Raw genomic sequence first — 121896 nt, forward strand, 5'->3', positions numbered from 1 at the left:
AGAAGTGCTGATGTCCTAATAGTGTATGGACGTCAGGAATGAGTTTTCTCTCTCTCGGGGCTAGATTGGTTACCTCAGAGTGGGTCGTTATCAAGCAGGCCTGCCCACTCACCCTTCCACTCCTGCCAGGATTTAAAGTGGCATGCGGCTCTCACCACGTTCTTGGACTTCCCAACCTCCAGAAACATGAGCTAGTAGATTTCTTTCCTACGTTAATTACACAGCCTCAGGTGTTTCGTTGTGGCCTCAGAAAATTGACTAAGACACTCGCCTGTGAGAGACTTCCTATCTCTCCTTGACCTGGATTCCACCAGGGAGAAAACCTGAGGTGACCGTCAAGGACAGGGTGGTAGGTAGAGAACAGGGCCCACAAATGTGTGAGTTCTGGTGCGAATAGATAGCTAAGCCTACATAATCACCCCACTACTACAGGGGGCTACCTTGACACCTAACCTCCTACGCAGTGAAATAGTAGCCTCGTCTGGAGGTCAGTCTAGGATGTGGATCGTGCTGTGCTTTGAATCTCCGCAGCAGAGGCTGCTGGACAGTGTAGACTGCTCTTTTGACCCTAGCAGCCATAATGAGATTCACTGTGTGCAGAGAATGCCAAAGGAGGGTCTGGCGAAGACAAGGAAGCTGTAATTAAAAGCACAGCCACTGGCTGCTGCCAAGGCCAATGCCTTGGAAAGTGTCTTCAATGAAAGGCTGGCAGGAGACCAGAGCCTGATTCTGAGATGTTACTGCTAAGACCTTGGGTCTTGGAGGATAGACGGTTCCTGCTGCAGTGACCGGGGAAACCTAACATGAGCACCCACACATTTGAATAGATCCCACAGCTATGTAGAGTGGAAAGCAAATTATAGAATTCACAGCTTCTTCCAGCTAAGTCTGACATACACATCCTTCCTTCCCTTCTTCCAAAGGACTCTGATTTTGCCTAGGTTTTAAATCCAGAGAGGGAGAGAAATTTCTGCTATACTTCACAAACCCCCACCTGACTTCCCATTGCTGTAGAATGAACAAACATTTTTATTTTGAGCCCAGGTTAGCCTCAAACTTGACACACTGTAAAGGGTGTCCTTGAATTTCTAATCCTCCTGCCTCTACCTTCCAAGGGCAGGGAATAGAGGCACGTACCACCACGTCTATTTTACTCAGAGCCAGGATTGGACCAAGGGCTTTGTGTGTGCTAAGCAAGCACTCTACCAACTGAACTACACCCCTAACCCAGGGCTCTCCATTTCTAGGCTCTTCTGTGAGCCATCATACAAGGGAAAAGGGTCCAAATGCCTTGGGAAGAAGGAGGAGGAGCATGGGAAATGCTCTTTCATGTTTCCTGTGAAGAGCTTGTAAAAGTGCTGGTCCCCTTAGGAAAGAACGAAGGCTTTGTAAGTTTGTAAGTTTGCAAGCCTGTGGCACTTCCGTGGTTTATTCTGCAACTATTAAGCGCCTATTGACTCCTTGATCCTAAGAAAATGAGGGCAGATGGGATCTCAGTCCCCAACTCAAGATGCTCCCAGCCTTGTGGGATTTGCAGACCAGGGGTGAAAACTGTGGTGGTTTGAATGAAAACGGCCCCCATAGACTCACAGGGAGTAGCATTATTGGAGGTGTGGCCTTTGGAGTAGGTGTGGCCTTGTTGAAGGAAGTTTGTCACTGGGGGTGGGCTTTGAGGTCTCTGATGCTCGTGCCAGGTCCAGGGTCTCCCTCTCGTCTTGCTGCCTATGGATCTGGATGCAAAACTCTTAATTACTTCTTCAGCACCATGGCTACCTGTGTGCCACCACGTCCTGCCACAATGACAATGGTCTAAACCTCTGATCTGTAAGCCAGCCCCAATTAAATTTTTTTTTCTTTATAAGAGTTGTCATGGTCACGGTGTCTCTTCATAGTCAAAGAAACCATAACTAAGAAAAAATATGGGATGCTGTGATGAATGCATCCAGAGGATGCATGCAGGACAGGGTGAACACACACAGGAAGCCCTGGTCAAGGAGGGGAGGATACTAGATGGCTTCCCAAGGAATCATCACACAGGCTAAGGCCTGAGGGAAGAGCGAGGAAGGGGTGTGTCTCCTCTTGCTTGACTCTACAGTAGCCAAGTGGTCCAGGCTGGGTAAGAAACCCTGGCAGTTCAAGGCCCAGCTTCCTTTGCCGTCTTCCAGGGTATCTTTTAGCTCACCAACATCACCTGCACTCCCCAGGAGAAAAGATGATGTGCAGGACCAACCATGTCTTCTTTAGAAGTCTGACCAGTCACCTTTGCTTACGTCCTACCGGCTGGAATCTTGTCATAGGCATCTCCCAGCCACAAGTGAGGAGGAGAAAGAGTGTGTATAACCAAGGAGAAAGAATGTTTATAACTGAGCAACCAAGAGTCAAGGTACTTACCACAGTACTTAGTACCTGGTGCATCTTTCCCCAAGTCTATCGTTCAGTCCTGCCTCTTGCCATTTCACAGACATTTTCTCCCTCCTGTGCCCTTGGCTTCTAATTGTCTACTAGCAACCATCTCCTCTTCAGGGAGATGGCTCTGGTTCCCTGTAGCTCTTCTGAATGGTTCAGCCTTGGGAGTACAAGTCCCCATGGGTATCGTGGTTTGATGAGGCCCAGCTGTCTTCCCATGTGTTAAAACTGTTAAAACTGCTAATCCACAGACTTGGGAGTTCAGGGCGGCCAAAAGTTCCACCCACTCAAGGCCAAGCAGTGTGAATCAGCCTGACTTTTTTTTTTTTTTCAATGCTGCCCTTGTCTCAAAGCTGCAGGGCAACTGGGCCCCTGGCCTGTGACATCAGACAGCGTCACTTACCTCTGTGGGTGTCAGGTACAGTCATTATTCCTTTGCCCATACCCTCCCGGCTACAACCTTGAAGAAAAATCATTCTGAAATTTGCAGTAAGTTGGGCCTATGAATAATTCAGCAGAGCTCCTGACGGGGAGGAAAGATTCGGTTTCTGCTCCCTCTGAACCAACGGAAGCAGTAGACAGCAGCACACTGCAGAGCAGTGTCTGCTCTGATTGGAGGTGGCGGGTGGAGGAAGGGAGGAGGAAGAGAAGATGGAGATGGATGTGTAAAGAAAAGATGTGGAACGAAACACCTTCCGTGGGTCTTAGGCGTTCCCAAGTTCTTTATCTGAGTGACTTGAGACCCGGAGGGCCGATCTGTGGTCCGGCTGAGGGAGTGACAGGCTTGAGTGACAGGCCACTTTTCCTACCACCCAGGCAGCCACAGCTGGGTAAGAACTAAGTGCAAAGCCTGTCCAGCAAGGAAGCCTTGATCTGAATGAAGGAGGAACCCAGAGCCTGCGTGCAGAGCCTGCCTAGACAGCTCAGGCCACAGGGCATCCTCCCGATTCTGCTCAGCAGGGTTTCAAGACTCCAAGGGGTTAAAGGGAAGATACAAAGACTTGGGTGGGAAGTTCAAGCCCCAGTTCTGCCTTTGGTGGGAGTAGGATCATGGGGATGTCACCCTCCTGTGGGATGCATGGGATAAGGATGGGATTCCAGGGTCCGACCAGAAACTGCATTGTCCCATCCTGCCCCATCCCAAGGCAGGCAAAGCAGCCCTTACTACGGAAGATTTTTCTGTCCTCGTGGACCAGGCTGCCCATTGTAGGGGCACCTTGATTTAGGTGGGGACTAACCGGGCAGCTTAGGTTTCTTTCTGATGAATCCTAAACCTATGTAAATTTCCCACTGTAAGGAAAAGTGATTCGAAGGAAAATATCAAACTCCATTGAAGGGCAGAAGGTCCGAGGAACTCACCTGCTCCCTTGGAGGGATGGCCCAGGACTTACAGGAAGAGCAGGATGCACAGTGACTCCTCGCGCAGGCCTAGGGCATGTCTCCTTCTCCAGTCTCACGGTTAGCTCATCGTGACATCGACATCGTTCTGCTCCTTGGGGTGGGAGATAACGGTGGGCAGGGCTCAGACTGAGTGGTGCTTTGAGGCTCCCTTGTTATGCTGACCTCTGTTTCCTTCCCTGTCAAGTAAGTATTACAAAAACAATAGTCCTGTTCCCTCAGGGGTGGTGAGGAAGCAGGACTTTATGGGTTGAAAAGGTGTTGCCAACAGCAAAGAGCCCCACCGCAGTGGCTCAATGCCCCCATTCCCCCGGACATGCTGTATAGGACAGGGTCCATGACTGTGGGTAACTAAAATGTTATTGAGAATAAAACACTCGTGCAACAGCTGAGGGAGCAATACAGACCTGTGGAGACAGGTCCTGGCTCACTGTAGATAGTGTGTGCAAGTTCATTTGAACACCTGACGGTCAGGTGCTGGTTGGTTTCCGTACTTTGGGTTGCAATAACTTCCAGTCTGGTCCTTCACTTTGTGGTCCCTGAACCCCGAGAGGCACTGATATATCCTGAGAAAGAGAGCCATGCTGGTCAGCCCCTAGTCTAGAAATAGCAGAGCAGTGTTTATCCTGGAAGCCCTTCTTCCCCCCCTCCCCCCGCCACATGCGCAGAGCACACATCTCTCTCTGATGAAATTAAATCCATCCCAGAGTGTTTTAAGGAGACTAGCAGGTTCCCTTACCAAACGAATGACATCACAGAGTGCTACACTAGAATGGCTGACTGCCTCTAACTGGTCTCATCTGGTCTCTTCCTTCTGGTGACCTCGGGGTCACTGGATCCTCTTGTGAACCAGCCAAGTCATTTTCTAATCAGTCCCTTGCCTTTCGTTTTTCTGTCCTTTGTAAGCCATCTGCCACAAGAACACTCAGCAAGTTAGTATACCTGGGACACCGACTTCCTTAGAAAGACTTGGAGAGAGCAAGCCCACAACCCACAGCTGCCTCACCCACTTCCAGTCCCTGGAGCCGAGTTCTTTCCATGGGTGGACCACCTGTGATCACTGCCCACAGGACCAACTCTGAACTTCAGGGAGCACCATCCTCCCCAACTGTGGAAACTACTAGCAAATAGTCTTTAACATGCTCTCAACCTTTGTGTTGGGAGTGGGGCGGTTACTAGAACTCAGACCCAGGTAAAGCACCAAGCAAGCCCCTTCCATGGAACTACATCCTAGGACTTAATTATTTTTTAGCTCAATTCCTGCCCTATCGGGCTTTACTACCTGCAGTTTGAGTGACAAAAAAGTTAAATACTATAGATAACTATTATAATTGTAATATTTATTATTTTAAATTGTATCAAAATATTGGAGGTAGTTTCAAATTCTGTAGTGTGGGTCCCCTCCCAGGAGAATGTTCCCTCCTCCCTGCTTCTCATGAATCAGTGTATTGGCGACCACTCTAGATGGACCTTTGTTGTGCGCTACAGTGAATCAATCCCTTGGTCATCATCAAGGGTGGGCGGCTCTAAATGTTCCCGTCACGCGGCCTGTTTGTGTGTGACATAATTATTATACAGCTCGTAACTAAAGTGTAAATTTTAAAGTGTAATCCCAACTGTGCTTTGGGATTCTGAGGGTGGTCTGGAGCAAGACGAGGCACCCCACCCGAACTGAAATTTTATCGATAACCTGGGGACACAGCTGGGAACCTGTGCTGGGAACCCAGAGAATGCTGGGGAAAGCACACCTGGTGCCCCCTGGAGGTTACAGACGGTAGGACACATGTCCCCATGAGGGCTCAAGCAAGCCTTTTCCCATTCATTGCTAGTTCCTTCCTAAGTTCCAGTGATCCACCTCAGTCACCAGGCTAAGAAACCTAGAATGTCGTAATTGACCATGTCCCTTTCCAGAGTGTCCCTGGAGCATGCCCGTGATTCATTTTCCTGAAACACCGCCCCCCCCCACCCCCCGGGCCTTGTCTGCCTGGGATTGAGAAGCAAGTGGTGAGCATCTCTTCCGGGGGTGGGAAAGAGGCAAGGCCCGTTTTCTGTTCCCTCGAATTATGTTAAGCCCTAACTCCCAGCATGATGGTGCTTGGGCATGGATCTACAAGGAAGTAACTAAGATGAAGTAAGTCGTGGCCATCAGGGCTTACATCCTTAGGAGAGGGAACCAGATGTCCTCTCTCACGTGTGCAAGCACAAAAAAGGTCATGGGGGCGCTCAGTGAATTGACAGCCACATGGATGGTGAGGCAGAGATCCACATAAAACCTGCCTTCCTGGCACGGCACCCTGGGCTCCAGGCGCCAGCCCCGTGGCCATCAGTTTCTGCTGTTCACACTGCCAACTGACAGGAAGTGGCCCTGCTAGCCTACATCCTGTTTCCGCTGCTCACCCTCCCCTCCCAGGGCTCCCAGACTTCCTTTATCTACTTTTTCTATTTGTCATAGCTCTCTGTGTCTTTTAACATATTACATAATTACTTTTTACTTTACATATATTGCTTATTTACCCCCACACACACACACATTAGAACAAGCTCGATGAAGTTCAAAGAGTTTGGGAGGTGTGCATATGTGTGTGCGTGTGTGTGTGTGTGTGTGTGTGTGTGTGTGTTAACAAAGTCTAACTATGTAGCCAGGCTAGCATTGAACTTGAAAGCCTCCTGACTCAGCCTTTACAGGGCTGACACAGCACTCCTATTTGTGTGTGTGTGTGTGTGTGTGTATGTGTATGTGTGTGTGTGTGTGTGTGTTAACAAAGTCTAACTATATAGCCAGGCTAGCGTTGAACTTGAAAGCCTCCTGACTCAGCCTTTACAGGGCTGACACAGCACTCCCATTTTGTGTGTGTGTGTGTGTGTGTGTGTGTGTGTGTGTGTGTGTGTATTTTGAATGAGAATGGCCAGCCTTGGTTGACACATTTGAATACTTGGCCCCCTGCTGGTGGAACCTAAGGAAGGATTAGGAGGTGAGTCCTTGTTGGAGGAGGTGTGTCCCTGGAGGAAGGTCTTAAGATTTCGAAAAACCATCTCACCACTTGGCCTCCCTCTTTCTGCCTCCAACTTGTGCAGTAAGAGGTGAGCTCTCAGGGACCCGTTTGCCATGTCTTTGCTTTGATATCATGGACTCTGACCTTCTGAAACCATAAGCTCCCAAAGTAAATGTCTTCTTTTATAAACGGCCTGGATCATACTGGTTCATCATCACAACAAAATAGTAACTAAGACATCTCCCTAAGGACAGAAGTTTTAACTGGCTCACTGTATGTCTGAATATTTGGTGCATCATGGGCTTTTGTGAGATGAAAGAGATAAATCACCATCCTGACAGAAGCGAGGGACCATGGAGAGCTGCTGATCTCTAAATGGGAAGCTGGCTAGCCTGGAAGGGGTGGGCAGAGAGCTGAGTGTACTTAGGTCTACCTGTAGGCAATCAGATGGGAAATGTGACTCAGGAGGCTCAGGACCAAGTCCTGCGATTGGTGTCCTCCCCATATGAGCATCACCCCTACTGGAGGGGTCACACATTGTGCCTGAAGAAGACGGTGCACTGCTCCAAGGGAAGCGGGGAGCAATCACCAACACATAGAGCTTCTAAGGACCCGGAGGGGGAGCTACCCTGCAACACAGGCTCTCAAGGAATATGATGCGGGAGACTGGCAGACACAGAGAAGATGAGATCGTGAGACCAAAATGGTTGCACTCAGCGTTTGCCTAAGCTTTATTCTGCTGGGAATCTGGAGTCCTGAGGGATTGAAGCAGGAAAGGAAGGTGGTGAGGTTCACTCCTGAGAAAGAGAGCTTGGGCAGCTGCTGGCGGAGGAGCCAGGAGGGGCAGGAAAACCTCGTAGGGAAGGCTGTTCCACCAGCCTGGCACACCCATACGCTCTGTGGCAGCATGCTCTTCATCTCGGCGCCCTGTGAGACCAGTTAGGCATGGGAACACATCTCTGTTAACCCGTGAGAGTCCTGCACTGGCAGAGTGAGTTGGGGTGACCTGCAGCCTTGGGGAAGGAAAGCCAAATGCCTCACCGTGGATCACTGCCAACTCCTCTACCCAGGCTGAGGTGACCCAAGCAACCCTGTCATCCTTTGTCCCCCAGAGAGAGAAGGACTCATCTGTAGTCAAACACCCTTCAAAACCCTCTCACCCCAGTCTTTTTCTTGAAACAGTCCTCCTTCAGGCTGTTGCCATGACAACCATGGCTGACCCAACCTTCAGGAAGCAGCAGCTGCAGTTCAGAAAAGCTGTGGTCCTGCTGCTGCTCCAAATTACTCAGCTTGTGATGCAGCTATGGCAGCTTGCAGTTCTCACCACACACACACACACACACACACACACACACACACCGTCTGTGTCTGTCCTTTGCACATATTTCCCTTGCAACACCCCACCCCCGGCAGTATTGGCGGATTGCCTGAGTAATTATAGGAGCTCATTCTCTCCGCCCACTACAGTGATTTAGCCAAGTGGTAAGGACAAGACCTGAGAACTGGGACCGTTCACTCCCTAGGACGGACACTAGAGATCTCAAAAAGAAGCTTCCTTCCTCCCTGCGGGTGTTGCCGGGGCTTCTTCTGCCTGTGCCTCCATCCCCAGATGTTTGCAGTGGTAGAGGATGAGGTCATCACAGAAAGACACAGAGACCAACAGACCTGTCCTGTGGCAGCCAGACCCTGGGTCTGAACCCCGAGCCCTGGCTCCTGTGGCTAACACTCAGGTTCTGCTCTTCCACAGCTTTGGGGGTCACTGTGCTCTGTCATCAAGGCCCAAGTAGAATCAGTTGGCTCCCACATGCTCAGCCCCCTCTGAAGAAATTGCATTCCTTCTGGGTGTGTTGCCTTCCAATGATGGGGAAAATGCATCTTGGTCCCAGCTCTCCCTACTTTAGATGGGAAGGAAGCAGCAGCCGCTGGTGGAAGGATTCGCGTCAGGACCAGGTCAGGGGATTCTGGAACGATGCTCCTCTTAAGGAGCAGTAGAGGCAGAGGAGCCTCTCCATAGAGCTGGACTGAGGCTGGGAAGCCAAACCTGTGTTTGCTTCTACTGGAAAAGGGCACCTCCTGGCATTGACAGGCTGCTGCCAATCAAAAATACACACATCTGGCACACCAGAGAGGACATTCCCAACCAGCCTTGCTCATTCCCAGAGAAGCCTATGCTTGCTAACTGTGCTTCTGTGACTGGCCCTTGTTACTCATCTCTGACTCACATTTTACCCCAAATGCTGAAAGGGTGGAGCCTCACCATGTATGTGTGTGTATATACACACACACATACATGTGTACAGACATCCAAAGGGGCATAAGGAGGGAAAGGGGGTTTTAAACAAGTAACTGATAGGCCAGGTAAGCCTTTGGTTCTGGCACTTTGGAAACTGAGGCAAGTGGAACTCTGTGTTCAAGGCCAGCCTGGTCTATGTAGCAAGTTCCAGGCCAGCCAAGGCTATATGGTGAGACCCTGTCTAAAACCAAACAAAAATAGATGAAACGTTCCAGATGTGATGAGCCTGGAAAAGGCCACCATCCCTCATTCTAGGAGTTTTCACTGACTAGTGTGGTGTCTGTACTTGTAATCTCAACATGGGAGGCGAAGACAAGGAGTAGAAGCCCAAAGTTATGCTGGTTATGTAGCAAGTTTGAGGCTAGTCTGGGTTATATGAGACTGTCTCAAAAAACAACCAAAGGACTGGGAGGCAGCTCAGTGGGTAAAGTGCTTGCTGCACAAGCATGAAGACCTGAGTCTGGGTCCTCAGCAAAACATAAAACTGGGCACAGTTACAATCCCAGCACTGGGGAGGGGTGCACAGTTACAATCCAAGCACTGGGGAGGGGTGCACAGTTACAATCCCAGCACTGGGGAGGGGTGCACAGCTGCAATCCCGGCACTGGGGAGGGGAGGTACACTGTAGGCAGAATTTTCCTGTGTCGGCAGCCTCTCTGGAATAAACACTCAAAGTCAATATTAATTACAAATGCTTGGTCAATAGCTCAGGTTTGTTACTAGCTAACCCTTACATTTAAATTAACCCATATTTCTTTTTTATGTTTTGCCACATGGCTTGGTAACTTTTCTCAGTATGGCATGCCCATCTTGCTTCTCTCTGTTTGCTTGCGACTCCTGACTCTGCCCTTCTTTCTCCCAGCATTCTCAGTTTGGCTCTTCCTCCTAACCCTATTCTGTTCAACTATTGGCCATTCAGCTTGTTTTTCTATTAAACCAATCATAGTGACATATATTCACACAGTATAAAGGAATATTCCACAGAACACAGCTGCAATCCCAGCCCTGGGGAAGTGGAGACAGGAGGATCCCTGGAGTTTGCCATCCATCTAGTTATGCTGAATCATCGAGCTCCAGGTGCAGCGAAAGACCAGTCTCCAAAAATAAAATGGAAGTGACAGAGGAAGATGCTAAACATTGACCTCTGACCTCCACACATACTTGTACAATCACAAGACATCAAACAAGAGTGTTCTTGTGATTTTTCCCTCCATACTCGTTCTCAATACAGTATGGTGTTTGTATAAAGTTTCATGATTCAGTAAAGTGTCTCTTACTTCTGGATCCTCACAGCGACCTGAGAGGTAGGTAATAAGAGCAAGGGTTACAGACACCTTTATAGTTGTGAATGTATGTTTATAAAGGAAGCTTGGAGCTGAAGAGAGGATCAGCAGTTCAGAGTTCATGATGCTCTTGCAGAGGACCTGAGTTTGATTCCCATCGCCCACATTTAGTAGCTCATAATCAACTGTAACTTCAGCTTCAGGGGATTCAACATCCTCTGGCCTCTGAACACACACACACACACACACACACAGACACACACATACACACACAGAGAGAGAGAGAGAGAGAGAGAGAGAGAGAGAGAGAGAGAGAGAGAGAGAGAGAGTTTTAAGTAATGAAATACTCCAAATGCATTTGTAAGCCCCCTCAACCCTAAGACATTTTTCTAAAACCTTACACTCACTCTCTCTTGGAAATGGGACAGTCGCCCACACACACACACACACACATGCTGAACTGCTCATCCTCCTGTGTCCTTGTGAATAATCTTCAAACATAACTCCATTCTGGGAATTGAGGCAAAGACAACCAACAGATGTTGATTCAGCTCCTGATGTTTGATTTAGTCACCTGAACAAGGTCAGGAAGGCCACAGATGCTCTCCCTTTATCTCACCTGACCACGCAGCTATTCTCCTGCCCTGGAAGAGACCAATCACTGCTAGTGACCTTTTAAATAAGCCAATCCAATAAGTTAGAAAACAACCTATAGGTTTTCCCTCTTGTGTCTGTGGCTTTTTGCTTTAAAAGATGGACTGTAACAGCTATCGGATGTCCTTCATATCCCGAACCTGAAGGGCCCTGTCATGACAGAATAAAAATCCTCTTGCTTTTGCATCAATTGTGGTTATGAGAGTGGTGTCTGGAACAACTCCTTCCTGATGTTTGGACCTCTAGTCCAACAGTAAATAAAGGAATTTGGGCTGATGGTACACACCTGTAAATCTCAGCACTTGGGAGTCAGAGGCAGGATGATTACAAGGTCAAGGTCATCCCCAGCTACTGTAAGTTCAAGGCCAGCCAGGGTCACAGGAGATGTTATCTCAAAAACAATAGGGGTTTGGGAGGTGATTCATTCAGTGAGATGTCTGCCTTGCAAGCATGATGACCTGAATTCGGATCTCCAGAGCTAAATTCAAAGTCAGGTGAGGTGGTGCACATTTGTAATCCTGGTAATGTGGAAATGAGAGGCACAGAGGGGCAGAACCAGCCATCCCAGCATGTTCAGGAGAGTTCTAGGCCAGTGAGAGGCCCCAACTGAAATGGAAGGTGGGAAGCACCTGAGGAACATTACCCCAGGTTGCCCTCTGCTCTTCACCTGCAAACACACACATGCACACACATACACCCGCACAAACATACACCCATACACATACACCCGTATGCAAGCACACAACAAACAAAGGATTCTGCTGCTCAGAAATGATGAAGAATTTGCTCGAATCGCACAGTTCCTAATTTTGAGACCAAAATGAAGGCGCAACCACTGTGTTCTCCGTACTGGGAAGAACTGTGCTGGCTGACTAGAACACTGTGCTGAACAAGCGACAGTCTCCTGAAGTCTCTGTGAGCCACCAGAGTGGGCGGAGTTAGCTGGCACTTCTGAAAACCCTCTTCCAACTAAAGATATCCCCAGTAGAGATTCCTGGTTTAAGATAATCATCACAGATTCCGTTGACCACATAGGGCTAGTTTTGTAAGCCACAAGTATCTTCTCATCTGGGACAACAACCCCAACGAGACCAGCAAGAAACACAGGTTGAAGTTTTGTTTCCTCTTCTCTGCAAAGTTCTCGGCTACTGGGATTCTTCTCTATTCCATAGCGTTGCTTACTGTGTGCACCACGGCTGTCACTTTTGTTCATCAGCATCCTTCAGCCAGACTACATTTCCCAGACTCCCCTGCAAAAAGATATGGCCAAACTTCAGCCAATTAAATGAGAACAGAAGTGCACTTCCAGGCTCAAAGAACAGAGGAAATCCTTATGAGCAACTGGAGACACCAATCCCAGGATAACCTTGGAAACCTAAAACTGATGATCAAAAAGTGACTGTCATATAAGTCTCTGGTTGCCATGTAAAGGACTCTACAATTATCTCGAGTGGACAGCTAAGGTGGTGCCTCATTGTTCATTGCCAACCCCTGCACTGTAACAGAGTTCAGTCCATAGAACTTATCATTCAGCCCAAGATGCCATGGAGGACATGACACTCGGTGTTTATAATCCCATAAGAAACAAAGATGCTGGCAATCAAACTATGACACTTAGAACTTCCAACTCCAAGTCACTAAAAAGAGATATGGTATTTCTTATTACAGGTATGATGAGCCAGCAATTGCAAAACCCGAAGAGGAAATGAAATACAAGGAAACACGGGAAAAATCAAGGGACCAGGGACTAGAAAGGCAATCCTCTCCCCCAGAGTATGGTTGAAGTCTGTTGCCAGCTGATAGTTGAGAATTTAAGCACAATTAATAAATTATTCTGAGGACGGCCTACATAAAGACAGTAGCTCCTTTATAGAGTATTCCAAAGAAAAATGTTAGAACAGGGACTGAAGAGCTGGCTCTGTGGTTGAGAGCACTGGCTGCTCTTTCAGGGAACCGGGGTTGGATTCCCAGCACCTGCATGGCAGCTAGCAACTGTGTGTAACTCCAGTTCCAGGGGATCCAGCACTCTCTGGCCCGGAACTGGTCCCAAGCACACAATCCACATACATTCACTCAGGCAAACAGACATATAAATAAAAATAAATAGATCTGTCTTTTAAAAGAAGAATATTAAAGTAGCAATAAATCATGCTGAAGGCCTAAGCACACATGACCTTACTTATGGCTTTGCTCTCCTCTCAGATGTAAACCTGTGATTTCTCAGAATTTCACAAATAAGACTATAAGCTTTGCTTCCAGGAAAAGCGTATCTCCCCACAGACGCTTGTGACTTAGGGTTTCATGGGTAACTACGGGGACATGAGAAGGGAGAACAACCTGAATCCTGGAGTCTGGTTGCTTAGCTGAGAAGCAAGAATTCAAGCATAGCCAACACTTGAAACCTACTATATTAATTAATGTTAATTAATATTCCTTTCATACATAGATACTGCATGTTAAAATAGCAGAGACCCTCAGTTTAGGGCCTGAATGTATATGACCTCAGGTAGGGTCTCAACCTTTTCCTACACATGGCCCAAGAATTTCAAAGTTACTGTAGAGACTCTACCGTCCTGTGGGTCCTGTCTATTCTAAGTGTCCCAGGTGCCCCCCAGGAATCACTAGAAATAAGAGAGTGACTTCCTACTCCACCGAAACCCCATCAAACTCCACCTAAATCCTATATATGACTAATATAAAATCAATAAGCAGTGTCTCCCCAGAGGAGCCCCCTTCTGTAGGTCTTACACTCTTTCTCTACTCCTCAGGGTTACACTTGTATTAAAATATTTGAATAAAATCTCAAACTCTGTTTAATACATTGGCTAGTTCTGAAATTTTTTTTTAGCTTTGAAGCCATGAATCCTGATTTGACCTGAGCCAAGGTCCCTGGAATATTCTAGAACCCCTTGGGTTGCAGAGGGTGACGGTGGGGAATTCTAACTTGTACCCCACATGGCGGTTTTCTTGATCCATCGGTAGTCCTACCCAAGGCACCCAGGAACTACCCTATGATCTCGTTTTACTGACAGAAAGAGAGAAAAAATTCCTCAGAAAGCCTTTGAGCAGTGTGACTTCAGAAGTTACCAAAACCCAGCAAGTGCTGACATGACCAACAAGCTGGGACCCACATGGTAGAAGGAAAGATTCAACTCTTGCAAGCTGCCCTCTGACGTCTACTTGTCAGTTCCCTCTCCACACATACTTACACACATAATTAATATAAAAAATAAAGAAGTCACCCAAATCATATATACAACTATTGTTAAGACGGCCACCACTCTGAGAAATCTACACTTGGGTGTCGCTGTCCTTTTCCTAAGCATCTATTTCTATTAATGCCCACGGTTAAATGCTTAAATATCTTCTCAATGCCCTCCAAGGGCCTGGGGAGACAGTTCAGCGATTAAGAGCACTTGCTGCTCCAGAGGGCCCAAGATCAGTTCCGTGTTGAGCATCACAAAGGAGGTCCCCATTTCAGAGGCTGAATTGCAAGGGAAACAGGCCAGAACTTTTTAAAAGTATGCTCTTGATCCTCAAAGAATAGTCATTGAAAGAATGAGTAGATGCCTCTAGTTTCTAATCTGGGATTTAAAAATGCTTTTTGACTCTTTTAGGGTCAAAACCCCTAGGGATGGGAACCCCATCAATGACAACGCTAAGCTGATTGCTTACTAGGTCGCTCCTGATAGATGACAGAAAGTCCAAAGGGGCTAAGCAACAAGCGAATGAGCTCATATGGTAAGAAGTCCTGAAATCGGATGGATCCAGGGCAATTAACTCCAGTTTCTCAGCAATTCTGGAGGGAGCCAAGCTCCGCCTCTGCTTGGATGCTGCTATCCTGCACATGCCGGTGTGGTCCCCAGGTCAGTTTTCCTCATGGTCCCAAGTGTCATGGTCAGACATGGCCAGGTCAGTGGAGAGAAGAGACTGTAACTTTGCCGTGAGTCTCCTCAAGGAGCAAACCTGTCCCAGGAGCTCTCTGGCAGACTTGGGTCTTCCACATCCTCTTGGCCATGTGCCTTCTCCTGAAGCAATCTCCAGCAGAGAAGGATAATTGCCATGGTTACATTGGGCTGATTAGGATGCATCCTTGAGCTGGAATTCAGCTCACCTTCCTCTAGGGTGAGTGCCTGGAAACCAACCAAGACGCTGTCCTGTGGAAGAAGTGACTGGTGGCGAGAGGTACTTATCAGTGGGCACCAAACATTTGGCTATAAAGGTGCTTAGGGCCCCTCCCATCGCAAACATGCATTGTCAGAGACAATATCTCCTACAGGGCATCAATATTCATTCTTATGCCAAGTTATGGTCACTGCAGACAGTACTAAAGGACACTACATCATGTAGAAATTGGTAAGCAAACACAATACAGCAAGCAAATGCCCTATCCAAAATGAAGGAGGAAAAGAATCTTCTGCACAGATACACACACACATACATAAACACACACACACATATACACACACCACACACACCACACACACACACACACACACACACACACACACAAATAAACAAAAAGCCGGGCATTTCAGTACATATTTGGAAAGCCGCAATGCACAAATCCATAAGAACAATGGCCACCTTTCCCTGAGTTTCTTTTACAGCCGTGCTTATTCATATTGCTTGATTTTTGAGACAGGCTCTCAAACCTGCTAGGCAGCCGAGGATGGCCTTGAGTTTCTGGCCTTCCTGCTTCTTCTACCTCTGTGTGAGGATAACAGCCACACACCCTCTTCTGGTTTATACAGTACTGGGAATTGAACCCAGGACTTTGGGCATGCTAGGCAAGCTCTCTACCCGCTGAACCACGTCCTCAATTCCCGCAGCCACCCTCTAAGATAACTATTTCACACAAGGTCTCTTTGATATTGAAACTGAATGTCTCATTTTTGCAGAGATACCATAACCACTCATCAGAAGCAAGCTCTAGAAGAAATCAGAGGCCACAATAGGATCCGCAGGCGAGAAATGTGGTAATCGTTTCTGCTGTGTTACAGGAAGCGGAAAGAGTGGGTTTCATTGTCCCAACTTCCACCCACATATTCATTATCAAATGCTTAGTAGAAGGAAGCATCCTGGGTCTTCATCCTGGATGACAGGCCCAGGAGCAAAACCATCGGCCACTTTGTTGAAAGGCGTATTGCTGTTCAAAGTTATTTTCAGATGCGTTGATAAAAACAAACAAACAAACAAAAGAGAAGCACTGATAATTTCACTTTAATTTTATCATATGCCTGAGAAAACTTAAAATAGCAATATTTAACATTTTATCAGTCTGTGCCCATAACAAATAGGAAGTAGACTTCTGCGCCATGCCCTTTTGCCTGTATCATGCACTCTCTACACACTTAGGACAAATGCCCCAGGGATGAATGGAATCGCTTCAGCCAGAGCCTGGGTGGCCGTGCTACCCCCCCAAAATGGATCATGAGTGGTACTGCTATTTGTTTCCTGAGAAGGTGACATTTTTCCCAGAAAGCGTTTCCAGAGGTGGGAAGCTGCCATCTACACAGGAACTGAAGGAGGGCTGTAAGGGCATCCAGTCACACGTGTGGTAATGATGTTCCAGTAAGCGTTACATTCCCCAGCGTGTGCTACAAAGACCGCTGCCCTGAGCTCCAAATCCTTAGCGCCCCTATTTCCTAGTCATGTGACCTTGGGCAAGTCCCTTAACCATGAAGACTTTTTTTTTCTCTTATAAACCAAGGAAGGGGTGTTACAAGAACACAAAAGAGAAATCAGTGTGAAAGTGTCTGGTATATAATGCACTCAATATATAAGGAATCAAACAGAACCTTTGTTTTCTATCCTAAAGGGAAGAACGACCTACAGATTCAAGCCAATCACACAACACTGCGTAGTCACAAAGCCCTCCTCGGGTTGCGGAAGCCGCAGCTCACGTTCCCACCTGGGTCTGCAGGCCTGATCAGAGCGTGCTGCCATCTGCTGGGAAGAAGGAGGAAGTGAACAGCCAAGCAGCCCTTAACTGCAGGAGGTCAGAGTGGAGGAAAACCTGAAGGAAAGAAGGGTAGGAACCTGAGAGTTGTGTCCTTAGAGACAGGCAGAAGTCCCCCCCACACACACACACATTGGCTTTGTCAGAGGAACTGTATTTCAATTAGTTCATATTATTTATTTATTTATCTATTTATTTTATTTATTAAAAATTTCCGCCTTCTCCCATCCCCTTATTTACCTCTCCTTCCCCCTCCCCCTCCCTCTCCAGTCCTAAGAGAAGTCAGGGTGCCCTGCCCGGTAGGAAGTCCAAGGCCCTCCCCCCTCCATCCAGGTCTAGGAAGGTGTGCATCCAAACAGACTAGGCTCCCAAAAAGCCAGTACATACAGTAGAATCAAAACCCGGGGTTATTATCATTGGCTTCTCAGTCCGCCTTCATTGTCAGCCACATTCAGAGAGTCCGGTTTGATCACATGCTTGTTCAGTCCCAATCCAGCTGGCCTTGGTGAGCTCCCATTAGATCAATCACACTGTCTCCGTGGTAGACGCACCCCTTGCGGTCCTGACTTCCTTGCTCATGTTTTCCCTCCTTCTGCTCTTCATCTGGGCCTTGGGAGCTCAGTCCAGTGCTCCAATGTGGTTAGTTCTTATTTTTTAAGTGGTAAGATATTATTGAAGGAAAGAACTGTACACATTGCCATGCTGTCCAGCATGAATGAACCTCGAGGATATCATGTGCATGAAGTATGCTAGTAAAAATAAAATCTGGTCAAGAACATCACGTGCTATGGCAGAGGACCCTGGTTTGGTTCCCAGTGCCTGCATGGTGGCTCACAACCGTCTGTAACTCTAGTTCCAAGAGATCCAGTTCCTCTCCTGGCTCCTTTCGGGCGCCAGGCATGAATGCACTGTACACACACACACACACACACACACACACACACACGCGCGCGCGCGCGCGCGCGCGCGTAGGTAAAACAGTCGTAAACACAAGATTAAATAAATCTTTAACAAAACAAAAACAAACAAACAAACAAACAAAAATGGCCCCGCAAGCTGTCTCAGTGGGATCAACCACGAAGACCAATGATTTCTGTTTGATTCCAGAAACCCACGTGGTGGGAGGAGAACTGGTTCCAGCAAGTTCTTCCCTGACCTCCACGTGTGTGCTGCACAGCGCACGTGTAAAGAGAAAGACGAAGACTGTGTTGTTCACTCTATTGTCGTGGCCCAGGAGGAAGAATGGTGGTTGCCAGCCCAAGGAGTGGAGTGAGGAAATTATTTCCTCCAAGGTTCAGAGTTTGAGTTTTTGCCAAATGAGAGCATCCAGGAAACTGATTGCACAACCACATGAATATACTTAACTTCACTAAGCCACCCATGCGGTTTACCCCTTCAAGGGGTAAATTTTGTCTGCACATTTAAAAAAAATTGTTTATTTATATTTTATATATGAGTGCTTTGCATGTATTCTTGAATGCCAGAAGAGGACACCAGGTTCTATTACAGATGGTTGTGAGTCACCATGCGGGTGCTGGGAATTGAACTCAGGACCTCTGGAAGAGCAGCCAGTGTTCTTAACCTCTGAGCCATCTCTCCAGCTCTTGTTTGCAAATTTTACCACAATGAAAAAAAAAACAGTAAAGGCTAGGACCAAGCCCATGGATGGTGCACGACTCCACACAACAGGACCACAATAAAACTGACATTGCAAAGATAGGGGAAATGACCTCAGACACGGGCAAAGGTAACAGTGGGCATATTCTATTTGCTAGAAAAGCTTCCCACATGGCATTATTCTTTTCCTTGGGATTATAAATTGGTTCTGTTCTTATCTCAAGGTCAAAATTAATTCATTGATATTTGAGACAAGGTGTATTCCTGGTCATCATGGGACTCACTCTGTAGACCAGGCTGGCCTCAAACTCACAGAGATCTGCCTGCCTCTGCCTGCCCAGTGCTGAGATTAAAGGTGTGTGCCACCACAACAGGCTCAAACGTTTGTATCTCAGATTAACTTTGAGGACAGTGTGGCACTGAGCTCAACCGACCAGAGAGTTTTCCCTGAAGCCTATTTTCTGTGACCTCTAGTGGCAGTCACAGCCAGATTTCTATAGGCTACAGAGCAGTTAAGTCCTGGGTTATGGAAATCCATAGCCTCCAGGGCTCCAGGCATCTTCATGTGATTGAAGGGGCCGCTCTCCTGACGAATAAAACTATATAGATACAGAAATCATTATAAATAGTGGATCTCCAATACCACATGGCCAGCAAGTGGCCAGTAGAGGCTTGACCTTCTCCATCAGGACCTCCCACCACCTCTCCACAGCAGCAGTGAGAGGGGCAAGGTCCTCCCTAGGGTCTTGTCACCTAAGGCACTGCAGCAAGGGACAGTCTCTTTGCACTCTAAGCCCACCAGCCATGGCTGGGACAGGTAACAGCAGAACTCACAAACTGAAAGCAGGTATCAGGTCCCTTAGGACCATGAATCCCAAAATGTAGTCACCTGGATGACTCCTGGAGCCCCTGGATGTACAGCATCTGTCTCTGAGCAGCCCTGAGTCACTTTGGCCTCCCCACCTGATCACCAGGTTACCCCCAAGGCAAAGTCACCAAGACACAGGACAGACTGTATTTCCAGCTATGGGGCTCTGGGGGAGATAGATTCGTCACCAAGGAGTTTGATTTACTAGATCTCCATCCCAGGATTCCTGGACTTGGCCTCTTCGCTAAACTTTCGAAGGACCAGCGTTCAGTCCCACTGGGTGGAGTGGTTTCCACTTTCTACCAGGCTAAACCAACTTTATCCTCTCTCAAAGTGTTACCTCTCGGCCCCTCCACAAGAAGTGGGGTTAAGGAAGTAAGTAGCTCTTCCCTGAGTCAAAGCTGCGGGGTTCTGACTTTGGGGAGACTCTGCAGAGGGCTGGAGAGTTCCACGCTGGCAGGGTCACGTGGCTCCGTGGACACTGTTGGAGGTTCCCGCAACTGCTTTGTCCTGTAGTTTAACAACTGCTGCCCGGTTAGATCACATCTGACACCCTAAGTTGCTCCGGAGACTGGAGCATGTACTGTCCTCCAAACAGGCTGCCCAGGTCAGACTGAGCTGTGGGCAAGCAATAGTTTGTGTATTACCTCCTTCCAGAGATGGAGACGAACCTTGGAGGCAGCTCAAAACACCCCAAGATCAAGTTCTCAGCACAAAGGAGATTTATTTGCCCCAGAGGGACAAAGGGCAGGGAATAAGAGACAAAGACAAGAGACAAAGAGGAGGAAGAAGGGGGAAAGAACAATAGGAGTAGGGTGGGGCTATTTGTCCCAGAGTGGAGGGCAAAGGACTGTCTCTGGATAGAGAGGAGACAGACACGGCTCGTAAGAAAATGGCAGTTTATAAAGGGAGATGGGAAACCTCATGTTGGGATGAGGTGTTTGATTTTAATTGGGCATGTTAATTAGGTGAGCCAAAGGGAGCTTTGATTGCTGAACTTCAATACTTTGATAACTGGAACTTAGCAGTCAGACTCAGGAGGAGGAAGCAGCCAAATAACGGACTAGACCTTGGTGGCTAGCTTTAGGAATGTAATCTACTGGTTTTTAGCAAGACAGAGGGAATTGGGGAGAAAGGCAAGGCCTGCCAGAGCCGTGTTTGCCATGCTCGGGCTGGCTAGAGTTCCCTCAACAGGTCCTTCCCTGGGCAGGATCGTGGCATCTTCCCACGTCTCTTGTTTTCTCCTTTAACGTGTCTTTGAAGGGTAAGAGGGTTAATATTGTCAACTTGCCGGGACTGAGGATCACCATGGAAACAACCCTCTGTGACTGTAAGAGATTATCTAGTTTAAGTTCATGGATGTTGACAGAGTCCCCTGAAATGTGGGCGGGGCCATTCTATGAGCTGGAGTCTGTGCCCACCCGCAGCTAACCCATAGCTTCCTCCTCCCTCCCGCTCTCAGCTTCCTCCCTCCAAAGGCAGTGTGACCGCTGTGGGAAAACCTTTCTGGAAACACTCTCGGCTTCTGAGGCTGAACTTTTGCCGGCCTTGCAACCGAGTTAATAATATACCTGGAGACCACTTAAAGCTATGTACTTAACCTGTTTCCCTCTGTGTATTCAGCCTGTTTATCTAGGTTTAAGAAAACAGTGTAGCCAAGCTTACTGGGACTTGGACTTGCCCTGCAACCCACTTTTACAAGTTAAACTGAGTGCACGGTTTTACTCTCAGACCGTATTCCCTCTTTCTCTTTTGTGACTCTTCTATGACCCTAAACTCTGTGTGTGTGTGTGTGTGTGTGTGTGTGAGAGAGAGAGAGAGAGAGAGAGAGAGAGATTAGTTAAATCATCAGATGAAAGTGGAGCACTGAAAACAATGATTTAGTTGTCCATATAAATGATGGAAACAGCACATAGATGTAGGTTGACAGCCTCTGTCTGCAGTTTGGCGTGCTATTCTGGGTCGCTAGGGTTCAATAAAGTCAATTCTTCCCTTGTAAACTCTGGTTTAAAGGAATTAACTCAGGCGATTCCTCAAACCTTTCCAATACCATGTTTTCTATGTTGTCCAATAAATACAGAGCCAAGCCCTTGGGGACAGACAATGGACGCAGGAGAAGTCAAGAACTCCCATTTGGGATCACTCTTGGTATAGATCGTCCCAAGAGGAAGACTCTCTCATCTGAGGTGGCACTGTCTCAACCAGCTGCCCCAAGCTTCTGTTGCCATGACTTCCCCATTATAAGAGACTGCGCCCTCAAGCTACAAGCCAGAATAAACCCTTGTTTTTATATTGGGTATTTGGTCACAAAAACGAGAAAAGTCACTAAAACTGTGGCAAAGCATTAGAAGCAAGTGACCACTCCATGACTATGTAACCTCCTGGGAACATTCATGATGGGACAAGGGGAGCCCCTGGGTATGCTGGGAAGCGGTACTCACCAGGGTACACAGCAGGGTGATGGCTTAACACTCATCACTCAGCCTCAGCTAGGAAACCAGTAGAATAGCAGATTTCGGCATTTAATCTAGCAACTCATTTCTAGCTCTCCTGTTATGAAACAAAGCATAAACCTCACTGGAGCATTTGACTGTCCATTTCTGGTATGGATATTGAAGCTAATGACAGTTGGTTTCTTTCAGGCTGCCCCTTTAGTCCATAGTCAGATCAGGGGGAAATCCTGATGATTGTCCTATGACATGGGGACATCCAGGACCTCGGGTGGAAACACATATCTTCCAGCTAGTTATTAAGAGGTCAGTCACAGGAGATAAGCAGTGGGGAGTTCTTTTGCGGGACTATGCAAAAAGTGATGCCTCAAGTCCACGGGTGGCCTGCAGGGGGCAGCATCTCTCTAGAAATGACTCCACTGCCTACTTCAGAAACACGGCGGGAAGTAACACATTTAATTAATTGGCCAATGAATAAGAGTTACTTTTGGAAATTGCTACATAATATTAATACTATCTATCATGTCAATATGTTTCCAGTGAGTAATTCCAGCTCTCCAGATTTTTATATACAGATGCTGTGTTTGGTATGGTTGGTGATAACCCGAACTTGCCTGAGGATGGGCAGTAATGAACTAGGGAATTGGTTGGTGCTTGTGTCCAGACCCCCATGCTGCGGATTTGAGGCTGTCTCCTCCCAGACTCGCAAACCTAATCGCCATTATCACAGTGTTAAGAGTGGGGACCTCGGAGGTTTGGGGGCCTCTGCAGGAGTGAGGCAGCATGGTAGCGGGTTTTGGCGGCTTTATCTTGAGACAGGGTCTCAGTGTGTACCCCATAAAGTCAAGATCATCTTGACTTTGATCTCAAACTGGAGGTGGGCCCCCTGCCTCAGCCTCTTGAATGCTGAGATTACAGCCAGCAGCTTCCATGCTTCATAATAAAGTAGTTAGTCTGGCTGGGTGCCTAGCTCAGGGTAGAGCCCTCAGGAGGTGGAAGCAGGTTACCCTCAGTAACCCTGAGTTCAAGGCCAGCCTGGGCAGCAGAAGACCCTGAATAAATAAGCAAAACAGGATACAATACACACTTGCAGCTACTCAGTTATAGCAGAACTTTTTTTTTTTTTTTTGGTTAATAGCTTGCCCAGGAAAATCAAAAGCATTTGAAATTTTCCCCAAGAGCAAACCGTTATTAATTCTTTAAAAATAAACAAAACCAGTAATCTTGGTTTTATAAATCTTCATTTCAAAATCCATTCCATATACATATATTATCTAGACAAGCGCCAGGTCTATACGTGTTTATATACATTTAAAGCTTGTATTTACATACAAATGCACTGACTCCGAAGCACCCTACCTGAGACCACCCACCCCTACCAAAAAGGACACTGAGGACAGGGTAGCCTGGGCCTTGGCAAGGGCTCCTCTCAGGGCCTGTTTCTCCTGTCCCTCCTTCACACTTCAGTCTTTCAAAGAACAAAATATGGGCGCCTTTGTTCCACCAGTGTCTGAGCACCCAACCCCTTTTAACCACTTTTTTTTAATTAAATATTTTCATGGTTTATTTTAACTTTATTTTATGTGCATTGGTGTGAAGGTGTCAGATCCCCTGCTACTGGATCTTCAGACAGTTGTGAACTGCCATGTGGGTGCTGGGAATTGAACCCGGGTCCTCTGTAAGAGCAATCAGTGCTCTTAACCACTGAGCCATCTCTCCAGCCCTTAACCACTTTTTTAAAAGACTTATTTATCCCATGTGTATGAAGGTTTTGTCTGTCTGTATGTATGTACATGCACCGTGTGAGTGTCCGGTGCCTGTGGAGGTCAGAAGAGAGCGTTGGATCTCCTGGTAGTGGAGTTGCAGATGGTTGTGAGACACCATGTGGGTGCTAGGAAGCAAATCTGGGTCCTCTGTAAGAGAACCAAGTGTTCTTAACCACGGAGCCATAGCTCTCCCCCACCCCCATCTTGTTTGGAAAGAATGATAGACTCAGGCAACTTGTGAGGGATGGGCCCAGTAGACAGCCACAGATGAGGAACACGTTCCACAGTCCTTGGCCTCCTGAAAGGTAGTGGTCTTCCACAAAATCTACAGGCTGGTAGTAGTGCCACTATGGCAATGGTGAACCAACCCATGGCTACTGGCTCACTGCAGACCCAAGTTCCCCTGTGGTGGGTTCATGGCTGTGTTAATTCACTAAGTGAAGCCGCTGCAGGGAGTGGGGGCAGCAAGGTGAGCCAGCTGGGAGGGAGACACAGCTCTGTGATCTCTGGGCAACAGGGTCACAACAGCCTGAGACAGCTATAGCTCTGCCTGACTGTGGATAATACAGGAGCCTCGGCTGCCTCGGCTGCCTCGCTCCTGATCCAGCTGTGCGGACTTCAGGGGAAAAGCCCCCCAGAGTCGAGGGCTCCCAATCAAGGCTGGGAAAGAACCGAGTGGGATCACACGCTTCTCCCGCTCCCTCTAACAGGTTGTTGAGACTGTGTATGGAGAAGATCGCCTGCAAATAGGAGGAGGGCAGCCCCCAGGAAACAGATACCGCAGAGAGGGTATGGGTGCTGTGAACCTGGGATTGTGTCTTAGGGCCTACTCTTCCCTCTCCAAGGACAGGGAATAAGTGAGGGGCCCTGGACAAAAGTTGTATAGAGGAACAGGGATAAAGAGAGTTTGGGGGTGTCCTGTGACCAGGGGGCAGAGCAGCAGAGTCACAGATGGGTATGGTGGGTACCAGGGAAGCTTTTCAGTCCTCAGCCAGTGGGCAGGCCCTGCCTGTCCTTGTGGAATAAACATTTTCTTTTCCTGACCAACGGACACTACACACGGTCAGGCCTCATCATGATAGCCAGGTAGCACCCAGTGTGGACCCACCTACCCAGTGTGGACCCATCTATCCAGTGTGGACCCACCTATCCAGTGTGGACCCACCAACCCAGTGTGGACCCACCTACCCAGTGTGGACCAACCTACTCAGTGTGAACCCACCTATCCAGTGTGGACCAACCTACTCAGTGTGAACCCACCTATCCAGTGTGGACCCACCTACCCAGTGGAGACCCAAGGTTAGGACTTCCACCTGGAGAGATGGCTCAGTTGTTAAGAGCACACTTGTGACTCTTCCAGAGGACCCAGATTCAATTCCCAGCACCCAAATAGTGGTTCAAGACCATCCATAACTTCAGTTCCAGGACTCCAACACTTCCTTCTGATCTCCAAGGTCGGGACTCGAGGTGAAGCAGAGGGATGTATCACCTCCTTTGAGAATGCGTGTACCCCTTCCCGGTGGTGCTCTGGCAGAGAGCAGTCAAGAGGAGTCAGTCTTCCCTCCTCCCCTACCAAGGAAAGATGGGAGGTGGGAGAGGATTCCCATCACTTCCCACCCCGAGGGAGCGCAGAGGCCCCAGGCTGGGTGGCCATGATGTGGTAGATGGATTCCCGGAAGCGCTGGTCTCGACTTAGCCGCTTGGCCACCTCCTTTAGTTCTTCTATGTTGTTGGCTTCTAGCTGGGAGGCCATGAAGGACTGAGATGGCTTCACTGGGGAGACAAAGACCCATTGCCCTGTGAATGGCACTCCCCCATGCTGAGCCCACCCTTCCTCCCTCGTCCCAGCCCTACATGCTATTGAGCATCTCTTGGTGCCTCCTGACAAAGGCTGGTAGAGCCAGGTTTGAGAACATATTATCCAGCCTGTCTACTTGTTCTCAAACCTGCCCTCTTCCTGCCTTGCCGCCAACAGCCTGCGCTACCTGACCCCACGCAGGCGTATGAGTGCTCACTGTCATTCCAGGAAGTACTGGACCGGCGACGGTGGAAACGGCAGCTTTTGATGCGGCGAGTGGCTGCCTTATGGATGTACACGGAGTTCTTCATGATGACTGGCATCTTGGCCTCCAGCTCTGCGTTCCGGATGCATTCCTCGAAGAACCCTGTGTTGACGGGAAGGAGCCATTGAGTGCATCATTTTTCTGGGCCTGTCCTCCCGCACCTAAGTACTCATTTGGTCAGGTGGGAGATACGTTGATCTGTCCTCTACAGAACACAGTTCCTCCACAAACCACAGTCTGTAGCTAGCACAGAGAAGATCTGCTGGGAACAGAGCTTTTGAAAAGAGGACAAAACTCCAGGCTTTCCTCCCATACCCTCACCCCAGGCCCAACTGCCACAAAGAGGCAGTGCCAAAGGGACTCCCTACAGGACGGTGCCTGGAAAAGGAACCCCAGGAAGGATCACTTCACACGAGCAGGGCCTGTTCCAGGTTCTAATGGGCTTGGGCTTAAGGGGCTGAGCTCCGGGACTGGGGCTGGGCCCTGGAGTGAGGCCTTACTTTTCAGGTGGCTCACGTCAGCCCGCATCCTCTCTTCCTTCTCCTTGTTCCGAACCTTGGAATTAAGTCCTTGTTCCAGGCTTCTCAAGGCTGCCTCTGCCTCTCGAAGTCGTCTCTCCAGGTCCATGCGCACCTTCACTTCAGCCTGGATGGCGGGACAAGGGAGAGGGAAGCTGAGTCCAGGAAGCAGTCGCCCCCTCCCCGAAAGCCTTCCTTCTGTGATGGCTTATTTTCTTTGCTAATTCGACTGGATTTAGGGTCACCTATGAGACCCACTGTGTGAGGGCATCTCCAGAAAGGTTTAACTGAGGATGCACCCCGAGTGTGGGTGGCACTGTCCCATGGGTTGGGGTGCCAGACTGAATAAAAAGGAAAGGGGAGAAGGTGTAGATTCATCTCTCTGCTTCCTGCCTGCAGAGACAATGTCACCAGCTGCCTCGCTCCCACCAGCATGCCTTCCCTATCATGACAGACTGCATCCCCTCAAACCACGAACCATCCTTCCGTTATCTGCTTTTGATAGAAGTATCATCACAGCGATGAGAAAAAATGACTAGTATCCTTTTCCCTATCGTCCTGGGCTCAACGGTCTTGGGTGGGCGTTTCCATATCTCAGTTCCACACCTTACCCATGGCCCAGATGGCTGGGCGTGGCCCCGTTCCTAACACTTGCCTATCAGTGACAGAGAGACTGCTGCCTCCTGCGATAAACCCGCCCCTGAATCTGGCCTGCCGGACATTCTGGGAGAGGAGTTTAGGGTAGCTGTGAAGAACAGGGATGGGCAGGAGTCCACAGCCGTGTGGAAGGGCCCAGAGCACAAGGCTCATGCGGGCTGCACACCTTGAGCTCCCGCTCAGCCTGCTGCTTCTCTGCGGTCAGCTCCTGAAGTGAGTTCTGCAGGGCTTGAGACTGGCTGGAGTAGAACTCTCGCTCCTCCTCCAGGGCCCTTGAGCGCTCCTCATTCTCCTTCATCCTGTGGGCAGGAAGGGAGCTTACCCAGTGTTCGCTTACAAAGGGGCTTGCCCCTGCCAGAGGCTTTCTGGGTCCAGTCAGATAGGGGATGACAAGGCTGACGTGGAGAGACGGGAGCCCTAGTCTTAGAGGTGCAGGGATTGCTACTTCCCTGACCTCAGGAAATCCTCCAACCCCAGCGAGACTCAGTTTCTTCGTGGGTTGGGTGGACAGAAGCTAAGGGAACTTGTTGGCTGGCCACGGACACTTCTCTGAGGACTTGATGATGCTCTAAATGATTTGTCAAGTCAACTTTGGGAAAGCCAGGTCGTGGGCAAAAAGAAGTGACCTGTCTTGTCAATGACAGCTGGAATACAAATCCAGTTGTATAACTTGTGGGAAGTCACAGCTCCCAAGCTGCTGGAGGACCCAGTGGTCTTGGGTGCCTCACCGCTTCTCTGCTAGAAGCTTCTCTGCCAAAAGCTCCTGCATCCGCTCTTCGATCTGCCTGAGGTTGCTATGGAGACCATCGCTGGCAAGTGGCTGCTCGTTCTGATTGGCCGATGGCTGTGGCTGGTTCTTATCTTCCTCCAGCATCTCCAGGGTTTTCTTCTTCTCTAGGGAGAGTTCCTGGTACAAAGGCAGGGAAGGGTGAGAAGGAGCATGGGTTAGCTCTACAGCATGACTGCCCTGGTCTCCTCGCAATTCCGGGGAGTGATCGACTCCTCCCTCAGTCCTCCATGCTGGGTACCTTACATGTCTCATTCCAAGATCTCCTTTCTTACAACATGACCAGGATACTCCTCCATCAAGACAGACAGACAAGGAGGAACCCAATGTGACTTCCAATAGAGAGGGTACCCATCAGCGCCAGGTCCCAAGGCCTCAGGGCAACATGACCCTCTGAGGTCCGTGTTCCTCGAGGAGAAGGGAGATGTACTGGGCTCATGTGAAGATGCCCGAAAGGACCAGCGCAAGAGTGCATCTGGACATTCTCTGCACTATCAGCCAGGATCGTGACCACTACAACAAACCTCTGGGGTTGGAAATACCCACAGTAATCACTCCCCATGCCAGGGAAAGCTAAACAAACCAAGGCTTTGGTCACTCCAGAGAGACTAAACTCTCACAGCCTTCACGACACTTCATGGATTCAACTAAGATGTATGGTCCCAAGCTCACTTCAGGTGCTGGACTTTGGGAAATGGCTAAGACACGGCCAAGTGAAGTCCACAGTTTTGAAAATACAGCGTGTCAATCCTATAATGAATGTGCAAATGCACGGGAACACAGAGCAAATACCTGCCCGGAGGAATCAAGGAAGCTTGATTACAGAGATGTTTTAGCTGAGTCTGAAGACAAACAGTTCTCCAAAGAAGAGATGAAAAGATATACGTTGTGTAGAGGCAATGGTAGGGTGGAGGTGTGGGGGGGTCAAAAACCTTGTTTTCCTTAGAGACATGATCTCAGTAGTTGGAGCAGGGGCAAGGGGTGAAGGGGTAGCAGGGGAGGACAGGCTGGGGGTTTCTACTTGCATGCTATGCTAAAGAGCTAGGCCTCTGTCCTTGACACGGGGTGCTTACCCCTGCCCCTCCCGGTCTCTTGTATCAGAAGAAGGTGACCTGGGAGTCGATTTCCCTAAATGCTCAGTTTAACCCAGGAGCGGCTAAGTGAAGGAACCACAGAAGGATGTGGTGAGTGAGGCGATAGCCCACTCTTATCGATCCGGGTCTGATATAACCCCAGCGCTAAGAGAGTAGGTTTCCCGAGGCCATGGTCATCACAAGGGCAAGCTGGAATGCTTGTTCTGGGTCTGGGAGGAACCAGTCCGTGCTTTGGGTTTCCTGTGCCAGACAGAGTTCCCAACCATCCACAGACGGGGTCCTTTAGATAGACTCCTCTTCACGCTCATTCTCCTGTGGGTACCTTCCCTGGGAGATATATGAGAAATCCAGTATGATATAGCCCCACCCACCAGCTCGCCTCCTGGGCAGGCAGCCCCCTCACCTCCAGCGTGTGCTGTAAGGACTCCGTGAGGTGCCTCAGCTCCTTCTTCTCCTGTTCTACACCCTTGAGGCATCGTGCAGTGAGTTCTAGCTCCCTGTGGGGATGGAGAGCTGAAATGGCAGCGAGCACCCTTCCCAACCTCTGCACTCACACACGCTTCTGTCGTACCTGATGCGGCTCAGCAGGGCCCTTGGACAGCCAGCACTCTGCAATACTGGGCACTGAAAACTGCTGCAGAGTCAGGGCTGCAAGGGCGGCTCAGTCAAATGAGGTGGATTCGCTAACCAGATACGGTAAGGTCCTGCAGCCAGGGACTTAGCTCCCAGTTCAGTGTCTGACAAGTACTTAGGGAGATTCTCTTATTTGAATGCTAACTTTAAAAATTAGGAAAGAAGAGTCTCTATTCCCCACCACACACAATATATATATGACTCCCTTTAATAAGGTGTTTCTGGGCTGTCACTGATAATCCGTGGTGGTGGTGGAGATGGTGGTGAAGATGGTGGTGATGATGGTGATGATGGTGATGGTGATGGTGATGCTATGACACCGAGCACCACCCATCACAGAAGTAGATTCCAAATTCTGGATAGACTACATCTGAATCGCCTGGGCTGGGGATATATACATGTCCTACATTCACGAGATTATAATGCAATTAATGCTTCCAATGGGCAACTAGCTCGGTAAATAATACATCAGACTCAAGATCCCAATGTGTTATTAACTAAAGTGCGAAAGGACTGCAGGAGAGATGGAGAATGTTGGGGGCAATTTTTTGGGGGGGGGCAGCACTTCTAGGCCAGGCCAGTTTGCTGCCAATAACTTGGGTAAGTGGCTCTCGCAAAGGTAGGAGGGACTTGGTCCTTGGAGGAGGCTGGCCTGCACTCACCCACGTCTCACACTCTTGTTCATACCATTGCAAGAGTGAACGGAAATGACCTACTAGGGATGGAGAGATGGCTCAGCTGTTAAAGGCCAGGCTCCTAACCAAAAATATAAGAAATGACCTACTGAGGCGCGTATTTTCTGGGCATACTCAAGATCTGGAGCATTGGCAAGACCAGGTCATAAGTGGTCTCCTGGCAAAGCCCTCTCCAAGTCTGGCTGCAGAAGGTTGCCAGGGCTAGAAAATCCCCCCTGCTGTTTCTCACAGGGCCAGGGCATCTCCCTGTTGTCCCCTCTCCCAGGGCACCCCCCCACACACACGTTGCCCATCCCAGGGCCAGGGCCAGGGCATCCCCCGTTGCCCCACCCCCGGGCATGCCCCTCCCCCACTGCCCGCCCCCTGGCCCGCAATCACCTCTTGATCTGCTCTTGCTCCACTCGCAGCTCTTGCACCACCTCCTCGAACTGCTGCTTCTCAGCCTCCAGCACCTGGTTCAGGCGCTCCAGCTCCTGAAGAGAAAAGTCCGAGAGGGCACAGGGCTCCTAGGCTCAGGACGATGCCTCCTTTCGCTAACCCAGGGGACACCCCAGGATTTGGATCAGTCTGGGACATAAGGACAAGCTTCTAAGTTCCGAGGAGCCCAGGCTCCATTCAGCGGCACGCGGTCTCACCTAACCCAAAAATGTGATGAAGCTGGCCCGTGAAAACGGTTAGTAAGAGGAAGGACAGGTTTAGAAATGATCCCAACAAGGGTCTTCCGGCAGATGTGACTAATTCTGGATGTTGTTCCACTGGGCAACTCCAGGGGTTAGCATCCCAAAGGGAAACTGTTTTCTCACTTTCCGGTTCCAAATTACTCTCTGGTCACCTGGGGGCTTTGTTCTCAAGCAGAATGGCATCCTTGCTAGGGAGGGGCACTACCTATGGGGGGCGATGTTGCCATTGGCTTTGAAGAGATTCAGATAGGGAAGAAAATATATACAGGAGAGTATCTGATTTTAACCCCCACACCTAAGTTTCTTACCCACGTAAGTTACTTCTTTCTCATCTAATCTTTCCTGGCACCTGGTTACAAACTGCCTCAGTTTGCTAAATGTGGTCGCCATCTGGGCTGCTCCCTGGCGTTCTGGTGCTCCGCGGCTATAGCACACTGGGTATAGGTAGCTGGGCTCATGGGAGTAGCTGAGGACGGTGAAATGTGAGCAGGAGGGCAAATATCTTTTGAAAAGATGATGCATGGTAGGCTATGGTTCCTTTCCCCTGGCATAGGTAGGGGTCCCCTTAGCCTGGATCCCCAGGGAGGAAGACAGGTGAAACAGAGCTCCGGCCAGTCCAAGTAGCTGTGTGAGAAAACACAGTTTGTGCTGTTCAAAGTCATGGACACATGGGGTCTTTTGGTGACTGCAGAAGCCATGACCTAGCCTATATTTGACATATCTTATCTAGATAAGATACAAATTAAATTTGTATTCTTGCACATATACCCCTCCCACAACTGAAGTAAACCTCAGACCTTAAAAAAAGAGATACATATGAAGCCAGGCGGTGGTGGTGCACAGCTTTAATTCCAGCGCTTGGGAAGCAGAGGCAGGTGGATCTCTGTGAGTTCGAGGCCAGCCTGGTCTACAGAGTGAATTCCAGGACAGCCAAGACTGAAACACAGAGAAACCCTGTAGCAAATAAATACTAATAATAATAATAATAATAATAACAATGTTTAAAAGAACTATGAAACTCTGCTTTAATACACAAGGTGCTGCTGGTGCTGAGAGCCTCTCTGGCCACAGAGACCACAGACGTGACCATTTCTCCTCAGCTGGAGTTTGTCAGCTGAGTATGAGCTGCCCAAGGCCCATAGAACTCTCCAGCCAGAAGCATGTGTGCTCCATAATGGCTCTCACAGGTCCCAAGGCTCCAGCTGTTTCAGAAAGGACCACCCAGGACTCAGCAGGGACGCCATCCTCCAGCCTCACTTGGGTTCTGGAAAGCTCCCTAGCCCCGCAGCTCACAGCCACCTCCCTTTACTTGCTGTCACACTGGAATAACCACACCAGAATAGCTTCTGCCGAACTGTCGATCAGTGTCTGAAACTCAGACTTTCCCTCCCTCGCGCTCAAGCTCCTCGGGACGCTGGCAGACGCCAGGCAGTGCCTCCAAGAACCCCAAAGGGAACGTAACCTTGAACATAACAGGGCAACCAAACCAACCCAGCCATTTGCCTTTCTTCTCCACTCCGAGGTCCCAAGCATATGTGAAAAGATGTTTCTACGTGTGTCAGTGACCAGGGAAGCATTTGCTGCCGCCTCAAGGGGCTAGCAGAATGGGTGTCATGACCCAGAGTCACCCAGCACCACAGCACCTCTAAAGGAAGTTCAGTCTTCACGGGATACTTGAATCCCCTGGTGGCTTTCTGCTAACAGGTGGTCAAGGTGTCAAGACCGATCTGAGTGACTCTCACAGTAGAAAATCAGGAAATCAACTGGGTGGTGATGGCATACACCTTTAATCCCAGCACTCGAGAGGCAGAGGCAGGTGGATCTCTGTGAGTTTGAGGCCAGCCTGGTCTACAAGAGCTAGCTCCAGGACCGGCTCCAAAGCTACAGAGAAACCCTGTCTCGAAAAACCAAAAAAAAACCAAGAAAACAAAACAAAACAAAACAAAAAGCAGAAACTCTGTGTCGGTTTTAAACATCCTACAAAAGCCCCCACCCTCTGTCACCTCTGCCCCTCCCCTCAAAGCCACAAATACAAAAACATTGGCAAATAATGGAAGGTTTTGTGGAAATCTTCACAGGGAACCAATAGCATGACTCACCTCATTCAGGCAACAAAACTCTACTCCTCTCCCTGCCTCTCGAGTCTCCTCTGCACTTGCTCAAACTTTCCCTCCCTTCAACAGCTGCCTGACTCCTGACCTTTACCACACTTTCTTCCAGGGTCTCTCTAAGTCTCGGAGACCTGTGGAACCCAGCCCACAAGATAAGAACTAGCACACGGTCCTGAACCAAACAGAAGACCGGTGAGGCCAAGGGCAGCAGCCGGCATCTGGTCACTCCAGGTTGCTATAGCGCACTTGGAGAAGCAGGCAACCCATGTTGCCCACCAGGTTCATTTCAGCCCAAATCTGCCTCCCTCCCAGCTTCCCTCACTGAATCCAGCTTCTCCTTGGACCATCAAATAAGACTAATTTATTTTCCCTTCAGGTATTTAGAAAGAAACAGTGTGTTCTCAAGTCTCCTGTCCTCCAAGCTAAACACATCTTGTTTGCCATGCTTCGCAGACCATGATTTCTCGTCCTCAATAAAACTAATTATATCCGTGAAAAGAATGCAGCTTCAGGGGCCCCTGCTCAGGAAGCCTTGGTACAGGGAGGATTCTTCGCAAGGAATTTACAGGCCCAGCGCAATTCCAGGAAATAGCCCGGTGAGAGTCTTTTCTATTCATCCTTGTTCCATCTATTTACCAAGCACATACTATGTTCCAAGCACCTGCTGGGCTCTGCATGGAGGAGCTGAAGATGTTCTTGTGGAGCCTGTGGTCGAGCGTAGCTACAGAGAAACCCAGACCAGGATTTAATACTGGATGTAGGAATCCAGTATTACTGAAATAATCAGATAGCTCAAAGAGTACTACAAAACAAGACACATGTCCTGCAGAACAGGGACACAGTTCCAGGTCAAGCTCTCCGGGGTGGAAGTAGAACAGAAAACTCCACGGAGGTGAGAAGAGGGGCAATCAGTTGATTCTTGAGCTGAGAGACAAAAATGGGCAGATAAATGGGTTGGAGATTTAGCTCAGTGGCTTGCCTAGTAAATTCTGGAGGAAAGAACATTCCAGATGGAAGGAATACATATAAAGTACATACAAAGCCCCCGTGGAAACATGTTGCCTGGAAGAACTAAGCCAGGCCCAGACGGGACAAGAGGGCAAATACAATGGACGAGAGGCTGGGGTCAGAGAAGTAGTGACAAAGGAGACACTGGAGGCCATCCAGAACCTCTCTGACTTGGGTGAGGGTCTCACTCATTTTTTTTTTTTCCTGAACAAGAAGCAAAGAACATTTTGTTGTTTGGTCATTTATTTGTTTGGATATAGTGAGACAGACTATCCCAGACTGGCCTTGAATATGCTCCCCAGTCCAGTCCAGCCTTAAATTCACAATCCTCTAGCCTCTGCCTACTGAGTGCTGGGATTGCAGCTGTGCAGCGTTGCAGCAGCAGCTGTGCACCATTGCAGCAGCAGCTGTGCACCGTTGCAGCAGCAGCTGTGCACCGTTGCTGCAGCAGCTGTGCACCGTTGCAGCAGCAGCTGTGCACCGTTGCAGCAGCAGCTGTGCACCGTTGCAGCAGCTGCAGTGAACGTTCTGAGAGCAGAAGGATGGTGGCAGGTGATGCATTTTCCCCCCCTTTAAACACTGAATTGGCTGCACTGTAGAGGAAGAGACAAAGAGGTAGAAACAGTTTAAGGGCACCAGGCAGGAGGTGGCGGCACCAGTGACTGCTAGCAGCTGCTCTTAGAAGTAGGGTGGGAAAGAGAGGAAGGAGGGAGGACAGGGTGAATGAAGCATGATCCCCAAGTTCCTGGCTTGCATAAACCGTGGGTGGTCCATACCCTGAGATGGGTATGTGAGAGGAAACCCAGTAAAGGTAAGACATTTTGATCTCAGACAAGGTGTGCTCTCTGCATCTTTGGACATCTGGCTGGGATGTGAAGTCAGATGTTGGGAAGCAGAGGATGGACAGCAACAGAAGGAAGGGACTAGGGATATCATCCTGGGAGTCATTTTCACACAAATAGCAAAATGTAGTGAGGGATTGTAGTATAGAGCGCCTTAAGATCTAGAGCAGAGAGAGGAGGGGAAGTTCAAGTACTACCCAAGGCAGCACGATTTGCAGAGTTACTGGGATGGTCGCACAAGTTCATTCACACAAACTGGTTGCAATTTAGAAAGTGCTTATCATGGGTCCCCCAGGCCAGGCCTTTAATCTTAGCACTCAGAAGACAGAGGCACATGGATCCCTGTGAGTTAGAGGCCATTCTGGTCTGCATAGTAAGTTTCAGGCCAGTCAAGACAACACAGAGAGACCCTGTCTCAAAATGAGGTATAACACACAGTTTGAAGAGATTATCAGAACCAGAGACAGATGGCAAGACTGTTAAAATTATCAGAGCAGGAATTAAAAGCAAAAAACAAACCCTATATATAACCTATAAGTAGGTTATATACTAAAGACCTTAATAGAAAAAAATAGATATGTAAAAATAGGTGACTAATACATGTAGGGAGATGGATTTTTACACACATACATGCACACACACAGAAACGTGCATGCGCACACACACACCAAATTCAAGATTCAAAACACAAGACAATTGGACAATCACCAAGCATGATGCTGTGTGCTCTTGTAATCCCAGAACTCAGGAGGAGGATGCAGGAAACAAAGGTGATCAGGAGTTCAAGGCTGGCATAAACTACATCTCACTCTGCCTCACAAAGCAAGCAAGAAAAGAAAACCCAAAGCAAAATAACAAAGCCACATCGGGAAACAATAAAGAATGCCTTTGCTGAGAGAAACTTCTAACTACACCAGAGAGCTTGCTTTTCATGCCTCCCCCCGTGTGTATAAGGCAGAACACAGAGTACACCGTCAACTGGCAGCTGCCTATTGAAGAGGTCTCAGAATAAAACACCCCTTTTGACAACTTGATCTTTCATTTTCTAGTCTCCAGAACTCTGTGGAATATATTGTTCTTGTTGAAGCCACTTGGCCTGATTTTTTCATGGTAAATCAAAGTGAATAAGATCAATAAACCACAGTATTCAACGACGGCAATATTCCACCAGGATCAATGAACCGCACCATTCAACGATGGAGATATTCCACATTATTCCCAAGTTCGCAGAGAATATTCACCAATAGAATCTGGACTCTGCAGGAGGAGACACACCTTAACAAATTTAAAAGATTGGAAACCATATAATGTTTGCTCTTAAGCACTAATGAGATTATACCAGAAATGAAGAACAAAACAATAGCAAGAAAATCCACAAAGTGATTGGCAATTAAACAATATATTCCTGAGTAACATGAGCTGAAGAACTGATTTCAAGGGAACTCCCCCAAATTAAATATTGAGAACTAAGTCTTAAAAAAAGTAACATTCCTTGTCACTTATTCAAGTGAACTGACAGTGTCTGCCCACACAAAACAACTATCTCTGAGCATCCACAGCAGCTTCACTCATAATTGCGGAACCTGGAACAACCCAGAGGTCTGTCAGTGGGAAAAGAGGTAAACCGAGGTATACACCCAGGTAACAAATGTATTCAGCTCCGAGAAGAAACCAGTGTTCAAGCCATGCAAAGGCATGGTGGCCGTTTAAATGTACCTCACTGAGTGAAAGATGGTGAACTGAGAAGTCACGTGTGGCATGTGACTCCAACTCCAAGTGCTCTAGAAAGAGCGAAACTTGGAGACAGTAAGAAGATCAGTTGTTTCTGGGTTAGAAGTGGGAGAGATGAACACATGGAACACAGGATTCTTAAGGCAGTGAAACTATTATTGTGATATCCCAATGGGGAATTAGTGGTGTTTTACAACTGTCAACAACTACAGAATGTGCTATACTGAGAGTAAAGCCTGCTTGGTGGTCGTGGTGGAGCACGCCTTTAATCCCATCGCGCGGGAGGCAGAGGCGGGCGGTTCTCTGTGAGTCTGAGGCCAGCCTGGTCTACAAGGGCTAGTTCTGGGACAGCCAGGGCTATACAGAGAAACCCTGTCTTGAAAGAACCAGAGAGAGAGAGAGAGAGAGAGAAAGAGAGAGAGAGAGAGAGAGAGAGAGAGAGAGACCTGATGGCCCTAGCAGATATGCCCAGGCAGCTCCCCATGAATTCTTGGCTAAAAACACTTAGGTTAAGAGCCCAAGAATCTCTCTGACACATGGAAAATGCCATGGCTACAGGTACATGGCCATGGCCACACCATCACAAGGAATATTTGCCTGAATTCTAGTCTGTTTAGCTTCTCGGTAACCCAGAAGAACACAAAGAAGCAATTACTTTTATTAAGCATTGGAGATGAAGAACACAATGTCCAGAGGAGTCAGACAACAATCATACCATAAGGGTTGAAGCTGAGACTCTATCAGGTCTCCTGGCTGTAGATTCTGGGGTTCCCTATGATTCAGACTATCTCCCAGAAACCTCATATTTATCAGAAGAACCATCTTGCCTCTGGGATACAGAATTCTTGCTACGTAGCCCCAAACCCCTTTGCCAATTTTGGATCTAGGAGGGGGAGGTATTGGGGACAAGTATACCTACCCAATGGGTGAGCTAACTAAGGAAGAAAACCATTTAGGCACAGGGACTCAGTGTGACCAGACCAGGAGCAGAATCTGGGCTCTGTTTCTGGTCTAGAGCACATCACAGGCAGGGAGCTTGAACCTCGTGTGGCTCTCTTCCTGCTGCCTGCTCCAAGCATCCCCCACGTACCAACATCTGGGCTTGCACCTTACTCGTATTCTGTAGCTGCCAGCGTCCCACTTCAGTGCTGTGGCATTAAGGGAGGCCTGTGTGCCCTGGGTCTCCGCTGCCCTAATTTCCAAGCTAAGACCTAGATAGTGTGTCTAAATTTTCCTCGGGCCAATTTCTGCCCCAGATTCAACCTCTGTTGGCTAAGTCTCCTCTCCCCATCGGGGGCTGGGTCTCCCACTCCATCCCTTGCTGGGTCTCCCAAGTCACCTGTCCTTAAAGTTTCTGACAGTATACCAAAGTCTCACTTTAAATGCACAGGATGCTATGGAGAAAAAGCCCAAACTAATGGAATCCAGATGAAAGTATGCAAACCTTAGCGTTCAAACTCACTATGGTGAGACTAACTCAGGGCCCTACTCCCTCGTTTGCTCTTCCTGCACACCAGGCACACATGTGGTGTACTGACATGCAAGCAGGCAAAACACCCACACACATAAAATCCTTTTTGCGGGGGTTGAAACAAGGTTTCTCGTGAAACAGTCCTGGCTGTCCTGGAATTTGTTTTGTAGACCAGGCTGACCTAGAACTCACAGAGATCCCCCTGTCTCTGCCTCCCAAGTGCTGGGATTAAAGGCGTGCACCACCATTGCCCAGCCATAAAATACTTTTTAAAGACACTTAATCCCATTTTCTTCTCCAAATTAAAACTTTAAACCTTGTTTTTTTTCTTTTATTTGTAATCAACGAAAAGACTCTAAAGTCTATTTGGAAGGCTAAATGGGCACAGGATGTAAAATCTGGGGAGAAAAAATGCAAGTGGAGTCCTAGTGGCTTGAAGTTAAGCCGTAATGTAAAGCTGCCAGAGTCAAGTTGGCTTAGTCTTGTTCTTTCCATGGTTGCCGTGCTCTCCTCTCAAACCGGGTGCCGTGACAGGACCTGAGGGTTTGGGGTCTAAAGGAGACTTGTGCTTCTGATGTCAGGGTGTGTTTGAGAGTCCCTTGGGGGGGGGGGAAGGAGCTGAACTCCTGAGCTGAGTCAGTCAGGCACTGAGCTACAGCTGATGGCCTTAGTCCTGTGGCTGACCTGAAAGAGGACAGTGGAAAGGGACAAGGCTGAGGCAGGGGATTGGGTCAGTCTCTGCCGTGAAGGCTCCTGTGAGCACTACTCTGCCAGGCCAGGCTTCACCCATGCAGGAGTGGCCCGTAATTGATAATAACATGAGCATCACATGAGCTGAGAGAAACAGCTACTCACTGAGCATGTACCACGCACACAGTGTGCCAAATGCTTTCAATGTAACATCTTGCTTCATCTTTATGACATCCCTAAAAGGATGGTTTTCATTATTTTTCTCAGGTTTTTGGATGAGAATATTGACATTCAGAGAGGTTAAGTAACTTATCAGGGACCATCAAGTTAGAAGGACTAAGGGTACATACAACCCCAGGAGGCTGACTCCAGGTTTCTCTCAGCTTACTTACCACATGCCCTGCCCTTCAGGTGTGGGAACAGAACAAATGGATCAAATGAGACAAGAGTCCGCTTGGCCTTCAGGCTGCTTTAAATCTGTGTGAGCCTCCACAGGGCTTGTACTGCTGATGCCAACAGGATGAAGGGATCTCTGATGTTCTCAGACCCATCACTCTTATGTACCAGAAGCCCCCATCCCAAAACTGAGGCCATCACAACCTCCTATGGATACCGGTAAAGCCGCTTATGAAGTATTTAGACAGCTTTGTCGCTCACTCATTCTTTTCACGGGAGAAATGTTGCTTCCCACCAAGATGCTGGAGCAAGATGAAGAGACTGTCCTCTGGTGGCCTCACTGCTTCATCCAATCTGAGGTCTCTCAGACAAGTCTCTGGATGCCTCCTAGTACCCCACGACCACTACCACCACCAGTACCATCCCCTAGTGCAGTGGTTCTCAACCTTCCTAATGCCGAGACCCTTAATTACTGTTCCCCACATGGGGACCCCCAACCATATTATTTTCATTGCTATTTCATAACTGTAGTTTTGTTAATGTTATGAACCACACTGTAAATATCCGTGGTTTTTGGATGATCTTCGGTGACCCCTGTGAAAGAGTTATTTGACACCCCTGCCCAAGGGGTTGTGACCCACTGGATTAGAAATACTGCCCTAATAGCAGCCATGAGGGGGAGCTGAGTCTTCCTGCGCAGTCATGCTATGTGCTTACCTCCCTCTGCTCCCTCTGAAGGCACAGTTCTTCTGTCTCCTCCATCAGCTTGTCTGTCAAAGCAAGCACACACTCACTGAAAACAGCCCAGGGGTCCTGTATTACAGGTGCTTTAGGGGGCCTCTGTCACCTATGCCATCTCTCCGGGAAGAGGTCTGCACTCCTAGCCAGAGGTGGGGTCCTGCTCTGCTGAGCGGAAGCTGTCCCACTGGCCCGAGCTGCCTTTCAGGTCATCTTCCCTGTTCTGTGCACCCATAGATCCACAGAAGACTTGACCATGGAGGCTCAGGTGGGTTTTCAAAGCCTGTGGTCTCTGCGGTCTCCTCCTGCTGGCACTAATGCCTAGTTAGCAGAGAGGGCACATTCCAGGGAAGAGAGGGGTACTTAAGCAGGCAGTGAGAAGCCGGGCCCTGGATGTCTCAGCCGGCTCCCAGGAAGAGGCTCAACCCATGCGCATCATCTCGCCCAACCTGGGGGGCGGGGTCATTGAGCAGGCAGAGCATGGGGGCTGGATCCCTGCAGTTAGGTTTAAAGTAACTTTGGAGAGAGGATAGGCACAGGACTTGGGGCTCAGGCAGGATAATGTTTTTTTCACTTTTAGGTCCTTCAACCGAAGGCCTGACACGTTCACCCATCCAAGGATTTTCCCTTTAAATTGCTCTGTACCCCATGTCTGATACGAGGCACCATTTTGATCTCTTCTTTAAGGAGGAGGAAATTGAGGTTTATAGAGACTGAGTGACCTACAGATCCACACAACAGAAAGGTAAGTGACAGGGCTGGGTCTAAAGCCGAGTTCTTGGTTACGAGTCTCTCCTGCCTCTAGCTTCCTGGTCAAAAATGTGCTCTAGGTGCCAAGCTCCCTCCCAAGCCCCAGAGAGATCTCCTGTACCACTCCACCAAGTCCCTCTCTGTCTGTCACCCAGGTTCCCAATTCCAGTTCACCCCGGTAACCAACCTAAATATTCCTGCTTCTCCTTAGCCAGCTGTAGCCCCTGTGCCTCCAGGCTTTTGATCATAGCTTCTCCTAACTGGGCATTTTTCCAGGTCCTGATGGGAGAGAGGACAGAAGAGGAGAAATACAAACAGTTAAACCAGAAGGAAGGCCCAGGGAGAAGGCCTCTCTTCTGCCCTGCAGAATCCCGGCTCAGTCTGGCACCTAGAGCTCTGGGCACGCCACCAACATTGATCAGTTACAGTAACTGGAGGCTGAGGTTGCAAAATGGGCCACAAGGACAGAGCCAAGAGCGCTCACAGAGGAGGGAAGGGATTGTTTCTCTGGCAGCCTTCTACGCCACTGCATGTCCACCGCCTGATTCAAAGCTGGGTACTCGGTGTTATTGTTTGGGTTAGAAGATGAACTGGCTTGAACGGGCATGGGCTGTGTTGGTCACGTGGGTCCTGTGATTTGTAAACACCATCTCTGGTCCTTGCTAGCGTTAAGGTGGGCAGGCAAGGTGGACCTACTGAGGTGCTGAGTATGAGGAGCAACGATTGATTAACGCCTGAGAATTGGAGACTAATGGTTGTCCACATCTGCCACCTGTCAGTGCAGATGCCTACCCGACCTCACCACTTAGGGCACCCTCAGAGACAATCTACAGTTCTTCCCATACACCTTAGCCAGCTCCCACAGCCCTGTCTCAGGACCCAACAAAGAGGCGGTTGGGTAGGGCCAGCCTCGCCGGCCCTGTTGGCTCTCATCCTGCCCCTCAGAGACCCTGCTAGCAGACACTCAGACACTTACACCTTCCCAGACTCCTGCAGCATCTCCAGCCATTGTGTCTGCTCAAACTCAGACTCAGCAGCCAACAAGACATTCCCCTGCCAGGAAGAGGAGCCAGAGTGAGAGGTAGCCACTCCCAAGGATAGAGATCTCTTCTCTTTCCTTGACCCCCAACAGGCCTGGGCCCTGACAGCCCTCTCAAGGCTGTTTCCAGGGGATCAAGACAAAGCTGCTTTGTCCTATGGACCCTGGGCTAGGGGAAGGTCCCTACTCACATGGAAGTCCTGATGTGAGATCTTCATGGCATAGGGCATGCTGGGCTCTTCTCTGGCCTCCACTAGGCAGCCTCCCAGTGGGATGACACCCTGAGGAAGAATCAGAACAGGCAGCTCCCACCCCACCCAGCTCACATCACTTAAGAGTCCCAGGAGCTACTGGAGAAAGCCAAAAGCTTTGCTAAGGACCACATCCCAGGGTTATGATACCAAGGCTAGAACTGACTCCCAGAAGGAAGGGAGCTAGGGCTGTCTCTGTGATTCAGGAAGTGTGTATACATGTGTGTGTTGGGGGAGGGGACCCAGCGCAGAAGCTAGAAGGCGTGTCTTAAGTCCTGAGAGGATTTGTCCTCCACATTCTACCCAATCACACAAGAGATAATTCCCTATCATCCCCAAATGTCCCCAGTGGGCCCTCGCTCGCTGTGGCCCTGGAAAGGAGCCTCCTTACCTTAGGATGTATATTGAAGTATTTATTGGTTTCAAAGCTCTTTCTTTCACTCTCAGAGTAGTAAAGCAGAAAGCTTTCTTTGATGATAAAAAACCTAGGGGAGAGGAATGAGAAAATGGTGAGATCTTGTGGGTCAAGAACACCCTTGGGGGTCCTAGACTCACAAGGGAGCCCATGGGGACCCTAGTTCACACTGCACATGACTCAGAGGAGCCTCGGATGACCTTCTGTATAGGCAGTGAAGGAGGGAGGTTCATGGCTGGCTTCCTTCAGCTCAGGAGGAACCTGTTGTCTTTCTCCTCGGGTCTCTTTACCCTCTGGACTACCCAGTACTCCAGTCACGTGGGAGCGCCTGTCTAGGTGTGGATGGAGGATGAGACACATGGTTCTAGATGGGTGTTTTGGTGGTAATCAAATGGAATCGGGTATCAACTGCTGAGGTCTGCAGCCCTGATACCCCAAGGTCATCCCTGCATTCTCTTTTGTCCCCGATTGCTCACACCCTCTTTCTGGGACTCAAGTTTAACTTGGAATCAAAGTGGCCATGGTACTTTCTGGGTACCAGGAAAGCAAATCCTCCGTGCCAACAGGAAGATTCTTTGACCTGCCTTGGGGACCCTTACAGAACTATCAGTGGAAGCTTTAGGAAACCAAGTGTGCTCCAAGGGGGAGCCCCAATTAGGTTACAAAGCTCCCAAGGTTTAAAGACGCCAGAGTTCTCCTTCCTCCAGGGTCACTGCTCCGATGTGACCTGAAATGGATCTGGAGGGATCCTGAGTTGTGAGATATGCACCTGTGTGTGTGTGTGTGTGTGTGTGTGTGTGTGTGTGTGTGCACTGTGCACTCCTGGATGCATACACAGGGGAAAGTTCAGAGCAGCGACACATTGGAACCTGCTAGGATAGACCCACAGTGGTCAACAGTGTGACTCTCTTAGCTGCTTAGCATTCAGCGACATGACACTGGCGACAATATAGGCCACAGCAGGAGTATTTGTACTATGAACATCAAAGACTGCAGAACCACCCCAAGAGCTTGTTATTAAACCATCCACTTCTGGTGAGGAGCTTGAGAAGATGCTGGTGGCATCAAGAAGTCAGAGGACCCCTTCAGGCTCCACCCTCCCCATGATCTTTTCTGTGACCACAGCGCTTTGGGGCAGAGTGGAGGGGCAACCTGAATGGCTGCAGCAACCCCTTTCCCGAGGGAACTTAAGCTCAACTTTGTACTTCCTTATGAGTTCACAATTTTGTTCTCCCGCCCCCTTTTGAGATGGAGGTCTCGCCGTGTTGCTCAGGCTGGTCTTGAAATCATAAACTTGAGCAATCCCCCCATCTGCTGAGACTGCAGAGCAGTGTGACTTCATCCCATTTTCTGTGTTGTGCCAACCCAAACATCCAGTAGCCACAGAACAAACGCGGCCCTGGCAGACACCGTGTTTGGGTTCCTGCACTTGGCACCGAGTACTCACTGGCACATCTGAGTGCTTCTTTATCCAGAGGGGGCCACTGGGTTCCTGGAGGGTAGGACCATGGCATATAAGTCCCATGAGAAAGACAGATATCCTCCAATGGTTCCAAAAGAAAGTTACAGCGTATGTAAGAGCTTAGACCTCCCATTTTCCAGCTTGGGGATGGGGAGTTTGGATAAAGGCACTCAGCTCCCTGACCCTCCGTCTCTACAGAAGAGAAGTGAGGACACCTACATTCTGGGATGGAAGTAGGGACTGAATGAGACTGGAGTCATGACCTAGCCCATGTGTGAAGGACCCAAGGTGGGATGGAATGATGCATGGCCTGGTGAGGTCCCTCTGTAGGAAATGCAGGCAAGCAGAATAGAATTGCCTCCCCACTCCCACAATAGTGCAACATGAACCCCTGTATATGTTGACTCCTTATCTGCAGGATTCTATATCTGCACACAGGATTTTTAGGCGGTAACTATGGTTCAGCGAACTAATAATTAGGCAGGACCATGATCTAATGGAACTGCGGCTTTATAAAAGAGGAACCTGGGCTGGAGGTATAATGGTTGTTTGCCTAGCATTCACAAAGCAATCTCCAGTACCACGTACACTAGCATTGTAGTACACACCACTAACCTCAAACGGAAGGAGAAACAAGAGAATAAGGAGCTCGAAGTCAGCCTCCGCTACGTAGTGAGTTCAAAGCCAGCCTCGGCCACATGAGGCTCACTAGTGTTACATGACCCTAATCCCAGCGTGTGAGACGCTGAGATCCAAGGACTACAAGTCTGAGATCAGCCTGAGCTGCACAGAGAGCCCCTATGTCAAGAAGAATCAAAGAAGGTAATCTCCAAAGAGAAGCAGACACCTCAGACACAGGGTCCATAGGTATCAAGGTCCCGAGCTGAGCTGTACTTGGTTATAAAAGGAATCAGAAGGCTGGAGCAGAGGAAGCAAGACTACAATCCCTATATCTAGACTACCCAACTCCATTAGGTTTCTTCTGTTAGTACATATAACGCCCACAGTTACCCTCCCAGGCAGGTGCCCTGTGCTTCCTAGTGCAGACACGGAGCGGAGAGGTGGCACAAGGACCTGAAACTCCCTGGTAGAGATTGGCTTTCTCTCAGAGTAAAATGACCACGGGGGGAGGGGGTTCCAGCAGGAGTGACACGGCCTGACTTACATTGTAAAAGGCTAGCCCTGGCTACTGCATGGGAAACAGACTGTCCTGGCACAAACAGGGGATCTGCTAAGAAGCTATCGCCACACATCACTGGAGGCGAGAGGTATGTAGAGTGGATCGAGGCATGTAGAGTTCCCAGGATCTTCCTGATACACAGGCTGTCCCCAGAGGTTACTCCCTTCCTAATGCTAGCACAGAAAGGCAGCCTTTGCTCCACGGCAGCCACACTTCAGCAGGCTGAGAGTCAACATGGACTGCCACATGACCCACACCTGGCACAGACCTAGAGGCCGAGGGCAAGCTCCTACCCACCATGGCTCATCTGACAAGACCCATAAGATCTTTGTTTATCAAATTGCCGTGGTGGTGGCCACTCTGGTTGATGTCCTTTGGCTTCTTCTCAGCAGTTGAGACCCTTGTAAGTCTAGAGAGGCGTTCCTCTTCTCGTACCTTCCTTCAAAGTCACCCTGTTCTCGACACCCTCGTTCAGGATGCGAGGCTGGGGCAGCCCCTTTGGGGCCCAGCAGAGCTGGACAGCCAGTGTAAGGGCTGGTCACAGCGAATACGTAATTTCTACGTATGAGCTTCTGTGAGGCTGAGAGCCTGCCTCTCGGAACAATGCTGGAGGTGAGGGCTTTCACTCCCCGTTCACAGGTGAGGAAAGAAGGGTTTAGATGTGAAGTAACACACAAAGCCCTATGACTGCAGAAGAAGGATTGAAACCCAGGACCATCGCGCCTTCCTCCCACCCCCTAAATGGCTCGTGGAGCTGCTGTCCTGGCTCAGGACACACACCTAGGAGAGAGACATAGGAAACCAAATTGCAGTAGGCAAGGCGGGAAACCCATCAGTTACCAGCAGTGGTGGGGCAAGGATCTAGTCTTCTAGGCCTCAGGTCCCGTGTGGAGCTTGAGAATGATGATTAAAGCCTCCCTGCCTGGGAGGGAGGGAAATGAGCCTCATCACAGAGAGGCTTAGCTCATAGCAGACACACAAGCAAAGTTCATTAGTACTCTGATTACTGCTATTCCTTAGGTTCAGCGTCTGCACAGCCACGCTGCCTCTCTTCCCATTCGGGCTCACACAGCAGCTACCGAAGAGAACATGGCTGCAGTCCAACTGGCTGGCTTCTTGCTTTCCAAACACATGTCAGAGCCATGTCCCCCTCTTGTCTGAAGCTTCCCCACCTCCAGGGCCAACATCTGTCCTTGGAGAAGCTTTACCGTCAGCTTTTGCTTTTAGCTCTTCTGGGTTACGGGAAGACTGGAGCCTGTGCGCGGTAAAGGTTTCATGTCAGTCCTGGCTGCCTCCTCTCTCTAGAGGCTTTATGAACGCTACTATCATTATTATTTTATTATTGTGTCTCAGATGGTCAGGCTGGTCTCAGAATCACCGTATAGCTGATGCTGACCTTGAACCTCTGATCTTTCTGCCTCCACCTCCTGAGCGCTGTGCCTGGTTTATGGAGAGCTGAGAAAGGAGCCCAGGGCTTCATGCATGCTACACAAGCAATCTACCAAACGAGCCAAACCCTCAGCCCCTACCCTGCTATTTCCACCTCCAGATGGAAGAATTTAGAAGTCAGCAAGGTACGCCCTTCGCTGCACAAACTGTATTGACATTATCTTATTTAAATGTCTCTAGTGATGGGTGGGATTTTTGTTTCCTAGTACACTGGTAAGGAAACTGAAGGAAACTGAAGGAAACTGAACCGCAGTGAGACCGAGCCGCTGGTAGGTGGTAAACTCAGAGCTCTGTTGACAAAGCTCAAGTTCTCGGCTGCCTGTGCCCTGTGCTGCCAGTACTCCCCACCACCACTACTTGCTGTTGGCTCCCTTGAGTCGATCACTGCAGAACGGCTGCAGTGCCCACTTGGCTCAGGTCAGAGACCTGTTATGGTGCCAGTTGCCTCGCCTAAGCAGGTACTGTGCTGGACCCTGACAACCCGATGAATCCCTGCCCCCAAGGAGCTCAAGAGTTGAATGCAGGAGAGAGCATGTGTAAAGAAAGAATTTTAAAACGGTTCATGTTTATCAAGCTCCTTCTTGGCACCAGGCCCTGTTTGAGCAACCACAGGTTGTATAGTAATTCATTTACTACTTATTCAAGGTCGGTGATGAAACTGGAATGCAGAGAAATTGAGGAATATGCCCCAGATCATGGTGTGGGAGAATTGTCTGTATTCTGTCAATCATGTATTTTAATAAAACACTGATTGGTCAGGCAGGAAGTATAGGCAGGTCAACCAGACAGGAAGTAGAGGTGGGGCAATGAGAATAGGAGAAGGCTAGAGAGGAGGAAGCTCCCTCCGCCATTCCTGTGCAGACCACCGAAGAGACAGCATGTAACCTGCCCAGCTGAAAAAGGTACTGAGCCGTGTGGCTAACATAGATAAGGATAATGGGGTAATATATGTTATAAGAGCTAATAAGTAGCCAGAGCTAAGGGCCAATCAGTTTATAATCTTATGGAGTCTTGTGAGTGATTTTCTTTGGGGTATGCTGGTTGTGGGGTACCGGGTGGGACAGAAACCCCGACAAGCCAACCCTCATGTTACAAGATCACACAGTGGGCAAACGGGGAAGCTAACAGAATTAAGTGCTAGACTACAGGGTGACACTGTCAGGCCATGGGAATGCACAGCAATGCAGAAAGTGCCAGGAGAATGCCAGATGCCGTGACCCTGCGGAGCACCAGGGTGCATTAGCGTGACGTTGTAACATAGCAGGGTGCGTGGCAAAGTTACACCGCACCTGGAGAATACACAGAGATTACAAAGGACCAGGACATGGAGCAACAAGGGAGGTTTGTGTGAAAAGCAGAAGTATGACCTCCCAGGGCATGAATGGCTTAGGGTTTGACCGAGGTCTGAGAGGTCACAACGGGTGAGGGTTTTGAAAAATGTCTTAAGAAGTTGGAGGAGGTAGGAGAGGAAGTGATGTTCTCTAGACATAGAAGGGTCTCTGTGGAGAACAGTGTGCTCAAGGTTACCAAAATATGTCTGGTGCTATACGCAGATAAGTGCCAAAGGGGTGGCCAGGGTACAGGGGGAGGGGAAAGAGAGAGGATGGGTCTGTAAACAGGGGCTGAGAGCGGGCAGCCCCCACACCCTGCACAGATAGCAAACATGTCTTGGGACGTCAATTTGTGGTTTTAGGATGAAGAGAGGTGGCCCTGAGGAGGTCACATCTGGGCAAAGGGGTGAACCAGTTATTAAAAGATAAAAATTGGCAGAGCACACTGAATAGTCAGACAGGAGCAGGATGACCTAAGTCCCATGACACCACGGCCAGGATGTTAGTCTGAGTGACAGGATGACACACAGGTGTCATCTAACATGATGGATTTTCAGAGCGTGGCTTCCCTTCCCTCTACCCTGTGCTCTGAGTCTAAGGGCCCAGCCAGAGCTCAGTGGTTAACACTGGTCTCCTGAGAGAGCCAGTGGAGGCAGAGAAAAATGTTCAGAGCACACATGCCATGTATATCAGACAGGCCTTGTTAAAGAAGGACCAACCCGGAGCTGGAGAGATGACTCAGTGGTTAGGGGTACTGTCTACTTTCCCAGAGGACCTGGGTTCGATTCCCAGCACCTACATGTCAGCTCACAACCATCTGTAACTCCAGTTCCAGAAGATCCAATTCCCTCTGTGGCACAGTATACACAAGATATACAGATAGACACGCAGGCAGAACATACACACACACACATGATACAAGTAAGTGAAATCTCAAGAAGAAGAGGAGGAAGAAATAGAAGCAGCAGCAACAGTCAGTCTGGTGTTCTTAGTTCCCTGAGCTTTGTTTTGGGGATGTAGACCACGTGAGAGAAATTTGAAGTTGGGGACATTATGTAGGGCAGAAAGGAGGTGTGATGGTGAGCGCAGAGGAGGGAGGGGCTCAGTAGCATGCATGAGTCAGGTCAAGAAAGTGGCATTACCTATACACTGTATACATACATACAAGCAGGCATGCACAAACAGATGTAAATTTTAAAAAATAAATAAAATCTAAAGTCAACACACAAAACTGGAAAATAAAGTGTCAAATAAAATAGGCTTCAGAAAACAGAGCAAAGAACCCATCTGAAGGCCCTTGCCCTTCCGTGATGTCCCTCAGCTTCCATGTCTCCAAACTTTCCTTTAAGTGTAGTTTGCTCTGCTCACAAGACCATGTGATTAGAGGTAGGCGACAGTGGAGATGGCTGGGCTGCAGATGGGGAGGCTGAGGAACCAGCCAAGTTCCACCTAGAGTATCCAACACCTGACAGCAGGACATTTGAGTTCAACACCTCCTGGGGATTAGTGGTGACAAGATACAGGACTTAGACTTCTGTAGGAGTTTTCGTCTTGGAGCCAAAGTTCTCTCGCTCCCAAGAGGGCAGCAGGAACCTACTACCCAAGGTCTGGTTTCCCAGCAAGGAGAGGGCGAGCCAAGTACAGGAGGCACCATGGTGGTCTGTGGAGGCCGAAAACTGCAGGCCCATTTCCACCTTGTCTGTCGGTCAGAGTTCAGAGATTTGACAAGCAGAGTTGTGTCCTAATGCAGGAGGTGACTGATTCTTTTGAAATTAAGATAGCTCAATACCATCCTGACAGGTGGTCAGGATATGTATGAAAATGTATTTCTGGTCCTTCTATTGTAACTATGAGATCACCTAGGGAAAGGTGGTCTTCAGTGACTTAGAGACCTTAGCTACCTAGTCTACAGAATGCTAATGATTTGATGTCTCAGCGTGATAAGGCCATTGAGTGTGTGAGTCGACCTTTTGTATCATGTTAATAGTCTTTTGTTGCCTTCTCCCCCAGCTTATGTTGGGTATGGTATAAATCTGTGGAAAAATAAACACAGGTGAATTTCAGGATTTCGGTCACTGGAATGCCCTCCTGATACTTTCTGTGTTTTCTGTCTTATTGTTTTTATGTGTCTTCATATTCCTTATTTTATATTTCTTCAATTCTCACACCCCTACCCTGGTAAGAAGTATTTTTTGTCGAGGCTGATCCTCGACAGTGGTCTCAGAAGGGTGTCCCATGAACCCCTTGCTGACCCTGACTGAAGTCAAGACGGTTCCCTCCTCCTGTTCAGAGCACCTAGGTCTCAGCATCTGCATTTCTGCTCCCCCAGAGAATGGAGGGGACTGTGGTCATTTGTTCTCTAGACCCCTCTTGAACCCCTCCTTTCTCTGCTAATGAACTCTTCCATTCCCTTCCTCTCTCTGTCCAGAGGAAAGTAAACTAACGAGGAAGGCATCTTCCCATTGCAGTGTGGGCAAGGTGGGGGTAGAGGTGGGGGGATACGGACGCTTCCCCCTAAGCCTGAGGAGGAGAGGTTTTATAGAACGCAGCCAGCCACAGCCAGTTCCATCCTGCCTAATGGTTGGTTATTTACGCAGCCCCGAGCCTTTCCAGGCTCTTCCCCTCGGCTGCCCACTCGGGCATCGATCTCCCTAATGGCAAGGCTCTGCAGCGGTGGGTGTTGGCTGCCCTGTCCCAAGCCTTCCTGGGGCCACTAATTAGCTGCGGTCCAGAGACTGCACTTCACAGATGGGAAACTGGAGCCCGGAGGCCCTACTAGGAAGCAAGAGAAGGCGGCTGGGCTGGGCACAGGGCCTGATTCTAGACTCTGACTTTCCACGGCTGTTGCTGCCTCAAGGGGAAATCATGTGTGTTGGGGTGGAGGATGGGGAGGTATTCTCCCAGAGAGGGGAACACGAACTGAGGTCTAGAGCTGGCAGGTAAGATGCTAACTGTTTTCTGAGCGGCAGAGCAGGGAGAGTCTTTGCATGGTGACAGCTCCGGAGCAAGGAAGGTGAGAGGTTAGCAGTGTCTTTCAAAGGGTACAGAGCTTGACTTGGCACTGGGACTTATTGTTTTGACTTAGACTGGTTTGTTTTGGGTGACTGTGGGGACAGCAGATGGAGTTTATCAGGGCCCCAACCCCAAGTGCCCCAGCCTCTACAACCATGATTTTAGCTAAGAGGTTTTCTGACACTTATCAGCCCCAAATCAACTGTGTATGCAGTAGCCAGGTCCCCCATACTTACAGGGGAAAAGAGAACCAGGAGACCCAGCCAAGGGATCCCAGGCACCTACCACACAATGGAAGCCACCAGGTGAAAATGCCTGGCGGGAAAAATCTTAAACAAGGACAAAAAGTCAGGCCCAGTGGAGAGAGAAGACTGCCCGAGGTAGCTGCCCGAGGTAGCTCAGGACATTCTGCACAATAGCTCCCCCACCCCAAGTGTTCAAGCTCACAGACCTCACACAAGTGGTGAGGCAGAGACTGGATGCTCCTGGCCCTCAGTGGCTGCAGTTCCAACGGTGCAGCCCTGGGAACCTCTCATATAACCTTCACCCTGCTCCAAGCCTTCACTTAAAGTATCAGAGAGAAACTCAACTTGGGAGGGACTGGGGGTGGGGGTGGGGCTGAATCTCATTAAATCCCCAAGAGAAATCAGCCAGAAGTAATAAAAGGGTATGAAACCCTCTCCGCAAAAACGTGAAAGCCCATCCACACCTCCATTTGTTCTGAGGTCTTACAGGAATAGTAAATTATTCATCAAAAATCGAACATCAGCACTAACCACCGCCACAAGCACATGACCTGCGGTCCTGAAAACATCCCAGGCACTCAGACTCGTGGTGTGGGATGGAGAAGGGGCTGTGGTCCCAGAAACGGTCATGCCCTTGTCTTGAGTTTTTTAGACACCAGCAATAAATCTCAGGTAGCTTGAGAATGAGAGCAATGCAGACAACGGTTCTTTGCCCTTGCAGCCAGGATTGGGAGGTTCCTGCAAGTCCAGGTCTGGTTCTCCTTCTCCCAATACCTGTCAGGGCTGTTTGTACGTAGAAAGTCGTGTTTATCTGGGACCTTCATTTGGAGTCGTTGCTGAGAATGGGGCCAAGGTTGCTCTGTCTCTCCACAAATACCACTCCGAACATCAGTTCAATCTACCTTCTCTCCCACTCCCAACTTCAGGTGTGTGTGTGTGTGTGTGTGTGTGTGTGTGTGTACACGCGCGCGCATCAAAGCACAGTTGGAGGGGTTGTGGTTACAGGTTTGTGGGTCACTCTGCTGAGATCGGCGAGTGGTCTGCTGAACAGAGAGTGGCACCCATCTCCCAGCCCACTTTAAGCCTCAACAAAGGGATGGAATTGGCTGTGGAGGTTTCTGCAGGAAGTCTCCTTCTGCCGATCTCGCCCAACTTAACCTCAGTCTCTAGTCCACATGCAGCCTCGCCACTTGGGACCCGGGACTCAATTCATTCCTCAGGGAATTCCTGGCCACTATAGGCCCGTGATTCCATTCTAACTTCGGCGGCCAATTAAAGTCGCATCTTGGGGGACAGCACAGGGAGAAACTAGCTGGGCGGGCCAAGGTCACAAAGGAAGGCTGAGGCAGGGCGGTGACTAGAGGAGTGGGAGGGGTCCTGAGGCCCCCGGACTCCCTCCCAAGTCGGGGAGGAGAGGTCTCCCGGGACCGGGGCACTCACTCACCGCCGGGACCACTTGGCCGACGATCTCCCGAACGGCCGCTTCCACAGAACCCCGTAGAGCTGCACTTTGGTGCTGATGTCCAGCGCGTCCGCGTCGGCCTGCTCCAGGGACGGCGATGGCGACACAGAGTTCGACTTGGACGTGAACATCCTGTCTCGGAGGCGCTGCCCCGGCCGTGCCCACCCCTTTCGTGGGACTGGAAGGGACAGGGAGGACGGCGGGAAGCAGTGGGCGCGACCAGCAAAGGTAGCTCGGGAAGCCGTCGGGGCTAGTTCCAGCGAGCGGAGTCGGACGCCGAGGGGCGCGGGAACCGCAGCCAGAGCCTGGGACGACGCTCGGGAGCGCCGCCGGCTGGGAGGGAACTCCGCGGGGAGGGCAGCTCCGCCGCAGGCTCGCAGCATCCACTCTCCCCCACCCCCTCCCGCGCAGGCAGCCTCAATTCTGGTGGCCTGGATTGGCTGGGAGTGGCAGGTGAGCCGGCCGCAGGCCAGCGGCGAGCGCCAATGAGGGCAGACGCCGGCTGCAGAGCCCAGCTCAGGGAGTTGGCAGGGTCCTAGCCTGTCGCTCAGCCGGGGATTTGGCACTTGCACCTCCCCACCCCCACCCAGACGCCCAGCCCTCTCCCAGTTCTTTATAATCTGTGGCCCCTACGTCAAAACGCTGACTGGCTAGGTGTGCTTGGTGAAGATTAGGGTCATTCCGCAGGCACCTGCTAGCCTCTGGGCGTGGGCGTGGTGTTAGGGAACCGGACTCGTGATTCCCAATCAGGCTTTCAATGACTCTGCAAACCTCTGGACCGTGTTTTTCACACCTTTAAAGCAGAGACGCTTGCTTGGGGCAAGTCAGTGTCCAGCTAAGACTTCGGTAAGTGCCAAAGGACCCGCCTCGTAGAATAGGTTCCAGCAAGGTTCAGGACCCTTCCCTGTCCCCACAGGTGGGTTTCACTTTGCACCGCCGCATTTGCCTGGACCAGATCGAATTTCTTTTCCTGGCACTTGGCAGCCTGTGCTGGCATTTGACACTCAGTGTCAATCTCAAACTGTCAACGCAGCTTGTGTTCGTGATTTATCTGTGCATCTCCGGTGCTCCCCAGGGCTAGGTGCTCTGTCCACTTCCGCTCTCAGTGTGGGCATTTGTTGACCGCGTCACTCCGGCCAAGCCTTTGGCCTCCTCTGCCGTTGGAAAGGTACTCCAAAGTGAAGAAAAGGGTTTGTTTGCATACTGGAGCCGCACCCCTCCCTCTCCTCCTTTTCCAGGTTAAGAACCCACCAACCCTCAGAGGCAGACATAATTTACCGACGTCCTTAGTGAAATAAAGAAGTGAAACTGCATCAGAGTTTACAAATAAATGAGTAATCTGAGAGCCAAATCAGTTTGCTCAGACTTGATGAATTTGCCCAGGGCAAGCAACACTGAGGTAGTTAGTATCTCAGTTACCATATCTCCAGGGCTCATTTGGATTGAGAACACCGTGTAGCCACCACCCAAAGTAAGAGACAGACCTTTCCAGCCCTACCAGTCAACCCACAATCTTGCCTCACTTTTCACTATTTGCTTAATTGCCTTAAAATATTTGACCTGAATGCCCTAAAAAAAGGCAACCTTCAAAGACCTCACTGTCACCTTCTCTTGTTGTCTTATCTGCACAGCTTTTCTTCTCTACAGTCCATAAAACTGTTTTTATCTTCCAGAGAATCAAGCCTGGGGCCTTGTGAATGCTCCACACCTACCCTACCATTGAATTATGTGGTCCTTTGCAGGTGTTCAGTCCCTTGCAGGTGTTCGGTCCCTTGCAGGTGCTTGTTTATAATCCTGATCCTAGACACTTTCCGTACTTTAGGAGGCCTGCTCTTCTTAAATACAAACAAACCAAAAAAAAAAAAAAAACTTGCACCAAAAGCCTTTGGCATTGTGTTCCCTGGAGCACAACAGGACCTTGAGTTGCAGGTGGTAAACACAGGAAGCAGCTCGCACTGGCACGTGCTTTTCCAGAGAAGCAGGTGGCGAAGGCACCTGACTTGCTTCCAAAGGTTTCTATGGTTTCTGGGCTGCCTTCCTGAGGCAGCAGTAGCAAGGGTGCCCACTGCAGTGGGAGTTGCTTAGAGTCAGAATCCTGGCAGTGACCGACAGTAGCAGCTAATGTTCTATGTCATGAAAAGGGTTTGAAGGATTGTTCTAGAAACTTCCCCTCAAACCTGGCTCTCTGGCCCCCCTGATACTCTTTTAGCAAACTCATTCTCTCTCCTGAATCGAGTCAGTGGCAGCTCTGGCCTTGTGGTAAAGGCCAGTGATGAGCTTGTAGAGCCACTCATGAGAAATTTTTCAAGGGGGAAGGGCTGAAAAAGCCCAGGGGCTCCTGGAAAATATTCTGTGATGTAAGAAATGGAGTCTAGGTTTTTTTTAATGGTCGAGGGAAGCCAGTCTTGCTCATTTCATTTGCATGCAGAATATCTGGACAGCCTTCAACTAACAGCTAAGGTTGGGCAGAAAAATTGTAAGAGGCAAGCAGTGAGATGCTTCAGTGGTTCGCTTCCCTTGTCAGACAGCCCAGATGCCGCCAGCTCAGGCATGGGCAAAGCTTTTCTGTTTCCACTGTGTTCTCTGCCCAGGTGCCGGGAGTCTCAGTGCACACTGAGTCCTGGGGAAGACAAACAAGCCAGGGCAGAAGACGAGTAGGTGAGGGATGCCTAAGCATTCTTTTCCTTTCTTCTTTTCTTTATTCCTTCCTTCCTTCCTTCCTTCCTTCCTTTCTTTCCTTGAGATAGGATCTTGATATGTAGCCCAGTGTAGTAGACTATTCATTTCCTGACAGCTCAGACCCGAAAAACCATACAGAAACCATATTAATTACAACACTGTTTGACTGATGTCTCAGGCGTATTTCTAGCTAGCTCTTACATCTTAAATTAACCCATTTCTATTATTTTATATTTACCACGAGCCTTGTGGTTTATTACTTCTTGCTTCTTGGGCAGTTACATGGCATCTGCCTCCTTTGGCAGCTACACGGAGTCTCTCTGACTCCGCCTACTCTCTCTATACATCTCTGCTTGGATTTCCCACCTGGCTTTACACTGCTAAGCCATTGGCCAAAACAGCTTTATTCATCAAACAATAAAGCAACACATATACAGAAGAATATCCCATATCGGCCCAGCTGGCCTCAAATTTGTTATCCTCCTGCCTCCACTTCTGGAGTGCTGGAATTATAGGCATGTACAACATACTTGACCAGCATGACCCAGTCTTAGCATTCAAATGAGATTAGGGTGGGAACTCAGGCTAAAGGTTGCCCCCAACCTCCTGGTTAGGTGTGGCGCTGCTGTCCTTAGTGTACCATTTCCAGTTCACCTAATTTAGCTAATTGTGGCAAGAGGCTAAGGGCAACACTTTAATCTTCATTGCCTCATGAGAAAAATTAAGATGAAAAAGGTTTATCTAACTTTTAATTCAAGTCTGGTGAATCCTCTGTCCCCAGGAATTTATGCACTTCTTCTAGATTTTCCATCTTTTTGGAACACAGATTTTCAAAAATATTCCCTAATAAGCCTGGATGGCATTTGTATCTGTTGGAACGGCACTACGCCCCCACCCCCACGCCTTTCATCTCTCTTTTCTGAGACAATGTCTCACGGTGCAACCCTGACTGGCCTGGAAGTCACTGTGAAGACCAGAATGACCTTGAATTTACAGATGTCCTCCTGCCTCTGTCTTTAGAGTACAGGGGTTAAAGGTATATACCACCATTCCTTGCTCTAATCTTCCTAATATTGGTCTTCTTTTTTTTTCTTATGACTAGTTTTGCTAGGCTTCCTCAGCCTTATTCCCCAGGGAAAGATGAGTGTGTTATCTGCCTGTTCCACAGCCCTGTGACACAGGACAGTCAGACGCGATGGGAGTCAAGTCAAAGCAGAACTTAGTTTATTACTGTGAGTGTCAGCTTATATAGGTTAAGTGACATCGCGTGATGTGGGGGTACCTCCAGTCAATGAGAGACAGCCAAGCCCTCCCTCTGGCTGGAGGGGCATCTACCTAGATTTTGCTGTCTCATCCTCGGTAGCTTTGAGACTCCCTCAAACTCAAGCCAGGCTTTTCTCTATCCTACAGGCCTCGAGGTACAGGCCCTGAGATAATTTTAGCTCAATAGAGTTTGGCTAAAAGCTGTCAATCCTGTTTGTCTTTCCAAAGAACTAACTCTAGGTGTGGGGAGATGGGCCAGTGGTTAAGGGCATTTGTGGCTCTCTTGTAGAGGACAAGGGTTCAATCCCCAGCACCACATGGTGACTCACAACCACAGGTAACTCCAGTTCCGGGGATCCAGTGCCCTCTTGTGACCTTTGTGGGCACCAGGAACACATGTGGTACATATACACACATGCAGATAAAACACTCATACATATAAATAATCTTAAAATTATTTCAAAAGAACGGTTTCACTTTTTGTATCTTCTCAGTCTGTTTCATTACTACCTTCTGGTTTGGCATTTAACTTGTTCTTGTTTGCTAAGACCCCGAGGTGCATTGTTTAGTTTTTTTTATTATTATTATTTTATTTATTATGTATACAATATTCTGTCTGTGTGTATGCCTGCACGCCAGAAGAGGGCATCAGACCCCATTACAGGTGATTGTGAGCCATCATGTGGTTGCTGGGAATTGAACTTGGGACCTTTGGAAGAGCAGGCAATGCTCTTAACCTCTGAGCCATCTCTCCAGTCCTGTTTAGTTGTTTTTGTGTTTTAAGTTATCTACCACTCAGGAGAAACACTTCTGTAATCCTAGTATTCAGGAAGCTGAGGAAGGATGATCACAACTTGGAGATTGGACTGGGCTACTTAATGAGACACTGTCTCAAAAAAAAAAAAAATAGCTGGGCTGGAGAGATGGTTCTGAGGTTAAGAGCACTGGCTGCTTTTCCAGAGGTCTTGAGTTCAATTCCCAGCAACCACGTGGTGGTTCACAACCATGTATAATGAGATCTGGTGCCCTCTTCTGGTGTGTAGGCAAACATGCAGCAAAACACTGTATAAGCAAATCTTTGAAATAATAATAATAAATAAGTTGTGTACTCAAGGTTACATAGCTAGGCTTTCCCTGAAACATGCTGGGCCTGTGCATGCATGTGGAGTGGGGGAAGCTGTCGATCAGACATCTTGATTTGTTCAGAATCTAGACCTTCCCACTGCAGCTCACGGCTTGTGAACTGAAGTGGGAGCCCGGGAAATGCTGAGCCACTTTGAGTGTTCTCCATGTTAGTTATTTCTCAATTGACAAATGACCTAAGGGTTCTTTAAGGGACCATTCTGTGTTCATATGTTTAGTTGGGTGAGTTTTGTGAGCACCGTGTGCAGGCAGGAGCCCTGAGGAGGCCGGAAGAGGGTGTCAGACCCTCTGGAACAGGAGCGTTAATACTCCACTCTGCGTAAACAGCAGCCTCCAGGAAAGAGTTGTGTGAAGGAAACCTGATGGGGTTGCAGCTCTCAGCTCTTAGACACAAGGCCAACTTACATACTCAGGAAAAGACAATAAAACATTCCCTGAAGGGAAATGGAGACAAGGGCTTCCCTAGCATCAGACCCTGACTGGGCTGCGAAAGCTTCCAGAAACATGTTTGAAAGTTGCCCTTCCTACAGTGTCGTCTCCTCAGCTCCCTACCCACTCTATCCCGGAGCCCCACGCTCGGGTGCACAGACCATACCATTTCCACTGTTTCCAGGCATGCTCCAAGTGAAGGACCCAGGAATGATACAACCTGGTTTCTCTGAGCTACCACAGCACCCAGGTACCCCTGTAGGAGCAAGAAGTAGAAGTGGCTAGCTCTGGGCTTCAGGTGAAGCCTGGAGCAGCACCATGTCTCCTTCCGCTAGCACTAATTGCCGGACTCAGGCTACCACCCTGGGTCCCACATAAAGGCTGTGGCCAGTTTCAGATAACCTTGGTACAGTGGATCTTTGCCTGTTACTGTAGTCCACTGCTTGGTTTAGAGTTTCTCTCCGGTGACTGCTGCTCTTCCTGACATGAACTACTTCAGGACAGGGACGGGGTATGTAGTAGGCACAGGACAGGGACGGGGTATGTAGTAGGCACAGGACAGGGACGGGGTATGTAGTAGGCACAGGACAGGGATGGGGTATGTAGTAGGCATTCAGCAAACTGCATTGACGCATCTTTGCCCAGTGGTTTACTGCTTTGTTGGCCAGCCAAATGAAGACCGGTGTCTCAGGCTCATAGCTTCCTCACCTCTAAAATGGAATCTGTGGCGTGTCTGAGAATGATGTGGAAGTCGCCTTTCCACAACAGACTTTGAGATATTAGCTGTGAGAGTCAAGGGTAATCACTGTGCTTCTGAGGGCCTTGTGGTCTCAGCCTTTGCTACTCTCCGCTCCCAGCTTGGACTCTCCCCCACATAGCAGGATCCTCCAGAGCCCAGACTTACCGGTTGGCCCCCATCTGATCTCAAAGTCCAGAGCTGACCACGTGAGTTGGCAATACCCTCTGCTGGTTACCACTGCTTTGACTTTAGCCCCCAACTCCTGACCTTCAGCTGTAATACCTGACACACACACATGCACATGCACGCACATGTACACACACACACACGCATGTACGCACACACATGCACACACACACGCACATGTGTTCCGATGTTCTGTCATCACTCCTGCATCTTTTCTCTGCTCGCCCTTCCTTTGGTCTAGAATGTTGTTCTTCCTTCTTAGTCCTGTTCATACTCGGGTCAAATGACTCCCCTGTAATGCTTTCCCCCATGTCACGCCCTGATAAACTCCTTTTTTGTTGTGCTCCGTTTCTTCTGTGATTGGATTTTCTAATGTCAGGCGGGGTTGCTGTGCAAGGCTTGGCTGCCTCCAGAGTAACCTTGGAGAGATGTGTCCTTGTCTCGTTTTGGTTTCTGTGAAAAAATACTTCGACAAAAAGTAACATAGGAAACTGTTTACATGGCTTATAATTAACTCCAAATTACAATCTATTTTTTGTAAGTCAAGGCAGGAAAGCAAACAGCCAATCACATCACATCCGTGACCAAGAGCAGAGCGTAAAATCGCTAGCTTGCTTAGTGTTCAGCTAGCTTTCTCTACTCACACAGGCCAGAGCCCAGCCCATGGAATGGTACCATCCACCATCATTTAACAGGACAGTCTTCCACAGGCATGCCTACAGTAGGTCAGCCTGCTTTGGGTAATTCCTCCTCAAGACTTCCTCCCAGGCGATCCTAGGTTGTATCAAGTTGACAGTTAAAATTAACCATTGCAGGAGGTAATGTGGGGTACATGCACCAGGGGTCAGGACAAAGCCAGGAAAAGTTGAAAGTAGGGGAGGCAAATTGGAGTATTATACGGGCATGGAAGACTGGCCCCGACTGGGTGATCAGCGTCCCCACCAGCCCTGCAGGAAGGCTTGCCTGCCCAGGGCATCCACCTGAGGCCACTCTGAGGCCCCCATTAGAGATTTCCCTGGCAGGCTCCCTTGCACTAGTCTAGAAGATTAGATTATTCTCATCATCAGCCGGCCTGTTGCTCTAACTGCCCACAAGTGCTCACACCCAGTGACGCCAGGGTAGATGTTTCTGGGGGTAGCTGGAACACCTTGCTGTCCTGCCACTTCCCAGCATGAATATGAGCTTTGGGGGCCCATATTCAGGGCAGCACTCGGGCAGCAGACTTCTCAGAAATGTTTATGCTGCTGCCCCTTAAGGGTGCTAAGAGGATGGAAATACATATATTAATTTAGCTTCTATCCAGGCAGTGGTGGTGCACACCTCCCAGCACTCGGGAGGCAGAGGCAGGTGGATCTCTGTGAGTTCGAGGCCAGGCTGGTCTATAAGAGCTAGTTCCAGGACAGGCTCCAAAGCTACATAAAGAGAAACCCTGTCTTGAAAACACACACACACACACACACACACACACACACACACACACACACACACAAAATTTAGCTTCTAAGAAGATGGGTATTTTATTTGTGTCTTGGTAGATGTGTTGAGTTTGGCTAGTAAAGCTGTAAGCCATTTATTGTTATAATCACATGTTCCTAAAACATCCCTGAGGGAGATCCAGGGAGTTGGTCCCTCATGTAGAACTGAATACAAAATTCAGCAGGCTAGATAGCAATGATTAGATACCAGTGTTAGTTCCAGCTTCACTCAAGCTAAAGGCAAGTTACTTTGAAACCCTCTAGAATTCACATATCAAAAGGGGGCACTATTGCGTGGTTTGGTGGTGCATATTTGCAATCCCAGCAATTTGGGAGGCTAAAGCAGGTGAATCATGAATTCAGGGCCAGCCTGGGCTACACAGTGAGAGGTGTGGGAGAGGGCTTTCCAATACTCAGTACCAAATTAGCTTGGGATGTTGGTGCAAGTCCCAGAAGGTTGATTTCTGATTCTCAAAGTATTGAGTAAATCTGTCTATGGCCAACATTCAGAATAATCCCCTAAACACACCCAATCTTGTAAGACAAAGGCTGCAACAGAAAAGAATTAAAGAAGTCATGCTTCTGCCCCTCCCTTTTATCCTGAGTCCGGAAGACCCAGCTAAACCACAGGCTGGAGAGATGGCTCAGTGGTCAAGAACACTTGCTGCTCTTTCAGAGGACCTGGGTTTGATTCCCAGCACTGACATGACTTACAAACATCCCTAACTTTGGCTTTAGTGGATCCCAAACCCTCTTTGGTCCTCTGAGGGTATCAGATAAGCACACTGTGCACATATAAGCATGCAGACAAAATACTCACACACATAAAATAAAATAAAATAAAATAAAATAAAATAGTGTATACACACGCACACACACACACACGTTTTGATGAGAATGGTAGCAGTCTATGCACAGAGGAGGGCGGTGGGCAGGGTCACTCTTAGGACATGCCTTTTTTTAAAGCCTAGGAGCAAAGAGAACAGGAACATTGGGGAAAGGCCAGAGGCAGGGTTGAGTCTGCCAGGGTGAAGCAGGACTCTGCTCGGAGTGTGGAACAAGGGGGACTTTAGTCCCTGGACAGTAATTCAGGGAGATAGGAATGCAGGCACGGGAAGGGGAACAGTCTCCCAATCACTAGAATGAAGAGACCCAGAACTCCCCAGCTACTCCATCCATGTATCACCCATACGGCGACCAGGCAGGGCCGCACCTGGCAAGGGATACTGATATGACCCACTTATCTCTAAAATTTTTTATTCCTCTGAACCCTCTCTCCCCTTGGCAGGGTCTCAAGTAGTCAAGGCTGACCTTAAACTCCAGATCTTCCTAAGAAATAACACAAAGGAAGGACTGCTAGCTACTTGGCTAGCGTCCTTCACTCCCCCAAAAGTGAGGCAGGGTACAATGCTAACTCCCAATCTTCAGAGTCCACTTCTCTAAGAGGTGCCAGGGACCACAAGGAGTGTGTCTTCTTTGCTGGTTTTCTCTCTTTTTAAATTTTTATTATTTATTTAATTTTTTAAAGCTGGCTTTCTTAATAAAGAGATGCTTTCTAGAGTCTGGAGCACTTGGGATTCACACAGGACTCTGCAGGGCACAGCAGCACTACCTTCAAGACTATGCTGCCATATGAAGCAATCTGCATTACAGTTAAAGAAATTATCTGAGCCGGGTGCACACCTTTAATCCTAGCACTTGGGAGGCAGAAGCAGGCAGATCTCTGGGTTTGAAGCTAGCCTGGTCTATAAAGCGAGTTCCAGGACATGTAGTGCTACATAGAGAAACCCTGTCATGGGCATGGGGAGATCTGAACTCCGAGATCTAAGCACAGGCAACAGCTTTTGGAACAGGCCTCCAATACCTCATGAAATAATAGTAGGAACCGTTAAACAGGATTGCGCCAAATAAAAAAAAAAGTTTCTGAAAGCAAAAGAAACAATTATCAGAATAAAGAGACAGCCTACAGATGGAAGAAAATCTCATCGGCTATTCAGCTGCTGGAGGATACTATGTCTATTATATATAAAAAGCTAAAAAAGGTATCCAAAGATCAAACAATGTAACCAATGAATGAGCAAATGAACGGAACATCTTAAAAGACTCAAAAATTGACAACAAATGCATGAAAAAATATTTGACATGAAAAACTGATTTTGTCTAAACACCAAGATTTCACCTGAGCCAGAGATGTCTATCATCCGGAAAAACAGCAAATTCTAACAAGGATGGGCCAAAGGGAAGCCTTAAATCCTCTCAGTGGGAATACAAATTAGCTAGGCCACCGTATCAGTCAGTATGGGGGATATAGTGTGATTGTGTCACTCCTGGGCATGCACCAAAGGAATTAAACTCAGCAATACTGAATGCACATCTACGCTTACTGAGGTGATCGTAGCACGAACTCTAATTGGTCTTAATAATAAAAACCCAGAGTCAGATATAAAGGTTAATGCTGAAGATCAGAGAAGCTGAGCACCAGCCTCTACAGAGTTCTTTTATCTCTACCAATGCTCAGACCGAAGGGCTGGTCCTGTCCTCAGACTGCATCTCCAGACTCCATTTGTCTCCACCAAACCTCAGACTGCACTGAGTTCCTCTCTCCACCCAGCCATATCACTCCTGTCTCCAGCTTCCTACTGTTGGGATTAAAGGCATGGGATCCCAAGTGCTGGGATCACGTTTGTGTGAGCTGTTTTTCTTTCAGACAGATTCAATCTTATATAGACTATGGTAGCCTTGAACTAACAGAGATCACTTTGCCTCTGTCTTCTGAGTCCTGAGATTAAAGGTTTGTGCTACCATTCCATGGCCTCTAGTGACTTAGCTCCGCACTCTGATCTTCAGGCAAGCTTTATTTGTTAAAACATAAACAAAATATCACTATAGGCAATCGTTAGAAGAACCAAGTTATGGAATTAGCTTAGCTACTCATCAACAGATAAATGGTTAAAGAAAACGTGCATGCATATTAACAGGAGGAGAGGGCTGTGTGTTGTCCTGGCCACCTGGCTATCTTACACCCGAAATAATCACACAGAAACCGCATTCATTTAAACACTGCCTGGTCCATTAGCTCTAGCTTCTTATTGGCTAATTCTTACATCTTAATTTAATCCATTTCTATTAATCTGTGTATCGCCACATGACTGTGGCTTACCAGCAAGATTCTAACCAGCGTCCATCTCAGGCAGGAGAACCATGACATCTGCCACTCTGCCCTTCTTCCCAGCATTCAGTTCTGTCTGCTCCGCCTACCTAAGTTCTGTCCTATCAACTAGGCCAAGGCAGTTGTTTTATTCATTACCCAATGAAAGCAACACACAAACAGAAGGAACTCCTATACCATGCATACACAGTGGAATATTATTTGGTCCTAAGGAACAAAATTACGACCTTTGCAGGAAACAGGTGGAACTGGAGATCACTGTGCTATGTGCAATAAGCCACACAACAAATACTACATCTCTCAGCTCTTATCTCAATTTTAAAAAGATCACCCACCTCACTCCCAGACCCCGCCTTTATTCCCCAAAGGAGGCAGACCTCTGAATTCAAGGCTGACCTGGTCTACACAGTGAGTTTCAGATGAATTCTGACTACATAGTGAGACCCTATCAAAAGAATAAAAATAACAACAAAGAAACCATGAAAGTAGAAAGCAGATGGTTTGGGAAGGAGCCAGCAGAAAAGGGAGAGGAGGGAAAACACAAGGCAATAAGGGCATTAATATGATTAAAGTGCACCACATATCTGTAGGCAAATGTCATAATGAAATCCACATTTTGTACAATTATATGCATGATATATATTATAAATGATATATATATATATATATATATATATTAAATATATGATTTATTGAGCTGGGGGGTCTCATGCAAACCAGGCTATCCTTGAACTATGCAGTGAAGAATGACCCAGAACTTCTGACCCTCCTGCCTCTACCTTCTGAGTGCTAGGATCATAGGCACCAGTCACCATCCCTGCTGCATGCAGTATTGGAAACTGAACATGCAGGGTCTCTTGCATACTAGACAAGCATTCTACCAACTGAGCTACATCCTTGGAGCCTGTCGTTTTTGTTGCTTGATTGGTTTTGTTGAGACAGGGTCTCACGTAGTAGTAGGAGAGGGAGCGGGCTGCATTAACTTGCTAGCTTAACCCCCGAAATAACCACATGAAAATTGTATTAATTAAACACTGCCTGGCCCATTAGTTCTAGCCTCTCTAACTCTCACATCTTGATTTAACTCATTTTTAATAATCTGTATTGCCACTTGACTGTGGCTTACCAGGATGAGTCTAATCAGTGTCCATCTCAGGCAAGAGAAGCATGGCGTCTGCCACATTGCCTTCTTCCCAGCATTCTGTTCCATCTACTCCGCCCACCTAAGGGCTCCCCTATCAAAAGGCCAAGGCAGTTTTCTTTATTCAACCAATGAAAGCATTCCTGGCAGCCTAACTGCTTCTGCCTCTACAGTGCTAAGCCAACAGGCATGAGCATGTCATTAATAAATACAATAAATAAACATGTTATTAATAAGTACAATTTAAAAAAAGAACTCCATGTGCCAGTGAGATGGATCAGTGGGTAAAGGTGCTTGTCAAGCAAGCCTGGCAGCCCAAGACCGAACCAACCCAGAAGAAGAAACTCATGAAAGTTGTTCTCTGTCCTCCACACTGAGGCATGTCTGCGCCTGACCTCCCCCTACCCCATGCCTAATTCAAATGTCAGCACTTCCATTTAAGTATCTCTCTCCAGACACAACTGATCATAGCATTTATATGCTCACACAACACCCTTAACCTTTGGAAGGGGCAGATAATGATCTACTTGCCTGTTTCTCTTTTGGAAAAGCTACTTTTATAAATTAATATCTGCTAATGAGCAGCAAGGGAGGAGATGGTTACCACTGGATTTCTTTTGGAGCAGTGGCATTCTGGGTTCCTCATTTCCTCTTTCTTCCTCTGTCTAAACCGTACCTTTCTTCTGTCCTTTACAACCTACCATTACCTCAAAATATTTATTTTATTATTTATTTATTTATTTATTTTTGGTTTTTCGAGACAGGGTTCCTCAGTGGCTTTGGAGCCTGTCCTGGAACTAGCTCTTGTAGACCAGGCTGGCCTCGAACTCACAGAGATCCGCCTGCCTCTGCCTCCTGAGTGCTGGGATTAAAGGCGTGCACCGCCACCGCCGGGCTGTATTTACATTTTTATTTTGTTTTTATGGGAGTGGGGCACACATACCACAGTACACATGTGAAGATCATAGGTCACTCCTAGGAGTTGGCTCTCTCCTTCCACCATGTGGGTCTCAGGGATTGAACTTAGGGCATTGGGCTTGGCAGTAGGTGTCTTTACCAGCTGAGGCATCCTGACTACCCACCTGTTTGATTGTTCAAATCTGCATTAGGCCTGGTTGTCAAACACAAATATTGCCAATGTATAAATAAAGAACCATTCACATAAGATGTGCACTAATAAAAATTTAATATCATAAAACAAATCAAAAACAGCAATTTTTAAACCATTCACAATTAAAGTGGAAAGAGACAAAATTATAAGGCAGCCATCCATGGAATGAGTTTATGTGTACAAAGGATCCAGAAAAGGGAACATTTGAAATCACTGTTCAGGCCACCAAACTAGGAGAACCGTGATGTTACCACACCATCAGACTCCCAGCTTACAGGAAGACATCACCAGACAAAGAGCAGACGAAGCCAGTCTGTGTTCAGCAGCTGTGTTGGACTGAGCATATCTAAAGCAGTACTACGTGGTCGTCCAGTCCTTTCCCTCCAGCCACACACCTGCAGGGCTCCCGAGCTGAACTGCAATTTCTCGAGTACGAAAAGGTTGTTGTACCTCCACCAGTGCTCTTCAGGGGCAAGGCCCATGTGTACTGGGCAGAAACCTGCTGCTGCAAGCCTCTCTTGTAGAACGGCTGCCAAGACTGCGGCCCTGGGATGCAACAGTCTGGGGCTCTGGCCCAAAGGCAGGAGCAACTTAGAGGTTTGTGCTGTTGGCATACAGTTCCCATGATCATAACTTCACTACCATGAGTTTCAGGGCTTAACACACTCTGTCACTGGTATGTCCCTCCTAGTTCTAACCCTTGAAAAAGAGAACCAGTCTGGGACAGACTGTTTTGTGTGTGTTTTTTTAAAAATATCTTTTTCCCCTTTCTACAAGAAATGGCACCTTTTCTTTTCTCTAATAATCCAAAAACCCCAGAGCAGGCCAACCTGGCTGTCTTTAATTGAGAAATTTGGAGACTAGTGTGGAATGGGGAGACACACTGCCTCAGTACTGTTCCAACTGCTGGTATTCCAGGCCAGAATGTCTGCCTGTAAGACACACGCTGGCAACAGTGCAGACAGAAAAGCAGAATCAAACAGGAACACCGCTGCTCTGCTGACACCGAGACTGACAACACCGGGGACCCAGTGAGGGGAGTGGATCAATGTTTTCAACTTAGAGTTGCCTTTTAGGAGCATGCTTGGGATCTGAAGTACATCCATGTCTCCCAGAGAAAGGGGCTCCAATTGTAATTAAGACTGCTTTGGTTATGAGGAAGGATGGCCCGTGTTTTTTATGTAGTACTTCTTTGGTAGCCCATAACTCCACGGGTTAATCATGGCAGCAGTCGAAGCATCACCAATGTGTTCAAATGTGTTATCACATTAAGGCATCCACACCTCCGGAGGGAGTTTTGAGGAGGAGGAAAATGACAGAAACACGTTGGAAAGTGAACATCACGGTGGCCTCTCCGAGGGCACTGCCTGCCCATGAGCAACCTCTCCCTCCTTAGGCAGAGGCTTTTGCCCTGCGGCATGGTTCCTGCTGCCTAACATGCATTTTAGCCCTATTAAGAATCTATGGCTATTTCAGCCTGCTGACCAGGGAAGGGATGAGCAGTTCCCAGGCCGCAGCTCAGGGCCTGCACAGGGCCCCAGCTTTGGAAGGCTCATTACCACTGAGGCCTGGGGTGGGGGTGGGGGGCAAATTTAGCAATTTGATGGTTCAGTCCTTGCCAGAGTCCAAGGCCCAACCCAGCAAAATGTTCTAGCCAAGCTTAGAAGCAAGATGGCAAGGCACTGCTGAGTGAAAAGGCTCTGGCCAGCAACAATCCCCGACTACTGCATGTAGTAAGATGATGACAGAGGTGACTTCGACTCAAACCAAACCAGACACAGAAATTGACTATTTACTTGACACAGTAAAGTTTCTAGAAAGAATCACAACAACTGTACTTTGGAAGGACTCAACGAGCCCAGATCTTTCCCGAGTCAGCTGTTTGTGCCTCATCAGGAGTCACCAACTCCCACACTGCATGTCTTCTCTTCACCTCACATGGGCTGCAATGGCTACCAGCCTCCAAACAAAACCGTACTTCTGCTAACTTTCTTCACTGTGGCCAGCAGAGGGCTTGCGAGTTTAATTCCACAGCTGATGACCAAGTGACAGTTTAGGAGAGAAAAGGGAAACCACAGGCATGCTTGCAGTGTCATAAAAATACAAAAGACTGGAGCCACTGCGCTGAAGAAACTAGTCTTGGCTCTCTCTTTATGTAAAGTGTTTTCACATGATACAGAAAATATAAATTAATACAGTATTATACACTTATCTGACAAAACAGGGTTTAGGCAGATTTTGGCAAACATGGAAAAATCACCTTGGTTTGTTGAATACTTTCTCTGTCTCAACTGCTTAAATTATCAAAGTATTAGTGATATGTCAACTCACACTCGAGGAGGTGACATTTTTAAGGGCTTGATAAAGTGGTATTTGCCACCAAGGTAACTCATTTGAAGGAAATGAAGAATAGGGACAGTGCTGGCTGTCTTCATCATCATGGTTCAGAAGTGGCTGTCCTGACATCAGCAGGAGCGGTGAGCAGCACACAGGTGGGGGCAGGAAAGAGCACAGCACGGGGAGAGCGGACACTGACATGATTGCAAGGAGCTCGAGGCCAGCAGCGGACACTCCCTTCTGACGCTCCTGCTGCTCCTGCACAGGAGCTGAGCAGAGGACAAGGCCTCGGCCAGAGGGACTGCCAGCTGCTGAAAGAAATAACAGCAGTTCTCAGCCTGTGGGTTGTGACCCCCACAGGGGTTGCATATCAGATATCTACATTACAATTCACAGCAGTAGCAAAATTATGGTTATGAAGTAGCAATGAAAATAATTTTATGGTTGGGGGTCACCTCAACATGGGGAACTGTATAAAGGGTCATAGTGTTAGGAAGGTTGAGAAGCACTGACTTAGCAAAAAAGGACAACATACTTTGTAATAGTGTTACTTTATAAAAGGCTACTACAAAGATGTCAGTTACTAGTCAAATTCCTGGAAAATTTAACATCCCTTAATTTCACTGTGATCACGCTGTTGTTGAAGGAAAGCTGTGCCTGAACAGATGCTGGCTCCTCGGGAAGAATGTGCTGCAGACAGGCAACTTGCAAAGGGTACTTCAGGAAAATGCTGTAAGATATCAGACCCTCTTCAAAAGCCAGCCCCACCTTCATTGCTCTGCTGGCAGGGCAGGCTCTGTTTAAGGAGGCACGTGCAAAGGAGATGCTCAAGACTCTAGACATCTCCTGTCGTTGAACATCTCTCTCAGGTACAAGTCAGCTTGTGTCTCCTGCCCTTATTTTCCTTACTCTAACCTCAAATTAATTGCCATCACCTTTAGCATCTAAGAGGGTGAGTGTTGCCACCTTCTCTCAAGGCGTGTGGCACAGATGCTAAAGCACCAGTCAGAGACGGTGAGAACCATGTTAAAAACCAATGGAGAAAGTGGTAGAGCCTCTAAACTAAGGGAAAAAACTTTAGCTTAATTACAGAACACTGTATTTTCATAATTACTATTTCATTGTATGAAGTTCTCCACTTTTCTTTAAAACTAAATTCCATCTTCCCTGAGAATAGGGTTAAGAGAAACATCAAAACTCAATATGTCAAAGTCCCTTTAAAAGACAACACAAAGTCTCTGTCTGATTACAATGTTCCTGCAGCACGCTGTCCCACTTCTCCATGATTGACTCTCATCTCCCTCGGACTCTAGGAATACGGGTGGAGATGGGCAAGGTGAGACGAGACACTGAGGAAGTGAGGAGCGTCCCACGCTTGCTCTTCTTCCTGGATGGCAATGGCCGTGGACTGAGGCTGGACCTGAACGTTAATGCTGGTGTCCTATTGATAGGATGAGTGGAATGAGGCACCCCAGAACCAGGGCGGCCACCTCGAGGCGGCTGAGGCCTCTCCCTCCAGTGGAGTCAGCTTTGTGGCTGTGCCCCATTCCACCCACTTCAGGGAGGACGTGAACGGTGGCAACATAAAGAAATGTCCCGGCAGAGAACAGCATGGCCACTCCAGTGGCATTGACCTCTGAAAGGGCTTCTTTGCTGCTCTGTGAATTAGAAGAGAGAACGAGGAAAAAAGTCACATCAAAGTTGGACAGGAAGATGCCCCAACTAAATCTGAGTATTTACTTATTCCTGGTGCTGCTCGGTACATGAAGGCATCTTGAGATAGGAAATTCAAGGGGAGGTCTCAAATAAAAGACTGAGAACACCAGTGACAATATGCAATCACAGTTTTAAAATTTATTTGAAATTCATAATTTTCATTATACAGATACTGTGACTTGAGAAAATAATGAAATAAAAAAATCAAACTAATTAATATCTTGCTTGTGTTTTTGCAGGAAGAACATTTAAAATTTACTCTTACCATTGTGAAATGAAAACTACATCAATAACAGCTGCTTTTCAAAACCACTTTCAAGTGCTGGTTAGGAGGTTTCACTTATGTCTGAGATGAATCTCAGAATTTTAGGCATAATTCATTAGTTCTAACATTTAATAAGTATCCTCTGTGTACCAGGTCAGGTGCTTTGGACACAGACTAATCAAGATGCAACAGAGGCAGGTGGATCTCTGGGTTTGAGGCAAACCTTGTCTACATTAAGAATTCTAGGACAGTTAGGGCTACACAGAGAGACACTGTCTCAAAAACAAAAACAAAACACAACAGAAGTACGCAGTAGCTGCCGTCACATTTAAAATGTATCTTATTCATTTGTAGCAGGCTTTCTAGAACCAGCAGTCCCCAAATCATGACATGGAGACTTATTATTAATTATGAATGCTCAGCTTTATCTTATGCTTGTACCACTAGCTCCTACAACTTAAATTTAACCTGTTTCTCGTCATCTACATTTTGCTTTGGGGCTTTTTACTTTTCCTTTAATCTGTATGTCCTGTTCCTGCTGCTTCTGTGGCTGGCTGGCTGCTACCTGGCTGGCCTGGGGCATTTCCCTCTTTTCTCCCTTGTTCTCTCTTCTCTCCTAAACTAGATTCCTCCTCCTACTTAATCTCTCTGCCTACCAGTCCTGTCTATCCCTCTGCTGCCTAGCTATTGGCCATTCAGTTTTTTATTAGATAAATCAGGTTCCTTAGGTAGGCAAGCTAAAACAAAAGAAACACATCTTTACATAGTTAAACAAATGCAGAATAAATAAATGCAACATCTTTGCCTAGTTAAAGTACTACTCCACAACATTCACTAATCTGGGTTTTGTTGTTTTTGATTATTTAAGACAAGGTCTCATAATATAACCTGGGCTAGGCTTGAACTCTGAACTCTCCCGCCTCAGTCTCCCAAGTGCTGGGATTACAGAAATGTGCCACCATACCTGTCATCGTTTGCTAATCTTTATACAGCTAGTCAGTCTTTTCTATTAAAAAGAGTAGATCTGTGAGCCCAGGCCATTGGTTAAAACTTCACACCTTGTCCCAGACACAGCATGTACCGACTGCCATGCTTCCTGTGGAAGGTTCTGAAGCACAGCAGTCAGTGAAAAGATACCTCGTATTTGAGAAGAAACTATCAGGGCTGCAGAGGTGGCTCAGTGGCAGAGTGTTTGCCTAGCATGCGAAAAGGCCCTGGGCTTAATCCTCAGTATCAAGAGAAGTGTGTGTGTGTGTGTGTGTGTGTGTGTGTGTGTGTGTGTGTGTTATAACCTACAAAGAACTATCTATTGCTTTTAAGTCTCTCTGGGTGAATGGGACGGCCCTGTGTAAGAACTCATTTGTTAGACTCAAGATCAACGACCAACACACCCTGGTTAACAGAATCTAACCACTCATTAACCATTCATTTTCCATACATACTTCTCAAATCTTTTCCTTTTCTTCCCTTTTAATTTTTTTTTAAATGAGAAAAGAACAGAAAAAGAGGGAGAAAGAGAAAGATGTATGGGGTTATAGATTAGTGGGAGAGTGCTTGCTCAGCACACGTGAGGCCCTGGGCTTACTACCACCAACCAGTCAACCAACAGAAAACCCGAAGAGTCAACATGCCTTTTAACACATTTATTGTTTTATATAATGATGACTCAAAGACCTTCTGGGGAGGAATGAAGAAAAGCAGTTCCTTCCAACCAGTTCTCGTTAATTTGGTTCCAAGGTTTTCCTCCTAGATTCCTCCTAGATTTACTGACGTTTAAGTAAAATAGGAAGAGTTGTGGCTATGGACAAAATTATAAGGCTTGGAGATGGAGTATGTGGAGTCTAAGCTAAAAATTGAAGTTATATTCAGGGATAAAGAACCAAAAGAATTGGTTCCAGCTGCCTACAGCCATATTAGTTCCAGCTCTACTCTACTGTAGGCCACTGAATGGCTTGTCTTGCATGCTTCCTGTGCCTGCCTGTTGGATGGTTCTGACTTAGTATTTATCTGCCAAATAAAATAAGCATGGCCAGTTAATTGATACTGTTTTAAATACTGAAATTCTACTATATATTTATGCAAAAGTTCTTAGAACAGATAAAATTTTCAATTTATATGAATAAAATATTAAATTCATAAAAAGGACTAATTCGGAATTAAGACATTTATCTTATATAGAGCTTTACTCTCAACTTTTATCTTAGTTTGAGAAAATACTATACATGAAAAATTCAACCTGTAATACCCTACCTGGTTTGCTGAACCTTTTGATACTGTCTGTGACATAATGCTGTCATCTACAACATTTATACAACTGAGATACCAATAAACAAAATTAGATAAAATAAAAACAAAAATTACAAAATTACATCATGTTTCAGTAAGTTATGGTTTTGTGATGGGTCACAGTCGTAGCTCTCAGTCCCATTAGCTCATGGGCTGCAGGCTTAACATCTATCTATGTGGGGAACTAGGTACATGACCGTATAGTAAGGGACGCTCACACTTACCTTACTTAATCCTAAGTATGTCAGCATGGACATGGCTGGTGCTGCCAATGCAAATACCAGCAAGTGCTTTCTAATTCGATTCCGCTCCAGGCCAGCATGGATCAGGAAGGAAACCAGCCCAAATGCTGCAGGAGCCTGGAAATGACAAAGTAGCCCTTATTATCACTTGACAAATAGGGCTTGCTTCCATCTCAAGAAACGCATGTGGTGTTATTTGAATATGAACTCTCATAACAGAAACCTTGGTATCCCAACAAGAGCAAGCTTGCCTTTTAGGAATCAATGTTCCCGCAAAGATAAGCCTGTGTGTGTCCATATATATGTATCTTGTAGAATTTTTACATTCTTATTTATTATTATTATTATGTGTGTGAATGTAGCCACCTGTGCACACAGTGTATATGTGACCAGAGGACAACATTTGGGAACTGGGGTTGTCAGACCTGCTCAGCAAGCACTTTTACCCACTGAGCCATCTCTTCAGCTATGTGAAAAAAATTCTATGAAAAACAGAAATTGAGAGCCGGGTGGTGGTGGCACACGCCTTTAACCCCAGCACTCGGAGACAGAGACAGGCAGATCTTTGTGAGTTCAAGGCCAGCCTGGTCTACAAGAGCTAGTCAGGGCTGTTACACAGAGAAACCAGAGAAATCCTGCCTCGAAAAACAAAAATAAATAAATAGAAAGAAAGAAAGGAAGGAAAGAAGGAAGAAAGAAAGAAAAAAAGAAACAGGGCTCAAGAAATGGCTTGGTGGTTAAGAACACTGGTTGCCCTTCCAAAGGTCCTGAGTCCCAGAAACCACATGGTGGCTCACAATCAGTGATAATGGAATCCTGTTCCCTCTTCTAGCATGCAGGGGTATATGCAGACAGAGCACCCATAAACATAAAATACATAATAAAATAAATATTTAAAAAAATGAAAATCAGTAAGAATTTATCCATTTGTGCATATGATAATATAAAAAATAAAGCCCTTCAAATAAGATTTTAAGAAAATAATAGTAAAAAAAATTAGCTATGAGCAGACATATTTCTGTTAAATGGAGAGCAATTAAGAAACTTAAAAAAAAAAAGCTATCAAGATGCCTCAATGGGTCAAAGTGCTTGCTGTGAAGGCCTTGAGACCTGAGTTCAAACCCCAGGACCCGGTCAAAGGTAAAAAGAGAAAACCAACTTCACAAGGTTGTCCTCTGACCTTCTCATGCTAACGGTCATACATGCGTGTCCATGTACACACACATAAAAATAAATACATTTGGGGGCTGGAGAGATGGCTCAGAGGTTAAGAGTACTGACTGCTCTTTCAGAGGACCCGGGTTCAATTCCCAGCACCCACATGGCAGTTCACAACTGTCTGAAGATCCAGTTGCAGGAGATCTGACACCTTCACACCAATGAACATAAAATAAAGTTAAATAAACCATAAAAATATTTAAAAATACATTTTTAAAAGTTAAAAAAAGCCAAAAAAACCCCACGTATCAGAAATGCTTCAAAGACCAAGACAAATTTTAATTACAAATATGTTCAATACCCAATCTTGGCTTACCTTGTGTAGCATTATCGCCACAAACACAATTAACTGAACGCTTGTCTGTGAAGTAGAAGCTGCTGCGCCCAGAGCTACACCATCCGCTAAATTTGGAGACAAGGAAACAAAAGATGCTATGAAGGACAGAAGTGCAGGGCTGGGTGCATGGGTTTCAAGGTCAGGCAGACCTGTACTTGGTTCTAGGGAAGTTACTCAACCTCTCAGAACTTCATCTTTAAGATGGGGCAAAACATGCATTTTTAGGGCTTCGTGAGGGTGAAAAATGAAAGAACATACGCAAAGAGCTTAGCATCTGGCCCTGAGTAGTCATACGTTAGCTGTTCTTATTGTTAAAAAAAGTATGACACACAGGCATTGATGAGTCAAACTGTAATGATAGTAATGCTAAAGAATCTCAAAGAAAGCATCTCTCTGTCTTCAAGGCTTGAGCCTCAACAAAGATGATTCATGTGGGATGGGACTGTCTTAGTTTAGGTTGCTATCTCCGTGATGAAACACCATAACCAAAGCAACTTGCAGAGGAAAGGATTTATTCAGCTTACACTTCCACATCACTGTTCATCAGTTAGTACTAGAACTCCAGTAGGGCTGGAACCTGGAGGCAGGAGCTGATTCAGAGGTCATGGAGGGGTGCTGCTTACTGGCTTGCTTCCCAAGGCTTTCTTAGCCTGCTTTCCAGGACCAACTGCCAAAGGATGGCACCACTACAATGGGCTGGCCCTTTCTCATCAATCACTAATTAAGAAAATGCCCTACAGCTTGATCTTACGAAGGTGTTTTCTCAATAAAGGTTTCTTCCTTTCAGATGACTCCAGTTGTGGCTGAATGGGTGTGTGGGAACACAGTTTAGGAATGGAGTTGTGTGAGGAGAATTCTGAGTGCTTTGATAATACTGCCAAGAAAACAGGACAAAAGTCTTGTGACCTCAGTTGGTTCAAAACACAAAATTGTCTTGGAATGTAAAGTTTTTGTGCTCTTCCCAAGTGTGGTGGATAGGAGTGAGTTTACTTCAGATTGCTCGCTGTTGCTTGCTATTGCTTCTCAAATATTTATCCTTTATATGTCTCCAAAGACATGTTTTTGTCATGTGTGGCTTATCCTTACGATTGTATACAGCTTGAACGCATGAGAACTTTATTCATGTGACATTTCCTTTTTATAAAAGATATATTTTTATTATTTTTAGATTATGTGTATGTGTGTAAGTGTGTCCAGGTGCTCGTGTGGACCAACAGTATCAGATCCTCTTGGAGCTGGAGTTGGAGGTAGCTGCAATGCCTGTTGTGGGTGCTGGGAACTGAACTCAGCTCCTCTGCAAGAGCAGCAGTACATGCTCTAAACAACCAAGTCACCTTGGCAGTCCCATGCGACCTTTCTGACCCTCAGAGTAAAATGCCTGGGGCTCTGAAGAAAGTTGGCTATTGCATAAGACTTTAGTCTATTGCATTTATTGGCTCCATTCTCCCAGGTCCCACTGCCTCTGGATCGGTGACATCAGTGAATTTTGTTAGAAAGCAGAAAACAGCAGGCTAGGAGTGAGCTACTTTTCACATGCCTTTATTTGGCTCTAACAGAATGCTACCATCAGGTCTAGGTTTGGGTTGTGGTGTTAAAGCAAGTCCCATCAGCAATGCTGAGTCTTTTGATTAGACCTCAGCCTACATGGGGCAGCAGGGCTGTTTGGTGCTAAAATGCCCAAGCTCTTCTCCAGAAAGATCTTAGGGCAGAGGTCAGCAAACTTCAAGCCCAGGCAGGAAATATTTGAGCTTTGCAGGTTACCTGGTCTTTTGTAACTACTAAACTCTGTTACTACTGTACAAATCAAGTCACAGGAGGCATTAAACATGAGAACAGCTGTCTTCCAAAACAGTAGTATTATAACTTTAAATAGCATAGTTTCCCAGTGACGTGAAATATCCTTTCTGTTAGGTGCTGAGGCTTGAACACAGGCCATTCACACACTAGACAGACATTTTTCCACTGAGCTACAGTCCAAACTCTTTTGGACAGGGTCCGGATATATAGCTCTGGCTAACCCTGAACTTACTAAGTAGCTCAAACTGATCTTGAATTTGTGATCCTATTGCCTCCACTTTCTCAGTGCTTGGATTACAGATGTGTGCCCCATGTCCACCTTATACCTTGTGCTTAGGTATCAAAAACACAGAAATCACATTAAAGGAGGCCACTAAAATTTGAAAAAAAAATATGTATATATTAATATGCGTGTGTAAAAAATTACAGAAATCGTTCTTAGCTTATAAACACAGGTAACAGGGCTGTGCTCGAGCTAGAGGGCTTTGTTCAGCACCCTCCCCCAAGAGCATTCACTGCAACTCTGACTTACCTGCAGCGTGGACAACCAGCCCCAGCGTGGTGGTAATTTTGGAACTGCTAGGCCTTGCTGTTTCTGGATCTACATGAGAGTGAGAAAGGATCACAAAGTGGATGACATAAAGCAATAGTGACATCTGTCTGGAGATGGTCTGTTCGTCATTATTGTCGTTGTTACTTGAGAGTCTCACTGTGCAGCCCTTGTAGGCTTTGAACTCAAAATCCCCCTGCCTCAGCTTCCTGAGTGCTGGCATCCAGCTGGGTGAGTATTTTGAAAGCTCGGATTTCAAACTTTGATGTAGATTTTTTTCCTCACTGCTTTTTTTTCTACTTCAAATACTTAGATGTTCTCCTTGCACTAAAGAGGTGGGTGTGTGGGAACTCCTGACTTAGGCCTCCCTTGATAAATTCCTGAAATGTATAACCCCCAACTGCCTGAACTTCCTCAGTCTGCAGAAAGTGCTCTCTGGCCTCTGTTTATCTCTTTGCAGGCTCATCTAACCTACCTGCAACTCTGCTCTCATCCCCTCTCCATTTTGCAGCGACCGCCCTACCATGTGCTTTCCCCAATTTGAACCCAAGTTACTGCTTTTCTTACTTTCCCCAAACTCGGCTTAGCCAGTCACATCAGAGGCACCTGTAGCACTACCCTTCCGCTATACCGTTAACTAGCTCAGGTAAGCTGCAACCATGCTGTTAGGTAGGCTGTTCCTTCAGGACTGAGGACTGAACTCAGGGCCTTGTCCATGCATTTGAGCACTTTTCCACTGAGTTATAATCCCCAGTCTCCTTTTTTTTTTTTTTTTAAATTTGAGATAAAGTTTCACTAAGTGCCAGACTGGCCCTGAATTCACTCTGAAGATCATGCCTTGGATTTGTGACTTCCCTGGCTTAGATCAGAACCACCACACTTGGTATGAGGAATATTCACCTAGGTCCACAGTGGCAGAAGTTCTGTATCCCCACCTCAGAGAGAGAAAACCATGTCCCTGCTTCCATCCCAGGCCAGCTGTAACTAGTGCACTCTGTCCTTCTATTTCTTCCTATTTAACATATCTCACATACTGTATGCAGCACTGGCACCCAATACTGCTTTATAACTCCTTTTTTGGGGGAAGGTACTGCTTTCATGGGAAGCATAGAGGTGGGAGTGGGGGCAGGGCATGAAATTCCAGCCCTAGCTAAGGAGCTCTTGGCATTTAGTAGCTGCTGGGAGAGAAAGAGACTGTTCTCCTTAAGAGTGTGATCTCTAGTAGGTTAACTACTTTCCAGAGCAGCCTCCACATCCCACAACCAAGAGTATTTGTGAAACACAAATTTAGACTTCATGGAGGAGAGGGAGAGGAAGGTGTAAAGTTCTACTCTCAGCACTCACATCTGATGGCTCATAACCACCTGTGACCAGCTCCAGGGAATCTAACTCCTCTGGCCTATGTGAGGACCCTCATGTGTACAGACACACATGGAAAATCATGTAATTTTTTTTAATCAAGCAAGAAGACACAATGGTTGTTATAAACCTACAGGAAGAGACTGCAGTTCAGCATAATGTTGACAAGTGAATTAACTTTTACTGACATTTAGTAATACACAAAACCAGAGTTATGTATGTGGTATACTCCTGTAATCCCAGCACTTAGAAGACAAAGGCAGAAGGCTGTGTGTTTGAGGCCAGCCTGGGTTACATAAACAGAGAGGCCTATATAATTTAAAATTCTTTTATTGGGGCAGGGGGTTAATAGAGAGATGGCTCAGCAGTTAAGAGCACTGGCTGCTCTTCCAGAGGGCCTGGGTTCGATTCTGAGCATCAACATAGTTAGCTGTAGGAGGCTAATCTGATGGCTCCCTGAGCTACACCAAAGCAGACTGCTGGCTACACAGATCTTGATCATCTGGTCAAAGCACTGTCGAACTTCTTTGTTTACTTCTTTCCTCCCTGTATCTAATAAGTAGATCATAACTTACTCACTATCAAGTTTTTTGCTTGTTTGGTTGGTTGGTTTGGGGTTTTTGTTTGTTGGTTGGCTAGCTTTTAGACAGTGTCTCACTGTGTATCCCCTGGCTGGTCTGGAACTCAATATGTAGACAAGGATAGCCTCGAATTCTCTGTAGGCTACGTACTAAGTTTATAAAGATCAACATTCCAGTAAGTGGCCTACAGGCTTTAGCCTGCCTAAGGGTTTCACAGTACAGAACAGATAAAGGACTTTTACCCTGGACTATCACCCAAATGCCACTGCTTTAAGACCAACAGGGTCAATAGATCAATAAACAGTTGTGCCATGCCACAACTTACTAGCTCCACCACCCGAATAAAATACCCCACAACACCTGAGGAAAACAAGCTTGCAATTAAGGCTATTGGTGTAGACTGACAAGTGCCCACCAGCCCCAAAAGCCTGAGAGCAACTCACCTTCAGTGGAATGCACATGCGAGCTGCCAATCTGGTCCACTAACAACATAAACACGAAGCCCAGCACAAGGGATACGCCTATGTAGGCATGCAGCTGCGTGTGGTCGTGGCTGTGCTCATGTTCATGGACAACTGATATTTCTGCTGCTTTGTCTGACGCAATCACATTCTGCTTTGTTTCACTGGCTTGGTGGTGTTTTCCTGGAGCAAACAAACCACAAAATGTAATAGCTTCCATTTGTGTTTTAAGTGCTACTTAATTTACTGCAAAGACACCTCAATTCCTATACTGAAACTGAGGCAACCATAAACTCCTTAAGTTAAAAGGCTATAATGAAAACATTCCCAAACGCCTTTTGTTTTTTGGTATGCACACCTTCTGACTGCCTATCAATTCAAAATCCTGGACACGGAAGTAAATCACCATACAAGAATGTAGTCACATTTCAAAGGGCCCCAAACCTAAAACTTCCCCTTTCATCTGAGAAGTTCATGCCAGTCTCCTCAAAAAGCACACAGGGTTTCACTCTGATGAAACCAGATGAAGGCAGGACAGAGGCAATGAAAGCAACCATAGTCAAATTCACATTTTCATACCTAGGTTGATATGACATTTACAAATAAAAAGCAACAGAATAGAAAACATTTAGCTTTCATAAAATATTAGTGAGTAATCATACACACATAGGAGTCATATCCTTCCATTTAAATTTAGATCATCAACGTGATTGGGATCAACCAAAGGCTATTCCAATTTATAATCATGTGTTTGACACTTCAAATATAAATGCTTAAAGACCAACTTTTTTTAAACATTTTTATATAATACATTTTGATTACATTCTTTCCCCTCCTGCAACTCCTCCCAGGTCCTCCCCTCTTCCCTACTCACCCAACTTTATATTCTCTCTCTGTAAACAAAACAAAGACACAAAACAAAAAACCCAACTATCAAAACAGACTAAAAGAAAAGAAAAAACAAAACTAAAAAATACCTAAACAAAAACAAAAGAAAACAAAAAAAAAAGCACACACAAAAAAACACAGGATCTATTTTATCTCAGTAAACTACTCCTGGGGATGTGGCCTGCCTTGGAGTGTGGTTAATATACTCGGTTTCCATTGGAGAAAATTAATTGTCCCTATCCTAGCAGGTTACAATTGCAAATAGCTTCTTGGTTATGGGTAGAGGTGAGATTTTGTGTCCACTCTCCCTTCTCAGTGCTGGGACTTGTCTGGTTTGGACCTGTGCAGCTTGTTTAAGCCTCTGTGGGTTCATATGTAAGTTCATACGGGCATCAGTCCTATTGTGTCTGAAAGATGGTGTTTCCTTAGAGCCATCTATTGTCTCTTCTGCATAGATCCCTGAGTCCTGAGGGAAGAACTTTGAAGACATCCCATTTAGGACTGAGTGCTTCAAAGTCTCCCACTCTCCGCACATTGTCCAGCTGTGGGTCTTGTTAATTTCTATTTACTGCAAGAAGCTTTTCTAATGAGGGTTCAGCCATGCTCTCCACTATGGGTATAGCAATATGTTACTACAAGTGATTTTATTGCCATGATCCTTTAGCAGAATAGCAGCAGGTTTTCCCCTAGGCCCATGACCTATCTGGTCTCAGGTTCTTAGGCACTCTAGGAGTATCAGGTATAGGTTCCATCTCCTGCAGAAGGTCTTATATCCAATAAAAATGACTGATTACTCCCATAACAAAAGCCAAACATCTCTGTATGTGTGTGCATGTGTTACACATGCATGTGCTCAACTGTGTGTATGCATGTGGAGGCCAGAGGACAGCTTGAAGGAGTCAGTTCTCTCCTTCCACCATGTGAGTTCTAGTGATCAAACTCCCGAGACTCTCTAGCTAGTACCCTCATTTGCTGAGCCACCTTGATTGGCACACCATCTTATTTTTGGATTCAGGGTCTCTCACTGAGTTTGGAGTTTGCCATTTTGACTACAATGACTGGCTAGCATGCTCCCGGGATAGGTTTACCTATGTTCTACCCTCCAACACCCAGCACCAAGATTACAGATACATACAACCATGGTTGGCTCTAGGGGTTTTTTTTTAGGGGGGGGGGAATTAATGTTTATTTTATTTGATCAAGGTTTGCAACAAAGTTCCAGAAATCATCTAAGGCCAGGCAATGTGAGACAAGACCCAATTCCCTGAGTAGGCTGTGCATGAAGCTGTAAGGATAAAGGCTAAGTTGTGACAGGTGTCACAGGAATGGAAAACACAAGTCATCTTCTTCCGAAAGCAGCAGGACCAAGGGGAACTAGCACAAGAGAGGCCACAAATGCTACAGGGGACAGAGCTATGGGCCAGGGTTACGTAAGTCCATCAGAGCACATGAAATGCCACCATGAATCGCAGTCACCAGAAACTGAATGGCTGTGTTTGGTGTTTGGGTTTCCAGTTGACTTTGATCTCATCTTTCCATAGTATGGAAAGTGGTTTTCAACCTTCTGTGGTAGTTTGAATGTAACTGGCCCCCATAATCTTATAGAGAGTGGTACTATTGGGAGATGTGGCCTTATTGGAGGAAGTGTCTCACTGTGGGATAGTCTTTGAGATCTCCTATGCTCAAGATAACACCCAGTGTTTCAGTCTACTTCCTATTACCTGCATATCAGCATGCAGCACCATGTCTCCAGCACCATGTCTGCCTGCATATCTCCATGTCCCACCATGATGATAATGAACTGAACCTCTGGACTGTAAGTGAGCTGCTACAATGAAATGTTTTCCTTTGTAAGGGTTGGAAGGGCAGGGTGTCTGTTCACAGCAATTGAACACCTTCCTAATGCTGTGACCCTTTAATACAGTTAGTTCATCATGTTGTAGTGACCCCCAACTAAAAAATTATTTTTGTTGCTACTTCATAACTGTAATTTTGCTACTTCTATGAATCATAATATAAATATCTAATACACAGGATATCTGATACGCAACCTCAGCAAAAGGGTCATTCAACCCCCAGGTTGAGAACTGCTGTTCCATACTATCTTCCAAACGTTTACTCTGTGCCACTGCATACTAGGAGAGACCTAACATGTTTCTTATTTTGCAGGGCTCACAGTTAAGAGATGCCTTGAGTCCCAGAGGAAACTTTGGTCTTTTTAACAGTTTCTGAACCGCAAGAGTATGGGGACTTTCAAAGTCATATTGAATATATTTTATATTATGAGATGACCATGAACCTATGAGGGCCAGGGTCAAGATGTGATGGTTGGAAGTTAACAGTTTCTTTCCTAAAGACTTGTATGTTTGAAGACTTAGTTCTTAGCCCTGGTGCTATTTTAGGAGGGTGTGAGACTTTTAAGAGGTGGATCCTTACTGGAAGAAATGACTTGCTGGTACAAGCCTTATGGGTTATATATACACACCTCTCCCTGAATCAGTCAGTCAGTCAATCAGTCAATCTGTTTGTCTCTCAACTTCCTAACAGCCAATGCAATGTACCAGCCACTCTACATTCCTGCCACTGTAGCTTTGAGTCACTCTTGCAGCCAGATTTTTCTTGCCATGAAAGACACAATCCCTTTAAACCATGAGCCAAAATATCTCTCTTCCTTCAAGCTGCTTCTTCTCAGGAATTTGGTCACAGCAATGAGAAAGTTATTAATATAAACACCTTCCAACATAAAGACACCAGGCCCAGATGCTAAACCCATCAATAACTCTACCAAACACTTAAAAGAAAATTAGCAGTTCAGTAACTTCTTCCAGAATATGGGCAATAAGAGAATATGTTTCAACACTCTAGCACCTATGTAAAAAGCCAGGCATGGTGGTGTGTGCATGTTTTCCTAGCACTGATGAAGCAGAGGCAGAAGGATCTGTGCAACCCTTTGGTCACACAGTCTAGCCAAATTGATGAGCTCCAGGTTTAGTCAGAGACCTCGTCTCAAAAAGCAAGGTTGAGAGTATGACAAGACAGCTGAGTGGGTAAAGACAATTGTAAGCAAGCCTGACTCAATCCCAAGGACCCACATGGCAGAAGGAGAGAAATAATTCCTACAAACTGCCCTTTGACCTCCACACATGCACCATAGTACGTGTGTACCCACCCTATAAAAATAATAAATAAACATAACAACAATAAGGTACAGAGGGAGAGAGGACGAGACCTGACATCAACCTCTGGCTTCCATACTCATGTGTACACTATTTTTTTTTTAATATTTATTTATTTATTATGTATACAATATTCTGTCTCTGTGTATGCCTGCAGGCCAGAAGAGGGCACCAGACCTCATTACAGATGGTTGTGAGCCACCGTGTGGTTGCTGGGAATTGAACTCAGGATCTTTGGAAGAGCAGGCAATGCTCTTAACCACTGAGCCATCTCTCCAGCCCTCATGTGTACATACACTATTAACATGTACCTCAAGGACACAAACACGTACATGTACATGCATCACACACACACACACAAAGAACTGTTAGACTTAAAAAGACTGAAATCACTCGTTATTGCAAACGAATATTAAATAGTCTTCATGAATTATGGCATTCAGAAAACTGCTAAGGATGTGTTCAATATCTAAGGTGTCTAATGTTATCTCTTAAATACTCTTTTTAAGACAAACATGAACTGTATCCAGAAGAAATTTCACTCACTCCTCTACCAACACTTCTCATGTAAGGCTTTCTCTCTTACCCTCCAGAACCTCCTCATAAAGTGCGTGCACTCCTTCAGGCACGATGACTGCCAGTGCAGTTCCACAGAGGAGACCAGCACCCAACACAGTCACCAGCTTCAGTCGCTCCTAGAAAAACAACAGAAGACAGTATCAGAACACAGTGCTTCTCAACCTTCCTAACACGCGACACTTTAATACAGTTCCTCATGTTGTGGTGACCCCCAACCATGAAATTATTTTCGTTGCTATTTTGTAACTATAAATTATGCTACTGTTAGGAATCGTAATGGAAATATCTGTATTTTCCAAAGGTCTTAGGCAACCTCTGTGAAAGGTCATTCAACCCATTCCCAAGGGGTCACAACCCACAGGTTGAGAACTGCTATGTTAGAAAGACTGATTGATGAATGGGAATGGCCAGTAAGCATGAAGAATGGTTGGCTTCATAAATAATACCAGTTAAAGATGAGAAGCTGGGCACACTGGCTTCTGAGGAGGGTGATGGAGGAAGACTTCTTGGGCCCAGAAATTTGAGACAACCTGGGTAACACAACAAGATTATGACTTCTTTGTTTCTAGAGAGGCAGAGTTTTATGTAGCCCAGGCCAGCCTCAAACTTGATAATGTAGTTAAGGATGGTCTTATTGTAGGATATCTGATCATACTGTAAACCCCAAGATTGTGTCATTTACTAGAAAAAAAAACCCATTTCTCATTGTGGTGTGACTCGGCCCTAGTACACACCTTTAATCTCAGAGCTTTCTGCCAGAATATTGTAAATAGGATTAAATAAAGTCAAGCATAGGTTAGGAGGCAGAGCACACAACCAATTGACAGGAAAAAAACCATAGAGTATGAGGGAGTCAGGAGGACGGATAGAGAGATGCACAGGAAGAAGGAGAGGACATTCAGTTTGAGGAGTTTTGTTTGAGCCAGCATAGGAGACACAGGAGAAAGCTCTTTCTGGGATGTCAGCAGAGGAGGAAAGTCAGCAGCATGCTTTCTCTGCCTCTCTGAGCTATCAGGTTTTCACCCCAGCATCTGGCTCCCAAGACTTTATTGGTAAAATTGAATGACTGAGATTTAGATAAAAACAATATGACGTTGAAATTATGCTCCTCCTGCCTCTATTTTCTACGTGCTGAGATTATGGGTGTGAGATTCACACAATGCATCTGGTTTTATGCAGTGTTGGGGACCAAGTTGAGGGCTTCATGCATTCTAGGTGGGCACTCTATCGGCTGAACCACATCCCCAGTCCATTTGTTTGTTTTTATACACAGTTAATTTTTATTAGTTGAAAACATGCATACAAAGTAATAGGTCTCATTATGGCACTGAACCACTGAGTGGCTGCTCCAGTCCATGGCAGTTAATGTATTCTGAGCACATGTCCTTTCCTATTTCATTTCCACTAGTCCCTTTCCTCTTCCCCCACTAGCCGCCCTGACACTTTTGAGTCTTTTTTCTTTAATGATCATGAGTTTCATTAGGGTATCACACAGGAGATGGGTGAGGGTTTGTTTACAGAAGCACGAGCACCTCACAAAGGCTACACCACTGAAGAAAATGTCTCAGGCTGGAGAGATGGCTCAGCAGTTAAGAGCACTGACTGCTCTTCCAGAGGACCCGGGGTTCAATTCCCAATACCCACATGGCAACTCAAAACTGTCTATAACTTCAGTTCCATGGGATGACTCCCTCTTTTGGCTTCTGTGGGTACTGCACACATGTGGTACAGACATACATGCAAGCAAAACACACAAAAAATACAAAATAAAATAATAACAATAATAATAATAAAGAGAATCCTTCTTCCTCCCCCATCAACCACTTTCTCAGGAAATAGTAAGGTCTCACACTGTCCTGGCCAGGGACTACCCGTCTGAGCAGGCTTTGAACCTATGGCAACCCTACCTCAGTCTCCCAACTGCTGGGATTGCAAGTATCCCAGTGAGACTACAACCCTTGAAGCAAAAAGAGAAAGCTGGCAATGATGTAGGGAAACATTTACTATTCATGAACAGGAGCAATGAGTATATTTCCTTAAACCTGACAGGAATATGAACTGCTACAGCTTATTTGGGCCACAATATGATGTTTTAGGTTTAAAGTCTCAACAATGTGAATTCTCGAGCTAGAGAGAGATGACTTAGTGGGTAAGAGAACTTGCCATACAAGTATTCGGATCCCAGCAACTATGTAAAAACTTGGGCATGGCTATGTGCCTGCCTGTATGTAACCCCAGTGCTGTGGGGAGGCAGAGAAGGACCACTGGGTTTGCTGATAGCCAGCCTAACTCCAGGTTCAGTAAGGAATAAGGCAGAGTAATAGAGCAAGGTACCTGGTGTCTTCCTTCACAGCCACCTTCACACACGTACATATACCACACACACACACAACATTCTTTCATACACACATACACACACACTCAGAATAAAATTTAAAAGTGACTTTTGCTCAGGCTCTCCCCACTCCCTGTTCCCCCTCATACCTACCTTCCTACCCAAAGCTGATTCACAAACTTCACTTCTAGAAATTCACCCAAAGAGTCAAGCAAAAATGAACACACACTTATGAAGGGTCCTAACTTAATTTAAACTAAGTGTCCAAGAAAGAAAAGAACACAGCACCTAAGTCACAAAAGCTCTGGGAGATCAGTGTGTAGTCATGGGTTCGGGAAGTCATGATGTACTGGCAGGAGAAAAGGATGATAATATATACTGATAAGCTCATATCTGTGAGAAAAGTACTTACAGATGTATTTATTAAAAAGTATTTATAGTTACTTCTCCAATTGCTGCAATGAAATACTGAACAAAAGCAACCTAAGCAAGGGGAAGTTTGTCTTGGTCCCCAGGTGAAGGCACAGTCTGATGTGACAGGGCAGTTAAGACAACAGGAACTTGAAGCAGCCACTCACATCACACCCACACCAGGAGGGAGAGACCGCCTCACTTTCTCTTTTTATACCATGTAGAATGGTGCCCCTACAATAGGCAGGTCTCCCCAGTTCAATTAACCTAACTATGACAACCTCCCAGAGGCCCATCTCCCAGGAGATTCTCAATCTCATCAGTTGAAAACTGAGATTAACCATCATAATATACAAAAAAGCATATGTTAAATATAACAACTTTTGTTTCATAAGGTATAAACAATATACAGTATATAATTACATATAATTAATAAAACACATGAAAAAGTAAACTTAGGTATCAATACTAACATGGTTCTGTGGGTTTTGTTCCATTTTCTTTGTGTTTGTGTGTACATGTGTATGTGTGGATGTACATGCATAGCAGAGACCAGCATCAAGTATCTTCTCCTCCACCTTATTTTTTGAGACAAAGCCATGCTTGCAGAGGACCCAATCTATGATTACAGCACCCACATTAGGCAGCTCATAATCACCTAGAACTGAAGGCTCCAGGTGACCCCAACATCCTTTTCTGGCCTCCTCAGATGCACATCCACGTGCATGCGCGCGCATGCACGCGCACGCGCACACACACACACACACACACACACACACACACACACACACACAAAGAGAGAGACAGAGACAGAGACAGAGAGAACAGATAAGTCACACAGTGCAAGAATGCATGGAATGCTGGGAAAACACTACTCATTTAGTCTGTTTCAGGCCAGGCATCTGTCCCTGTTCCTACAGCTACCAAGTGACACTTCACCTTCTCCATCTGGTTTATCCTGCTGTTCTCTCACAGATGTTATCACAGGGCACTCACCAATAAAGTTCTGCACACAAATCTCCAAGTGGATTTTCCAGGGAACCCACCTAAGTCACTGAGAGGAGACTTGCATTTGAAAGACAATGAACCTCACAACAATACCCAGAGACAAACACCCTGGTAAAAAGCTTCACAGAGGATATGAACAACCAGTAAGCCCATAAACTACTCAACGTTTAATTACCAGGAAGATGCAACTAAAACTCATGTGAGACTTTTCATACCTATTTTAAAATATCAAAAATTAGAAAACAAATAAAAACAGAGTCACAGCACTAAAAATGATAAGGATATAAACTGAAACCTTCGTCTACTGCTGGGAGCATGGAACGAAGGCAGTCTCTAACAGGCATGGTCAGCATTCCCTTTTTGAGGAGTTACCAAAGAGAAATGAAAAAACTTGTACAAGAATGACCATGGACTGGAGAGATGGTTCACTGGTTAAGAGCACTGGCAGCTCTTCTGGAGGATCCAGGTTTGATTCCCAGCACCTATATGGTAAGTCAACAATGATCTGTAACTCCAAGAGGATTTGATGTCCTCTTCCAGCCTCTGTACATAGCAAGCACACATGTGGTCACAGATATACATATATACAGGCAAAACACCTATACATATAGAATAAAATAATTTTTAAAATATTTACTGCGGGAGAATTGTCTGTATTCTGTCAATCATGTTTTAAATAAACGCTGATTGGCCAGGCAGGAGGTGTAGGTGGGAAAACCAGACAGGAAGTGGAAATGACGTAAGGAGAGCAGGCGAATTCTGGGAAGGAGGAAGTTGATTCCTCCCACTCCTGCCCTGATCACCAAAGCAGCAGGATGTGAGCTGCCCCACTGAAAAAGGTACTGAGCCACATGGCTAACATAGATCAGAAAAATGGGTTAATCAAGATGTAAGCATTAGCTAATAAGAGGCTAGACCTAATGGGCCAATCAGCTTTATAACTTACTGAGTCCTCTATGGTTGATTTTCTCTGGGACTAAACAGCTGGCTGGGTGGGGGGGGGCGGACAGGACAGAAAACCCAACAAGCAGGCCCCTCCTGTTACAATTTACAAAAGAATGTTCACATGGGACATAGGAGTTTGAGGGAGGAGGCAGCATATAACACATATATGAAATTCTCACCCCCCCAAAATAAAAAGCCAGGAGATGGCAGGGCATGCCTTTAATCCCAGCACTCAGGAGGCAGAGGCAGGCGGATCTCTGTGAGTTCAAGGCCAGCCTGGTCTACAAGAGCTAGTTCCAGGATAGGGACCAAAGCTACACGGAGAAACTTTGCCTTGAAAAAAGCAAAAAAAAAAAAAAAAAGGAGGAAGAGGAGAGGAGGTTCACAGAAGCCAGACGTGGTGGTGTACACTTGTAATCCATACTGCACACTGTGGGGGCTGGGCAGGAGGCTTTTGATTTAGAAGGCAGATATCAATTATCAAAAAAAGTCTGAGTATAAGACTGGACAAAAATGTAAGAAAGCATCCTCCCTTGGTATACAGATTGAAAATCAAAGAACAAGGATGAGAAGTGATTTATCTGAGACCATGCTGTATGGCTGGTTATGGCAGAGGGGTGGGAGAGCCACACTGTCCAAACATTCCATGATAATATACAGTCAGCACAATGCTAAGGTCCATCCTGTGCAACTCATCTCAGAAGGACAGTAGTCACACAGCCTATTCAACCAGGAACACCCTGCGCCATGAGGAAAACAAGAATTATGCCTCATCTGTGAAGGATCAGAACAAAATAAAGAGAACAGGAAACAGCCAGTGCTTCACAAACTTCAGTGTCGTCCCTATGTCACCCCCGACAAGACGGGGCCTCATTATGTAGCTCTGGCTATCCCAAAACTCACTATGTAGACCAGGTTAGTTGGAAACTCACAGCCTCTGCCTCCTGGGTGCTGGGATTAAAGGTGTGCACCACTATGCCTGGCTGCTTTGGTTTTTCACTATAAAGGATTATTTATTCTGACAGGAAACGTCAGCTACTTTTTTGTAGAGAAATTCTGGAGAATTGGGCACTGCCACTTCACTGGCTTTACCTCAGGAATGCAATGGAGATCTTTAGATAGCTGTACTGGAAACAGTCCTAACATATTCCTTACCCATGAAGCCATGTTAAGAATTCTTAGAGCTGGGCTTGGTTGTGCACATCTTTAATCCCAGCACTCAGGAAGCAGAGGCAGGCAGATGTCTGAGTCTGAGGTCAGCCTGGGCTATGCAGAGAAACCCTGTCTCAAAAATCAAAATAAGACTTAAATGTTTTAATACTTTGTCCCCAGTTAGTGCACTATTTGGACAGATTCAGGAGATGTGTTCTTGCTGGGGGAAGTATGTAACTGGGGGTAGGCTTTGAGGTTTCAAAAGTCATGTGTTGTTTCAAGTTTGCTCTTTCAGCTTGCTATTCCCCCTGCCATGGTGATGGACTCAGCCTCTGGAACTGTAAACCCAAATAAACCCTTCCTTCTACAAGCTGTCTTCGTCAAAGGTTATACCAATACTTAAAAGACCATAGCAGGATCCTGTCTCAGTAAACATGAAGCGACACACCATTTGTCTCATTAATGCAAGTATCTTTGATCATAACTGGACTTCTCCCCAAGGAGCAGAAAACCTTGTTCATTTATTGTTTCAATCTTCAGTATGAGAAAGAAAAGATTATCCTACAGTAACTTTACAGCTTGGTAATCTCTATGAGCCTTTGATGGTGACCAACACTCTGGTGAAAAGGACTAGTTAAATGATATAAGCGCCACTGCTGTGAGCTGCAGGGTCAGTTTTTATTAGAAAACAATTCTTAACTACCAGTCTTAGTTTGGGTTACTATTACTGTGAAGAAAACACCATGACTAAAGTAACCTAGGGAGGAAACGATCTATTTGGCTAACACTTCTACAGCACTGTTTATCTCAAAGGAAGTCAGGACAGAGGAACTCAAAACAAGGCAGGAACCTAGAAGCAGGAGCTGATGCAGAGGCTGTGAAGGAGTGCTTCTTATTGCCTTCTCAGCCTGCTTTCTTATAGAACCCAGGGCCACCTGTCCAGAAATGGCACAGCCCACAAAGGGCTGGGTCTTCCCAATTAAGAATATGCCCTAAAGGCTTGCCTACAGCCCAATCTTTCCAAGATTTTCTCAATTGAGGCTTGCTTGGCTCTGAAGACTCTAGCTTGTGGTGTCAAACTAACATAAAACTAGTCAGTATACTACCACAATCATTTTAGACTCAGTTTGATTTATTTCGACCTTGGAAATAATGGCTCTATGGTGTCTGTATGGCTGTATTCTCTCATATACTTTACAACCAGGGATTTAATCTCAAATTAAGTGTTTATCAAAGTTAACAAAGTGCTGGTAACTCCTCTTCCCTGCCCGTGGCAAATCACTAAGAGTATATTTAAATGAAGAACTACAAATTCCATACATCTTCAAGATGGGAGGAGAGTTCCCCGAGCAATAGTTTCTGTCAGAGTAATGAACTGTTTTCTCGAGAGAGGCCCAAACTATGCAGTGAGGTTTTGTTACCTCATTCCAGAACTTCACAGTTGTAGCTGATTGGGCTGAAGAATCAGCCAGCTGTATTAATTAAAACAACAGCTTGCATCAATGCCATTAACTATCAGTGCAAAGCTTTGAAGTCTGTTTAATTTCCTTGGCAGACAGCAAGAAAATTAAATAGTTTTTCTTTTCCAGCTCATAAAACAGTCAACAAATTATTCTGTTCAACCAAATACAAACCAACACTTTTAGAAGCTTTTGATAACTGAAAATTCCTGTTTCTATCCTTGTGTTCCAGCCCACTTTAGTACTCAAAGCATCAACAGATCCAAAGACAGAGGTCAGTCTGTTAGAGCAAGACAGACTCCGAGCACTGAAGAGATAAGAGGATATGGAATAATTCTTGTTCAAAACAACAAAGCTTTTCTCCACACTCTTGCAAACAAGGCCGCTTCAAGGAGCTATTGCTTAGGATTAATTTAGCCACTCCATGACTTGTCATTAAGTATTAGTAACTCAAATCTGAATTTTGTTCAAGTTCTGTCTGATACAAGGCACCCCAAAACTCCTGGGCTCTAAGAGGCAGCTGCGTGAATCTTCCCCTGTAAGAGGCTGCTGCTGTCACTGCAGAGCAGCAGGAAGTCAGCACCCTGCACAGTCACCGTTACTGCTTATCTTCCACATCCTGTGCTGCACAGACAAAGCTTCTCACTGCGGACATGTCTGGAGCAGCTTAAATGAACAGTGGCCAGGGGCATCTAGCCTTCCCTTTTCTAATTCATTTAACATAAGGATTAAGGAAGTCTTCCAGGAAGCAATAATAGGCATGTACTTTATTAACACCACTTCCTCCAATCTTGGAAGATAAGACTAATCTGTTTTTCTTCCTAAACTTAAAAGAACTAAATATGCCAGTTGGTAGTGATATGTGCTCGGAAGTCTGGCCTTCAGGACATCCAGGGCTACACAGAAAAACCCTGTCTTGAAATACAAAACAAAAAAAGAGAACTTAACATAAATACAAATCCTATGTAGATTCTTTCAGTTGACCATAAAAACAAAAGCAGAAACCCACTAGCAAAGAAGTTGGGGAAATACTGGCAATAAACGTATCAGTAATATATAAAGAGCCCAATGACCAGACTAAAAATAACATTTTTTCTCCATTAAAGTTTTTTTAAAAATGATAATGTGAAAAAAAATGTCATTTGTGTTTGTTGGCAAGCATATTCTTAAAAGATTGGGAACCTTCTTAGGGACATTTATTCCCTTTTACCCATTCATTCTACTCTCCTCTCTTCCCCTCCCCTCCTCTCCCCTCCTCTTCTCTTCCCCTCCCCCCCCCTCTCTCTCTCTCTCTCTATCTATCTATCTATCTATCTCGGCAGGGTCTCTCCATTATGTAGCCCTTCTATCTTGGAACTCACTGTGTAGACCAAGCTGGTCTTCAACTCACAGAGACTCACCTTCATCTGCCTCCAAGGGGTGTGTGAAGCCACTAAAGCTGGCTCCATTACTCCATTCCTTAAATCTGAAATATGTCCAGAGCTTTAAAAAATTAACTGAATCTAATCATGTCAAAAACAAATGAATATACGAGAATTTCACTATATAAAATGATTGAATGTAGTAAAGACATTTGAAAACACCTGCATTAAATTTGAATAAAGGAAAAGAAGAAAATACTTAAATATTTACCAAATAAAAAGGAAAATGTAAAATTATGCATACCTCACCTATGCAACCATGTTAAAAATGCATACAGAAGAAACTGGATATAAAGTTATTAGTGATCCTACTAGGCTGTGGGAAAACATTATTTTCTTTTCCTTCTACACATCTTATTACATTTCCTACAAACTATTTGTAATTGACTATAAACAGGCTTTTCAAAAAAAAAAAAACCGTGTTGAAAGCAGAAGAGATGGCTGAGCAGTTAAGAGAACTGCCTCTTAATTCAAAGGACCTGGGTTCAATTCCCAGAACTCATACGGCAGCTCACAACTGTCTGTAACTTCACTTCCAGAGTATAGATACTCTCTTAGACATTCATGCAGACAAAACACCCATACACATAAAAATAAGTAATTTTTAAATGCTAACTATGGGCTGAGAATGTAACTCAGTGCTTGCCTAGTATCCATGAAGCACTGGGTTTAATTTCCAGCACCAAATAAAACTAAGCATGGTGACACACACCTGCAATCCCACCATTAAAGTGGGGGCAGGGGATTTGAGTTTCAAGGTCATCCTTGGCTACTTCGCAAGTTCTAGAGCACCCTGGGCTAACATCAGATCCTGTCTCAAATGAAGAAAGAAGCACATCTTTAGTCCCAGGAGGCAGAGGAAAGTGGATCTCTGTGAGTTCTAGGCCAGCCAGGGTAACATAGCGAAATCTTGTCTCAACAACAAAAACTGCTGGGACCTGGAGAGATAGCTCAGCAGTGCTTACTACTCTGACTAGGAAGGTTTGGACCTCAGCACCTACATCAGAGGTTAAGGAATTCTTGTAACTCCAGCTTCAGGGAATCCAACAACCTCATTCTTGTCTCTGTGGGCTACACACACATGCAGACCGCAGACATACATAGAAATAATTTTCTTTATTGCTTAAAATTGCTAAGTTAACTAGAGATTATATAAATAGGCGTTTAAATTATTATACAATGAAGCTCTGTTTCCTATCTACTTAACAGGGTTTAGACTTCTTCCTCATCAGGGTTACCACTAAAATCAACACGGAACTTACATGTAAATTTAATGTAAGCCACTACCAATTACTGTGCTCTGATTGGATCAGAGAGTGCAATGCCCTGAGTGTGATCATTAAGATGATCTCCTGGAGGAGGTAGATCTTGGAGGAGGGAGGGGTAAATGTGATCAAAATACATTGAATGAAATTCTTAAAAGAATTAATAAAAAATATTTTAAAGATTTATGCATAAGAATGCTTTCTCTGCATGCATGTATGTGCACCAGGTACATGTCTGGTGCCTGTGGAGGCCAGGTGATGGTATAATCCCCCAGAACTGGAGTTAGGGATGGTTGTGAATCACCATGTGGGTGCTGGGAACCAAACATCTGCAAGAACACATGCTCTTAACTACTGTGCTGTCCCACTAGCCCCTAAATATATTCTTTAAAAAGGTTTTCTCCTTTACTGAGTGGTTTTAAACACTGTATTTTGAGGTTTTGTAATTAACTAGAATGCTTTTCAGTCTCTTGCTCTCTCTGTCAAGTTTATCTACTAATCACTGTCCTCTGCCGACAACTGGAAAAAACAGCTGACCCCTCCATGGGCTCCCACAACTCAAAAGTGGGTTGATAATGTATAAATTTTAAATCTAAAGAGACATTTACATTTGAAGGATTTCATACAAAAATCCAGACTTCCAGTTTTGGAGGAACAGAGAGCTTTGGCAGTATTGGGCACCTGTATCAATGGCAGGGGCTTTCTGTTCACCATGATTCTCGCTCACTACTCCCTGGCGACTCTGGGGCAGATGCTAAAGGTCAGCTGCCACACATGCATTATGATAATGGACTTTCTCATCTACTTCTTTTGTTCTTTAAGACATGGGAGCCTGCTATGTTGTTTCATCTGCCCCTCAACTTCTAGGCTCAAGTGATTCTCTTGTTTCAGCCTCCAGTTTTGCCCCAGTTACTGTTGGATCTCATGCCAGATTGGAGTGACTGCTCAGCCTTGGTGTTGCTTGATTTTCTGAACAATTGTCCAGCTGAATCAGTCAGAGTCCAACCAGGAAAGAGAAACCATAAAACCATTTGAACATAAAGAGTAACTTTAACAGGGGACTTAAGCAATGGGAAACTGGCTAGTTAGAAAGACCACTAAAGAACATACAAGTAGCAAATATAAGGAGTGGCTGCAACCTAAGGACAAAGATAAGAAAGCCTCAAAAATAAATAAAATACAAAGACTGAAGTCCAAGCAATGTAGAAGAGGACATGGCGGTGGTCCAATGAACAGCAGAGGTTTCTGAGTTACTATGCTGGTAAAACTTCCTGGAGACAAGCACTCCAAGGTGTTGGGAAAAGCTGTTCGTGGGTTTCTCACTAGAGACTATCCTATAAAACCACCCAGGAGGAGTGCCAGTGGAAACTGCTGAGTGCCCCAAGAGCCTAGGCTGAACAGCCAGCTGCAGTATAAGAGCTGGGCACAGAGAAACCTAACCTGGCTTGCTAAGACTCCAGGTATGCTGCAGGCCCTGCCAGAGCTGGACACTGTATGTAAAGGCTGGCCTGCTACAGAAATCAGTGCCAGAGAAACTACAGAATCAAAGGGTAATACCTCCCTCTTATAATTTCTCTCCAGTAACCTCTACTGACAAGGAGTTAAAATCCTGCCAACTGGCAAAAGAAATAGAGGGCACACATTTTTGCAGAGGATGATGAAAACGGAACTTGGAACAAAAGACACCCAACTGATAACTGGCACACTAGTTTACTAGAAAAAGCAGGAGCACGTGAGGACCAAATGCAATAGAGAGCAAACAAAGTGCTTACTTACTCTCAGGATGTCTGACTAAGGACAGACTTGCTGCTTCTTTGGATTAACTAGGTTTCGGGATGACCAAATTCTAGACTGGAAAGGTATCGCCAATGTTCTTCATCACTGTAACTAGCAGCTGTCAAGTACTCGGTAAGCCACACACCTTCTACTCTAATCGCTTTACATGTGTCAGCCCAGGTAATCCTGCCAACAATTCTATGAGGTAGGTGCTTCTATTGTCCCCACTGTACAGCTGGGGAAACAGAGGCATAGAAGGTAATGTGCCTAGCCTTACATAATCAGCAAGTAGCAGAGCAATGACTTACACCTATAAAGTCTAGCCCCAGGGTTTATAGTCATAATCAGTATGCTAAACTGCCTGCTGGCAAAACTTGTTTTGTTATTTAACGGTTTCTTTGCTTTTAGCTAGTTTTCTTCCATTTGCCTGTAATAAGAAATAGGCTGAGTGTACAGCTAGATGGAGAGCCCAAGATTAGCTAGATTAAAATACCTAGGGTCAGGGCAGCAGGGAGAACCCTCCATGATTGATATCGTCATCTAGACCTTGTCACTCCAAAGCCCATATAATTGAGACAAAAGAATTTCTAACCATATAAATAAGCCAACTATTTCTGGCTTAGGAAGTTAGAAATCAAACACTAGTATTCAAGCATAATTGAGGAGCTTTCGTTTTCTTTTCTCTTTCTTCTTTTTCCTTGTTTTCTTAAAGTCAGGGTCCTACTATGTAGCCCTGACTGGCCTGTAACTCCCTGTGTGGACCAGACTAAGCTGGAACTCACAAACTCCACCTGCCTTTGCCTATGTGTGAGACTAAAGGCTTCAACTACCACACCTGGTCTTTTCCTTCCTTCCTTCCTTCCTTCCTTCTTCCTTCCTTCCATCCTTTCTTTTCTTAGAGAGTGTTCCCACTATGTAGATCTGAATGGCTTTGAACTCAAATCTGCTTTGACAACCCATCCCACCTGGGATGACAGATATGTATCCCATACCTTGCTGAGGGTTCTGAAATTCCACCACAGAGTCTAAGTACCACACTCAGTACTATTCTTTGTTACCTAGAATTTCAAACCAAACCTTAGTGGATGTTAAATCTAATTATTCAAAAAGGCCTCATCTCTAAATTCTTCAATTATGGGGTTGGGGATATGGCTCAGAGTTTGGTAGATGAAAACCTGAGTTCAGCTCCTTGGCACCCATGTAAGAATCCTGGTTTGATGATGCATGTCTGTAACACCAGCACTTGGGAGCAGGGACAGGTGGATGAGGTGGGGGAGAGCCTCGATGGCCAGTTAGTCCAGTTGAAAAGGGCAAGCTCTGTGTTCTGTGAGAGACGCTATCCAAAAAATAAGGTGCAGAAGCACTAAGACAGACAGACAGAAAGACAGACAGACACACACACACACACACTTTTCAGTTAAAGGCTAGGTTAAGCCTGTCACCTACAGGAACATTCCGATAAAGTTTTTTTCTTCTTCCCTGTAAGAGGATATCACTTTTTGCACCACAATACTGAAGACTGATTAAATAGTGAAGATGTCAAGTTGGAAATCTTAGATCAAAATGGCAACTACTTCAGACTCCAACTGGGCAGGTGTTACAAGCTTCTGGGTCTTGCACATACACAACTGTTTACTGTGGAGTTTGAAGTCTTTCTACCCCAACTAAGACCACAGCAGGAGAGAAACTGGGAAGACAAGACATTAGTGGTGTTAAGATGCTCCTGGGTTGGTAAGTGGAAAGAACCCATTTAAACAGATCCTGTTCTCATGCCGGCTTTACAGTGCTCATAAGGGCAGTATCATCTAGTGGACAAACACTCTGACACGGGGAATCAAAATCTCTGCCCACCTAAGTGTGTGGCTTCTCCTGCCCAAGTTTACTTATTTGTAAAGCCTACATGAACAACATCTCTGGATCTTTATCCCAGGGATTAAATAAGACAGTGCATCCCAGTGCCTGGTACACAGGAAGAGTTCAAAAAGTGAACACTGGGGTAGAGGTGTATGCCCTTGTTCCCAGCATTCAGGAGGCAGATGTAGGTGGGTCTCTGTGAGTTCCAGCAGGTCAGCCATATATAATAAGAACCCTTTTTAAGAAAGAAAGAAAGAGAGAAAGAAAGAAAAAGGCTATTTCTACTATGCCAGCACATTTTAATTATGCATATCCACATAGCATCTTAGAGGAAATAAAATTTCCATAAAAATATTGAATCTGATTATATCCTAATTTTGTCTCATTCAAACTTAGTTTATGAGCCATAGAACATTACTACAAAACAATCTGCGGTTCAGATCTGAGGAAAGACATTTTACTGGCTGCTTTCCACATCAGGATAAATTTACTGAGGCAAAATTTAAAGTCTTAGAACTCAGAAATGAAATTCAAAAGAGGCTCAAAAGACTACATTCTCATAAGGAAATAAGAGAGTAAGACACCAAACAATGCAAAAAGTCCTAGAAATGCCACCTGGTCAAACCTACCTCCAAAGGACAAACTGACAGAGAAAATGCAAACTGAACAAACTCGTTCTTCAAACACATAGCCTTTCATTTGGTGATAAGTCAAAATACCCAGAGAATTACGAATTAATCACTTACTATAATCAGACACAAAGAAAACTTCAAAATGTGAAAGGGCAAAACAAAGCTTAAAACTAACATTTAAGCAAAGAAAGAGAAAGAAAGCTAAATGCCAAGAAGTCTCCCACAACACAGGGAGGCTGTAGGACAAAGTCTGGCCTCTCTGAGGGAAACACTACCCGTGGACACTAAGGCCAACCACAAGACTTCTGCAGCACAGACAACGCTGAACTGTTCCTGTGATTTGGAAGGAGGTGAATGGGGAACGGCTAATAAAAACTCAGAGACAGATCGTGGGGTTCAACCTGAAGAGGAGAAAAGCAAAGCAGCCAGTCACTAGAGAGTTCTTACAGCTAAGAAATCCCCAAACTGAAAAGTTGAAAAGCCCCCTCATTATTAGATGTTTCTCAGCTGGACAGTGGTGGTGCATGCCTTAAATTTCAGTATTCGGGGACAGGCAGGTGGATTTCTGTGACTTTGAGGCCTGCCTGGACTACAGAGCTAGTTCCAGGACAGTCAGGACTACACAAAGAAACCCTGTCTTGAGAAAAAAAAAAAAAAAGGTTTGCTCCCAAATAAAAAGTAAAGATTATAAATCAGGCTGGGAGTAGTGGCACACTCCTTTAATCCCACTCAGGAGGCAGAAGGGACCTCTGTGAATTTGAGGTCAGCCTGGTCTACACAGTGAGTTCCAGGACAGCCAGGGCTACAAAATGAGACCCTGTCTCTAATAATAACAAGAAGCAGTTGTTGTCAGAGAGGGTCAGGGAAATAGGAGGGGGAAAGTGCAGAGGGAGGATCAACTAAAACTAAGGATATATAAAAACGCCTTAGTAAACCTAATTAATGGCAAGCTAATAAAAAGAAATAGATAATGTAAATGGAAGTACCCTATAAGGATAAATAAAGTTGCTTCCAAAAATTGTGTTTTTAAATGAAAATTCCAGTTCCCGGGGTGGCTAGTTTTATATCAACTTGGCACAAGCTAGAGTCATCAGAGAGGAGGGAGCCTCAGCTGAGAAAATGTCTCCAATAAGGCTGAGCTGAAGGTAAGCCTGCAGGACATTTTCTTAATTGGTGATTGATGCGGAAGGGTCCAGTCCACTGTGAGTGGTGCTACCTCTGGACAGGTAGCCCTGGGTTCTATAAGAAAGCAGGCTGAGCAAGCCAGTAAAGCAGTACACTTTCACGGCCTCTGCATCAGTTCCTACCTCCAGATTCCTCCCTGCTTGAGTTCCTGCCCTGACTTCCTTTGATGACGAATGTGATATGGAAGCCAAATAAACACTTTCTTCTCCAAGTTGCTTTGGTCATGGTGTTTCATCACAGCAATAGCAACCCTAACTAAGGCAGGTGGGCTACCTCTCTACCAGTGGTTGGTCAAGAAGACCTCTGAAAACCCCCAAACAACAGAAACATTTGTCATGGCTGTTGGTTGCTCATCAGAACTACCTAAGATCCTGGTGCTAAAGACAGCATATACTTTGTTGCAGGACCAGATAAATTAAACTGGAACAGAGCTGAAAGCTTCTTTCTGTTAGCTAGTACACATCATGCCAGAGAATGCTATGCAGGTTGGTGGAGAATCATCACTGAAAGTCTCACTTGGTTGTTAACTGTGTGTGCGACACCACCAGTCACGCAAGAAGTGCCTGTTGGTGCAATACTGGCAAGAGAGTAATGGGAGTAATCCTTATCTGAGTTGGGATCTTCTCCACAGGTATGTCATAAATACTAGTGGGAAAGCTACTGGTACTGTTTGGCTAGATGCACATGATGTGCCCATTAGATTGCTGTCTAAATGATTACATTTATACCCATAGATTAGTGCTGCTGTTACCTTTGGTCAGAAAAGCTGCTTTTTAGCAGGGGTCAGTGGTAACTGCGAGACTCTTAACTCCAAGTGCTGAGAATAAGAAACTGTTGAGAAACCTGCCATTGATGGGGCTTTTATGTCACCCTCTCCAAATTTCAGGGAACACCATGGAAGAGAGGATAGAAAGAATTTAAGAGTATAGGATGGAATGGAGTGAGATACAAAGCTGCCATCAGAACATCACATCACCACTGTGCTCTTGATCTCAATGCATCTGTGATTACCAGCACAAAATTGGGTCTGTCAACATCCTATCATGGAAGGGAAAAAGGCTCATGAACCACCCTTTCCAAAGTCACCTCCTGCAGAACCTAGAAGCAGATAGCAGATATTGGCAGCTGGAGGAAAGCACATAAGGCACAGCCCAGCCCCTCCCTGTCTACCTAAAGTTAGTTAGTTAATGATCAGTCCGGGATGGCTTCAGATGTAAAGCTACTAGTAAGGAGTTTATGTACCTGTTATTAACCATTCATTCACCCAGGATCCTGTAAGCAACCCTAATGAAACTCACTGGGTCATCAAAAAAAAAAGAAATAAAGACATACAAGTCAAGGAGGGACTAGGTGGCAAGAAGAAGGGGGTCAGTGGGAAAAGAAGGGGAGCAGGGAAGGGCAATGAGAGTAGATATGATTTAAAAAAACACATGGGGGCTGGAGAGATGGCTCAGAGGTTAAGAGCATTGCCTGCTCTTCCAAAGGTCCTGAGTTCAATTCCCAGCAACCACATGATGGCTCACAATCATCTGTAATGAGATCTGGTGCCCTCTTCTGGCCTGCAGGCACACATGCAGACAGAATATTGTATACATAATAAATAAATAAATAAATTAATTAAAAAAATAAAAAAATAAAAAAACACATGTATGCATAAATACCCCGTAATGAACCCCACTGTCTAATTAACAAATGCTAATAAAAATAAAATTTAAAAATTATAAATCGGACTCCCTGCTCCTCCCTGTTCCAGAGACAGCTGTATCTTCTTATGCAGTGCCAGCCTCATTCCTGAGACATGGCAAATTAACAGATTTGGCCATATTGGGTGTCTGGTTACCAGGGCTGCCTTCACCCTGGCAAAATAGATATTGTTGCCATTAATGACCCCTTCATGAACTTCAACTATGTGGACTACATGTTCTAGTAAGACTTCACCCACAGCAAGTTCCATGGCACAATCAAAGCTGAGACAGGAAACTTGCCACAACGGGAAGACAATCTCCATCTTCTGGGAGGGAGATTCCCACCAACATCAAATGGGGTGATGCTGGTCCTGAGCATGTTGTAAAGTCTACTGGAGTCTTCACCACCAGGGAGAAGGGTGGGGCCCACTTGAAGCAGGGAGCCAAAAGTGTCATCATTTCTGTCCCTTTTGCTGATGTCTCCACGTTAGTGACGGGTGTGAGCCACAAGATGCATAACAACTTACTCAAGAAAGGTTGTCAGCAGTGCTTCCTGCACCAACTACTCAGCCCCTTGGCCAAGGTCATTCACATCAACTTTATCATTGTGGAGGGATTCATGATCACAGTTCATGACATCGCTGACATCCAAAAGACTTTGGATAACTCCCTGGGAAGCTATGGCATGATGGCTGTGGAACTGCCCAGAACATAACCCCTGCATCCACTTGCCAAGGTTGTGGCAAGGTCATTCTGGAGCTGAACGAGAAGCTCAGCGGCATTGTCTTCTGTGTTCCTATACCCAATATGTCCACTGTCGATCTGACATGCTGCCTGGAGAAAGTTTCCAAGTATGACAACATCAAGAAGGTAGTAAAGTAGGCAATGGAGGGTCCATTGAAGGACATTCTGAGCTACACTAAGGACCAGGATGTCTCCTGCGACTTTAACCTATACACCAACCCTTCCAGCCTTGATGTTGGACTGGCACTGCTCTCAATGCCAACTTTGTAAAGCTCATTTCCCAGGATAACAATGAGTATGGCTACGGGAACAGGGCAGTGGACCTAATGGTCTCCAAGGAGTGAGAAGCTCTGGACCACACACCCCAGCAAGAACATGAGAGGAAGAGAGGCCCTCAGAGGCTGAGGAATCCCTGTCCTTACTTAATTCCCAACATTGAGCATATCTCCTCACAATTTCCATCCCAGATCCCAAGAAGGTGAGAGGCTTAGGGAACCCTACTTTCTTGAATACCATCAAAAATAAAGTTCACTGCACTTCCCAAAAAATTATAAATCATATGAAGACTTTAAAAGGCTTTATACGTAGTACTGAAAAGACTTCCCCACATTTCAAATGTCCTTCCCATGTTCTAGGCCTAGGTTATGCTTATTCCATTTCATCCTTACAACAGTCTGTAAGACTGGCACAGATGAGATCTGAGTGCTGAACTGCTGCCTCAAGCAATGACACTGATTTGGATTTTTGTTGTTGTTTTGCTTTGGTTTTTCGAAACAGGGTTTCTCTGTGTAACAGTTCTGGCTGTCCTGGAACTCACTCTATAGACCAGGCTGGCCTCAAACTCACTGAGATCCACCTGCCTCTGCCTCCCAAGTACTGGGATTAAAGGTGTCCACCACCACCACCACCCAGCTTGTTGTTTTTGAGATTATAAGTACAACATTTCTTCCTTCCCTTTCTTCCCTACAAATCCTTCCATATACTCTTCTTGGTTCTCTTCAAATTCATGTCTTTATTCATTAATTGTCATTGCATATCTATATATGTGTGTATGTGTATACATATATATTCCTGAATATAACCTGCTCTCAATTCGTATAATCTCGCTTGTATATATGTCTTTAGGGCTGGCCATATGGTATTGAATAACCAATTGGTGTGCTCTTCTTTCTTGTTTTGGTTTTGAAACATGGTGTCTCTAAGTAGCTCAGGCTTGCTAGAACTCACTATGCAGCACAGGCTGGGCCTCAAACTTGTGATCTTCATGCCTTAGTCTCTGAGTGCTGGGATTACAGGCCTGTTCTGATGACACCAAGTGACTTAGTGTCTCCTCCCTCTGAGATTGGGAGTTAGTCACACTGAACTCTAAAATCATTGTTTGCCTACTATGGATTCACACTATCTCAGCAGATGAAAACTCAAACTGCTTTCAGTCAAAAAAAGTCCCCAAACTGAAAGTCTTTACAATCACAATATGATTACAATTACAGAAATAATTTTATGTCTGCTGACTCTACTAACAACACCTGTGGGATTGCATTGTCTACACCTTTTCTCCCCCACTTCATTTCATTTTTGCCAATGTACTGATCTGGACTGGACTAAAAATTTAAAACAAAAATAACCCTCAGGCAATCAACCTAAAATCCTACTCTGGTCATCTGTATCTACTTCATTCATCAAGCGTAAACTAGTAAAAGAGGTTTAACCTATTTCCGCAGCATTGTTACCAACGGCCAGCGAAAGCTGCTCCTTAGCAACTGAATATAAAGCACACAAGATGCCACACAGGCCCTCATTTATGGAAGGCGAACTGTGGCCTCTTTTACAAGTCTAGCTTTTCACTTCCTCATATGCTGAAAAATTAGCATCTTCATTACCATAGTTATATATAATTAATTTGACAATTTAAATTTTCCCCTTTGTTTCCTAAATCAAAAATTCATGAAGGTACAATCTCCAGGCCTAAGGGCAAAGGACGCCACACAAGCATGAAGAAAGGCAGTTTAGAGATGAGGAGGAAGTGAGGTGACATCAACGTCACACCCTTTTTAATGGTCAGTTGTAACAAGTGGATTCTGTTACAGCAATTTCACACCACTAATTTCTAACACTAATGCTGTAAGAATTACTGGTTCCATTGCTCATCTGGCTTTATTTCTGTTCTGAGAAATTCTTCAGACAGGCATGGAGGTGCACATCTTTAACCCCAGCTTTAGGGAGGCAGAGATAGGTGGATCTTTGTGAATTCGAGGCCAGTCTGGCCTACAGAGCGAGTTTCAGGACAGCCAGGGGTATACAGAGAAACCTTGTCTCAAAAAACAAACAGCCAGGCGGTGGTGGTGCACACCTTTAACCCTAGCATTCTAAAGGCAGAGGCAGGAAGATCTCTGAGCCAGTCTGGCCTACAAAGTGAGTTCCAGGACAGCCAGAGCCGCTACACAGAGAAACCCTGTCTCGAAAAACCAAAATAAATAAACAAAAATTTAAAAAACCAAGTTTGAAAAAAAGAAAACTCGCCAGGCGTGCTGGTACACTCCTTTAATCCCAAAACTAGGGAGGGAGGTGAGACAGGCGGATCTCTGTGAGTTCAAGGCCAGCCTGGTCTACAAAGTGAGTTCAGGAACAGCTAAGGCTGCTAAACAGAGAAATCCTGTCTTGCAAAACAAAAATAACAGAAAGAAAGCCAGACACCAAGCTAGAAATTGCTTATTTGAATTTTGCCCCAATTACCCAGCCTGGTGTTGCACACCTTTAGCCTTGAGAGGTAAAAGCAGGCAGATAGATCCCTGTGAGTCTGAGGCCAGCCAGGTCTACAGAGAGAGTTCCAGACCAGAGGTCTTGTCTCAAAACAACAACAACAAAAAACCTAAATAAATTTTACATCAATTAAATATTTAAATATAAAAACCAATCCAAGCCACACAAATGTCACCCTAATAATGCCAATCCAATTCTAACACATTTATAAGAAAATATAATGGGACTGGAGAGATGGCTCAGTGGTTAAGAGCACTGGGCTCTTCCAGAAGATCTGAGTTCAATTCCCAGCACCCACATGGTGAATAAATATTTTAAAAGAAAGAAAATATATTAGAAGAAAAACAGGAGGTTCAGAAAGCCTAGGCAGGAAAGTGACCCAAAGTGAGGCTTCATTGGTTGACAACTGTGTGACATGTCATCTGCTGTCCAGCTCTACCCAACTGCTACCTTGACAGAAGACAGGAAACAACAATAACAAATATTTAAATACGCTAATCTAACAGTAAGTCTGGGCTGGATCTATCCGTGACCTACGTAGTACATGTACTATGTACCTATGCCACGACAGTGGCTGAGAACGGCTCTGAGTCAGAGCAGCTCTCATTCCAAGACAGTTGATGAACTTTTCCAAGTCACACAGTCCTGTTTCCTTGTTTGTAGCTCAGTGAGTCTGCTGCGAGTTTTGTTTTATGACAGTGCTAGGTACCAAACCTAGGCCTTGTACATTCTAGGCAGACACTACTATCTGGCCAGACCCCAGCACTTTCAATGAGTCAAGTTAGGTTTTATATATATATAAAACTTTTTTTTTAAAGAGTGTTATCGTTAATGGTTGGACAGATGGCTCAGTGGGTAAAAGCACTGCCTGCTCTTTCAGAGGATCCAAGTTCAATTCCCAGCACTCACATAGTGGTTCACAACCCTTTGTAAGTCTAGTTCCAGAGGACCCCATGTCTTCCTCTGGCCTGTAATGGTACACAGACACACATGTAGGCAAAATATCCATACACATATCATTATATCCTAAAGGACACAGATGAAAAAGACAATGGAAAAGGAAGAGACAAGTCGGAGCACAGCGCTCCTCCTCCCTGGCTGAAGGCCGCTTATCCTTCCACTCACCACCTTTCCACCGCAGGCTTTCCACCAAAGCCGGTTCCCCCGACTCTCTTCAAGGCTACCTCACGCCCCATCTATACCCCATCTTCCTTTGAGGATATCAGTCCTTTTCAGGAACAGAACTCCGGCAAGGGCTTCTTTTAGTGCTGACCTCAAGGACAAAACCATGAAATTCTCTTGAATGGCGTACTTTTCTCCCTAAACCTTTGAGCACTGCGCACCTAGGGAACTCTTTGGTGACAATCTAAAGAATGGAGGTGCAGATCTTTCCTCCCCCTCAGCTAACCTCTCTAAGGGAAGACAACCTAACAAAGAACCAAAGCATCCAAACATAGTAGCCAAAAAGTTTATTTCTAAGCAAGCAGATTTGAAAATAGTCGCAGATTGTCCATTCCAATCCTTGGCTTTTTTGAAAGGAAATGATAATAACAACCTCCTTTAGTTGGGTTTTTTTCCCCTTACACTGGTTGTAGGCTGGCAACCTAAGCTTTCTTCAAAAAGCATTCACAACCTCTCAAGAAGCTATTATACTGATTTTGATTCACATGGACAATCAATCAATAGTCTCCATATGTTTTTATCTGGTACCTTGTTTCTTTGAAACCTCTGGCAACCACCAGAATGTAACTATGGTGCCTCTCTCTAGAAAAATGCACAGAGCCCCAATTTTATATATATAATTTTTTTTTCAGAGAAGTCAGAACACTCCTGCTTCTTCAGCGGGTTATCCACCACTCTCAGTTAAGATTTATAGAGCCCAGCAATCAGGAGGCAGGAGGATCTCTCAGTTCGAGGCCAACCTGGTCTACAAGAGCTAGTTCCAGGACAGGCACCAAAGAAAGCTACAGAGAAACCTTGTCCACAACTACACAGAGAAACCCTGTTTGGAAAAAAACAAAAACAGAAGAAACAAACGAAAGATTTATAGGGCTGAACGTGAACTTTGTTTCTACTATGAACTGTTACGTATCTTTTCCTTAAAGAGACCTTAGAGCTGAGAAACAGCTTCTCGGCAAATATCACTGACTAGCACCGTCCTAACACTTGGCAAAAAAACGGAGAATTTCTTACCTCTGAGAAATTAACAGCCAAAGGAATGATTCCAGCCACGTAGCATCCCACCAACATTGCCAAAGACAGCAGACTAATGGAGAGAAAATCATCCATTCTGCCCTCCTGTAGGTACTCTCTCCCACCAGGTTTCAAAATCCCTGCGGTCTGAAAGGGCGCTTAGGCTCTTTAAACGTGTGTTGTTTTTTTTTTTTCCAAGAAAACAAGGGAGTTTCTCACGTCTCTCAACCTTGCCACGAGCCGGTGTGTTCACGAAGCACGCTGCTCTCGAACGCACTAAGACGCCAACTCCTTTTTGCTGACACTAGCACCAGAGAAAACTTTGCGAAATCTTAGGCTCTTGGATGCCAGTCACCGGGATTCCGGTGGGTAACAACAGATGGGGAGACGGCGCGAAAGAGATCTCTTCAATCTTCGGAATGAGGGTGCCACAACGGCCCACTCCCCTAGGCAGTGTGTCTGGTAGCAGCAGGAAAAAGGTAAACCCCAAGTGTCTTCTTCCCAGTCGGCACCTGGTTCCCTAGGGTGGCCCCCGCAGGTGATCCGCCCCCAGGGAAGGGACCAGCCCACCAGTCCCAGCAAACTCCCTTCCAAGTCTAGAGTCGAGCAAGCTATCCTGCAAGTCTCTAACGGCGGGCCCCGAGGACTCAACAGCAAGGTCGATACAATGCTGTCTCTGCCTTACACCGGGTGCTGCCCATGGTACTTCCCTCAGCCAGGCCCTGACCCTGAGTCGCCAATACTACAGCTGCCATGGCCGCCAAGTGGCACCTCTTCATTACTCCCACTTCCGGATTGTCTGACCGCCCCCTCAGGCAGGGCACTTCCGGGTTACAACCGACCTATAAGCCGCGGTACTTATATTGCCGCCATTTTTTTAGAAAGGCTTTTTTAAAAAGAGACCGGTATCACCGTCATGTTCTTCATCACTTTAGCTACCTGGCTGCTAACTGAAGCACAGAAAGCAGCGTCCCGAAACAAACTACTGCCTCTAAAGCGGCAAAAATGTCTTACCCAGCTCAGCGCCCTTACCCAAGATGGCTGAAACGGCGTCAATATCCGCTCGAGAAACCGGAAATGTGTGAATCTCTGTGGTCCAAAAGGCTCCTTCGCGTCGCGCTTCAGGCCATTTCCGGCGGCTGCTCTCGCGGGATTGGCTGTTGGCGGCGTTGCGGCTGAGCTCGTGTGCGGCGGCGGCGGCGGTGGTGTTAGCGGCGGCTGCAGCAAAGCGTCTGACGAGATGGTGAGGCCTCAGCGCTTGCCGGGGATCCCCAACTTCGAGGGGCACCCCTGCTCCCGTACATCTTCCCGTCCCTCCTGTCTCCGCCCATCCCGCGCGAGCGGGCCGCTCCCCGCCCCCCACGCTCACGCTCGGGGGTCGACCTTTTCCCTTCCTGACGCCGGGACGCGGGGCCTGACTGTAGGCCCCGGACCTGGTCCGCCCTGCGGCTGCGCGCCCGCCGGCTGCTGGGTTCGAGGTGTGCGGTGGGCAGAGGGTGCACTGTTTGCGGATCGCTGCGGGGAAGAGGGAGGCGTGGGGTGCCCGTTCTTTCAGATGCACTCGCGAGCCGTGGGAACAATGGCCGGGGGGACGTGTGTCAGACCTTTGACTGAAACTGACAGATTCGTCGCCTTGCTGTTCGTCGCGTGTGGGGCGACGGGGGAGGGGTCGGATTTGCTTTGCCTCCTCAGCCGTCCCCGCAGTTTTTTGTTTTTTATTTTCTTTTAAGTATTTCCCATTTTTCAGTACCCTCAGTTGCCCCGGTTTGTCAGTTTTGTTCTTCCTTCAGTTTTCTTGAGAGGAGCCTGCAGAGACCCCAGGGTCCAGGCGCTATAGTCCAACAGGGATGGTAGTGAACTGTGGTTTTTACGGTCTGTAAAGGCTCTTGTTCTACTTGGTAAATTATGTCTGTGTTTGTGCGTGCGAGTACAGGTGCCCGCTGAGGCCGGAAGAGGGTGTGAGGTCCCCAGGATCTGGAGTTACAGCAAGCGGTTGTGAGTGGCGGATGTGGGTGCTGGGAACCAAACTCAGGTCCTCTGCGAGAGCAGCACGTGCTTAACTACTGAGCTATACCTTTAACCCTCTCGTTGTGGTTTTGCTTTTGTGGGGTGGGGGTGGGGTCTTAAGAGATTCTTTTTTTCTTTGTGTTGGTGCTTTGCCTGCATGTCTGTGTGCCACTTGCATGCAGTGCCTGCAGCGGACAAAAGAGGGTGTCCTGTCCTGGAGTTGGGGTGATTGTGAGCGGCCCTGTGGGTGCAGGGTATTGAAAAACTGGTACCCTGCAAGAGCAGCTGTGCTCTTAAACCTGAGCCATCTCTCTAGTACCCCAGCCTGCCTGGGAGACGCTCACGGGTTTTAGTTGGAGCTGGATTTTTGTGTGTGTTTGTGTACACACTTTTCAAACATTACTATTTCTGATTATTCCTTAAGTTGCCTTAAAATTTTAAAAATGTGGCAAAGAGTGAATAGCTTGTCTAGGATAAACCGTTACGAGAGTACAAATATAGTTCTCATAAGTCTATTTTTTGCTTCAAAAGTGACATAGTGAAAGTCACTAACTAACACTGTTCATATCAGTACAAGTGAAAATTAGTGTTTCCTTTGTTACCAGCTTAAGAGTTTTAGTCACAACAGCTCAAATCTTGCTGGGGTGGGGGAAATACAGTGTTTTCTTTGGTATATGAAATTTGAAAGTACTGTTTGTTTGTTGTGTGTTTTTTTTTAATCCAGAAAACATAGCTCTCAGGACATCTCAGTTCCAATTTGTTGACAGTTAAATTTTTGGATCATCTCACAACAGTTTGGGCATCCTAACATAAAAATAAACTGATTATATGGGGGTTGGGGAGTGGCTTAACCTAGCACTCAGGAGGCAAAGGCATCTTTGTGAGTTTGAAGACAGCTAGGGCTACCCTGTCTTGGAAAACCAAAAAAGAAAAAAGAAAGAAAACAATTATTTTTTAGCCAGAAACTAGTTTTGCAAGCAAAGAAAACATGAATAATTTAAGGATTGGACTTGCAGTGGAGTTGCATCAGGCATGGGAGACATTAGGTAAGGCCATATAATCCCAGTAGACCAGTGTGAGTCTGCGCTCCGCAGGATTCCTCACCTCAGGGACATTTGGAGACATTTTTGATTATTTATTACTTCTTTGAAAGGGTTGGTATTAGTGGCATCTAATGAGTCAAGGTAAAAGGTGCCACAGATTATCCTACAAGGCACAGGACAAACCCAAAGAATTCATTTCTGTCCCAAAATATGAGAAGTCAAACTATGAAACTGACCCCAATACCACCTCCCACCTCCAGTGAGCAGGAAAGGAACAGTTTCAGTGTTTTAGGGTGTAGTCACGTAGTTTGCAGTGTGGTAGGTGGTTTGGGTATGAGCTAGCTCCGTAAAGCAAGTCATCTACTAGGTTCAGTAGTTTAATGGGGGTTTGTTTTGTTTTAGGATAGTATTTACTAAATGCATTTTATATTACTAATTTATCTAACACCTTGATGTGAGAGTAATTTCTGAATAAAAGTATGCCTCCACTATTGTGTTCAAGTTGTCAAAAGACCTTAGGTTGACGCAGTGATTATGGTATCCCCTTCCCTTTGTCTGTCTGTCTGTCTGTCTCTCTCTCTCTCTCTCTCTCTCTCTCTCTCTCTCTCTCTCTCTCTCAGCATTAATAGAGCTGGAAACCAGTGGACAGGTTTTTGTGAGTACTTGCTGACAGGTATATTTGAAGTTGGAGAAATGACCCAGAGTAAGGTGCTGACTTAGGGGAGTTGTGAACCCAGCACTGATCACATACTTGGACAGAGGCATTCATATTGTGGGAAGAGCGACCTAATTAATTATGTTTTAATAACTAACATTCATGTCATATACAATGTCGTGATTATGACTTTCTGAAATGCATATTCGGATGTACATTGAAATTGTTTTTTTCCCTTCAGTCTCACACCATTTTGCTGGTACAGCCTACCAAGAGGCCAGAAGGCAGGACTTATGCAGACTATGAGTCTGTGAATGAGTGCATGGAAGGTGAGTGGACACAAAAGGTAAACTGATCGAGGGGGGAATCTTGATGTCACCGAACACACACACCATTCTCCTATGAGATAAATAGCATTTAAGAACTGCAAATGTTTTTCCCCCTAGAATTTTTTAATTACTATTTTAAACAGGGAAAAATCAATGTTTAGCATGGATCATTACAATATTTTATGACATGTGGGCATTTGACATGGAGCTCTTAACGTATTCTGGCTAAACTATAGCACTAGAGAGCTGTTTTGGCCTTCTCTGAAAATGCCTTATGAAACCTCATAACCTGCCTATTAAACTAATAAATGTTAAATGCTAGCTGGGTGTAGTGAGTGGCACACACCTTAATCCCAGCACTCAGGAGGCAAACACAGGCAGATCTGACTTAAGGCCAGCCTGGTCTACAGAGTGAGTTCCAGGATAACCAGGGCTGTTATATCGAGAAAGCCTATCTTGAAAAACAAAACAAACAAACAAACAAAAGCCAACAAAAGCCCATGAGAATGTTGGAAAATAAGTTAGCTAAGACAAAGCCAGGGTTCACAGAATCAGATCAGTGTGATTTATTGTGCATTTGCTAAATTTTCACTCCACCCAGGGAACAATTAGCTCTTAATGTTTCTTCACTGGGTAAACCATTAGCACACAGACTGGTTTACTGTTCTTTGCAGTGTGGATTTGTTTTTGTGCTTAATCATTACATCATGTTAACTGGTTGTGTTGTCCTACACTGTTTCTAGGAAGTTGTTCTTTGCCTCTTTCTATTAAAGGGTTATGTAGTTGCTTTCGTTTGGCTGCTCAACAAGTCCCTGAAACTGTTGATTATTCAGAACTGACTGGGTTAAGCTCCAAATCTAACAGTGATTAATAATGCCTATAAAAACAAAAGCTACTTATAATCAAAGGTAGCTTCAAAGTAGCTAGTGCAATACCCTTGGCACTGCCATCAAATTCTACTCTTAAAGATGAAATGGGGAGCCAGGAGGTGGTGGCACACACCTTAATTCTAGCACTTGGGAAACAGAGGCCTACCACTTTAACATAATGTCTCATGGTCTGGGTTGTGGACAGTGACCTTTCCTAGCCTTTGTTCTTAGTAAAGTCTAACTTTGTTTGTCTATTTATGACAGTTTTGATACCTACCCAGGCTAACCTAGAATGCAAGAATCTCCTACTTTGATCTCTTTTGAGTACTGGGATTATAGATATGTACCGCTGTGTCTGCCTCTGGTTTATTTTTAATTAGTATACTTTAATTGATGTATGGATTTAGAATGCAATCCTCCCCCATTAATATCTTACGTTGATGTGGTACAGTTGTTACAGTGGCTGAAAAAGTCTAAAAATGTTCAATACCTGTGGAATTTGTATTTCAGATCTTTTCAACCCATGGTTAATTAAATCCATGAATCCTGACACCTCACACACACACACCATGAACCCATTGTATCCGTTGCATATAAACTTCTTATACTGGTTTCTGCAGCATAGCAGTGTGAATTTCAGGTTCTTCTATGTTTTATAAATCCCATTTTCTTCTTTAAGTTAGAAATTGTAGTTTATGGGCTTGGGGTGTAGCTCATTTTACAGAGTGACTTGCCTAGCATATACACAGCCTGGATTTATTCCTTGGCACCACATAAACAGGTATAGGGGTGTGTACTTGTAATTCCAGCACTTGGGAAGTAAAGACAGAAAGATCAGAAGTTTAAGGTTTATCCTCAGCTATAGTGAGTTCAAGGCTAGGCTGGGCTACACATGACACTATTGAAAAGATGAGAAGTAGTGGTTTAGTTCCTACTTTGTTGTTTTTTTTTTAATTTTTTATGATTTATTTAACTGTATTTCATGTGAATCGGTGTGAAGATGTCAGATTCTCTGGAACTGGATTTTCACACAGTTGTGAACTGCCATGTGGTTGTTGGGAATTGAACCCGGGTCCTCTAGAAGAACAGTCAGAGTTCTTAATCACTGAGCCATCTCTCCAGCCCCCTAGTTCCCACTTTAGAAAGTTAAAAAACGAGCGCTGGTCATGACCATCATCATGTAATCCTAGCACTTAGGTGACTGAGGCAAGATGTGCACAAGTTTGAAGCCAGCCTGAGCTGGGTACTGGGTTGCTTTTTGATAAAACCCGGTGGAGGCGGGAGGTAATTGAGAGACTGTGGTTGGTGTGTAACTCAGTGGTAGAGCATTTTGGTTTTGGGGTTTTTTGTTTTGTTGTTTGTATAGAAATAGACTGATTGTCATGTAATGATCTTGTATGTTTCAGCCTTGATACCTCATTTATTAGTTCTAATAGTGTTTTTTTCTTGTCTTCTTGCTCTGGCTACAACCTGTAACAGAGTGCTGAGTAAATGTTGGTTCTTCCTAGTGGTAGCAGATAAGCATAGTCTGATCACTAAACATGGCAGTAGGGACAGGCCAGTAGTGCCTTATACACCTGAGCAGTGAATTTACCTTCCTGGGCTTCACTTCCTTATAATTTTATCAGTCATATGATTTGTGGGTGGGTGTGTTTTGTTGTTTTGTTTTTTGGGACAGTTTTCTCTGAAGCTTTGGAACCTGTCCTGAAACTAGCTCTTATAGACCAGGCAGGCTGGCCTCGAACTCACAGAGATCCACCTGCCTCTGCCTTCCAAGTGCTGGAATTAAAGGTGTGGCCACAAGTGCCTGGCTCAGTTATATGATTTTAATGTAGTATGCTAGTAGCAATTAAAAATGATGAGGGGTAGCTTAGTAAAGGAATAGGCACCAGTGAGTGTGAAAGCCCAAACCCGTGTAAACAAACCAACCCTGGCAGCATGTACTAATCCTAATGCTGAGGTGTAGAAACAAGTGAACCCTAGGGACTGGCTAGCCTAGCCTGAGTGAGCTGCAGGCGAGTGAAGAGACCTGTCTCACAAATGTCATTTCACCTCCATGTGTGCAAACACACAAACATGTAAAACTGAACGTAGCCTTTCTCTGAAATTTTTAAGAAGTTACTTTAGAGGTGCCTTAAGGGCTTGTGTATTACAGAATAGGGCATGTTGAATAGTTGGTGGTAGCAATGGACTGAAAAGGTTTATTCCCCCATTTATAGAATGCTTTACTGGTTGAAAATTAATAGGTAATGTGCTCTGTTGATAATTGTTAATATACTATATATATTTTTTTTTTTTTGGTTTTTTTCGAGACAGGGTTTCTCTGTGGCTTTGGAGCCTGTCCTGGAACTAGCTCTTGTAGACCAGGCTGGCCTCGAACTCACAAAGATCCTCCTGCCTCTGTCTCCCGAGTGCTGGGATTAAAGGCGTGTGCCACCACCGCCTGGCCTAATATACTATAATTATTGATTGGGGGTTTTGTTTCTGGTTTTTGGAGACAGTCTGGTGTATCATAAGGTGGCCTTAAACTCACTATGTAGCTGAGGCAGAGCTTGAACTTCTGATCCTTCTGCCTTAGCCCCTCAAGTGCTGGAATTACAGGTGTGCCTACCACACCTGGTTTTATGATCTCCTTATATTATTTACAAGGTTTCATTTGTGCCGATGTTCATGTGCATTATTTCAGATAATCTGTAGAACACTGGAAATGTATTTGTCGGGTAAGGTTTCTGGGTGGAATCATTTGTCCCCAGTTTTATGATAAAAGAGCTGGCTTTCTGGATTCCTAATGAATCCAGAGTCTAGAATCTTCAGTATCATATCAGGATAAGCTCCAACTTCATTGCTAGTTATTGTGACTTTTTCCACTGCACCAAAATTTGAAAGTAAAATAAGGAATTATGCTGTTTTTCTGCTCTATTAGAACGATTAGAAACCTGATAACAAGAACCACAATACAATATGGATGTAGTGGCACAAATCTTTAATTCCAGCACTTGGGATGCAGAGGCAGGAGGATCTCTGTGAGTTCCAGGCCAGCCTGGGCTATGTAGAAACCAGAAAGTCCCTGTGGGGGTAGGGGGAGAGCCTGGAAAGGGTCATTGCTAAGGTTTTTCTAAAATAGATACATTGACAATATAGCTCTTGTTCTCTCCCCTTTAGGTGTTTGTAAGATGTATGAAGAACATCTTAAAAGAATGAATCCCAACAGCCCCTCCATCACATACGATATCAGTCAATTGTTTGATTTTATTGATGATCTGGCAGATCTCAGCTGTCTTGTGTAAGTATTAGCAACCTTATCTTTTAATTTGTATTTTTCTACTTTTGTCTGTTTATATTGTTACTAGTTTTTCACTTACATATATGTCAAAAATTAAATTGACAATATAAAGCTAAAGGCATAGGAAACTGCCAGTTGATATTGTAGGGTGAAGATAGGCTAATTTAAAAAGCTCCACATTATCTGTGCCCTAAACCTAATTTTTTTTTTTTTCTGGAGTTTCTTGTCCTCTTAGGCTTTTCCCTAAAGCAACTGATTTCATATTAAAACCAAAATTCTTTTCTTGAACTTTATCTTTAGTCCTAAAGTTTATCTTTAGTAAACTTTTTTTTCAATTGGTATGAGGTTTTAGATTTTAGTATGCTTATTATGTTATATTTAAATTTTATTGAGTAGTACTAATTAAATATTGCACTGTAGTCTATACCTTGATGTAGACTAAATTGGCACTTAATTAGGATGTATGAACAGAGACCAATCCTAGAAAATGATTTACTCTTTAGAATATTCCTCATAAAGCAGCATTAGTAAACAACTGGCTATTTCTTTGCATTTGGTAAGGTAAGGCATGTTAGGCAGTGGTCTGTGTGCTTGTAATAAACCTTTGGCCTTATCATCCAGGAAAAAATGGGTGTTGCTTAGACAAAGCATTCCTTCTTTGAAGTTTATTTCCATTATTGGAAACTGGTCCTATATGTAGGGGTGCAAGCTTGTAATTCCTGAATCTGGAGGATGAGGCAGGAGGATGGAAAGTTTAAGGCTAGATAACTTAGTTAGATCCTGTTCAAGATAAAAGATAAGAGCAGACTGGGGTGTGTGTATCTCATCATAAACTGCTGCTTACTAGGCACAAAGCCCCATATCAGTCTAAATATTGTATCATATTAGGTACCATGAAAAAAAATAGCATGTAGATTTTTACATTAATGGTTAATAGGGTTCTGGTGCCAGGAATATTTAGCAGTGTGTGTGTGTAAAATGGTTGACAAGATTTATGATTTAAAGAAAACGAGAAGGAATATTGCTCGTCATCACTTAACTATTAAGTTGCTTCACTTTAAGCCTTGATTTGCTCACTTATTTTTATTTTTAAAAGATAATTATAGCTACTTGCAGGATTTTTTTTTTAAAAAGATTGAGTTAATTCAAATACTTAAAGTAATACCCTATGCTTGATAATGTCTTTAATTTTAATAAGAACTATCGATTGTCTAATTTTTTTATGTGTATGAGTGACTTGCTGAATGTATGTCTGTTTACTGCGTGCATTTCTGGTGCCCACAGAGGACAAAAGAGGTTGTCAAATGGACAACCATTTGTATGGTGTGTATGAGTCATCATGTGGGTGTTGGGAATTGAACCCCAGTCCTCTGGAGACCAGAAAGAGCCTTTAACCACTGACACATCTTTACATCCCTACTCCCATTTGGCTTTTTGTTTCTCGAGACAGGGTTTCTCTGTAGCCTTGGCTGTCCTGGAACTTGCTCTGTAAACCATACTGATCTTGAACTGATCACCTGCCTCTGCCTCCAAGCCCTGGGGTTCTGTACCACCACACCTGGTGCTTATCTGCCTTTTTATGCTACGGGTTTTTTGTTTTGTTTTTTTTGTTGTTGTTGTTGTTGAGTTTTAATTATTTTCTGTGTATGGTATTTTTGCCTGTGTGTGTTTGTATGCCGTGTGCATATAATACCTTTGGAATTCAAAGAATATTGAATTTCCGGGTATTGGAGTAACAACCTCGTGAGATGCCATGTGGATGTTAGGTATCAAACCCAGGTTCTGGGCTAAGCAACCAGTGCTTTTAACTGCTCACTAAGCTCTCTCTCCAGTGCTATACTGCAGCTCTAGTATGTATTCCTCACCAGATAGGGTTCAGTTTAAGGCCAACTGGAAAACTGCTCTGTTCAAGTCCCATAAAATTACCCTGACTGGCTGCATGCTCAGTGTCCTGTAGGCACTGAAAACCTTCATTGTCAATTGCAGCTGATGTTCCTGTCTCACCCTTCTCTTCTGAAAGATGTGTCCTTCTGAAATTTTCCTCTGTAGGCCTTTAGTTTTTATTTTAAAAGGCAAGTCTTAAACTATAAGTTCCTTAAACCTTAGCAGAAAGTCGTTGTTAAAGTAATATTCTTTTAGAGAGTTCTTAGTTGATTCAAAACAAATCTAGCAGATCTAAAGCTTGTACTAGTGTTTAGCTTTTGTTTTTTAATCACTAAAGGAACTTTGAAAATAGAAACTATGTGGGAGAGAGAACACATGGGTTTTGGTCAGTAGGTGTGTAACTGAGTGCTTAGGAGCTCTGAAACTTGACTTCTTTTACCATCATAAGATTATACTAGGTGATGCAGATTTTGATTAAAACCACAGCATTGTCCACTTTGAAATCACCTTATGTGTGAAAGTGTGCGTATTAAAGCCACTTGAGGGGAGTTATAATGTGGGCGTTAACTGACCACGGTGACTTTGCATGTTTCTTTCTGTTCCTCAGTTACCGAGCTGATACACAGACGTACCAGCCTTATAACAAAGACTGGATCAAAGAGAAGATCTACGTGCTCCTTCGTCGACAGGCCCAACAAGCTGGGAAGTAGTTGAGTCGGAAGCATCAGGGGCTGGGGGTGGGCTTGAAACAGGTGCATACAGCGTGCTGTAGTGAACATTTTGTATGATAGTAATCCTGTTTTCATTTTGTTACGCTAGAGCCAAGATTGAATGTATGACATGGAACATGAATGATCTTTTCATTCAGAAAACCACCATTATTGCCCCTTTACTCTTTTTCTTTTTTTTTTACTTAAACATTTTTATGATAATTCAGAGAGAAAATGTTCTTTGCCATTTAAGGTTGGTTCCAGTCCTTGAAACTGTTGGTATCTGCTTTATTAGCAGCGAGTGCACTAACCCCTTGTGGGGGGTGGGGTGGTGACAAGCTTAGTTATGTCCTCTGGGAAAGTCTTAGTGAAAATAAAGAAATGTTCTGTAGTTGTATTTCTCATTGAGTGTTTTGTTTTTTGTTTTTGTCTCTAAGCATTGAATTGTCTGGAAAAGCCTTAGCAGTTTTAAAATCAGTAGGTAACTACACAAAGAACTTGAAAGTTTGTGTATTTGGACCCATTTTGCTGTGATTTACTTAATATGAAGCTAATAAGCTTTTACCTCAATTTTCCAGCAATCGATAAATCATTCTCAGTTGTAGTGACAATATTTGTATCTACTGTGGGTGCAAACATAAGGTGCTTCTAGACTCAGAAGTGGGAATATATCCCTTGACAAATTGGAAATAGTACAAATGCATTTAGTATTCCAACCTGTGGAACATTACAACTGCAAACAGTACACTGGACTCAGTGCCTTCCTCCCCCGATGACTGTGGCTCAATGCAGCTCTCTTCCCGGCATTGCTACAGAGCATTAGACCTGAGAGCACTAGCTTGCGGAAAGAATTCAGAGCACAAAATGTTCCTCTTTCACAACATCTTAAGTTGGGAACCCTCTCCAAGAGTCTCTGGGAAGTCAGTCTGCAACAGGAAATACTAACTATCCACTCTTCCATGGAAGATTTAGGGTGAGGAGAGTATCACAGAAAAAGTACAAAGCTGTCTTGGTTGGAGTACAGTGGTTCTGTTATGACTTGAACACACCACACTGTTCTCATCATTGAGACATGCACACTCCTAATTCTATTACTTCCCCAGTGGTCAGCGTCTTCACACACCATGAGGTTAATAGTTTACAGGGAGGCTCATGGTCGGCCTACTGTTCCTTTTTCCCTGCTCCTCTCCCTACATTAGACCCTTAACTCTATGTTTTATGCAAAATAAAATTCAGAAATTGATGGCCATCTATTGCAGTACTGCAGATGAACTTGAGGCCTTCACACATTGAAGTCACGCTCTCTTACCACTGTGCCTATCCCTTCTTGATCTTAATGGAAATATCACTCTACCATAGACTTGACTAGGGTACCTGACAGAATTCTAGTCGTGATATTCACCAGGAATTAGCCTGACTTTTAAATCTCAAAAGATGTAGCTGCAGTGGTCACATCAGGTGGCCATTTTTTCACAGTATCTGTCCTGCTGACAGTTGTTCTCTCATGGTCTTGGCTTTGTTTAAGGTGTAACAGATAGGAAGTGTACTGATGTACACTTCATAAAATGTAGTGTATGATGTTGAACGTGGAAGAAAATGTTTCAGCCAGTGTCATACATGAGAGGTCAAAGTGGCCTCTCAGGGTGCTGGTAAGATGGCTCAGCAGATAAGGGTGTTTGTCATACAAACCTAGCTTGATCTCAGTAATCTGAATAAAATTGGAAGGAGCAAACTGATTCCATACAGCTATCTTCAGACTTTCCAATTGAAAATAAAAATTTTTAAATGTAAAGTATAATTTTTTAAAGCAGCGTTTTAAAGTGAGATATGTAATAAAACTTACTGGTTTGACCCAGCTATTACCACTGCCCAGTGTTGGCAAAGATAGTTAGAGTCATTGACTTTTCTCCATAAGTAAAACAGTTTTGATTTCTACTGCCTAAGACTAGGACTTGAAGAAAAAGTACTAATCTGCCTTGTGCTATATACCTGAAGGTTTCTAAACTGTTTATTGATCATGGCTGTCAATGTCTTCCAACACCTGATCAGGGAGATTTCAGCTACCTCATTTCTTTTCCAGTTCTTTGGTCTAAAAGACTTCAGCACAGGCCAGTGAAGTGGCTCAGCAGCTGGTAAAGGTGCTTGCTGCCAAGCCTGACAACCTGGGTTCAATCCCCAGGATCTACATGGTGGAGGGAGAAAACTGACACCCAAAAGTTCTCTGATCTCTACGTGCACACTTGTATACCCACACAGATAATAATAAAATTGGAGGGGGGAGTGTTCCAGCAAGTCGCAATAGCCGTGTCTGAGTTGCAGTGTTGGGTAGGAGTGGTGGTGAGCCATTTTATGTGCCGCAGGGATGGACAGTTTTATACTTGTTACAAAACAGACCAGACTGAGTTGGGAGAAAGGGCAAGGTGGTTCATTATCACATCGGCTTACATGAAGGTGAGCTGTAGTATTTGTACCTTGTAGTATTTGATGAAATGAGTCAGTTATGGGTGCTGTCTACTGAACACTGCTCTGTAGGAAACCCTTAGGGATGAATGTTTTTACACCAGCTTGATGAGACTGGCATTAGCACTTAGGCCAACATTCTGCTGCTTAGAAACCAGGGTTAGTCTCATCATCCCTGTAACACATTAAGAAGGTTTTTGGTTTTTTGCTTTTTGATGTTCATTTTAAATATTTTGTTGATTTGGTTTTGGTATTTTGGCTTTTTGTTTTTTCCTGTATCAGGGTCTTCCTCTGCTGTCTATCTGATCTGGCATTTGATACGCGTCTTATTCTAGGATCCTTAGTATCTGCAATCCTGCTTCAGCCACCAAGTGCTAGGATTACAGGCATATGCAAGCGTGCTTGCATTTATTTCTATAAAAGATGAAAAAATAGAACCAGGCTGTTTGAGTGATTTGCTCAGATTGCATAGCAGTAGACTTTGCTAGATGGAAAAGACAAGATTTTAACCTCAGATCAGAGCTGGAGACCACAAAATGAATAGCTGTAAATTACATAATGCATCTAGCTGCTGTCACGGGCCTGATCAGACCCAAGTACATAGATTCACAAGACACATCACAGTACTGACTTACTCATAAGCAACAGCATACTGACTGAGCTGTGTTAGGGTTACCATTGCTGTGATGAAACACCATGACCAAAAGTAACTTGTGGAGGAAAGGTTTTATTTGGTTTATATATCCTGAATCACAGTCCTTTGACGAAAGCCAAAGCAGGAACTCAATCCAACAGGAACTGATGCAGAGACCAAGGAAGAGTGATATGTACTGGCTTGCTCAGCCTGCTTTCTTAGAGCACCCAGAACCACCTGTCCAGGGGTGGCACCTCCTGCAATGGACAGGGTGCTCCCATATCAATAATCAAGAAAATGGCGCTACAGGCTTGCCTACAGCCAGATCTTATGGAGGAGGCACTTTCTCAACTGAGGTTTCCTCCTTAGCTAACTCTAGCATGTCTTGAGTTGACAGGAGTGGGCAGCACATCAGCCCGACAAGTGTTTCTCTTCTGTGTGGTGGTTCATCCATCTTCCCAAGCATTATCCTCTGCACAAAGATAGAGCTCATGTACAAGAGATGACTTGTGTAAGAGCCATCTGGTTTAGATACCTCATGCACAAGTGTCACCTCTCATAGCTGTCTATGAGAGGTGTCTTAGACCAAGGTGTGCCCAGGCATGAGAGTCACTACTGTGAGAAATTGTTGTGTGATGTTTTATTCTTTTGGCTTTTTTGGGGGCCCACCACCTAGCTCCCAGTTAAACACATGGAGATTTGTTTTTACTTATAAATGGCGGCTTGACTGGTTTCTAGCCAGCTTTTCTTAAATTAACCCGTCTGCCTTTTGCCCCAGGACTTTTTCTTCTGTATATCTTACTTTCACTCTTACTCTGTGACTGGCTGTGTAGCTGGGTGGCTGTCAGGGTCTAGGACCAGGCCAGACCTAAACCATTTCTCATGCTAGAGTGGAGGTGTGAGAATTAAAACAATTTACATGACTATGTGGGAAGGCAGTTTTCAGTGATCTTTCAAGAAGTCCTGAACTCACCTCCTGAAAAATCACTCATGTTTATTCTCCAAACAGTGTTTATATCAAAACGTAAACTGAGGGGGAAGTTCATTAGCATTCTGTTTCCTAGGTAGCAGGGAGAATGAGACTGAAAAACACCCCTTCCCTAAGCAGCCTCCTAAATTACAATAGGAGGAGCAGAATATATCCTGACTCTTGGGATGGCGTCAGGTTGTCTCACTATCAGAACCATATAGAAGGTAATCACCTATATGAAAGGTGCAAATTGTGCCTTGCCAGGTCGCTCAAAATTCTGACTGCCATCCAGTGTAGGAATATGGCCTGTATAATCCAGCCTCTACAGGTGGCTGGCTCTTAGCTTTCTCCTCTCCTTGCTCTCTCATTGCTCCTCCTCTTCTTGTTTCTCCTATTTATCCTCTGTCTGCCAGCCCTGCCTGTCCTTGTTCCTGCCTCGATATTGGCTGTTCAGCTCTTTATTAGGGCCATCAGTTGTTTTAGACAGGCAAAGAATCACAGCTTCATGGAATTAAACAAATGCAACATAAACAAAAGCAACACACCTTAAAATAATATTTTGCAAGAAATAGCTGTTCTCCTTCCTTGAGTCTGTAATTTCCCCCGTTTAGGTATAATTTGCCTGTTGAGGGTCATTATTTACATAAGAGGCAATCTTGTAGCAAATTATTACATCCTCTCAAGAATAAAGCTGAAAGC

General features: G+C 45.8%; 3 protein-coding genes across 4 annotated transcripts; 1 reads left to right on the top strand and 2 right to left on the bottom strand.

Moving 5' to 3' along the window:
• Positions 1–23148: 23148 nt before the first annotated feature.
• On the bottom strand, positions 23149–52783 carry Plekhd1 (pleckstrin homology and coiled-coil domain containing D1). Its single transcript, XM_087911695.1, has 13 exons — positions 52383–52783; positions 42236–42329; positions 41785–41874; positions 41531–41607; positions 40742–40833; positions 39784–39836; positions 30516–30610; positions 29213–29306; positions 27657–27835; positions 27095–27227; positions 26254–26398; positions 25706–25855; positions 23149–25463 (listed from the first exon to the last, which is right to left on the bottom strand). Exons 1-13 carry the CDS (start codon positions 52781–52783, stop codon positions 25297–25299), a joined length of 1770 nt encoding a protein of 589 aa, XP_087767821.1. The 3' UTR covers positions 23149–25296.
• A 13010-nt stretch (positions 52784–65793) lies between these two features.
• On the bottom strand, positions 65794–107223 carry Slc39a9 (solute carrier family 39 member 9). 2 transcript variants are annotated; one of them, XM_048415962.3, is made up of 7 exons: positions 106354–107223; positions 83535–83643; positions 78867–79067; positions 76466–76534; positions 74116–74201; positions 72569–72698; positions 65794–69725 (listed from the first exon to the last, which is right to left on the bottom strand). In XM_048415962.3, exons 1-7 carry the CDS (start codon positions 106447–106449, stop codon positions 69514–69516), a joined length of 903 nt encoding a protein of 300 aa, XP_048271919.1. In that variant the 5' UTR covers positions 106450–107223; the 3' UTR covers positions 65794–69513. The 2 variants fall into 2 exon arrangements, with proteins under 2 accessions (XP_048271919.1, XP_048271916.2); XM_048415959.3 differs by having other exon boundaries at positions 65794–69730; positions 72564–72698; positions 106354–107189.
• On the top strand, positions 107107–117537 carry Erh (ERH mRNA splicing and mitosis factor). The gene is made up of 5 exons (XM_048415963.3): positions 107107–107207; positions 107422–107596; positions 110300–110387; positions 114419–114539; positions 117031–117537. The coding sequence occupies exons 1-5, from the start codon at positions 107107–107109 to the stop codon at positions 117131–117133; spliced, it is 588 nt and encodes a 195-aa protein (XP_048271920.3). The 3' UTR covers positions 117134–117537.
• Positions 117538–121896: the final 4359 nt, after the last annotated feature.

This window comes from Myodes glareolus, chromosome 11, assembly GCF_982192425.1.
Source record: "Myodes glareolus chromosome 11, mMyoGla1.1, whole genome shotgun sequence".
Lineage (NCBI taxonomy): Eukaryota > Metazoa > Chordata > Mammalia > Rodentia > Cricetidae > Myodes > Myodes glareolus.

What these genes read in the sequence shown, in the direction of transcription:
- Plekhd1 (XM_087911695.1), bottom strand. Translation starts at nt 52,783, where the DNA reads ATGCTGCGAGCCTGCGGCGGAGCTGCCCTCCCCGCGGAGTTCCCTCCC. An exon ending in CTGCAGGAGTCTGGGAAGGT is followed by an intron (nt 40,834 to 41,530) that starts GTAAGTGTCTGA and finishes CTCTCCCATCAG; the next exon opens with GACCTGGAAAAATGCCCAGT. An exon ending in GAGCAAGAGCAGATCAAGAG is followed by an intron (nt 29,307 to 30,515) that starts GTGATTGCGGGC and finishes CCATCCCCACAG; the next exon opens with GGAGCTAGAACTCACTGCAC.
- Slc39a9 (XM_048415959.3), bottom strand. Translation starts at nt 106,449, where the DNA reads ATGGATGATTTTCTCTCCATTAGTCTGCTGTCTTTGGCAATGTTGGTG. An exon ending in GCATGTGCATTCCACTGAAG is followed by an intron (nt 76,535 to 78,866) that starts GTGAGTTGCTCT and finishes ACTCTCATGTAG; the next exon opens with ATCCAGAAACAGCAAGGCCT. An exon ending in GCTGGTTGTCCACGCTGCAG is followed by an intron (nt 74,202 to 76,465) that starts GTAAGTCAGAGT and finishes CTCCAAATTTAG; the next exon opens with CGGATGGTGTAGCTCTGGGC.
- Erh (XM_048415963.3), top strand. Translation starts at nt 107,107, where the DNA reads ATGGCCGCCAAGTGGCACCTCTTCATTACTCCCACTTCCGGATTGTCT. An exon ending in CAACCGACCTATAAGCCGCG is followed by an intron (nt 107,208 to 107,421) that starts GTACTTATATTG and finishes TATCCGCTCGAG; the next exon opens with AAACCGGAAATGTGTGAATC. An exon ending in TGTGAATGAGTGCATGGAAG is followed by an intron (nt 110,388 to 114,418) that starts GTGAGTGGACAC and finishes TCTCCCCTTTAG; the next exon opens with GTGTTTGTAAGATGTATGAA.